A 143417-nucleotide genomic window follows, 5' to 3' on the forward strand; every position below is an offset into this window, starting at 1 on the left:
GCATCAACCAGGGCAAAACTTTCCAGTGTTTCCTCATGTAAATATGATTGTCCGGGTTTATTAAAACTTGTGTTTTGACGGGCTAAAAGACTGGATCTTATGTCATCGATTTTACTTCTGAAGTGGTCTGCAAAGTCCTCACAGAGAGCATCTGTTGGTCTCTGTGGGGACTTATTAAAATCAGAACTAGTTAAAAGTTCAAAGGTGGAGAAGAGAACCCTGGGGTTGTTTTTATTGACTGTAATGAGGTTTGAGAAATAGGAAGATCTTGCCAGTTTTACTGTTTTATTGTAAGATTTCAGTTGTTCGCATAAAATTTCATAGTGTACTGTAAGTTTACTTTTTCTCCACCTCCTCTCTGCACTCCTGCATTTTCTCTTTGATATTTTGATAGCATTGTTTCTCCACGGGGGTACAGTCTTTGTTTTTGTTGTTTTAATTAAAAGTGGAGCTACTGAATCTAATGATGATTTAAGATGTAGGTTAAAATTGTCAACAATAAGATCACAGGGTGCAGGTAAAATGTCAGCAGGAGTGTTTTTTAAGATCTCGATAAAATTTGCTGCCACCTCAGAAGATAGGTAGCGTTTCTTCACTGTTCTGACCGGGACGGCTAGATGGTTAAAACTGGCGATGTTAAAATAGACACAGTAGTGGTCTGACACTATCTTGAAATGGACTTACACACTATTCGAGTTTGCGTTGTATAGCACTGCATTGTCTATTAACTGTTGCCACTCACCATCCACTGGAAGGGGGATCTCCCCTATTTGTGGCCTCTTCTCAAGGTTTCTCATTTTTTCTCTATTGTGTTTGGATTTTTTTCTGGCCCTCCTGGGGGTTAAGATGAGGGGATGTCCTCGTGGTCTTTTTAAAGCCCTGAGACTTTGTTCATTGAATAAATTTGACCTCACTAAACTTTTTGAATGTGTCTTTTCGAACAGTCAATTGTACACAGAGTTGAGTACAAACAGAATACGGTTTTTGTAATCATGGCAAATGATGTTGGACCTATAAGGTAAAGTATCAAAGACAAGAACAGACTATCTTAAATAAATGATTGTGTCCATCTCATCTTTCATATTCAGTTATTTCATTAATGATGCAGCATAATGTATACATAGGAAGTAGTGGTTCAGTCTTGTGTCAGTGTTAATTACATTATAAGACACATTATAAGACAAACGCCGCAGTGCAAAATGCATCTAGCAGACGGTTGACTCATACGTTACGATTCTATATGTAATGGTTTTTATCTTTTATGTAGCAGCCACTATTGATTGATTGTCTTCATTTCGTGCATGTAAATAAAACAATATTCAAATCAAAATTGAAATACAAATACACATTTTTCTCCAGTCTTTTTTCCAGAAGAAAAAATTAAAAATATGGCAAGGCAAATCAGACTATCACTTGCTCGAAAGGGGGTATGAGGAAGTATAAACTAATATCTAGTCCTACCCCTTACATAAGATCCTACTTTTCCACTAATATTCTGTACAGTATTGAAAAAACACATAAATGAAAATAAATAAACTATCCTTCCATCCATTATCGCTTATCCTCACAAGGGCGTGCTGGAGCCTATCCCAACTGTCTTCGGGCAGTAGGCGGGGGACACCCTGGGCCGTAATTTGGACACCACTGGTCAAAAGACTTAATGGATCAAAATGACAACAAGAGCAAGCCGTGAGATGTGGGCGCCTTCTCGAGGCTTCTTGATGATTCTGGTGGGTTCGCCAACCTGTACCAGCTGAGTGGGATGAACCTGCACAGCCGACCTGTGCAAACCAATGTGATGGAAAGTATGATAATGGGTGCTTCGCACGTCTGCTTGACAGTTAAGAAGCCCTGGGTTCAAATCTCAGTTTGAGTCCTGAGTTTGTACATTCGTCCCATGCTTGTGTGGGTGTCCTCCAGGTACTCCGACTCCCTCTCACGTTCCAAAATCATTGGCCTCATTGCAGACTCTAAATTGTCCATAGATGGGAATGTGAGTTTGAAATGGTGTCTGTATGTGCCTGTTGGGTACTTGTCTCACCCAGTGCCAGTTGGGAGAGGCTCTAGCTCACCAATAAAATTTAGCGTTTTGATCAAATAAATCTTTTACAACTTCATAGAAGAATTTGAATGCAGATGGAAAGAACTCACACAACGCTCATTCAAAAAGTGAACGTGAATATCCCATCCACATTTTTTGTATGTGATAACTGATAAGACTTTCCTTTTTTGCTCAACAAGAACCTTGACACTCGGCAAGCAGGTCAATCTGCAAAATACGATTTTCCAACAAAGCAAGTCAAGTGTCAACACTGTGTTGCGTGCGTGCCATTTGTTGACTTAACATCTTGTTGCCAGCTGGAATTTTGGTAATGTTGTAACCGAGGGGCAGGCTGTCCCTGTCAGTGATGTCGTGATGCCAATAAAAGCTGACGCGAGGCCCAGGTGGAGTCATTGCGATTGAAGATGATGAAGAACGTGGTCGTAGCTCTGCTGGGTGAGAACTTCAACAGATGTTTCTCAAAACCTCCACCTCATCTCATGCTAACCTTGTGTATGCGTATATATGGTGGTGTGTAGCTCTGGTGTGTGTGTGTGAGGGAGTGACCTTCGGCCAGCTATGCCAGGGGAATCCCTTCAACAACCCAAGAACCTCAGACAGTTGGGGTCAAGGTCACCACGGGGCCCCACGGTAAGGTGGTCGGACTGGACGGCATTTTTGTCAGTGCATCGACTCTGACTTGTTGACGTGCGTGTGTGTTGTCTTCCAAGGGGGAGCAGGATCCACCAAGGTTTGGACATTGCCTGCGACGACTACTCCGTGGTCTACGCCCCATTTGACCTCACTATCAATAGGGGACTCCGTGTGTACACTGACCCCTCTAAGGCGGCTATCAACAAAGGCCTGGAATTTGTGGGCGAAGGTCAGTGCTGCACTCACATGTTCACCTTCACCAGAGGTGGCTAAAGTAAAAGTACAGATAATTATGTAAAAAGAAAGAAGAAATAATGACCACAAAAATCTTATGTTTTTAAATAAAACAAATAGCACTCTATAATATTGTACTTTATACATTTTGCATTAATTACCTAATCAAACAGTTATCGTCACGTGTTTTGCTTCAGTGGGCATTGTGCAGCTCAGTATGATACAGAGTCAGACCTATGGATGTACGTGGAGACAGTAACAACTCCTCAGTAATCAGCAGTAATATTATTCATTCTTCACAGAGGATAAATAACATATACATGTGAGTATTGTTATATTATCTGTCTGCATGTGTTGGTCTACATGTGTTCACTATTTGGTCCTTGGAACATGTCCCGTCGATGCAGAATCCTTAGAGCATATCAGCCTTGCTTCGATCATCGCCACCTGAGCCGGAGCGGAGTGGGCGGTGAGAGGAGAAGTTGCAGTGAAACAGGCTAAAATCCAGATGTCGGGGTGTGCCTGTCCTCTCTGTTCTTTAAGACCTTTCAGATGCAGTTGACTTGCCTCTCTCTGTCTATGTCTTTTTTGACATTGTGTAATCATTTCCAGAGGTTGACATTTTTGACCAAGTAAGGGGTAGAAATTTCACTCATCTCCTCCATGCAGGTCTTTGTGTAAAACTCTTCTACGTGGACCCGGACAAGACTTCAGGATCCGTGAGCAAGGGCCAGCGCCTGGGCGTCATGATGCCCATGCAGAGTGTCTACCCAGGAATCACCTCACACGTGCATGTGCAGATGTGCGACAAGAGCGACCCCTCGGGTTACTTCTGAGGATCGGGGCGTGCAGGGTACTTTCATGACCTTAATGGCACATCAAATGATTTTATTGACCAAATAGTGGCAAATTAAACCTGCAACAATATTTGTCTATTGGATTACTGCTAATCATGTAAATTGTAAACAAGTAAAACCTGCCAGCAAAGTCTCAAAGGTTTTTTTCTGTTGTTATTTAATTTAATACAGCTTGTTGTTGTATCCAAATGATGTGTCAAAAATAAAGAGGGCAATGATTCATGTGTGATGTTGTCATATTTTCCATTAAGTATTTTGCGCATTGATCAGATGCTGTCAGCAGTTTAGTGTTGATATCATTTGAAATGTTTGGAGCCTTTAGTCGTTTGCCTTTGGTTTAATTATTCATTTTCTAAAAGAATTATAAAAAAATTGTCACTTGAGGAGCAAGATTTGAACTCAATAGCAGACATGACACAGAAGATGAAAAGTAAAAAAAAAGATGAGCTGGGCATTCCGTCCCAGACAGATGCTGATTTTTGGTGTTTTGCCCAGTTAATCGTTCTTTTGAATTTTTAGCCAGAAGAACAAATGTTCACATTTTCCACAAATTAGAATAAATACATTCTGCAAAACATAGATTGAAAATATGACATAAAAGCTTGACCACTGGTTTAGCTGTTTTTCCATTCATATTCTCAATTCCACAAGGTTTGTTACAGTTTATGTATATATTAGTATTCTTTGAATATCATCATTCTCAGGATGTTTAAAAGTGAATGAACAGTTCTTGTCAAACATATGTTTTTCTTTTATCATTGATTCTGATAGCCTACCACTTGCTTGTGGCATTTCATTTCTGATTCATTTCACTTTGCCTTGGTAGTAATTATGGAAGTAGTTTGCAATGTCAACGGATTTAGTAACAAATGTTCCATTCACCGCAATAAATGAAGACATTTTACTCATTTTGCTTTTACCCAAAAGTTCATTTATTGTTTTCCATATTTGTTTACTATTTTTATTACATTCATTAAATTTAATTTGGTCGTAATTGTAGCGAAAATGGGAGTCACTCGTAAGAGTGTCAATAATTTGTAGCGGCCGGGAGGAATGCCTGCATTACTTCTGCCCGCCTCTAGGGGCACCACGTCAAAGTTTTATTTTATTTGGAGGGGAATTTGACGAAAAACCTCATTAAATCAGTAATAAAATGTGAAGGTGCTACAATAAAATAAGTTGTGAGCTCTTGGAATAAAATAGACTTGACTTCTGTATATGGACAGTGTTTATTAACTATTCTATCATACAAGAAAACACTACGATATAGCAAGCCTAAATAAATGAAGAAAAAATATAAGAAAACAACTATTGAAATTAACTGGGAGGAAAGGAAGAAGGGGACGTCTGATAGGGGATCGTAAGGACGACTATAGTCAGCTGGAGGACCTTATGAAATGCACAGTTTGCCAGCGTTCACTGCCAATTTTGTATGCACCCACTGAAAAGCCCCGGTGGCTCCAGAGTAGTCACTTACGCTTGCTGAAGCTCACGTGATGAACGAAGAGGTGAAGGGCCTTCTCTCATTTGCAGATGGGCAAAAAAATTAAAAGAAAAAGAAAAATGGAATGAGGCTGCTTGAAGCGGGACCAAGCTTTGTTGGGTTCTCAGGAGACCCGACCGGCCGCGGCGCGGGGTCGGGGGTCCGAAAGGGACAGAACAGTTGCTTCAGTGGTTGCTGCCCAAGGGCCGGAGTCCGACGCGTCTGCCCTGCGTGTGGTGACGAGGTTCGGAGTGGTCCAATTTAGCTTTTCAGTTCAACCGCCGTTGATTTTCGGTCGCGGGGACGCACCGGCAAAAATGCAGCCAAAAGATTGAAAAAGTTGAGACGAAAAAAAGGGAGTTTGAGAAGTTTCTTAGGAGAAAGGGAGATTTTGGAAGAGCCAATTCTTGAAGGGATTTTTCTTGAGAGGGCGTCAGGTTGAGAGAGCTTGACGTTCACAGCTTTTCTGGGGAGCTCAGGTGAGAGAGCCAAGGTGAGAGAGCCAGAGAGACAGAGGCCAGACCTTTTTATCTCCTTAAGAAAAAGGGGAGGGGATGAGGTGTCCACCCCACCTCCAGCTCAGGTTTCAAGTGAGCCCCCAATTCATGACAAAGTTAGATTTGAGTCTATTAATTGTCCCGTTTAACCTTTGTGAATTTCACAATTTGTAGCTGGCATCAACTGTCAAACTTCACCTGGGAAACGTCTCATTCTGAATGCGTCTAAAGTTTAGGAGACAAAGATCTGCGTTTAAGCCTACACTCATCTACACTCATAAACCGGACCAGGGAAATGATTATTACCATCTTGAAGTAGATTCATCAATGCAAATTTAGCAGAATACACAAAGTAAGCAATACACAAACATACATACAACTATGTTTCATATCAAGGTAATTTTGATTGATCAAAAGCATAGGAAATTTAATGCTTCAGTTCTCATGTCGACCTCTTGGGGTCGGTCTTCGTCCAGCATTGTCAATGTTCGTCGGGTTGGCCCTGTTGAGGGGGCTCCGAAAAGTCTGTTTTAAGGCCGTTTGAATCCACATCCGTTGTCTGTAGAGGGGGTCCAGGTGACGAAAGTGGCTCCTTATCAGGAGTTTGGGTCTTCCTGAGTCCTAGTATGTCCTTGTTAAGTCACATGGCAGGGGTCCCCTGGTGATTCAATTGTCTTGAAGTGAGGCTGGAGCAGACTTGTGGTCTCCAGTCCTGGGGATAGGCTCCACATGAAGGCATCTTTGCTACATATTTTTTTTCTTTTGCTTGTTCATTTTTGTTACTGGTACTTTGTTTCTTAATGACCGATAAGTTTGTCAGTGAACAGACTTACCAAACACAAGAGTAGTTTTTTTTTCAATTGGTCCCTTTCTTTCAAACTTTGCTTAAAAATCGTTATCCAGTCAAGGAGACCTTATGGATCTGACAAAGAGTTTTTTTAATCGGGTTTACCACATATGGCTGAAAATAATTTACAAAACGTTTTCAATGCAAGGTCAGCATGTGTGCTCTGCAACACTGTGTCCCACTGGACATTTTCTATATCATCGATAAAATCGGGTTCATAAAAAGCTTTTTACTTTTTTTTGTAAATGACTTCAGGTCCTAACTCGTATTTTTGTTTTAAAAATGCCAGACCTATTATATTATGATCACTGAAGTCAACGGCTTCTGAAATAATATTTGAGAATTTTTCAACACAAGTTATAGAAATATGATCAATATTTACTCAGAGTTTTTTTTTTCATTGAACAACTATCTGAAAACCAATCAATATTCATGTCTGCAAGTCGTCTATAAGCATTTCATGCTTCGTGTCAGTGGCCTTCTGGATCATTGTTCCGGTACATGACTTTTTCAAGAACTCAGATTTAGCACTTGAAAACACAGCATGCGCATGTAAAACACCAGCATACGAGTAACATGTTTGACATGGATCGTGAAGGATCTGAATCTATAAGAATGGCTTTATATTACCACAGGTTAACCAAAAACCAAATTGGGAATTACGCATCGCATAATCAGTTCAAAGTCAGCGTGCCCTGATCTGAGCACGGGACCAGCTGTGAAGATCAATCCCATAGGCAGGGCCAGCCAGGGAGGAGACCAACCCACATTATGTTTAGATTTTGAAGACAGTATAAATGTGAGGGCTGCATGTTAGACCGCGCCCCTTTTTTGCCCTCGCCCGTCTCGGGTGAGAGCATTCGCAAGGATGGAAAAGCTGCCCAGATCTCCTTATTGTCTGATTCCTGAACTTCAGAGATGGTAAAGAACACTGATGAGAAAGTTCAATCGATTTGTGTGAGTCTTTATTATAATTATTATTTACATATTGGATGCCTTCTTGAAAGATAAAACAAACATGCAGTGAGTTGTTTTTGTGAATTGATAATTGGGCTCGCGCCCTGGTGACCCTATAGCAACAACTCCAACAAAAGATATTTGAAAATTGGATCGAATAAAAACATACAGAAAATGAGTAAGTGGATTTCAACTGCTATTATAGTCTTTCCAGTTGCTCAAATCTTCAAATGCAAATAACTCAAGCCTTCTCATACGGCTGCGCCATTTGTCTTCTTATAAGCTTTACAATTAGTGGTCCAAGTAGCCATTATTTTTCCTTGTCTTTTAAGAAATATTTCTTTTTTAGCCTGTTCTGCGTTCACTTTTGTGATATGTTCATTGACACTTGTTGGTCTTAATTTTTTTTCCCAGTGTGAATAAATCAATTTTGTTCTTCCTATTAACAAATCTCATTATAAGCACAGGTTAAGCTTTTTGTGACGTATCCAAGCTCAACTCCCTTCACAACAAGCAGCAATTGGGCAGATAGTGAACTATTCTTCAAAAAGAGCTTTCAAACTTTTTAATACCACTCCTAGTTTATTAACTGTTACACTAAACATAAAAAAAAAATACTGGGTACAAGCTGTGTATTTCAAGCACACAACTTTGAACAACCTCTAGCTTAATGCTAGCACACAATGCAAAACGCCATGTACTAGCTCACAACTAGAATCAATTGTTTGTTGTACAAAAGTTTGCTATGTGGTATTTCCAGAAGTAGTGAACGCCAGAAGAAGTGCATGAACTCCACCTTGATGTGATGACGTCAGTTGAGTTGAGTCAGCAATATATTCGTGGACACAAGTTGTTTTGCATTTAATGCATTTAATTTTATTGCGAAAACGATCTGGAAGGTGGCGGCTAAGGGGGAACGTGGGTGAGTAGCTTGCTTCTGCTTACTTTGCAGCAACGAGCATGTATTTCCTCCTTGTCACGTCACGTAACTCGCGACTCCCACCTGCAACTGGGGCATACATTACAAGATGGGCTGGGGGCAATGCCGCAATCCCTCTAACAGCAGTTGTCGCTCACGCCGACGCGGGAGTAGAAAGAAGCCTAGAAATCAGCCTTTCACCGAGTAGGCTGAGATGAATTTTGGCCACCTCGCGAGCACGTCACATGCACGAGGGCCAATAGTGGGAAATACGCCTCCGGCCATGCTTAGTTAAGCAATTTCTTGAAAGACACTTGATTGGGCTGAACATCGGCACGTATAGGTCTGTGTGTCAAAATGACGTCAGCACTAAAATTCACCCCCCTAAAACAATCTGTAGTGATTTAAGAATTTTTTGTGATGACTTTTACCACAGATTAGAATGCCCACTTTTGGGGTGTGAGTTGTCTTTATTCCAACTCAGTCCGTTCATATAATTGTAATGATGTTGACTTTGAAATGTGCTGCAGTCATATTTTGATAAAGGTGTACACCGGGGGTGCCCACACTTTTTCAGCCTGAGAGCTACTTATGACATGACTGAGTCAAAATGATCTACCACCTACTAAACATGGAAAACACATTATTTATAAATATATTGAGAATTATTTTTATATCTACCATATATGCTGGTGTACCTTGCATGACTGCATCAACCTATATAGCACAATACAACAAAAAATGTTTTGTGACCTTACTCTGGTGACTTGCACTGAATGGAATCAGTCAGGGACGCATAGTCCGGACAATAGCTGCTGATAGCCAGCCTCAAGCAGATTCGCAGCAACAACAATCCGCCCATTCGCTCCATTCGGCGCGTATAAAATAAGTCAACTTTTTTGCATACTATGCTGATGCTATCAATATCGTTGTAAAAAGCCGTGTGGCTGTGTGTGACGTAGTATACCCGATGCTGATTGGCTGCAAATGGCAAAAAAAGTTTACTTGTTTTAGACGTGCCGAATGGAGTGAATGGGCGGGTTTCCGGTGCTTCGCTCCGCGTCCCACCGCTCCAAACGCTTCATTCGCGCTGCCCCGAACGCAACTGCGCCCGCCCGCGCGAACTACATTGACTCCGATTGAAACGCGCCGCCAGAAACGCAGCAGAAATATATATATATATATATATATATATATATATATATATATATATGTATATATGTATATTAGTTGCCTTTTTATCACTTACTTTACTTTACTACTTTGTGTTACACAAGTTATAATTCAATAACAAATAGTAACAAGTTAACATTGTGTCATTGGTTGTGTTTGCGTTTATACAAGTTACTCTAATATAACCACTTTGCCTGCATTAACTCGTACATAATTAACAAACTAGACCCTGTGCCCTCAAACTTAAGCACAAATGGAAAATCTATGTTTTAATTGTGTGCAAATAGTTGGGTCTCTGAAGCAAAGCATGAAACAACCAAGTAAACATGTATACTACTATGTGTTAGTAATGTGTTTTTAAATAAGGAAAATAACACAATTTACTTCATAAAACAAAGTAATAAAAAATTCCCAGTCTGTTTATTGCCTTCCGTCTGCAGCCGGGGTACCCTTCCGCCATCCGCCAATCCGCCTTTTTGTCCGGCCGGACCAAATAGTAATCGCCTATAGGCCTTTCCGCCGATCATTTTAAACGGGCTTCCGTGAGCGTTTCCGTCTAACAATTTCACCTGATTGCCTGCATAACCCACGTGATAATCTACACGTCTGAAGAAATACACTAATGATTGGCTAACTGGCTTGCCTTGGACAACATATCGGAGAGAAGTTGCCCTCCAAATTTAAGCAAGCCAGTATGCACAGAAAAAGAAACTAACAAGGTGCACTCTAAAAACAGTTGGGTTAAAAATAACACAATTTTAGGTAAAAAATGGACCGATCCACTACGTGGGTCAATTTGACCCAACTTTCTGGGTTATTTTGCAGAAAAAAACACCCAAAAATGTGTTGTTTTAGATAAAACAACCCCCAAAATTGAGCTGTTTTGTACAAAACAATTCAAGAAGGTGGGTCAAATTGACCCAATTTGTGGATTGGTCCATTTTTTATCCAAAATGTTGTTATTTTTAACCCAACTGGTTTTAGGGTGTGATTATTGTATTTATTGTTACATGGCTTTTTCTAAACCTGTGTTGCTTTGATTCGGAGTATTCCTGTATTTCTGAATTGACAAGCAAGGAATCACTATCAGTATCACAATTCTAATGCCATACATGGGAAATATGATCCTGTCAAATTAGTGAATGTACCGTGTACCAATGAACTTTCCAGAAATTCAGTGAGCTTTCACATGGTATTGCAATAAATATCATACCGTGACATCAATACCGTGATAAAACCAAACTCCGAGCTTTTGATATTGGTACAGCAGGTTTGTCTGATGAAAATAAAATTTCGGCCCACGATAGGATTGGTCTGAAAAAATCTGGCCTGCCGCCAAACTAAGTTGCTGACCTCTCTTTTACACAACTCGAGCAATATAGTTTGCATGTGGGTGTGTGTGAGGGCTCGAACGCGGTGATGGAATTGTGTGCGGGCAGCGTGGGGTCGAATCCCGCTCAGTGGCGGTGTCTGTGTGTGCCCTGCGACTGGCTGGCGACCAGTTCAGGGTGTAGTCCGCATTTCGCCTATGGTCAGTTGGGATAGGCTCCAGCACCTCCCCTCTACTGGATAAGCGGAGTTGAAGATGACGCACTATGAATGCTAGTCAAGTGCATGCATGGTGAATATATGACTTTGTATTAATGAATCCACCAAAACACGCAAAAAAAACCCAACATCTCAAATGACCATGGACACATATTGTATGCTCTTTCCCAAAATGAAGTGTTAAATCACATCCATTTTTAAATGATTTAATAAAATCAATCATTAAACCGAGAGCAAACACGAAAGGCCCCAGATATTTCAAATGATATCAAAACTAAACTGCTGACATCTGCAAAATACCCAAAATACTTAAAAATATGGCAATATCGCACACATGAATCATTGACCTCTTTATTCTCGACACATCATTTGGATACAACAACAAGCTGTATTAAATCAAATTAAAACAATCTTTAGAAAGTTTCTTGGCAGGATTTACTTGTTTGCAATTCTCATCAATCATAGACATGCAATGGATAAACATTGTCCCATGTTGAATTTGCCACTATTTGGATCATGTCAATAAAATCATTTGATGTGCCATTAAGGTCATGAAAGTACCCTGCACGCCCCGATCCTCAGAAGTAACCCGAGGGGTCGCTCTTGTCGCACATCTGCACATGCACGTGTGAGGTGATTCCTGGGTAGACACTCTGCATGGGCATCATGACGCCCAGGCGCTGGCCCTTGCTCACGGATCCTGAAGTCTTGTCCGGGTCCACGTAGAAGAGTTTTACACAAAGACCTGCATGGAGGAGATGAGTGAAATTTCTACCCCTTACTTGGTCAAAAATGTCAACCTCTGGAAATGATTACACAATGTCAAAAAAGACATAGACAGAGAGAGGCAAGTCAACTGCATCTGAAAGGTCTTAAAGAACAGAGAGGACAGGCACACCCCGACATCTGGATTTTAGCCTGTTTCACTGCAACTTCTCCTCTCACCGCCCACTCCGCTCCGGCTCAGGTGGCGATGATCGAAGCAAGGCTGATATGCTCTAAGCATTCTGCATCGACGGGACATGTTCCAAGGAGAACCATTTCCCTTGATGCATCTACATGGGATTACCACCATTTATTGCTAACACACGATGTTTAATGCCATAGACGGCCTAATAGAAAAGATGGTTGTCGTGGTGTTAAACCCCTCATGCAAAGGATATTTGAACACATGTAGACCAACACATGCAGACAGATAATATAACAATACTCACATGTATATGTTATTTATCCTCTGTGAAGAATGAATAATATTACTGCTGATTATTGAGGAGTTGTTACTGTCTCCACGTACATCCATAGGTCTGACTCTGTATCATACTGAGCTGCACAATGCCCACTGAAGCAAAACACGTGACGATAACTGTTTGATTAGGTAATTAATGCAAAATGTATAAAGTACAATATTGTAGAGTGCTATTTGTTTTATTTAAAAACATAAGATTTTTGTGGTCATTATTTTTTCTTTCTTTTTACATAAGTATCTGTACTTTTACTGTAGCCACCTCTGGTGAAGGTGCAGCACTGACCTTCGCCCACAAATTCCAGGCCTTTGTTGATAGCCGCCTTAGAGGGGTCAGTGTACACACGGAGTCCCCTATTGATAGTGAGGTCAAATGGGGCGTAGACCACGGAGTAGTCGTCGCAGGCAATGTCCAAACCTTGGTGGGTCCTGCTCCCCCTTGGAAGACAACACACACGCACGTCAACAAGTCAGAGTCGATGCACTGACAAAAATGCCGTCCAGTCCGACCACCTTACCGTGGGGCCCCGTGGTGGCCTTGACCCCAACTGTCTGAGGTTCTTGGGTTGTTGAAGGGATTCCCCTGGCATAGCTGGCCGAAGATCACCCCTTCACACACACACACCAGAGCTACACACAGTCATATACATACACGCACACACACCCACACACACGCACACACACAAGGTTAGCACGAGATGACTCAGACAAAGGTTTTGAGAAACACCTGCTAAAGTTCCCACCCAACAAAGCTGCAAGCAGAGCCACGTTCTTCATCATCTTCAATCGCAATGACTCCACCTGGGCCTCGCGTCAGCTTTTATCCACTTCATGACATCACTGACGGGCACAGCACTACTCTCGTTTACAACGTTAGCAAAATTCCGCCTGAAAGCAAGTTGTTAAGTCAACAAATGGCACACACGCAACACAGTGTTGACACTTGACTTGCTTTGTTGGAAAATTTTATTTTGCAGGTTGGCCCGCTTGCCGAGTGTCAAGGTTCTTGTTGTGCAAGACTGTTAATTCCACTCAGCTGGTAGAGTTGGACCTTGCATTTGGCGAGACCAACCACTGCCACCGGAATCGTCTGAAAGCTTTGAGAAGCGACGGACATAAAAGAGATGCCAGCCGAGAGGACCACATCCCACACCACAGCCTGTTTGTGTTGTCTTTTTAAGACATCAAGTCTTTAGACCACTGGTGTCCGAAATTACAGGCCCACCCACCGTTTTTTAGCAGCCTGCGTCATATGCTAATAATAACATTTGGCATGACTCTCAGTGATATTTTAAAAAGTGGGTGGGCAGTGTTAAAAGTGTGTGCAAAAGTTGGTGACGGGAGTGATGAGGATTACCACTACTACAAACCCAATTCCAATGAAGTTGGGATGTTGTCCATCCATCCATTATCGATACCGCTCATCCTCACAAGGGTCGCGGGGCGTGCTGGAGCCTATCCCAGCTGCCAGGGACACCCTGAATTGGTTGCCAGCCAATCGCAGGGCACACAGAGACAAAGATCCGCACTCACAATCACACCTAGGGGCAATTTAGAGAGTCCAATCAACTTACCACGCATGTTTTTGGAATGTGGGAGGAAACCGGAGTACCCGGAGAAAACCCACGCAGGCACGGGGAGAACATGCAAACTCCACACAGGGAGGCCGGAGCCGGGATCGGCCTGATTTTAGGGTGTGATCCATTTTCTATCAAAGGAAACATCCAACTGCCCTGTCTTCCCTTACTTCATTTATCAACATTCTCTTACACCTTCCTTTCGCTCTGCAGCCCCCCACAAATGCATTAATTTTAACAGTACATATCAAACATAAACAGAAAAAAAACATTAAAGTAATAACATACCTTTTGGTGGGAGCATTTTTGTTGATCATCCATTTTTTTCAGTGCATGGAAGTCTGGTGGTAATTCTGTTGTGGCGATTCTCAGAACAGATTTGAGGTGCTCATCACTCAACTGGGATCTGTGGGGTGCATTGTTGGCGTTCATCACACTAAAGGTCAGTTCACGCACATGTACAGTAGAGCCAAACAACACCAGCATCCTCTGTACCATCTCCTGGATGTTTGGAAATTTAGCTACGCTTAATGAAGCATAAACCTCATCCAGTTGAGGGGAGTTGAACTTCTCCTTTAACATCATGTCGCATTGGAGATCAATTAGTTGCAACTTTTAGGGTCTTAATTGTGAGAAGGGACATGACACGTAGAAGCTGAAGTGCCCTGTCAATTTTTCCAACCTCCGGCAGAATTCTTCATGCAGCTCAATCAGTGATTTGTATTTTTTCACAAGTTGCGGGGCCTCTTTTAACAGAGCCAGTGTGGAGAAATGAGCAAATGTGTCTGACATTTGCTTTGAAAATAAAACTAGCCTGGTTTTGAGGGCTCTGACGTTTGCTTGCATTTCATGCACAAACGTTTCCCCCCCGCCCCCCTTGTAGCTTCACAGTCAGCTTCTTCATGTATGTCAGTATGTCCACAGTAAAAGCTAAATCACAAAGCCAATCTGCCATTCAGCTCAGGAAAATTGACTGGGTCAAGCTATCACACTTTGGTTTTTCGTGGTCAAACTATCCACTCCTAAATTTTGAATGCGTGTGTATTCTAAACCTTACGGTAAATGCTTTCCCATACGTCACAACTGTGCACAAAATATAGTACATAATTCATCACGACCCTCACATTTGAACTGCCATAAAAAAACGTTCCTCTAATAAGTAGAAAATCATGCCAGTGGATTATTGTTCGTGGAGAGGAATATTATCATAATGTGAAGTTCAGACTCATATTACTGTACCGTTTTTTAAAAAAATCTGAGGCAAAGTCTGGAATGATTTTGTACTTATTGGAGGAATGTTTTATATGGCAGCCCAAACTCGAGGGAAATTATGTTTTATGTACTGTATGTACTGTATTTTGTGCAGACTTTGTCTTTATTAAAAAAAAAAAAAAAAACTGTACAGTAATATGAGTCCAAACTTCACATAATGATAGAATTCCTTTCCAGGAACAATAATCCACTGGAATGATTTTCTACTTGTTTGAGGAATGTTTTTTTATGGCAGTTCAAATTTGATGTAAGTGATGAATTATGTACAGTATTGTATTTTGTGCAGACAGTTGTGACATGCGGGAAAGCATTTACCGTAAGGTTTAGAATAGGCGCGCACTCAAACATTTAGGAGAAGATAGTTTGACCACGGAAAAACCAAAGCGTGATAGCTTGACCGCAGTGGAAAACTGTAAGTGAGGTGAAGTAGCTCCAAAAATCAAATCATCTCCTGTTTGAGCTCCCACATTCGTTAGCATACTTTTCCCAAACGTGACCAGCGGACATTAGAATGGTAAAGCAAGTCCCTGTGGTGATGATGAAGTCCCCTCGCTCGAATGAAGTTAACGGGTTTCACAACTGGCTTGACTACGTGGTCAGGCTGCAACGCGGATTCAAAGTGCTTCCCGGTGAATTATGCCGAGTAGGAAAGTTACCTCCTCCTAAGAGTTGGCCTCTTTCACCCTGTCCTTTATTCCTTTAAGCATATTTTACCGTAATTTATTACGGTGACAGATTGTTGGCGTAATTGAATGCTTGGTGGAAAATTGACTGGTGTTGAAATGCCGTCATTACAAGTCAAAGTCAAATGATTGCAATTAATCAATCATTCGCATTAAACGTGAATTCTGTACCAAATGAAAAGACCAACACCGTAGTTTTTCCACCCCTATTTTAAACCATAGCCTACATTACGTGGCTGGCCTCACCACCGTCTTATAAAATGTCCCCGTCATTCTAGCAGGCTCTTCGATCACATGACACTTTGCTCCACCCATTCCAACCTGCATCTAGGTAAATGTTGGAGATTGACACAGACATGTATTAAACTTACTTCAAAGCTGGAAAGTATCTGCAAAGAAGGTGACCAAATATCTGTGCCGCCAAATCAGGTCAATCTGTCAAAGTTATTGATCGGTAAGAATGGATGTAGCTCTGGCTGTCATATGATTAGTGCCTGTCCTCAGGCTGGAAGAGGACTGTGGGGAACATTTGGCGTGTAACAGTGTGTTTGTGTGTGTCTTTGAAGACTGATGAAACCCAAAGGCCTGCCAAATATTTTTTTCTTGACGCATGGTAATTTTAACATGTTTGTTTTCCTACCTACCCACTGTCATCATATCCAAATAACACTTGTCAGGGTGTGCCATCATTTAGCTTTCAGTCGGCATTTGCTTTCTTCGGAATGAGCAAATTAGTTTCATTTTAAGGTAAAATGTTATTTGCACATTTTTTCTCTTGATGTAATGATAATTTATAATTTATTCCCTACCCACTATCATAATATCTAAAGATGGGCATGTGACGGACCGGTCGGTCTATCTGTCACTGACGGACGCCCGTTTTGCTAACGGTTGATGAATGATGGGAACAATTTTAAAATAGAGAGATTAAGCATAGACGGAAACCCCCTTTATTTATTCCGCCATTCGTCAGTCTCAGTCTGTCATTAGTCTATTTTTCGCGGCGAGACCTCGATGGCCGCGGCGAGCTAAGGGAGGAAATTAGTGAGTTGTTGTTGCTTGGGGGGCAGATTTGAATGAGGGGCCAGGCTGTTAACAGCTTTCCAAAGCGCAGTGAGTCACTATTTCTGTTCAAATATCATCCAACAGAAGAGTACCTACGCTGCAGATGGATGACGAATAACAAATGCTCCATTTTTATGTAAATGCCCAGCTCTAACAAGATCCAAATACCGGTAACACTCATCAGGGTGTGCCAGCATTTAGCTACCATTGATCATTCATTTGGCATTTGTTGTCTTTGAGTTCTTCAAACAAAAGAGCAAGTTTAGGCACTAGGGCTGCATGATATTGGAAAAACATGCGATGTGGATGTTGACTAGAGCGATATCGATATTACGATATTTAACATGTACATAAAGAAATTACATTTTGATCATCTAATGAAAGAAGTCTTTTTTTCATGCTGCAAAATAAGCAAGCTCAGTGTGTTCTTACCTAATTCATTGTAATTCCCCTAGAAAATGTCCAACTATCGGTTGGTGATGCGCATTTAAGTTTGCATCAGACTGGTCAAATTCAGATCAAAGCATACAATTCCATAAGAAAATGATCGCATGTCTTTGCGATACGCATATTGCTAAGGTCATTATTGCGATATTGATATTTTTCAATATATTGTGCAGCCCTGTTAGGCAATAGGCCCTATATATGTTGTTAAACGTTGACACTCTGCACAATAGCATATAAAGCATTTACTTTCTATGATAAAATGATTTGCACACAGAGTGACACCAATAAATGCTTTAATCAGTGTCAAAAATTAAACATCACAGCTACAAAGGTTTGACCACAGAGGCAATTAATGAAACTTCTGAGAGATTAAAAAAACAACAACACAAAGTGGTCAAAGTCATTAAAAAAAAACTCTTAACATGCTAAATGAATAATCTTTAGGAAACCATGAAACTATGATTTAAGATGCACAAAAGATATATTCACGTTCCAATGCTTCCGTGATTTTCTTTATTTTTATTAATGAAGTTTCTAACAAACTAAACTAAATTCCTACAATGCAGTCTGCACCTACCTTGTATTCACTATCACAGAAAAACATTTTGGAACAAACACGTTCAAAGGTTTCAATCAAAAACTACTCACTACTACAGTTTAAATACAGCCAAATGACATGTAAGAACAGTACAATGCTTAGTCCATGTATATTTGTACAAAATATACTTTCTAATTAATTAGGTACAGCTGCAACCAATGCAGTGTAACCTCGCGCCGACAGCGAAAATCTATGAGTAAATAATGCACCCCCATAAGATGGTGGGAAATTATTACTTTTGTCGAAATGAAGCTCCTCAACTCCCTTCAAATTGTCTCCTTGGTACCAAGATGCAACCAGAAAGCACTACTGTTATTGTGAATAGATACGTTTTTCAGGGAATAACAGAAGATCCAGTTTTGCAGTGCAGACGTCTATCTTCTTGTACCTAATAAATCAGCAGGCATGGCTGGCTCATGATCTTGTGTGAGTGGGTGTGCTTTACTTCCTACCAGGAGGAGGTGGGGGTGGTGGAGGTTGAGTAAACTGGAAGGGAGAGTGCCCCATCAGGCCCACCACGGGCTCGGGGGGGTTGAACTGCTGGGCCATTAGAGGCTGGGGGCCTGACGAAGGCGGTGGGACTGGCCCCACTTCGCCTCCCACTGCGGAGGAGCCACCCCTGGGAACGCTGTACTGGCTCGTACTACTACTGCTGCTGTTACTACTGCCCTTCTGGTATGAGCTGGAGCTGGAACTGGAGCCAGAGCCAGAGCTGCGCCCTCCATTCCTGCTGTTGCGATCCCTGTAAGACGAGGAAGAAGATGAGGAGGAGAGGCGGTCCCCATCCCGGCTGCTCGAGCCTCGACTGTCACGGGCGTCACGGGAATCGCGGCCATCACGTGCGTCACGGCTGCTGCTACTGCTGCTACCGCGGCCATCTTTGGCACTGCTGCTGCTGTTGCCGCCTCCCCCAACTGAGCGCATTCGCCGGTCACACTCGTCTTGGTACATCAGATTGGGATTGTTGGAAGAGGAGCTGCCTCGGAAACGGGGGCGGCCACCTCAGAGAAGGAAGGAATATTGCTGTTATTATGGTGATCCCCCCCCCACGAAAAATTCCATATTTCTGACCAGTGTTATACTGTAAAAAACGGTTGATCTGAAACGATTCTTTTATAGCAACTGAAGGTCCATCCATTCATTTATATGCTACACACAAAAAAAGTGGAGTACTACATTGTTAGAGTGGAATTTCTGGTTGAACCCAAACCACACTATAACCTTTACAGGTGAAATTCATTTGACTTGAGGAATTTCATTCCGATGCATTTCAAACCCACCAATGCCCTCAGATAAAAACGGGTTCACTCCTAGTACAAAATCCTGAGAAGCAACCTCAGCAATGTTGAGTAGTGTAGTGGGGAGTCCTACATTGGAGAGACCAAGCAACCGTTGAACACGCGCATGTCACAACATAAGTGAGCAGTTCATTCGGGTTCAGTCAGCAGTGCATTTGCATCTCAAAAAGAAGGGACATTCCTTTCAGTAGAATGATGTCCAATTTCTACGTAGGGAACACAGATGCTTTAAAGACGTTTGAAACCCGCAAAGATTGTCACATTTCATGAGAAGACCCTGTCCTTTATTCCTTTCAGCATATTTCACCGTACTTTATTACGGTGACAGATTGTTGGCGTAATTGAATGCTTGGTGGAAAATTGGCCCTAATCCCAAAAAAAAAAAAAAGTATTGAGGTCGGTGCAAAGCGTTACTAAATACCGGGCACTCAATATCGACTTTTCTTCTGCTTGACAATGCTGCAAATAGGCTCTTTGCAGTAGAAGAGTGAACAGGAAGTGGCTCGAGCTCCGCAAAATCAATTGACCGGTGTTGAAATGCTGTCATTACAAGTCAAAGTCAAATTATTGCAATTAACCAATCATTCGCATCAAACGTGAATTCTGTACCAATTGAAAAGACCAACACCGTAGTTTTTCCACCCCTATTTTAAACCATAGCCTACATTACGTGGCTGGCCTCACCACCATCTTAAAAAATTTCCCCGTTATTTCTAGCAGGCTCTTCGATCACATGACACTTTGCTCCACCCATTCCAACCTGCATCTAGGTAAATGTTGGAGATTGACGCAGAAATGTATTAAACTTACTTCAAAGCTGGAAAGTATCTGCAAAGAAGGTGGCCAAATATGTGTGCCGCCAAATCAGGTCGATCTGTCAAAGTTATTGATCGGTAAGAATGGATGGAGCTCTGGCTGTCATATGATTAGTGCCTGTCCTCAGGCTGGAATAGGACTGTGGGGAACATTTGGCGTGCAACAGTGTGTTTGTGTGTGTCTTTGAAGACTGGTGAAACCCAAAGGCCTGCCAAATATTTATTTCGTGACACATGGTAATTTTAACACGTTTATTTTCCTACCTACCCACTGTCATCATATCCAAATAACACTTGTCAGGGTGTGCCATCATTTAGCTTTCAGTTGGCGTTTGCTTTCTTCTGAATGAGCAAATTAGTTTCACTTTAAGGTAGAATGTTATTTGCACATTTTTTCTCTTGATGTGATGATAATTTATAATTTATTCCCTACCCACTATCATAATATCTAAAGCTGGGCATGTGACGGGACCGGTCGGTCTACCTGTCTCTGACGGACGCCCGTTTTGCTGACGGTTGATGAATGATGGGAACAATTTTAAAATGGAGAGATTAAGCAGAGACGGAAACCCCCTTTATTTATTCTATAGGCCACAAATGAGTTGTTCTACAAGCAGGCAGGTAAAGGGAAGTTTGCAATGCAGGACAGTTGTTGACCAGCCACGCCAGCAAATAGCAACCCTATTCTGAGCACCTCCACAGAATATCCCAAAGCAGAAAACATCTCTCACCTCCGCCTCCCCCTCGTCCAGTGTCCACCAGCTGCAGCAGTTTGGGATTGATGGCCTGTCTGGCCTCCTCCAGAACCCGGATCAGATCACGAGCCTGGCGGAGGTTACCCGGAGTAAAGAAAGTGTACGCGGTGCCTTTGTTGTTGCTGCGGGCCGTGCGTCCAATCCGATGGATGTAGTCTTCCGAGGAATTGGGGTAGTCGTAGTTGATGACAAACTTTACGTCCTCCACGTCTTTTGGACATTCGGGGAAGCAACAAGGGGTTGAATGGGGTCAGTGTGATGGGAGAAGTTAGGGAAGGGGGAAAACAAAAATACTAGTCAGAACAAAATAATAATTACATTGAACATTACAAGTTTCACGCTTTTGAGTCACACATTAGTAGTATGCACTTACCTGTCATTTTTGTACAGTATACAAATAGTATGTGACAACACTTACCACGATTGAGGACTATGACAAATATATTATACACATATATAAAAACATTCATATATTCGGGATGTCACGATATCCAAATGTCACGAAACGATATCACAATATGAACCTCACAATACGATAATTATCACAATATTGTGGGGAGGTTGGCGATATATAAATATGATGATACTGAATAAAAGCTCATGATATTGTTTAAAAAAAAGGAGTTCCTATAAATAAAACCATCAAACTATTCTGATTTTGTACATAACGGCATTTACAAAGAAATAGGCCGGGCCAATCATGAGCTCCTATTGACGATTAGCGTGGGTCTTAAACATACTGTAGGTACCATCAAATTAAACTGCACTAATAAACTAACCACCAGAGGGTGCTGGAACTGCACAAATGGAAAACAACTTTTAAAAAGATTTGCTGCTATTAATATCGTGACATGACAACGCCGATATATTGTGGCAATTTTAATATTGCGATATCACCGATATTGCAGATTTTGTGACATCCCTAATATATATTCCAGTTTCTTTCATTACACCCCTGTTGAAGCCGTATCATTTGGATTAGCATACACTGTACGACTTCGTAGATACCCACCTCCTGGACAAACCTGGATGTTCTCATTATGAGTCATGCATTTACATTCATAAATCTTAATGGTAAGAGAAACCCCTCCACAATTTTTGATTTTGTAATTTCAGCACAATCCTGGTTAATGTAGAAATAACACAATTGCCCTGGAAGAGGAACAATTGATTTAGATTGGGGGGAAGGGGGGGGGGGGGGCGTTGAGCTGTTTAAATCGATTACAATTTTGACAAGAATTATTACAATTGTAGGGGGACTGATTTGAGGTCTGTTACTAATTATAGATGACAAAGGGCTCGGAAGACCAATCGGAGGCAGCACCACGATGAAGGCTGGAGGAGAGGGAAAAGGGAAAGAGTGGTGGCGGTACTTACTTACCCTAGGCTGTATCAGAGATAAAGTGATTAAATTATCACTAGACAGACTGCCCCACAACCTCTCACCACTCCTGGGAGATCAGACCTCCTCCCACTGTTCGCCACAGCCCTTCCGCCAACAACTGAGAGAACACGGACACCTACATCATGACCACTTGGCCTTTGTATGTCGCCCCAGCCTGGCTGTTACTGTTACTGGATAATCTTGTTACTGGCTAATCGCTAGGGGCGCAATGCCCGATGTTAACGGCCGGCAAAAGGCAGTGACATTTCGGGCAGTTGGTGAGGTAGATTGGAAAGGCATTGGGGATCTTTGATTTGCGTACTATGTCCCGAATTTTACTTTCGCTGAGTGTAATATCCATGAGCCCAAGTACCAAGAAACAAGACAGATACGGCCCTCGACGTCACTTCCTTGTCTCCGTTCAAACCCAGCTGTGAAAAACGCTGATAACCAAATCCAGGGGCAATAGTGTACTACGATGTGATGATTATTAGGGATCCTACACAGAGTATATCAGGTAAGGGACAAGAAATGCAACTGCCTTGCACTCAAGCTGCATGCCTACAACAGTCCTTAAACTAACATCGCACAAAACAAACTCAACATCCAGCTATATTTAAAACTGCCTTTCCATGGCTATTCAAATGGAGCCAAAGCCATAACAAATGGCATTTTTTGTGTTTTAACAGCATAATTGAAGCTTGTTCATAATGTTACTGTTGCACTTGTGAGCATTCTTCATTTCTTAAAATGAAGACAAACTACTGAAGCTGCACTTTAGTGTTATTAAATCTGTTCAAGTTCACACAAAGCATAAGTAACCTGATTGGCATTTGGTTTCCTGACTCGAACTGTAATAACCGGCCCTTGACGGTAACCATAACTACGATGTGGCTCACGATGAAAACAAGTTTGCCATCCCTGCACCAGCGGTGGGCATTCTGTCAGACTGACGGACGCCCGTTTTGCTGACGATTGACAGTAAAGTTTGAAAAAAAAAAAAAAAGACGGACGCATGGAAGTGGATTTTCGGCCATCAGAGTAATCATCACTAACCGGGTCAAGTACCAACGAACCTCTCAGTCTGTCACTGACGAACGCCCCTTTTTACTGACAATTGACAGAAACACGCCCCGCCTGTCTCGCGTGTGTTTGTTCGCGAGGGTTTCTTAGAGAGGACTGCATTGACCGTATATGTGTGAGAGTGAATGCTCCTGTTTTCAATGGGATCTCTGACTAGTCCTATGAAGGCCAGCTGTGATTGGCTAAGGAGGCGGAACCAGAAGATGTCATTTCACTTTGCTATGACAACACAAATGGTGTTAGGGTTAGGGCTAAAGTTAGGGTCTGAAAATGAATGAAAGCAAATAAGACACTAAACAGGTAGAAGAAAAAGAGTGGACGAAGACAAGAAGTTGAAGTGATGTGTGGAAGAAGAATTAGGGGGAGAGGAAGGAAGGAAGGGGGACGAACAATTACAGAGAGGTGACTCCTCCAGGCCAGGACTCCTGCCAGCCAGGACCAGACATGACGTCCGCAGAGGGAGAGGCCGGCCGCCACAGCCAGTGGTGGTGTGTGTGGTGGTGGTGGGGGGCCTGGGGGGGTGTCAGGGGCTGAATCGTTGGGGGGCGCGCAAGCCTGCAGCACAGCCGTCCACGGGCGACTCTGGCTCCGATCCACCCTCAGCTCCCGGTGGATGAGTCGCTCTTCCCGTGACGCACCACAGTGTCTCTTAGTATCAGTGGCACCAATTGAGAGCTGATTGTTCGGTTACAGATACGCTTGGTTGACGGGTGTGGCTCCCCGAATCAGTGTGGTGCGCCACTTGGACGATGGCGTGGCTGAGGGGAGCCCACCCCGACAGCCCAGCAGCCCCCCATGCTCGCCCCTCCTTCCATGCCCCCTCCCCGGTCAGCCAGGCAGTCGGTGTCCTGGCAACGGGGGGAGAGAGCATCGTGTGCTTTGTGGGCTCGGAGATGGCTGTGCGGGACTGATTAATCAGGCCGTCTCTCTCCCAAAAGTCGGCTTTCGATTAGTCATGCCTAGGTCCGGCTGCAGGCTCCCGAGGGCCTGTGTACTTCTAGTTGGCAGAAGAGAGACTTGGAAACAAACAAAGAAAAGAAAATGAAAAGAAAACAAATGAACATAGAATTAGGTTAAAGGTTGATCTGCATGACTAGCCTCACCTCTTACACAGATACCTTACAATCATCTTTAAAGGTCTTCACTATAAACATGATTTGCTTCATAGATCCACACTGATCTGAGAAGCAAAGCATCATTTGTTTATCAAAGAAGAGAGCTCTATGTGCTAGTGCCTTACTCTTACCTATGCAAATCAAATATTTGTGTATACTGCGAGTCACATTTAAACACTCAGGACATACCCAAACCACGGGAAGCCACGTCAGTAGCGATGAGGATTGGAGCTTTGCCACTGCGGAACTCTAAAACACAAAGAAAAGAGGATTTAGGGTCGAGACTAAACTCGGTAGTGTATACAGAGCATACTTAACATTAGGTACATCTGCATATTGCAGTGACATCCAATAAAAGAGTTACTGTAATGCTGACTACAAGCTGCTACTTTTTTCCCCAGGCTTTTAATTTTAACCACGCGACTTTAAACGTGACACGGACACAGATTTTATTTTTCATTTTTTGTAACTAACGAGCCTCATGACAGCAATACATTTACAATACAATTGCTGAATAAGTCACACTGGCCCAATTGTCCGAAGTCGCCAGCATACTGAATCTGCATGTACAGAAAGTATTCAGACCCCTTGAAATTTTTCACTTTGTGTCATTGCAGCCGTTTGCCAAAATCAAAAAAGTTCATTTTATTTCTCATCAATGTACAGTCAGCACCCCATCTTGACAGAAGAAAAATCTAAAATAGACATTTTTGCAAATTTATGAAAAAAGAAAAACTGAAATATCATATGGTCGTAAGTATTTACACCCTTTGCAAAAAAACGTCATATTTAATTCACATGCTGTCCATTTCTTCTGATCTTCCTTGAGATGGTTCTGCCCCTTTAATGGAGTCCAGCTGTGTTTAATTAAACTGATTGGACTTGAGGTCGATATAAGACCTTAGAGCTCACAGTGCATGTCAGAGCAAATGAGGCTGAGGTCAAAGGAACTGCCCAAGGAGATCAGACACAGAATTGTGGCAAGGCACAGATCTGGCCAAGGTTACAAAAGAATTTCTGCAGCACTCAAGGTTCCGAAGAGCACAGTGGCCTCCATCATCCTCAAATGGAAGAAGTTTGGGATGACCACAACTCTTCCTACACCTGGCCGTCCAGCTAAACTGAGCATCGTGGGAGAAGAGCCATGGTGAGAGAGGTAAAGAAGAACCCACAGATTACTGTGGCTGAGCTTCAGAGATGCAGTATAGAGATGGGAGAAAGTTCCACAAAGTCAGCTATCACTGCAGCCCTCCACCAGTAAGGGCTTTCTGGCAGAGTGGCCCGACGGAAGCCTCGCCCGCATAGAGCTTGCCAAAAAACACATGAAGGACTTCCAGACTATGAGAAATAAGATTCTCTGGTCTAACGAGACTGAGCTTGAACCTTTTGGTGTTAATTCTAAGCGGTATGTGTGGAGAAACCCAGGCAGTGCTCATCACCTGCCCAATACAACCCCTACAGTGAAACATGCTGGTGGGAGCATCATGTTGTGGGTTGTTTTCCAGCTGCAGGGACAGGACGACTGGTTGCAATTGGAGGAAAGATAAATGCGGCCAAGGTCGGAGATATCCCGGAGGAAAACCTCTTCCAGAGTGCTCAGGACCTCAGACAGGGACGAACGTTCACCTTTCAACAGGGCAACGACCCGGATCACACAGATAAAATAACAAGGGAGTGGCTTCAGAACAACTCTGTGACCGTTCTTGACTGGCCCAGCCAGAGCCCTCACCTAAACCCGATTGAGCATCTCTGGAGAGACCTGAAAATGGCTGTCCACCAACATTCACCAACCAATCAGACACCGTCCAACTTTTTTTTTTTTTTAATATGGATTTGAGTATTTCCACTTTTGGGTGGGTGCAGAACAGCCTCCACCATAAAAGGTAGTTCACTGTATTGTGGCTGTGTGTTTGTTGTACCTGTCAACACCCAGTCTCTCTCTGGCTGGCTCTTGTCACCATGAATGCACATCGCTGGCCACCTATGAAAACAAAGCAAAGTCAATAGACAGCTCTGTCACGTCACTCATTGTTCCTCAGACTCTAAAAGCAAGGCCCTCAGCTCACCCATCACGTCTCATCCTACGTGTGAGGTCATCACATCGCTTCTTGGTCTCAACAAAGATGATAGTCTTGTTCTCTTTCTCAGCCATAATCTCTTCCATCAACTGTATCAATCTGAAATTGAAAAAAAAAAAATGTGATAAAGAATAACATGCAAACAGGTCTGCAAATGTAAGCAGCATCTTACTTGTTGTCCTTTTCACTATCCATGCACACGTCAACTATCTGAAGGATGTTGTGGTTCGCACTGAGCTCAAGTGCGCCAACATTGATCTGCACGTAGTCTTTAAGGAAGTCTTCAGCTAGTTGACGCACCTCTTTTGGCCAGGTGGCGCTCCACATCAACGTCTGTCTATCCGGCTGGACATGCAAATAAAGTTTCATGTTATAAAGCTCAAAATTTTATTTGAGTGCCTTTTAAAACTTCAATCATCAAGACATAGCCATCTTTGCCATTTGTGGACTGTTTATTACTGGCGTTACCCTGATCTGGTCCACAATTTTGCGAATCTGGGGCTCAAATCCCATGTCCAGCATGCGGTCAGCTTCATCCAGAACTAAATATGTGCAACGCCGCAGGTTGGTCTTGCCTGCCTCAAGAAAGTCAATCAGACGACCCGGAGTGGCGATGCAGATCTCAACCCCTGGGAGGGGGAAACAAAGAAATAAAAGACTACAGAAAAAAGAGAGGTACAAGTGAATTTAGAAATGTTCAAGGCTATAAATTCAGATATGGCCCTTTCTCTGGAAAAAAGAAAAAACATTCAATGAGAATACAGCTTTTCTTTGCAAGTTCCCTTCACCAATTTAAACTAATACCTGCAGAAGGTAGATTTCCCTAAACAGTACAACAATATTCAAGGGTAGATAGTGCATACCTCTCTCCAGGTCTCGGATCTGGGGCCCTTTGGGAGCACCTCCGTACACACAAGTGGTTTTAATGCGAGACGATTTCCCATACTCGTACGCCACCTGCTGGACCTGCTGTGCCAGTTCTCTTGTGGGGGCCAGGACCAAGCACTGGAGAGTACAAAAATAATGCCAGTGTTTGTTTTCTCAACCTAACCAAAGCACATAGTTTACATCCATCCATTATCCAATCCGCTTTTCCTCACATTTAAATAAAAATGTCACTGCACAGCACACATCAAACAAGATTGTCACGAAAGGCATATATACTTAATATATATATATATATATATATACTTGATAATCGGGCCTCCATTTAAAGACAATTGTGCTTACTCATTTTGAAACATTGGCATGCTGAACACATTCTGTTGTATGAATGGTAACACATTGCACAGGTAATTGTGCATTGCGCCATCTAGTGGAAGAGCATTTAAAATGTTACAGCAGATATAGATGAACATTACTTGCCACAAATAATATGAACCAACCAGTAACGTGCACTTGATTCGCTGTGGCGACCCCTGAGGGGAAAAGCCGAAAGGATAACAACAACAATACCAGTCAACTAACTTGTACTTTTATTTTTAATCTATTTTTTAATTATTATTATCTTTTTTTTTTTTTAAATCACAGATGCAAGTCAACTTTTCAAGGTACATTTTTTTGTGCTAATTACGATTATCTGCCCTAGTTTTTTATCTAGCAATGCAAGCATAATCATAATAATAATAATAAATAATAATAATAAGTAAAATAGTCATATATTTTGTAATATTTATAAATTACAGGTTAGGTTCAACAACAGGGAGATTTTTTTTTGAAAATGGAATGAATGCATGGTAAAATACATACTGCGCAAGCTTTTATAAGTCAAACTTAAAACAAATGAAAATATCTGAAAAACCTGATGTGCTATAAACAAAATAAAGACATTTTTGAAAACAGCATCAAACATACATTTAGGGGCACAAAACGCCATCTCTGATTCAAATTTGCTGTTGACCAGCGTCATTTTCATGTGAATTATGTGTACTTGGTTAATTTCCTGTGGCACACTTGATGATTTGTCAGTGGTTGGGAATCACTGCCATACAGACCCACTATAAAATTGAGTTATAAATACGCAGCACATAACTCTCCGTAATAAGTATATTCTGTTTCTCTTTACATACAATGGGTCCATCTCCACGCTCCAGATAGGGCTGATGGTTGATGTGCACAATTGCTGGCAGCAGATACTGTGGACCGACAAAAGGGAAAAGAATCGATTATATTAACAGTATCAAATTAATGACAGAGATGACTTGTGTAAATCTAATCTGCATTCGTTGAGCATTCCTGCACAATCTAATGTGATCCGAAACAAGAATTACAGTTCTTTCTTGAATTGAACAATAGTTTTAGTATTGTGATTGCTGTAGGCAGTGGTGTGGAAGTGCACTGCATCATACTGAGAGGCCATTCTGATATTTTGGTTTGCCATTTTTTTTTAAACTACATGAGAGGAGAAAAGAGAAATGGATATGTAGTAGGGGTGGGCGATATGGACAAAAAAAAACAAATCTGGATATTTTTTTCAAAAAACTCGATAACGATACTTTGACGATATTCTACAAAAAATATTTTAAATCTGCACTTGCTTCAAAAGACCAATTGTGGATAGACAGCGTTTGTGAACAACAAACTCTTTTAAATTGCTAAATACAACAGCTTCTGCAAAACATAATGATATTCTACGGCAATATTTAACAACGAAGAACAAATTATGTATTATGTAACAAAATTATGTATAGACTTGCATTGCTTTTGGGGAATGTTTATGTCATTTACATGTCTCTGCTGTTATTCCATAATGATATGACATTTTGTGCTGCAGTAAGTACTGATGTACCACTGCCAACTACTAGAGCAATCAGAATGAGAAAAAGGTGTTAACTACAGTAATCAGAATGGGAAAAAATTTATTTGATATATGACGTGTGACTGAAGTGTCACCCAGCAAGAGAGAGAGAAAAAAAAAAAAGATGTCGTCATAAAAACACCCATTCTCATACATTGGCCACCGTATTCAGAATAAATTTGATTAACAAAACTGCAATTTAGCGAAAATTGCATTTTCCCACTCATTCATCGCTGTGATATGTAGACTCGTGGCTTTATTCATGTTTGGGTGTATCCTGGCGTCACACTAATAAGCTGTCGTAGTTTGTGCAAGATGCCTTGGGAAAACAGGCTAGTTATGAATGATGCGGACTACAAGCGTGTAAACTGAATGCTAACCGATCATCCAGGCTGTCACGTTTGACTTGCTCGCTAAAGTACTGAGTGTGTATGTGCGTGAGTGCGTGCTTTTATATTTGTTGGTTCAACTCGGCAACTGTTTTCTGAGTGTGTGTGTTTAAGCTTTTGTTTAGCATGCTTGCGCGGACGCAATCCATATGGCTTGTGGTGCAACAGAATTGCTCTTCACGGTGACCATTTTGGCACATGACACGCCTCCATATTTGAAACAGCTTGGCTGCAGTGCGGACAGAGTCACGTGACCGGGTCCTGCCTGCTGATTCGGTGAATGATTATCACTTCCTCCTCCTCTGCCGTCAATGTACACTGATTTTCAGCATTTCCTTATACTTTGCGTCCGTCGGCTGACTCGCTTTTCGAGGCAGTATTAATACTCGATAATGTTAAATTACACATCGTGAAAGCAAGATTGACGATGATATCGATGACTATATATAATCGCCCACCCCTAATATGTAGTATGACACATTGCAGTTGTATTACATTGCAAACTACAAATGCAATTAACTAGGGATGTCACAACATCGTGATATTGCGATATTAAAATTGCTGCCACCTATGTTTAAAACCCAATCGCCAATAGGAGTGCATGACTGGTCAAGCCTATTTGAGAATGCTGTTATGTACAAAAACAGAATATTGTGTTTTATTTTTTAATATGAGCTCCCTTTTTTTTTTTTTAACAATATCGTGAGCTTTTATACAGCATTGTGGGCTTTTTATATACCACCAACCTCCCCACAATATTGTGATAATTATCGTATCGTGAGGTTCATATCGTGACGTTATCGTATCGTGACATTTGGATACCATGACATCCCTACAATTAACCCATTCTTTTTTTTGGTCCATTCATTCACGTGTATTGGAGAAGGTCACGGAGGTGAGTTGGAGCCTATCCCAGCTGACTTCGGGTGAGAGACTGGCTATATCCTGGACTGTTGGCCAGACTATTGCATGGTTCTTATAGACAAACAACCATTCACACTCACAATCATACCTATGGACAATTTAGAGTCTTAAATTAACTTCACATGCATGTTTTTAGGATATGGAAGGAAGCCATAGTACCTAAGGAAAACCCAGACAAGCATGGGGAGAACACGCAAACTCCACACCAAAGAGCCTGAGCCGAACCCAGAACTTCGTAATTGTGAGGCAGATGTGCTAACCACTACTTAACCCTGCTCTGCTGCTCCACAAGCACAGTTAAAAAAATTAAAAACAAAGCAATTTTGGGTGCATCTGTGATACTGAACTCATTAGAAGGTTTTGTGACCTAATGTTGTGACCAGTACCGGTAAGTAAATAAACATAACATAAACATAGGAATATACCAATGTACCAAGTGATCTTCGTAAAATAAAAGATGCCTCTTACCGACAGAGTCTTCCCTGAGCCAGTCTGTGCAATTCCCACCATGTCTCTCCCACTGAGGGCTAGCGGGAATCCTTGAGCCTGAATGGCTGTTGGCTCCTTGAAATTTTGCTGCATTAAGACATCCATTACATATTCTAAATGGAAAGGAAATTAACCACATGTATTAAGTAGAGAAGAGGCAAAGACAAATTAATTTGTTTTGTGTATTTTGTTGTGGTAAAGTAGGTCATGGCAATGGTGGGAAGCTAGTGAAAGTTTAGTCGGTCTCGCAGACGGCTGGCCGTTTAAAATTAGAGGCAGACTGGTCTACAGACGGGTAATATTAACTCCCCCTGGAAAAAAAAGGCGAATGATGGACAACGGAAGGGTACCCGCGCTGCACACACATGATAAATAACGGACAGTCAATTTTTAGTAAAATTCCCACCTCTGCTGATTAATATTGCGTTTGTGGAATATGAGTTAAGCAGCCAAATCCACCGGTTTTTAGCGATCTCAGGGGGCGCAATTTTGTCACTTCTGTCGACTGAAAATGGCATCACAGTTGCTCAGGGCTCAGATAACGACCAATCATGGCTTAGCTTCAGAAAACAGGTGAACTGTAATTGGTTGTTACCTGAGCAACTGTGATGTCATTTTCAGTCGACAGAAAGTGGCAAACTGGCCGCTCTCTGAGATGAACAAAAACGGGTGGATTTTGCTGCTTAACTCATATTCCACAAATATAATATTAATCAGAACGCCCTGTTTCAAATAGTGGCCCTGCAGAGAACAAATTCTTTAAAAAAATGTTGGGGGTGACTTCATCTTTAATACTCTTACCTTAAACTGAATCAGTCTCCTTTTAAAAAAAAGTCCCGCCTCTATTATTATTTTTTTAACATGGGTACCTGGCTGGGTCTACCCTACATAAGTACAGGGTGTGAATATTTTGCCACCTCTAGATCATGTTTGCAGATGCTTACGAGGAAACTTTGCTTGATGGAATCCGGTGACCGGCTTTGGGCAGCCTGAACCTCGAATAGTTATTTCTTTCTTTGTTCTGTACTCCTCAATGTCACACTATGGGGGAGGAAATAATAGTGTGAGAATCCAAATGGTGGTGCTGTCGCTCAACCCCAAATTGCAGCATCATAAGTTAACAGAATGAATGAAAAGAAAACATACCTGACCCATTCGCTGTACTTCCGGATGCTCGCTATAAAAGTTCTTCTCGAATTTGGGGAGTTCATCCAGATCCCATCTTTTCTTCCGTAAACGGTCGCCAGGATTGCCGAATTTTTTAATCGATGATGAGTTGCTTCTGCTGGACCCGAAACGAGGGCTTCTGTAACATGATGACAATACCGCGTTATGGATGCATACTAGGCTATAAAATCAAAATTAGTTCTTTTCGTAGCGCTAGCCTCAAACGTACATAAGAATGTACATAAGCAAAAACAGCAGTTAGCTTTCAGGATAGCATGGATTTTACAGGAAATTCTCACCCCCTGTCACGACCGCGGTCTCGATCTCGGTCTCCGTAAGAACCTCTCATTTTGAAGACTTGGTACCTTAGGGAGCGGGGGTATAAAGAGGTTGTCTGGTATTTGTTAAATTTCGTTAGCTTTTCCCGAGTTGCCCTTTTCAGGAATTCTGAAAAAGCTACACTGCGACGCGCCTATTAGTTCGAGCAAAAGATGCTCAACGTGTAATACCAGTTGTGTTGAACTGTGACGATCTTACAAAGTCCTAGTTTAGGAAAACAACAAAAGCACTAAATTGCGTATCTTTGCTAATACTAAATACGTTCGAACCGCAGTTCAATTGAGGATAACGGCTATGTTGTTAGCTTAGCAATTCGACTGGGAGCTGAGGCCCCGTTGATTGGCTGAATGCTGACTGGGCACGCCCCCAGAATAAGATTGACAAATTTATTATTCTCGACGTAACTGTGTTTTTTGTTTGCGGCGTTTTTTTTAAACGACCTAAAAGCAACACATTTGAGTTTAAGTTTTTAAAAGTAACAAGTAATCATAAAGATACCATTTACATTTGTCACCATTTCGTCACAAAATTGTCTTGATTCGCGGAGGAATAAAGAAATTCATGGTTGTGTCACCCTGCAATGCAATCCAGATTGTATTTCACAAACTATAGAACTACGTGTTACTATAGTTTTTCATGATGACTTAACAGTATCGGGTGGTGGCGGTGGTATGGTCTCAAAACGAGTAAAGACTACTGCTTTTGTCTAAACGTTTTATTTCCCTTTCAACACTAACAAAATCCAACAGCATAAAGGTATATAACATCAACAGATAAAATGTATACAACAGAAACATAACAGGAATGTATAAAAATTAAAATAGTAAAACATAGCACTATATGAAGCAATGCCATTAAAGTCATAATCATTAAATGTTTTCCAGTGCTTAAACTGTTATTCACAATATTCTTTCCTTTCTGGAATGTGTCCTAATGAATATATATAATTCAATTATGGGATCTTAAAATTGTATTATGATGATTTAAGAGCACTAAGATTCAATGAAAGGCTGGGTAAATTACGTATTAATCGTTGCAGACTTGAGGTTGTCGGAAATGCAACTAGAATAGTCGTCACAGCCAGAAAATCACATTTGTGTCCACTGCTCATGGCTTCAACATTAATTTTGAATTCACTTTGGCTCTCGTCACTTTACCTACATTCAATACACTGTTTTGCATTTGCCACAACACACAACCGTTATTTAGAGGCAACATTGAGGGTTTACTGCAGTGCTCCACCATTAAACATTTACGCTCACAACCACAAACGACTACTGGCTGCCGCAAAAACACAAATTTAACAATACCCGATTAACAAAAGTCTACTCAAACACAGTCCATGTTCTGTCTTGAAATAATAACAGCAATAATATGGGTTAGCTTCGGCTGCCTCCTGGGATTGACTGACATAAGGCGCTTGCATTTCCCTTTTTTTGCACAGCATCTCTAACTCATAAAAGCAAGAATTCCATTTTAAGAAACAGGTGCAATCATGTTTATCCTTTTTCATGTCTTTGTCTATCTGTCTGTTTATTACCAACCTCCTGACTCAATGCTGCCTTAGAAAGTTGTTGCCAAGGCTGCCTTGATCTGGAATACATGCAGTGACTGACCTTAATTGTGGGATTACAATCCAGTGCACACCACAGCTGGGCTGTACTTCATATTCACTAATCTGCGTGGGCGTTGTCCTTCTGTCAGTCTTCCTGGCCCACTAAAATCCCTCCTAAATCACATCCTTTGGTGATTCACAAATATTAGCAGGCCATCACGTTTCAGTCACGACATGACACTGTTGATTTTTGCCACAAGCCATTACTGGAATAAAAATAATCCATACCTTCAAGGATTTATATGGAACGATTTTCATTTTTATATGTTAACATAAAGCCTTGATTCACTTGAAAAAAATCTGTCAGTTGTGTTATTAGAATTTCACATTTTCCTCCTCTCACTATTTGGCAAGGTTTCGGCACAATTTCAAATCAAGAATCAACAGGACAAAAGCCACCACAGGTCAGAAAATGATGGCACTTTGTAGTTCCAGCTCAATATACCTACAGTAGCTGTCATCTAGCTTTAGCTGTGGGGTTTAAAGTGCAGTATCAGAAAGCTATATGTAGCCATATAGCAAATCAAACACAAATTCCAGGCTCTAATGGCCTCTATGATGTTAATAATAAAAGTCACAACTTTGCAATCTAATCAACATACAGAAATACCACAACTATTTCCTTAATTATATATACTATTCTCAATCCTCTCACGATCTCATAAACCAGGCATGTCTCAGCTAAACGATGAAAGCTGTTGAGCTGTCTGCCATGGCTTCTGAAATGAGGGCTACATGAGTAAAGGGAAACTCAAGAGGATGTGATAAAAGTCTCAAAACTCATCGTCAGAGCTGAGCAGCAGGGTCTTCTCATTGTCCCCTCTGGTGCTGAGGTTACTATGACTGCGAGAGAGAGCTGGGCCTCCACCTCGCTCCAAGGTGGACTGCTGGGTATACTGCTGATAAGCTGGCGAGAAGTTATGGATGGCGTCTTGCACCATGTCCCCTGGATTCATGGTCTCCTTCAGGCTGCTGGAGATGCTCTTCATTGGTGCGCAGCGGCCTGGAGGTGAGGGAAGACGAAATAGCAATTTCACTATCACTGAGCAGCATAAAGGAGGGGAGAAATTAAAAGGGGCATTGAAGTCCACCAAGTGGCCTGATGGAGGATGTTTTTGAATAAAATAAGGTCCTGGGTTATTACTAGTAGCCATTGGTTCTGGATGGAAATACGGATGTTAATGCCAAATGTCAGACGACTATTCAACAAATGTACAAATGGAGAATAAAAGTAAGATGAAAACCACAATAATTAAAAAAAATAAATAAAGAATTGAAATTGAACTCACGTCAATTGGAAATTAAAATGACACTCTTCAACCACCCAGTACAAAACACTTTTGACAGGGACAAACATATAAGGTGGTAACAAAGCTTAGGTCATACCTACCGTACTGTCCATAGATTGGAAATGAGCCTTTCAATGCAGCATAGCAAGGAAGAAAAAGGACAAATAGAAATATTGAATTCAGAAAAGTGAAGGACAGACCAAAGAGGAAAGCAAGAAATAAAAAGTAAAATAGACTCACAGTAGAAAGAATGATCAACTTTGAGATACCAAAATAAATTACCATATGAATCCAGTCTTTTGTCCATATAGACCTTGTAGGTGAAGGCATGGCGCAGAGCAATGGCGGCGAAGAACATCTCAATGCAGATGATGAAGTTCTGGTAACCAGCAGCAACAGTACCCTCACCCACAGAAAAGTCAGCAGAGTTGATCTGAGGAATGGCACCACACTTCTCAAGGATGGCCAGGAGCATTCCTGAATTGAACAGAGAAGGAAAGACACTTTTAGCCATTCACGGACAGGGACCAATACCCAATTACAAAATGAGAAAACTCAAAGAGCTGCTGTCTCACGCCCAGGCACTCAGACTGAAATAAACCGGTTAACCCGACTCCAGCTCTTGATGTCACTCAAATAGGCAACGCCCCTTTTCTATGTTTTTGTTTACTATGTTGTATGTTTTTACAAAATGACTGTGCTCTTTTTCTATATTAATAAACAACAGAGGTGTTTTTGGAGTGCTGGAACAGATTCATGACATCGCAATTAATTTGACATAAGAGTCAATAAGGATTTTGCTCGCGGACCAAATTGAATTCGTAAATCAAGCTACCACTGTACATAACCCATTTAACAGCTGCGGTAGCGTGATGTGAATGAAGCCAAGTATGACATATGTGCTGGTTCAATTGTGGTCTTCTTACCTTGCCAGAAGGAAAGGAAGATGACAGACTTGACCATGAAGAACTTCAGCACGGGGCTGTAGGGAACAAGTAACTCTCTCGTGGCAAAGTAGAAGAGGAAGAGCGCATACAGAGACAGGCTGACTGAGATGTTGTAGATGATGGTCACGTACAAGTAGCCACTTGCCACACTGGAAGAAAAGCACACATAAAATGAATCATTTAGCTGCATAGTATAAAGCTCATGAAAAGAGATAAATTAATTCCCTTTATCCATTTTACATAACGCCATCATGATCACTATTCAATCACAAGGCACCAATAGTTTAAGTACACATTCTTCAGCATCTGAACACTAGGATAGAAATCATACAGACCACGTTCATCTACAGCTGTATTTTATCAACTGACCACTGAGTTTTTTTTGTTTTTTTTTTAAAACAAATTTCAAGGCGGAATGTCTGCAATGTATCACTATTGAGGAAACATTCAAGTATTAGTATAGTTACTTGTTAATTAACCCATCACAATAAAATGTATGCTCATGTTTTCCTACAAAAATGCATGCACTGCATTTGCATATTGTGAAGGCCTTAATGATAACATTAAAACAGCATGACCTAAAACACACGAGACAATAGCTACTGTTACATTAGGTTTGATAGATGTGAATGAGTGTTGGTAAGCTGTTGTGGAAACATACTTGAAATCTCCATCTTTGTATTTTCCAAAGGCCTGAAGAATGACAGTGATAACTGCCATTAGTGGTTTGACCACACAGAACTGCAGAGTGGCCTGGGGCAAGCAAGAAAGTCAAAGTGAAGGCTACATAATTGTCAGGTTCACACCAAGTGAGACATTCATAAACAATGCACACAATGAGGAGAGGAGACACTCAACAACAATATTGTCTTTTTACTTGCAAGGAGAGCGCAGGGAAGTGTACGATTACAGTTCCTAAAACCCTCCTGCGCCCCCTCTCTTTTTATTTTTCTTCGGTGTCCCTGATAACAAAGGTGTTCCAGCTCAAAGGGAAAGGGGAGCGAAAGCAGCTGGAACACTATGAACTTGTTTTGTCTATGTGTGTGTGTGTGAGCAATTAACATACATATGTGAAAGCAAAGCACACCAAGCAAGTTGGCCTAATGATAAAAATCAAACACATGAATAATAAAATGCATTATTATTCTTACAATAATTATTTAGGAAGAGGGAGAATGTATAGAAATTCCTTTAATTGTCAAACTGTTGGTGCATACAGTATGAAGCCACTCTTAAGACTGAATTTGTACCTGTTTGCAGAACCTGAGGAAGCCAATGGAGTACGTCTTACCCCACAGACAACAGGTCCCATACATACAGCTTGACCTGAAGCGAAGGAAGCGTCGTAGAGGTCAAACATCAGTGGAAACACATATGCGGACTACGGTGCTTGTTAGCAGCAACAAACGATACTCACTCAATTGGTTTTCCTCTGATTTCAGCCATAATAGCACTCTCGCCTCCCAGATATTCATAACACAGACTGAGGAAGTTGTAGATGACGAAGGCTGTAGGGAGCACAGAAAAAAAAATACTACTTTATAAGCAGAGATTCCACACCAGGGTGCCGTGGGACACCAGTGTGTCATGAGAGATTATCAGGGGTGCCGCAGAAAATTCTCCTATTTGCCTTAAAGGGCGAGTTTGCATTTCCACAAAAGCTCACGTTTGGATATTAGTTACAACTGCCAGTAAAAGCTGACAGTTGCACATTAAAGTGACACTTGGATGAGCTTAACATTGGCACTTATATACAGTAATAGGTTTGCATGTAAAAATGACAAAATATCAGTACTAAAATGCCCCCCTCAAAAGACTCTGTAGTGATTTAAGGGCTTTTTTTATGATTAGATTTACGACAAATTGGCCCACCCCCTTTTGATGCTCGGCTTGTTATTTTTTTGCTCTCAGCGGTCTACTCACAGGAGGGAGGCAAGCGTGGTAATGTTGCTCGCTTTGTCAGTTCTGTTGTCTAAATCGGCGACCGATCGCCACCAAAATGCAAATGCACATTACTACTCGTTCCCTTCAACTTGTGAAAGTGTAAAAGTGTTCTGCACAATACTGTAGTTTGGATTTATTGACATAAAACGGGAGCTCATCATGATCACCTCAAAAATACCGTGGTAATCGCTTCTCCACTAACACAGGCTGAAGCGGACAAGAGCCTGAATGCGCACACGAACCCCGACTGGTTATATTTCGGACATTTAGCTACGCTGAACTCATGTCAACTCTCAGGAGGCAGATGGCGACTGGCAGCAGGCAAGAAACCAGGCAAGCATGGATCTTGACCACGGAGAGGCTAATCCTTTTGATATGTTGAAGTGGTCATTAGTAGGGATGTCCACATAAATTTTGGTGCCAATTGATCACCGTTTTTGGACGTTATAAGCAATGAAAATACAATGATTTCCAATGGAGAATTTGTAATCAGTTCCTCCAGTGACTCCGACCGAACAAGGATAGAACGGTAGGGGGCGCAGCCATTTTCCTCATTAAAAAGAGGAGTTATTCATGGAGTCACTTAGGCTACGTTCACACCGCAGGTCTTAACGCTCAATTCGGATTGAAAAAATACGATTTTTTTGTGCAAGCGTTCATATTACATTATAAATGCAACCTTGGTCTTGTCTGCCGTATGAACACATGCGTCACCAATGTGGCCCGCATGCGCAGAAGAGACGACGTCACTCCCGACGTTGTGTTTGCTGAAGTAAATGTGGTCCAGCGTGCCGTGGGATTTATACAATGACGCGATTAGGTAGGAGGCAGAAATAAATACAGTATTTGGGGCAAATCACGCTTTTACATCTTATTTCATGGAGACATCCCTAACGATGACGTCACGTCACAACCGTGCGTAAAAAATGAATATCTGAGCCGTGTCTGAATTACTACGATTGCCATAAATGTCCACTTTATGCTTCACGTTTCAAGCGGGATTAAATTACAGTAAAATATAAAGTCAATAGTGTTACTCAAAACAACTTTGTAGATTTGATCTCTTGCTGCCAGCACTTTCCCTATGCCTGCAGGAGCGCATTTGGGGCTCCAGATGACGTCAATGTCGAATATATGGAATCTGGCCGTTCAGACCGCCGTCGCATTGGAAAAGATCGGATACGTATCCGATCTAGGACCACATATGAAAATGACCCAGGTAGGATTTTTAAAAAAATCGGAATTGAGCCGTTCAGATTGTCATAAAAAAATCTGATACAGGTCGCATATGGGCAAAAAAATCCGATCTGGGTCGCATTTGCCTGCAGTGTGAACCTAGCCTTATTTCCCTCAAATTTATTGATAAAATAGAAAATGACAACTTTCATTTTCCCGATCAAAAAATGTATCAAATGAACTTTTTAGTGAAAACATGGCCATCCGGCCCAACCATCAGTTTAACTCATTCGCTACCAGACATTTTCAGACCCTCTTTTATCCTAACGCCCATGACTGTAAAACATTGAAAACAAGAGGAGTGACATAACCCCCACTTTTGTGGAGCAACTTCATTCTCAAATTCTGCAAGTATGCGTAGGAATCCCAGAGAAAGTCGATACATTATAGGCTGACATGCTTACATGTTTTCTTGCCTCACTGTCTTTCAGTAGACTTGCTGAGCTTCATGCGGTTGCTCGGAAACAAGTTAGCCCTTTCCTGTAATCTTCAACCGGCCGCAGCCATGATAATGAAGGATGAAGCCCTTGCAAATGGACTCTGCTGTAAACGCCATTTATCACTAGGATATCACAATTTATGCTCTCTCAGATGGACAACACTGACTCATCTCTGTGGTGACTATCGGCGAGTATGGAGTCACATTATCCAGTCAGATAGCAGAATAATAAAGCTGTTTATCAGCTCGAGCCACACTCCTCTGTCCACTCACCTTCGTAGCAGTCTCGAACTGTGTCAAAGTACACATAGTACTCCTCATTGGTAAAGAATAGTAGGCTGAGCCAGGAGTCAAAGGCATAGATAGGGACAATGAAGAGAATCCTCACTATATGCCTCTGCTCATTTGGAGAGCTGTAGTAACGTAGGTGCATGTAGATCTACGGAGACAAAGAGGTAAACATGACTAGGTTAAATAAAGAGAGCCATTTGAGACGGAGTGAGCAATTTATGCAATGGTTATTCCACGTTTGCATGTACTTGAGCCAGTCACAAACTCTGTAATTGCATCCAAGCTAAATTTAATAGCACCATGTAATGTTAGATGTTTGGTTCATTCATTTTGCTGACCAATAACAACGAGAACTGTTTGAAAGGTCTCGGTTTGTGAACATCTGAACAAAGGTGAAAGTAAAAGCAGTGAAAGCAAATTCAAATCGGAGCAATTATTCAATGAAAAATAAACAAAACCGCACATTTGTGTACGCCCGCAGCATAACTCATATGCCAAAAACTAGAACATGATTCTTTAATTAAGAACAATTAAGGACAAAATTGTTACATCTTTCACAATGAGAATGAAATAGGGGAATCTTAAATCACATCAAACCGAAAGCAACAAAGAAACAAATAAAATATTAATTGTCATTCGCCATTCATTTGGCTCTACTTTGTGCAAATCAGTAACACGACTACAGTAAATATTTGCTTAAGTTGAATATTAGAGCCCTGTTGATTTGAAAGTTGTGCGTTGTGCACACGCAAGGTGGTTGTCTGCATTTGTGTGAAAGGGTGGTTGTTTTGGGTAATTGTTACTTGGCTATCATCACTTCTATTCGAATGAGCAGACAGCAGGAAGAACTGGGCGGACCTTCTTAACGTCTATGCCATCAGTCGCTTTCAAACTGCACAATGTTCCACCTATCACATTTCCTTGAGTGTAAACAGACACACACCTTTTGTTAAAAAAAAAAGAAAAAAAAAAGGCAACTGACAATTGACCACAGTAACGCTACACTGCTCTCACAGGGCTGATAGCGAGAGGAGCCTACCCAACATCTCTCACCCTGAGTCGCTTTGCTGCCCGAGAGAAAGAAAACATGAAACCTTTACATGAGCTGCAGCAGCTCAGTTAACAATTGCAAAGATGAGCCAGCTGGCTTAAGATAGATGTTACTTAACACCTTTTTTAATGGGTTTTTACAGTATGCAAGCAAGTCCAAGTGTAAAGTTGTGTGCCTTCATTGTGACACCACGTTGTGCTGCAACATGCCGGGCAGCATTGAGGTCTACTGGAAGAGATGCAGTATTATTAAGGGGGGGAAAAAAGGTAGAGAAGGTCAACAAATAAGCTTGCTTAATAGTCGTCGTTTTCATAGAGTAGAAAGAATATCGCCTGTGCGTATTGTTGTATGTCCTTTTGTACTGTCACACGTGTGTTGAAGTAGCCGTTGTTTGAAGGTTTGTATAATTACCGTAACATCCATGCTAATTTCTGTTAGGCCATCTATGGCGCTTCACCTTATAAGTTAGCATTAATGGAGTGGACTTTTGTTGGATAAAATTGTTTTAGTATGTAAAATGTTTGTGTTTAAACATAAAATTGTGAATTCTCTTGTTTTATGTGTCAGTTTCACAGTAATTACTAACTGGCAGTGAGAGCTTGAAGCAAGCACACTCATCTTCTTATTTGGAGAACTTGTGCTAACTACATGTAGGTAACTTTAAAAAATGTGTTATAATAAATTGTGTGCTTTAATGAGTTTAACTCACTCACAGCTAGACATTTTAGACCCTCTTTTACCTTAACATTTGCTAAAAAATGAAGAAAAAAAAAAAAAAAAAAAAATATATATATATATATATATATATATATATATATATATAATTTCCTGCGATTGAATGGCTGGACTGTGAAAAGAAAGTAAATTCATCAATGGCAGTGATTGAGTTAAATGTATTTACAGCATGTGGAATGGGTGCAACTATATAAAAAAAATGTGGGTCTGGAACGATGGCATCCCCTACCATTCGACACATAATGACAGTGAACACAGTCTTTTAAAAATCTTACCTACTTATCATTTTTAAATCAGGGTATCATGTTATATCAAGTAGCTATTCGGGCATTGTTCTTATGACTGAGTACATATATGAACATTCCGTTTCCATTCATGAAATGTTTCTTCAATTTGAGGAGAGTACACCTGCGGTAAATTGCTCTGATCTCTGATTGGTTGGGATTTGGCAAGGTACACATTAGGGTTGCACGATGTTGGAAAAAAATGACATTGCGATTTTTTGGGGGGTTTGCGATATATATTGCGATGTTAAAAATAGAATTTTCATCAGATGACTTGAATAGATTTGTTTGGGAATAATTTGGTTAACTCACCATTACATCATTTATTCATATAATATCGTTTAATCCAGACTAAGGGGGTTCATCTGCGAATGATGGTTGCTGTATATAAAAGGGATCTCAGTGGTCATGTCGCTGTAACATAATAGATTATTTAACATTGTATTTCACACTTCAATGTAAACAGCAGCAAAATATTAAACATTTTAAACAAAAAAATAAAAAGAGCAGGTGCACTAGACCCTTGAGTCATTTAAAAAAATAGAAGGAAATAAAAAACCTCTAAAGCAGCAGCAGATATAAACACCTTTAAACTAAACTATAAAATATTTAAAAATTAAAAAGCAGGTGTACTAGCGCCTGAGTTGTTTACAAAAATATAACATTAAGATAAAAAAAACTTTGTGAAACTGCAGCAAAGTTGTAAACAAATTAGAACAAAAATATTAAAACTTAAAGAGCAGGTGCATTAGTCCTCTAAAATGTTCACAAAAATATAACAATAAGTAAAACGGTCTGTAAAACATATTGGATCCGTGATTTGTCGGTGCTGTTTGGATTTATTATCATGAGGAGTTATGCTGGCAAAGGCGTCTGTAATTGTTTTCCGAGTAGATGAAGTTTCACCTCGGGTCCCACTTCTTAGTTTGAACTGCTCATTCAGGGGCTTGTTACGGCGATTGCAGCAACAACGGCGAGGCACTGTTGGCAAAGGATGTATTGTTGTTCTGAATCTTCCTTTTTATAGCCGAAATACTTTAATATTTTGGATGTTGCCTTTCTTTTGGGGACTAAATCCACTTCCGCTTCTGCCGCTGCTCCATGTCCATATTTTCAGAGCAGACAGTGGGTGGGGGGGGGGGGGGGGGCATGGGACTGATTGGCAGGAAGGAGGGGGTGAGCAAGACAGGCTGTGTAAGAGCACGGAGTAGCTTGCTGCTTTTTTGAAGCAAGACAAAAGTTTGCGTGTTCTAAGAAAAAAAAAAGTTAAAACATTGCACGTCCTACAATGTGAATATCGCGCATGCGCACTTCCCAGTCGCGATTCAAAAGACATTGTGCAGGCTTAGTACACATCTGTCTATAGAAGCTTTAACTAAGCTTTAGATTTAACAGGGCTTCAGTCAATTAACTGATGAATACCATATGCACTTGCACAGAAAAAAATATTTGTTATAACATGGTGATCTGTACCTGGTGACACGTGATCAGGAGTGCCGTCCAAACAAAAACACCTGATATGGTTTGGGCGGTAGAGGTCATGAGGAAAATGGGCTGCTCCGGGGTGACCACAGGGGCCTCTGGTATCCAGGAGGAGTTTGACCCCTGTGGGGGCATGGTGGCGGGGGCCTTGTGTGCAAGGCCTGCTGGAGAGTCATTCGCCAGCCTCTCTGACAAAGGTATGTCTCGCCTCCAAAGCTGACTCATCTGTTTGAAGAAAGGAGGCAGAAGGGGTATTTTAGGCAAGACAATCAATCATGTCATGGCATTACGTTACATTAAATGACATTATGTGGGACTGCTATGATGTACAGTGATGTATTAACTAATATTATTGGTTTCACTTGTCTTTATTCAGTATTTGACCTTCACAACATTCTTTTTTTTTTTTTTAAGTTTGTGTAGTGCTTTTCATTTCCTTCGATGACAAGGCTCGGTTTACATGAGCCATTTTAAATAATGAGATAAAAACTGTGTTGTTCGGTCCACTCGTGTAGACTTTAGCATTTTTGCAAGAAAAGCTAACTGAAAAAACAAGCTCTTGCACTGATGCTCCAGTGTAAACACTGGAAGTACTTTTCTAACAATGAGGATGTGCGGATGAAAAAGTACATCACACTCATTCATCGATAGTGGAACACGGGGCAGTTGTTATATAGTGCTTGACAACACTTTTCCACCATTTACTGTGACCAACTGAGAATCTCAAGCCATATACACACAGAGTAATAAATTACACTTTAGAATAAAACGGATTACTAAAATCATATTCCTCAATTCTTTACTTTTTTTGACCATGGTTCAGCAACAGCTTGCTTCACCCAGGACTGAAAGGAATATTTGCATCCTGAATTCTCCAATTGACAATTTTGCATTTGTTTTTTGGAAGAGGTTAGAAGAGATATAAGATGTGGCATGTGTGACATTAGTAAGAAGCAATAACCTGAAGAACAAATTACAAACAATAAAAAATGGACGCTGTGTTGCTCCACCCTCATCTACGTCAGTGTTAATTCCGGGAATGCAATGATCTCATCAGTTGATTGAGAAAACTACTTTCACCCTCCTCTCAGCACCAGCTAACAAGGTTGGCATAATGCGTACGAGGATGACTCACACTATATCAGTTAGCCGCTGCGTCGTTTCATTATAACGTCAGGTAGCCACTCCGTGGCTGTGTAGAGCAGAGCAGCAGACGCTATTGGACCCAGAACCTGCTTTCATCACATATTTGCATCTCTAAACCAAAAAAATATGAATTTGAATGACATATACACTCTGTTGGTTAATGATTGGATCCTGATTAATCAATGCCACTTAAAGGGACACTTGGGTGAGCTTAACATTGGCACTTATATAATAGGTTTGCATGTAAAAATGACATTAGTACTAAAATGCCCACCTCAAAAGACTCTGTAGTGATTTAAGTTTTTTTTTTTGTGATTAGGTTTACGACAAATTTCCCCGCCCCAAAAAGGGGCGTGGCTTATGTTATGTTTTCGGTCCCAGCGGTCTACGTCACGCGAGGAAGGCATGCTTTGTCAGTTCTGTTGTCTAAAACGGTGACCGATCGCCACCAAAATGCAAATGCACATTACTACTCTTGTCCACTTCAATCTGTGAAAGTGTAAAAGTGTTCTGCACAATACTGCAGTTTGGATTTATTTACATAAAACATGATCTCATCATGATCACCTCCACAAAATCAAAAATACCGTGGCGATTGCTCCTCCACTTTCACAAGCTGAAGCGGGCAAGAGCATGAATGCGCACACGAACCCCGACTGGTTATGTAACGGACATTCAGCTACGCTAAACTCGTGTCTTAGGAGGGGGAGAGACGCGGCTTGCAGAAGCAGGCAGATTGGAGCCCCCCGCTTCCCTCCCCGGTTAAAGGTAGGATTGGGACAGGCTGGAGCATCTGTCTATAGGGCCACAATCAGCCGTACCGTCCACAGACCTGGGCTTGATGGAAGGGTGGGCAAAAGAAACCCTTTACTGTCATCTGAAAATAAGAAGGCACGTTTTGACTTTGCTCCAAGGCACATGGGAGACTCTCAAAATGTATGGAGGAAGGTGCTCTGGTCAGATGAGACTAAAATTGAACTTTTTGGCCATTAAGGAAAATGTTATATTTTTCAGCAGCAGGGACTGGGAAAGTGGACACAGTCAAGGGAATGATGGATGGTGCTAAATACAGGGATATTCTTGTGCAAAACCTGTATCAGTCTGTCGCTGTTTTGAGACTAGGGTTCACCTTCCTGCAGGACAATGATCCCAAGCAGACTGCTAAAGCAACACTTGAGTGGCTTAAGGGGAAACATATAAATGTTTTGAACTGCCCTAGTCAATGTCCAGACCTCAATCCAATTGAGAATCTGTGGTCAGACTTAAAGAATGCTGTTCACCAGTGAAAATCATCAAAGCTGGAGCAGTTTTCACTTGAAGAATGGGCAAAAATCCCAATGGCAAGATGCGGTAAACCCATAGAGAGTTCTCAAAAACGACTTGCAGCTGTGATTGCCGCAAAAGGTGGCTCTTCAAAGTACTGACATTGGGGCGGGGGAATACTTATGCACAATTATGTTTTCTGTTATTTTGTCCTATTTTTTTGTTTGCTTTAGAATAAAAAATATATCCCGTCTTCTAAATTGTGGGCATGTTCTGTAAATTAAATGATGCAAACCCTCAAACAATCCATTTCAATTCCAGGCTGTGAAGCAACAAAACACAAAAAATGTCAAGGGGGGTGACTACTTTTTCAAGGCACTGTTAGGCTGAAGAGCCATATGGTTGCACTGTGTCTAAATGTAAGCGCTCATTTTTCATCAAATGCTCAGTGTGGATGCCCGGGGCCACTGCCCTCTTGGCTCCAGACTCTGCACGCCCCTGTCTTAAGCATACCACAAGTTTGCACTAACATTTACCAGTACATGACTGATTATTTGTTTATAATAAATAAAATGGACAGTTTGAAAGTATACAGTTATTTAAGATATAACCGAATAATTGAGAGGACCAAATTTAAGGTTGATTAGAAAGTAAATTGTGGCCTTAATTAGGTTCAATAGTGTCCTACTGTTCACTGACCGGAAAAGCCACAAGTCATTTGATGTTGCTAGGCTGGAATGCTCTACTAATCAGTAATCTTTGTGACAGGTCAACATATGTCTGCAGGCAAGGAGGTTGCCTCTCTCACTCTGATGATTCGACTGTTCAAAAGCATTGACGACAAACACTGGCTCGAGTAAAAACAACTATCGCTCCATGCATTATATGAACCGCTTATCCTCACTATGATCATTAATACGTTATTAAATAATTAGTGACGTTCAAAATATATTTATATGTATTTTAACATGACACACGTATGTTACTTACCTCATCTGCAGTTGTTTGGTCAGCAGAACCGCTTTGTATCCAAACATCAATTTAGCTCATCTCGGGTCGGTTACGTAGTTTTTCAGGACAACCGGCTCAACAGTGGCATTCCGACAACCTACGAATATAAACTTTGCACTGCTGCTCTAACACTAATACATTTTCTTAATAGCTTGTTTGCAACAGCTAGCAAATGTATGTATAGCTGGGGAGGGGGCTAAGGCGAGAGGTGCTAGCCCGCGTTAGCTTCCCTTTCGAGTCCTGTGTTAGCTTGTTTTTCAGTGTAAATTCAGGTGTTAAAAAAACAAAAGGCTTTGGTAAGCCCTAAAATGAGAGTAAACGTCAGGGTATTACGACTATTATCTTGTAATTTCCTTTCGAAGACCAATACGCCTGTGCCGTTAGTCCTTCACATCACCACCAGTGACTGCCAGGCAAACATCAGATGCTGGCACATGCGCAGTGTGTGTATGTGTGCTTTGCCACGTAATTGCCGTTTGTCGCGATCATTAAAAAAAAAAAAAGTATAATAAATTTGTTCCAAATAGTGAAATTCAGTTTTCACATTTCTGTACTATTTCATTTGTGCATCACAGCAGTCACACACATGCGCTCACACGCAGTCGAAAGCGCCCCGCCCCTCACGAGTTATCAGAGGGTTTGTACACTTTGGCATTATGGGCAACCATAAATTGGTAATTTCCTTTCAAAATGAAAGAAAACGATTATCGCTCACATTGATATTCTTGGTTGATATCTCAAACACCAGGCATTTTAAGCAGGTGTGTGTAGATTTACTACAATGTACAATATCGATTGAACATGAATATTTTCCAATTGGACAGAACACAGGTGATTAAATTAATTAAGCCTACAAGATTGTGAGATTCTGTTTTATTACTTCATAAAATATACACAAATACTGTTGTAAATAAAGTGTTAAAGAACTGTACAAGATATCAGTACACAATACATAAAGTGAAATTCTGTCACCTTAACCTATACCATACCACCCCCGCAAACACACGCACACATATACAACAGTTACACTGCCACTGGGTCATAGTGCTCTGTACAAAGGTAATTACACACAGTACCAAGCTATTTACACATCCCTGCAATGGAGTCAGTTTCATCTTAATGACATCATCAAAATCGCAGGATCTTAAAAACTAAAAAGGTGACATCAGGCATTAGACTAATTTCTGCAGGGGGAATATACAAAGCCCTGTGTTACAGATGGTGATTTGAAGGGGAAGAAAAGAGAAACCAAGACAAACATGGCACAAACCTCTGGTGACAAACTGAAAGATACATTTAAAAAAATAACATAGGAGTTTAACATAAATAGCTGAAAGAAAAACAACCCAAGAGACACAAAATGAACCTTGAACCCTTTTTGGGGATTACACTGTCAGTCGCATTCTCACACCCAAAAACTTTGAAACGCACACATAAAACATTCACGACCCAGCTGGCAGAGCAACATTGATGTCCAAAATGTAGTACTTTAAATACCAAAACTTTTTCACTCATCCCATTAATATGTGTTTTTCTACTTTACATTTTAAAACAGAAAACACATTTTGGCTTTTACATCAAAATAAAAAAAAATTAAAATATTTACAGTGATGTAAACATTAAAAAAATCAAAATGGATGCCCCACCCCCCTAAATCATACCTAATGGGGTCTGCCAACGCCCCTATCTCCCCCTAAAGGTAAAAATAACATTAAAAAAACATTTAACAGTAAGAATTATCATAAAAATTGCAGCCATTATTTGTTGGTTTCTCGAGGATGCCGCCTCAGGACTTGGGAGTGTTTTTACTTTTTTGAAACAACTATGGTGATAACTTCTATTTAAGAGAACAGAGCATACACAAGTGATAAAGAAATTGGTACTAGATATTATTTTTGATGGTTTGAGATTCAAGGGACAGTAACTTCTCACAGAATAGATCAATGACGAGCAAGCAACTCACAGGAAACAGAAATAAGAGCTGAAACAAGACCTTTTAAACCTCTTCTTGTCTTTCATAATACTACCACCGCCTACTTCCTTTTTCCATCATTCCCAAAAAGGGAGAAAGACTAAATCAAAAAGGGAGTTGACTTTTGAAATGAAACATGCTAGTGCCAGTCATCCTTTTATTTCCTTGTTGTCACAAGTTTCCTCTCATTCATCAGACAGCTCGTTAGGCGGGGATGTTTTCAGGAGGGCGGGTAGTCACAAGCAACCATGATGTAGCACTGTCACTTTTTGCATCGGCATGATGATGATCCAGGGTTTCGCAGAGGTTTCGTAAAAGACTGGATTGCTGGCTACTATAAAAAGTACTTCCCTGGATACTGTTGGAATTTGCTGTACTTTTCCAAAGATCCATGTGTCCATTGGCATCAATCTTTTCATTAGTCGGAGTAAAAATGAAGGAAGGGACCAGCGCAACAAATATACCTTGCAGCCCTGCAACAAAAAGAATTATTAGTCACATGTATTAATAGTGTGCTTCTGCAACTATCACACCAAATAACAAGGAAAGCTCACCTGTCACTTTCATGTTCATGCAGAGCCAAGGAGTTTTTACTTGCCCATATGCTCGAATGGCACGCTCACCTGCAGAGAGTACACATTTGACTCAAGAGCAATACAGTCCCTTCTGATTCACGGAGGCGTTTACAAGAATAACAGCGATATAGAGAGACAATATTCCCCCCCGCCCCCGTAGTTTTATCCCTTCTGCATGCTTTGGAAAAATATAAACTTAACATATTTTTTAAGCCCGCTGTAAACATATTTCAACAAACAATTGTGTCTTTGAAGCGGAAGTCAACCCTAACATTTTTTTTCAGGTATATGTTCTATACATGGGCCACTAGTTGAAACAAGGCATTCTGATAAATATTGCGTTTGTTTATTTAGCCACCTCTGGGGGCGGCCATTTTGTCACTTCTTTCGACTGAAAATGACATGACAAGTGCTCAGGGCCCGCCCCCTGAGATGGCTAAAAACGGGTGGACTCATATTCCACAAACACAATGTAAATCAGAATGCCGTGTTTCAACAAGTGGGCCTGCATAGAACATATTCTTGACCAAAAAAATGTTTGAGTTGACTTCTTTAATGACCAAAAAAATGTTTGAGTTGACTTCTTTAATAAGCGGGGCCTGGTGCGTGGCAGGTGACATCGGTGAGTCTGCGTGTGAGACTCTGGGTGTGAGCGGTGGCCCACATCAGCTCCCGTGTAAGTGTGCTCATAGTGGTTGTTTTTACTGCTGTCCCAACATTGAATAAACTCCTGAAAAGTGCATTATTAAATGCGGCTATCTTTACTATCTTTGTATGTACAAGGTATTACATAAGTATATTGTAAAAATTCATAGAAAGTACCAGACTGTGATATAGGGGGGCGTGAGGGATGTCACGTGAAGTGGTGAACACTGTCAAATAAAAATCTTGCATGTGATCTGTATGCATGTCCACGTTCCGCCTTCGTACTCTAAATTTAGAGCATCAGAACTGGAAAGTGTGTTTGAGTATTTTCTCACCTGTGATGTAGAAATCCTGGATTGGTCATGACGGGCTGTAAGGTCGGAGGATGACACATTAGCTGGAGCACCACGGTGGAGCCGCATGCTCACCTTCCTTTCCCTCTCTGCACGAGAAATGGCGCGAGGTGATGTGTTTCCTGAAACGATGCATACAATTGATACCAGACTGCAGCAAGCTATTTGATTGGGAACATCATTTGGAGACTTGGAGACTGGTCATTCAGGGTCCAACTCACCAGACTGTTGGACCCGTGAAGCAGGGTTAGAGATGGCCTGTTCTGGTCCGTTTCTGACTCTGTTGGCTGGTCCAGGGTTAGGACCTGGCGGGAGACCTCGTGCCGCAGAACCCCTGGGAGCAACACCAATCCGTTCGTCCCTCTCGTCACCAGTCCTCCTCTCCCGGTCTCCATCTTCAGTCGTCCGGGTGGCCCCCTGTAGGCCATGACCAGGCATATTTTTATGGTGTTGTTAAAAGTCATTAAAGGGTTCCGGGCCAGTGACAGATAGGCAGTAAATCATCACTACTAAAGTAAGACACTCGCTCAACTTACAAATTTGAGCATATTCCAATCAAAGACATAATCATAGGAGAAGCCCTGCCGGTGGAAGAGATTTCTGAAGAGCTGTCGCAGATAGGAGTAATCTGGCTTGTCATCAAATCGGAGTGATCGGCAAAAATTTAGGTATGTGGAGAACTCCGCTGTAAGAGAAACAAAAAAAAAAAAAGTTTATGATTCGAGGGTTTTCCTCAGTGTAAACGGAAAGAAAAACAGTGAAAATCTAGCTTCACTTACAAGGGTACCCTTTGCAAAGAACCTCAATTGGTGTAGACATTTTCTTCTCACTGATTCGTTCGTACTTCTGTCTCTTGGTAGCAGCCTTAAGGCCTTGCCAGGGTAAGGACCCCAGGTTGAAATACATGAGGACGTAGCCGAGAGACTCCAAATCATCGCGTCTGGATTGCTCTGGAAAACGTTTCAATGAATGAAGAGCTGCACTTGGGAACAACTAGGAAAACGCATGTTATGTAGGGATGAACTCAACCCAGGTCAGCTTCAGCACAAAACAGTGTTTACAGGCAGATGTTGCAGCGGCCAAGAGTGCAATCTTCCAAAAATTAAGGAGAATGCCTGAAAACAACAGGACTGAAGGTGCATTCAGTCAGCCATTAGCTCTGCGCTATGTGGATAAAATCTGGCCTGATTTTTAAATGAGGGCAGCAAGTATGCCAACACAGAGCCATGGTTACGAAATGGATATTTTTCATCTTAGATTTGGACTTCAAAGTCTTTATGGCTTTCCAGTGTTGTTTCCTAAATGGACTTGGAATGTGAAGCAAAAGTATGTTTTGTAGTTTTAAAAGTATTTTTTGTTTGTTACAACAAAGGAACCCACAAGATGAAGAATAAGTAGCAGAAACCCGGCGTGAAATTATTAAAGCTTTTAACTAACAGGTGGGATGTTCAAGGCATGTAAATTCTTGCCATTAAAACTTAAAGAGTTATTACTAGAGGCTGCATGAGTGGGTCATTTATTGGGGGTCCCATAAATCAAGACTGAATACAAGCAACTTACAGTATATCATACACACTAGTGTTTATGCTCCATGTGCTTCTTACCAATTCCCAGATGTGTGTTGATCGAAGCATAGCGTGCTGTGCCTGTCAGGTTCTTGTTCTCCCTGTAGGGGATGTGCTGGTGCGTGCGGGCATCACGGTACTTTTTGGCAAGGCCAAAGTCAATGATGTATACAAGATTACCCTTCTTGCCAAGTCCCATTAAGAAGTTGTCTGGTTTTACATCACGATGAATGAAATTCTTGGAGTGGATGTACTCAATACGGCTTATCTAAAGATGGATGAGAGAAGCAAAGGAATAAATTGTTGTTTTTGTATACTGACAGGACAATATATACACAATGATGTGCACACATGATCATAAAACGCCTGGACAGACATTCTAATAATATACAATGGAAGTGGTAGTCAAACCTGAACTATGCTGAGGACATATTACAGAATTCAAAATAAAAATAGATGGATGGAATTTAAAAAGTAGGCCTACAAAAATTAGTGATGCATCAAGAATTCAGCAAATCGAGCAACAACTCCGTTAAGCGGGCAATAAAGGATAAACTTTGTATTTGTTTGCATTTTCTTCAGCTTTGTGACTTACGGTAAATATGATAATCAGAAATTGACCAGCCTCAAAAACGGGTAAGAGAAGAGCATAAAAACAAGAATGCACACCCAAACTCTTAAAGCAGTAATTTCACTAATTTCTCTGGGGAAAATTATGTTGCAAAGCAGACAAATTGGAAGCTGACCAGTGTTCTATAGCATATTGTGTTGTAATTTGGAGATTCCACTGTATTTGAAAATGAAAAAAATTAAACGAGAGCATCAACAGGACATTATTGCAAAGAAAATCAAATAAAATAAATGGGAAGAGACCAATGTAAAACAATAATTCACGAGCATAGGAAAACTGGATTTTTTTTTTTTTTAACAAAACCATTTGGGAACAAAATAAAGTTATGTGCAAAACATGCACATGACCTCATGAACATCAAAATACCATTTGGTCTGCCAAAAGTAGGACAGTCTTTAGGCTGAACTTTCGGGAGCAAAAGTTGAAAAGATCCTCAAGGCTGGGACCGAGAAGCTCCATCACCATCACATTGTAGTCTCCCTCTGCGCCACACCACTTTATCGATGGAATACCCACTAGAATGAACAAATACACACCATTAGCATGAAACTGATTCAAATTCATCACAAGCAGCTGTAATTTTACGTATATTTTAACTAAATTACCTTTAAAACGGAAGTCAACCCAAACATACTTTTTTCAAGAATATGTTCCCAGCAGGCCCACCAGTTGATACACGGCATTCTGATTAATTTTGCGTTTGTGGAAAATAAGTTAAGCAGCAAAATGCACACTTTTTAGCCATCTCTGGGGGCGGCCATTTGGTCTTCTGTCGACTGAAAATGGCATCATAAGTGCTCACAACGAAAACAATCACGGCTCAGATTCAGCAAACTGGTCAGCCGTGATTGGTCGTTGTGAGCAGTTGTGATGTCATTTTTAGTCAACACAAGACAAAATGGCCGCCCCCATAGATGGCTAAAAACGAGTGGAATAACATCTATTCCACAAACGCAATATTTATCAGAATGCACTGTTTCAACTAGTGGGCTTGCATAGAACATATTCTTGAAAAAAAATGTTTGCCTTGACTTCCCCTTTAAACTCCAAAAGTGGTAATTTAAAAACATGACACATGCTTTGTTATAATAATTGCCTAGCCCCTTTCCTATTAAATTCACATTCCATTTCCCACGTAGGAAATTATCCTGCAGATTTTCCCACTGCTTTCTTCATGATACTTATCAATTTGGTGGAACAATTGAGTTGAATGTGGTGGATTGGCAGGTTTACAATCTTCTGTGCAAATTACTGTTGTAATGTTACATTATTAGGCTAATACATTCAATCTTTACATGTATATTTGTGCCACAACTTGGGCACACAATACTAGTGATGGGACGTACAACTCTGGTGCCTCAGCACTGTGCCGAGTGTGCAAGTGCGAAATCCCGTATTGGCGCGTGTATCGCTTTCACAAAAAAATGATGTAACCAATACAGGAAGTGTCGTTTGGGTGTGCTGCGCCAAATTGTGTTAGTAAGGAAACAAACTGTATCGACATGTTGTGGGTTAGTTGGATGGCGATTATACCTGTGCCTGTGTTGGAGTTTTGCTTTGCTTCTACATGGATCGTTGGAAATATTTTGATCTTCTGACACCAAATAAGGTGAATCTTTTCCTCCTTTGGGAATTGTTTACTGTTAGTTTTTAATCAAATGTTTCTACTCGATTGGCTGGCAACCAATTCAGGGTGTCCCCCGCCTACTGCCCGAAGACAGCTGGGATAGGCTCCAGCACGCCCCGCGACCCTTGTAAGGAGAAGCGGTATCAATAATGGATGGATGGATGTTTCTACTCTTTTCTAGTAAGAGGTTTGACTTTTTTTTCAGATAAATTAACTTTTTTATTTCATTGTAAGTGAAGCGTCAGCTTTGCTCAACCGAGTTCCATCCATCCATCCATTATCTGTACCGCTTCTCCTCACAAGGGTCGCGGGGCGTGCTGGAGCCTATCCCAGCTGTCTTTGGGCAGTAGGCGGGGGACACCCTGAACTGGTTGCCAGCCAATCGCAGGGCAGCTCAACCGAGTTGACTTACTTAAAGTAAGAGCACTTCATCAAAGCTGAGGGCAATATTGGAAAAATAACCAGAAAACGTATTTACACCTTCATCAACTAGCACTTAAATATTTATGTGAATCATCTTCATCTGTTCTCTGCAAAGAAGAGTGTTTTCTAAGTCAGGGGAACTGGTGTCCAAGAGGAGAGAAAGTCTTGGAGCAAAGACACATCAAAAACTTTTGTTCCTCATTAAAAATGTATGAATGAATCCATATTTAGTGTGTTATTTCATATGATTAAACACTTTGGTTACAAAATCTCATACATAAATTACGCATGTTATCTCTGAATAACAAAGAAATTTGCTATACATTACGTGCCAACTCATTTGAACATTTACACAAACAAGCAGATTTTTTCTCATCTCGTCAACAACTTCAAGATCATGTTTTAAGTAAAACACTAACAATTGAATAAAGATTTAATATTTCACAGGCTAATGTTGGGGTAGCATGCAAGTTGTTCCATCTTATTTTCATTTTGTTTACATGCAATGATTTTACATCTACAGCAGGGGTCACTATTGAGTGACCAACACAATGTCAATACAGTGTCAACACAGTTTGTTAATGTGTCAATGAACTCTTTGAGGCATCATCATCCAATCACTACACAATACACGTGCCCGGCCGGGTTGGGAATCTGGTAATTGGTGAAAAAAATCTGCCTTTTGTTTGTACCTCCTCCTTGCATCATCTTGTAAAACTTGCTCTCAATGTGCAACTGTGGGTGTTTGGTCTTCACACATTCAAGTTTGATGGCTACCTCCTCACCAGTGGCAATGTTGGCACCTGAAGAGAGCCAAAGAACCAACCTTAGCTACAATCATTTATGGATCCAGAATAAGCGTATAAAGAAAATAAGGGTGAAGAAAATACAATTGGAAAGTTTGAAAAGAGAGATTAGTAAAACAAAAGTGAAACTATTACAACTCATGTAGAGGGCACATGTAGAAAGTCAAATCAAGTCATGGAAAGTATCAACAGTAGAACAGCGTATTTTTCTACTTGCCAAGGTAAATGTCTCCAAAGGAACCGCTCCCTATCTTCCGTCCAAGCCGATATTTGTTCCCCACTCTGAGCTCCATGATTGCGAGCAGTCACTGTCATTTAAAAACAGACACAACAAAAACAACACATAGCGATGATTATAGGCAAAACAACAAGAGACAGTAAGATAACTCAACTCTAGCTGTACCTCTGTTGTCAAAATCTCAAAGAGTAATGTGAGTGGTGGAACAAGAGAATGAAGCAGTCAGACACATCAATAAGAGCAGAGTTTGTATGGTAACTGAATCCGAGAGAGTAGATCAGCAAACAGCTGTCTGCCCTCCAGTCATGCACGAATAGATTTGGAGGGTAGGTGGTTGCAGTGAGATCAGCAAAAACAAGGGCAGGGGAAAAGAAACAACAAAACGTGGGCTCGGCAGAATTCTCAGTTGCCAATTGGAAGAGAAGTTCTCTGGGTGGGGGGGAATAACTATAACTATGGCGACTTGGCACAGAAGAAAAAAATGTGTCAGGTTGAGTTTGCTGGGCTAGAGTAGGATCATCATTTATTCAGAATTCGACCATGCCACATTTTGCAGACCATGCTCTCTACCAACTTTGGTGGGTGAAAGAAAGCAGCAGCCAAAGTCACAGGCTGGCGTCATCAGTGTCACGGCCCTCGGATGAGTCTGCGCAATGCACTCGAGAGCAAAGTGCTGTGGAGAGCACATCAGCCCGGCGCATGACTTACTAAAGAGATTTGCATCCTTAGAAAACACCTTGGGGACAGAACTGAAACAAACTGTGCCTTATATAGAAGCTGCAGTATGTGTTGACTTGTTCCAAAAGTGGCACTGCTGCAACATTCAAAAATACAATTCCAGTCAGCCTCTGGACTTTTCAATGACCTATTGACAAATGAGCAAGGAAATTCTTTGTTGAATGGACTATTTTGAAGTCTTACATCATTCTGGTCGGTATCCACAAACACTGAAAAGTATCTCACAATCTTCAAATAAACCAAAAACTATCGCTGACTGCTTCCCTCTTTATCCACCATGTTTGTTTACTTTGAAGTCACATTTATTCTTGAGAGAATTTCCAAGATTTCCCATCTGATCTGTGAATATTCGTGTGTGTGAATTTGGTTTGTGAGCCATGGGTTGATTTTGCCGCGGGGCTGCACACACCACACTGTTATACCCGTGATTTCTTGCTCGTTATGTGTGGTGTCTCTCAGGTTTTTGGAAGTCTGCCGACAATTTTAAAATCTTGCCATGTGAATGAACCACGCTTAAGTCACATTTTGTTTAAAAAAAAAAAAGAAAAAAGTTTTTAGCCTTAAACATCTTATGATGTTGGGGGCCACTAGTTTTGTTCCGATAACATTTTGGGGCCCCCGATACCGATTCCGCCTACCTACGGCGCTTCTGTAATTCTTGTAATTGTAATTCTTAAGAACTGCATACTCACTTGGATGTAAAGTCATTCCTATTTAAATCATCACTTGTGAAGTGTCTGTAGTAACATATATACACAGAATACATGTGTTGAATAAACAGTCTATTTCCATAACTGTTTGTGCTGGTGAGAGTGAGACCTGGGCTGGATATTCACGTGAATGTGCATTTGTAAAGAAAGGTGCAACATTTGTACATCTAAAATATTATATTCAGAGATTCTTATAGACACCCACTGCGTGACATCACATTTGTATGCTGCCTGAGAGCAGGTGGTCGAGTGAGAGAGATAACAGAGGCAAAATAGCTACTAAGTCTGTTATGTGTTTGTAAAAATGGTAAACACTAGGGATGCTCCGATCGATCGGGCACCGATCCTGATCGGCCTATTTTCGTGATCGGAATATTCGATCAAAGCTTTTTATTGCCGATCAAAACCGATCACCCGCAGCTTATGCTTGGCTGCCGCAAGACGAAATGGCAAAAAATTTGATTTGTTTAATACGCGATGACATCCTTCCGTCCAAAAGCATCACTCGCGCCGCCCTGCACGCAGCCGCGCCTCCGCTGCGAGCAGAGGGGAGGAACGCAACACAAGGCAACTAAGCATGAGTTGCGGGTGATCGGATGTTTTGATCGGCAATAAAAGGCTTTGATCAAATATTGCGACCACCGCAGTTGGTGTGAACATAGCATTGTCTGCTGTGTGCATGGAGTTTGCGTCTTGTAATACTGTATATGCCATGAAAAGGTACCTCGCGCGGGGAGCATGGCCAAAAGTTTCAACACAACCAACTTAATCCGACATTTGAAGAACAAGCAATTGGGAGACTATGGTGACTTTGCTAGGCTCACTGCATTGAATAAAGTCTAGGCGGACACAGCGGCAGTATAAGTGGCATTATTGCCACAGGGAGATTAAAAGATTAACAGTGACTTTTTTCTCATTGACAAATGCACAAGATAGTTTAGTTTGTCTATGCACAAGACAATAAAGTTCCTGAGTCGTTTCAATTTAGGAACTCATTGAATAGTATTCTGAACCATGCAATGTTTGGGTGGCATGTTATTTGACTTTTTGCATAATTAAGTCTTTTGAGACTGCTGATTATTTTGATCTGTTAAAGGCTGTGTTACTAAAAGCTGGTAAAATTAAGTTTTTCAGTTATCTTTGTGACTGAGTAATTGTTGTATTGTGCCAGCAACAGTTTTGTATTTCTTCATGCTTTTGAATATATACATAGATTTTTGTCAAAATTACGGCAATAAGATGGCTGGTCTTTTTTCCAGATAATATTGCATATTAGCAGTCACCATAAATAAATGGAAAATATACAGATATTCCATGTGATCGGAATCTGTTTCGGCCGATCTCACTCATGCATGGTCGGTATCGATATGTGTCATAAAAAATGATCAGAACATCCATAGTTAACACCTGTGCTGCTTACGGTTGCTCTAATCAGTCAACTAGAGATTTTATTTTGTGATACCGCCAGTGATTCAAAACTGGGGGGAAAAACAAAGAAGTTGTTTGAAAGACAACGAGCACAATGGCTGTCAAATCTTCAACGTGACCACTTAACACCATCCCAACATACAAGGATATAAGGATATCGTCACTGTCATGTGAAAAACACTTATTGTATCTCCATTTTTTTTCATTTTCTTCTTTTTACATGAATCATGTTTCCGCGTTACAGACATCGCATTACCATTCAAGTAGTGATCGACGCACTGTGCCAACCAAAAGCAACATACCTTTGCTGTCACGAGACAAAGATCCAGCCAACATGCTCCACATTCTCCCATCTGGACCCAAAGTAATTGTAAGACTGCAGGCTCTTGACAGCATCAAAGTCCCTCCAATGTGGTGACAATAATAATGGTGTCTCCTTACAGGAACCTTTTACACCAAACTAGACATAAGTAGACCAATGACCGATAAGGCTAGCAATGGATAAGGCTTCTCTTCGCATTTTCCTTCCGCGTGCAGCTCTCAAATAGCTAGGCATTGTGGGTAAAATGACATCAGATGTTAAGGGTCTATAGCGATAGCTTGGTTCGGCATGCACCGAACATGTGTGATCACACACCAGTGCGGGTCATGCAAGATCAAGACACAAGGCGCGGCTGCGTTCAAAGTTTTATACCAGTATCGCTAAACGGCATCCGCACATTATTTATTAGTACTCGCCGATACCGATACCAGCGTTTTTAATGCCGTATCGGGATCTCTTCCGATACTAGCATCAGTACTGGTACAGTAGTACCTTTTTTCTTTAATTATTGCAGGTTGAACAGTAGTTGCCACCTCTAATAAAATTGGCTACATTCTTAGTTAAACGGATAATTTAATTGTACCACTGAAATGAAATTTCAGGAAAGATTATGGACTATTATTTTATAGGTAAATGACGATATACACAGTTTGATCAGATTTGACACTAGCTCCCGTCTATTTGCAGCAAAGTTGTTGGTGTAAGCAGCACATATTGTGAGGGCACAAATTTCATTGCTTTCCAAATCAAACACAGGTGTTTGCAATTTTGTAATAATTGGATTAAACACAAAAGGTCAGTCTGCTTTCATGGAGGACTACAGAAATCAGAGAATATTCAACTTCAGAGACGCTGAAATCAGAGGAGTTTAACTATTTTAAGTTAAACAGTGGCTCTAAACGATTGATTGCTTACCAAAACAGTTGATTAATTTGATGACCAATTAATTGCTTTATTTTGACACCACTAGCACTTAGCAAGTAAACTTTAATTGATTGATAAAATGGACTTATCTTCCAGAACTACCAATAGTTAGCACATTTTTGAAAAATGAAGTCTAGATCTCTGTGCGGTGTGGGAATTTATTTTTTCTGTCACTGAAATTTACCAGCTGATTCAAAATGGTTGTATTTGACAGGCATAATCACATTTACATGCTCTTGTATCACAACCTAACAGCTCTGTAGCCATCATGGCCCTCAACACAAATCTGTCATTGCACTCGGCCCATATTCACATGGAAACATCAGATGATGTGACACATTTAAAAATGGAGGCCAGAGAAGCCCCTCCCCCCGTCCTGCTAAAGGAAGCCAATCTGCCTTTGTTGAGGTGATGGATTTCGGTTCATAAAGTATTAGGTTTCAAATACACCACAAGGGTGACTTGTGGTCTGCATGCAGTAAGGTATCTGATTTAGCAAGGAACGTTTTTCACAAAGTGACAGAATAAGTGCCATAATCTAATTACGTGGTGGAGGATCAGTGACACACACTTTTACACAGCTTGGTTAAGATCAGGTCCATCTGGTTTATTTGAATTACATTTGAATAGGCTTCGATTTAGCTCAACATGCTACTTCATTCTTAAAAAATAAATTGGGGCACAATAGCCAATCTGTGCAGCTATTTCTTGCTCAGTGGGAAGTGAGGAGTGTTTCTAATACTTTTATCTTGTTTGACTACATGTGATGGTTAAAATACAAAGTGCAGTACGTGTACGGACGCAACATCAATATTCATATTCGAAACCACAATTTTCTTTAATTTTTTAAATATATACTCCAGATGTCATTTGACAAGCTAATGGGGAACAGTTTTCCTAACAGGGGCCATTTTAGTTATTAAGTAAGTCCTTAGAGGGCACTACGACATTTATATAAACATATCCAATGATCCATAATTTTTAGATAGGATCATTTACGAGTTAAAAGTTGTGTAGCTTAATGGTTACTTAAAAATAAAATATAATTCCATGGTGAGCCATGTGTCCCATTGTCCCCCACCCCTGCATTTGACTGACAATGATCATAATGTTGTGGCCAAAGCAGGACAGAGACTGCGGACTAGTAAAAAGCAGCAACATGTGAGTGACCGCTAAAGTTGCTTCCCCCTGTAACTTTTTATTTCACATTTCAATGTTTATATGTGACAGAACAGCCTTTGGGTGTGGATGGGGGCATGGACTCACACTGCATCATCAGCTATTGTGTAAGTCATCAACAGGACAATGGCCAGGTTACATTTTAGTCTTACAGGTCAGTTTAGTTAAGGGGGTTCCTTAACTACAAACTACATTTTAAGAGTCTCCAGAGCGAAATCACCAAGTAGTTCTTGATGTTCGATTAGTGATCTTTAAGAACGAAAGCTTTTAATAATTATTATAATAACAATAATAATAATGATGATGATGATGATAAAAAGCAAGTTGTCACAGCCCTCGAGCCAAAGGATTTCACAATCACGAATGAAACCAGTACTGCAACGCCTCTGACACTGCTGTCATTCCAATATTAACTTACATTACAAACCCAACAACCAGCTCTACCATACATCTACAAGATAAAAATCAAATATGTACAGCACACTATGTTGCTCGACGGTCGCCAAGATTTACTTAGCTACGTTAGCAATTTCAAGAAGAGCAAATCGATTGAGCTTAACAGACAACAGCGAAATCCTAAACCATTACGTTTTGTGAACATTTTCAACACCGTAGCCTATCCATGAGGTGTAAACAGACATGTAGCAAATGCATTAACATGTCTAAACATGATTTCAATAACGAAGAACGGGTGTCAATACACCGTTAGCTATGAAGACTAAGCTAGCGTTACTTAGTGGTGGGTTAGCCAGAACCTTGATACGTAACAATTGCACCATTGCATCAACATGAACATAAGCTTTCCACTTTCAACGTCAAGTAATATCCCCACATTTGGTATTTTACTTAAAACCACACCCATTATTACATTAGACCGGTCTATGTTGATAGACACGGCCATCTATGTGCCCCCTCCCCCTATGCTGCTAAACCATCAATAGTAGACTCCGATTCGGCCAAATCAGAGGTACTTTTCCCCCCTGGTTTCGCCGGTTCCCGAAACCTCCACTTACCCGATATTGGATTCGTATGAAAGCTTGTTCTCTGAAGATTGTGTCCCGGTAGTTGTCAGGCGGGTAGGAGCCTTGGTCGAGGAGGATTGGAGCGGATTCTAGCGGCTCTCATTCCCCCTGCTCGGAGCTCTGTCGTCGGTTGCACTCCCTGTTGATGGTCCCTGAGAAGCTCCAGTGGCACGAGCCGCCGCCGCCGTCCTCTCCCTTCCACGAATGTGCCCCCTCCGCCCCCGTTACTTAAGCGTTGATGATGTCATTCTCCCGACGTCAAGGCACGGGTTTTTAAGGAACAACGCACACATTTCACCCCTTTATACACGAAATCATGCACAACTACAATTTTTTTACTCTGTCATCATCGTGAATCTATTAGTCGTCCTTACGAACTCTCTGTATTGTACTCTTTTCCGCATCCGTGTAACTTAACACATTTCACAACATGCTATGGACAACATTTAACAGTCTCACGCTTGCATTAATCAATCAAATCATGTAGTAGATGGAGGGGCTGCATATTTTCCTAAATTAAGCAGGAGCTAAGAGTAGGATGACGCGTGTTAAATAGGATTGGTTTTGGCATGATAGTAGTGTAACTGGTGACAGATGGATCTACCCCCCCCAAGCGCTTAATCAATGACTTAACGTCATAAAGTCACTGTAATGTAATTGGTATTGTCAATGTATGCACTTGAAAGGCAGGTTTTATGTCACATCACAAGTTCAGAAACAAGAATGGAATCTCAAAAGTGACCACAATACACATTTAAAACAAGCCAATACTTTATTAATATTGTTCTCATTAGTTTAAATATGTTTTCCTTTGTAAAATCTCGAAACAAAACCACTGAACAGGAGTGTTAAAGCCTGTCTTAATTTAAAACAAATACACATCATCAGAACATTACAAACATATGGTAACTCTTTCTGCATTTGTAAACAACCCAAATCCCACCCATCCCACCCCCTCCACACAGTTTGATAAGATTTGGCATTTCCATTCCCCCCCAACGCATATGCCTTGACCTGTTTGTCATTATTTTTTTCTTTAATTATTGCAGTTTGAACAAGAAAAATCTAACTCCACTAAAAACAAACAACTTCTAATAAGTGAAAAAAAGCATTAGTGCCAATATTCTTAACACAGTCAGCAGTACAATGAACACAAAACAATTTGTATAGACCTTCTGTAAAGTAAGCAGCCTTACCTGCATTTCTGACAGGCAGTAACATGCACACACACACGCACGCACACACACACACACACACACACAAATTAACAGTGGTAGTTTAATCCACTTACTTGGTCTCAGTCCCACTCATACTCATGTCCATAGTGTGAATGATACTAGATCCACACATGGAGAAATGCAACAAAGCCTCAATTTAACATTTATCACTGCAACAGTAACAAACATATTCAAGAGATAATAAGAGTGCGCAAGGTAAAACAGTAGGAGGTCAGCATTTTGAAAACAAAATAACATTTTTCATTATTTTCACAATTCAAAAATTAAAGCCGTACATATAAACTGGAAAAATATAAACAAACTTGACATACACAGTAAGATGCAGTTCTGTAATTCAGAGCTGATTGCATGTGTTTGGATCAATGTCATTTTTTCCAGATGTGTGAAAACAAACTGCACTTCTCACATCATGTAGTAGTTTTAAGTTTTCTTATACAATGAAGGTAATGCTGTTTACAGTGCCCTTCTTTTAAAAGGTGCATCTGAATTTGGTGTATGAATGTAAATCTGTTCAAAAGTCTTTCATTTACTAAGCACAAATACAGTCTAGTCTAGTCTTTCAGACCAACCGACTTACCATTCTTATTCAGTTTTCAAGTCTAAGCAGTTGAAATCTTCATCTGTGGAAAAAAAGGCTGTATACAACTAACAGTCCCTGCATTTACTTATATAATAGCTTAAGTCTGGCCACAAGAATGTGTGTAAGCATGTCTCACATTTCTTCTTTATGCGTGAGCACATTGATATGCAAACAATGTATATGTATGCACATGTGTGGAACATCAATATATGCATATCTGTAAATGTGTTGATGTGCTATAGTAAATACGTAACGTATCCCAGTGTATGCAATATCAGTGTGTCCAAAACCTACAAAAGGAGAAGGCTCTTCAGATTGAATCAGCTCCACTGCCCAGCAAATCGCCAGGCAACAAAGCAGCAGGACTGTCCATTTGGTGCCGCTCCTCCATTTGCGGTGCCCCCCACAAACTGCTGCCATGGTATCCTGCAGCCATGCCCCCCCAAAGTCCAGACCTCCCAGCTTCTGCCCCACCGACACTTCCCACCCCTCCTGCTCCATTGGCGCTCCACTGGGAAAAAATCCCCAGCCCGGGTCCTTGGGCTGAGGAAGTTTCTGAACAGCTACTTGTACCATCGAGGCCCTGCCAACCAGAACCGGGGGACATTATACCACTCGGACCTACAGAACCACTTTCCACTCCACCGCCACTTCCATCTCCACCTGAGACGGTGCTCGCTACTGCCCCCTCACTTCTTGGAGAGCTCGCCCCACTTTGGGTCACTACGGTGCCAGTTCCAGGTGAACCTTGCGTACCAGCAGCTGCTGCCCCTCCTGTGCTCGTCACATCGGCACCCGCAGCCTGGCAATGTGCAAAATAGTGAGCAACTTCTTCCTCACTCGGGAACTCTGCCAGGATTGTGGTGTTGCCCAGTACACACCTACAAAGAATGGAGTTGCGCGTCATTTAACCACCATATTTATGTTCTGAATTCAAAAGTCTTTAAATGATGCCTCATTATACACAATTATGACTCACAGGCATGCTTTCAGCAGGATTTTTTCTTTTTTTTTTCAACATTCGACAATGTTGGCTTCAGAACATTCTTCAATGGGTGTATACAGTATATGTATTGCACTTATTTTTGGAATGAGGGATTGCATTAGTGTTGCTATCGATAAACCTACATGTGCAGTGCGCCCTGGGCCTTGGCTGCTTCAAGGCGGCTGCTGTAGCGAATCAGAGCACTTCCCTGGGTAAGGCCAAGGTGAAAGGTCAGAAGGGGACCATGCTGCATGCAGATCGTCTTAAGTGTGGAGCCATCAATCTACAAGGAAAGAACAATATGGATTTAGTTTGTAAGCCTGATTCAGGTATGTAGAAGGAGAGAAACATGAGCACAAAGGTCATCATAATCGTAATGGTAAGTTTAGGGAATATGAATTGTGAAAACCATAAATGGTTGAATGGTTTGTCCAACTTGAATATCCAAATAAAAGAAATCCATCATTGTTCTTGTTTGAGAATACAGATGAATGACGAATGAGGTTTAACGTGTTCTGATTCAACCAGGATTCATTTTTCCTTTATCATCATTCAGCAGTCTTGTAAAACAGGTAATTAGTCTTTTGTATTAAATTGTCTCCCTCTGTTGCTCCCTCCTTACTTGTGGTGTCAGGTTTCTCAACAGCAACCAGGAACTGCCTCTCGATGCCCCACCATCACTCCAAGCTGTGCCTACAAAGAGGGAAAAAAAAGACATTAAGTTGCCATGACATATTTGAATAAAGATTTGTATTAGCTTCCAGACCAGAGTCAAGTTACAGTACCTGGCCCAAATCTTGAGTCTTGTTTAACACCACCCCCACCCCAGCCCCGGGCTATCCGTGGGCCTACACTTCCCCAAGGAGAGGGTGTGCCCTGCTTCTGATTGGTTAAACCAGGAGGGGGTCGGGGCAGCTGTGAGCTGTTGCGATTGGCCTTCCACGACTTACTTTGTCCTATGGGCTCAGGGGGCCAACTGGACTTGTATTCTGAGTACTTTGCTGGAGAGAAAATGGGGTGATGTGAAAAACATGGAGAACATTTAGTTTTGACAACTCAATCTCAGTAAGGGGAGTAAAGAACATTAAGTACAGCTTACTTAAGAGATTTTTACTGCAAAACTTCAACACCGATTAAGTAAAGGGGAAGCAATTTACTGACAAAAACAAAGATTCTAAACTAATACTATTCATATGGACACATACGGATTTACCTGTACTGTGTGCTTTACTGAGTGGGCTGTCTGAGGCACTGTAGGGCCAGGCACCATGTGAAGGCAGTGAGGTGTTGAGGGCAGGATTTGGCCCTGTTAAAACATTGCAAGATTATTTGGGGTTAGGTACAGATTATTTGGGGTTAGGTACTTTATGTGTGAAAGTCATGAGTCACTAAGACTCTGGATTGACTGTCTAGATGGATGTCAGTAAAAATGTACCGCTACAAGGTGAATTCTAATGGAGCTCATCGCAGAGTAAGCAGAGCTATCTGGGTGTGTGCAAAACAACTTTTTTTTTAATGAATAACTCTTTTTCCATTTCTTATTAATGAAAAAAAAAAAATAAAATAAACTTTCCCTCAAGCAATAATGAAAATCGAGTAGTTTGATATGAAACAAATCTGGGAACATACCGGTACTGCCTCATCAAAAATAATTATGGTTCAAAGCTACATGCTGTGCAAAATCTGTCCAAGAGTCAGTAAATCTTGTGTATGTTTACATTGGCTGGCTTTGGAAACAGGTACTCGATCAGAAGAAAGATTATATTTAAGTAATTTAAGATAACGGAGTAAATATATATATTTTTTGCTAGGATTTAAGAGCTTTAGTCAATGGTAAAACACATCATTGTGTCTCAACGTTTTTTTTTTCTTTGCTAAACAATTATGAAAAACAACAAGACAGAATTTGTTGTCTGTAGGAATGGATTTGCAAAATATACAAAAATGACACTGACCCATGCAATGAATGCAGTTCAGAGCATCTTGTAAGCACATTTGGGCTCGGTACCTTTAGTGTATGCCACTATAACAGAACTACACTATTCTATGGTATGCTATTAAAATCAATCAAAGAGCATTTGATGTGCTGGCAGTTAACCTCGTCCCATTGTTATTAGAGGATACAAGAAGCTAAAGTCACGGCTGAGTAAAATGTCTTTTGTTATACAGTTGGGTATTCAGACTGTGACTGAGGTAATGCGGTCATAAAAATGTTTTTCATTTGTCTCTATAGTTATAAACCCCACCGGTTATAGAGGTGAAAGCTGAAGGCATAGCAGGTTTCGCTGAATTCAACTCTTGCTCATTTTCTGGAGAGAACGGTGAAATCTAGTGTAAAGCATCTAATTAGGCAGTTTAGGGAGAGGAAAGAATTCCACCCAGACTCGGAGAAAGATTGTCATTTTAAAACCTTGTAATCTACTGTCTGCATTCAGTGTGCTTGAGTGTGAGCGTAGCCTTCTCTCGTTCTAGTTTAGTGTATATTAGGTAGGGTTGGATACGTCAGTGACGTGCTGTCAGTGGAGGCTGGTGAGGCTCAGCCTTACCTGACATAATTGAAAGGAAAAAAAAAAAAATGAAACCCCCGACCCCAAAATATTTTATTCATACAGTGCTTTGTGCTGTAAAGTTATTTTCTTTTGTTTTGTTCTGTACATTTGTTTTCATTCTACAAGTTATTAACGTCTTTATTAACCTGTGCGATCTCAAAACGGCGGAAAAAGGCAACGTCTGAGGCTAGCAGTTCTCCAGCCTCGCGGTAGGGGGCACGACTGGGTAGCGGCGGGCCAAGCGGCTAAATGCTAGCCATAGAGTAAATTACAGTATGGTAGCGGGTCAAGGGCAGCCATCCATCATTCTTTTTTTCCACGCTCGCCTGGCCTTACTATATAATGGAGGATTACATTTTAAAACTTCAGCAATTTTCTAAACTGGACTTTTCGATCAAAGCAGGAGGTCATAAATAAAGGAAGACGAACGCCGGACTTACACGGTTTGATTCAGTCGACAAGACAGCAGACCCGCTCTTTTCAAACGGAATGGTACGCACGAAAAGATTGGCTGTGTGGATGACTAGCGAGAAACAGACTTTTTTGCTTTTCATGCCTGCTCTTCTCAAATATTGACCATGTCTGGATTCGGATGGGATATTGTGACTTGAGGAACTTGCAAAGGAGTCTCGTATAACATGAGCAGTCGACCAATCATATTTAAAGCGAGATCGGGCTCAAGACGTTTGGGAATTCCAGGATAGACTTAGCATTGGACGAACAACGAAGACTTAACATTAGCGTTCACAATGCAAAGGTAAGGGAGAACCGAGAGATGTTAAAATATCTCATCAATGCCACCTGCTTCCTTGCCAAACAGCAACTAGCATTTCGTGGGAAATAATGAAAGTACAGGCTCTTCTAATCGTGGCAATTATGTTGAACTCGTGCATGCTTCTGCAGAAATCGATGTCAGGTTAGCTAAACACTTGGAAACATCCACTGTATTTTCTGGTTTGTCAAATAGAATACAGAATGATTTCATCGAAGCACTTGGTGATGTTATTCGAAATGACATTAAAAAGGAGCTCAGTGAAACTCCATTTGTTGCGGTAGAAGTTGACGAGACCACTGATGTCACAAACCACGCTCAAATATCTGTCATATTGCGGTATGTGGCTAAAACTGAAGCAGACTATAAGGTGAAGGAGGCATTTTTGGGATTCGATGACGTGAGAGAGGACAGACGCGCACCTGCTCTGGCTGACTACGTTCTGAGAGTGTTGGAGAAGTATAACTGTGTTGAAAAAATTGTAGCACAGACTTATGATGGAGCTGCTGAGATGGCCTCAAAGCTTAATGGCGTGCAAGCTAAAATGAAAGGAAAAGTGCCCGAAGCCATGTTTACACATTGTTACGCACACAAGCTAAATAAACTTGGTGCTATCGAATTCAGCAAAGTGCATGCCAGAGTGTCGCACATTTTTTAAAACCGCTGAGGGACTAGCATAATTTTTTTGCAAATTCACAAAGCGCACTCACTTGTTGGATGATGTTGTCAAGACGCGTTTGCCCAGGGCAGCGCCTACAAGATGGAACTATAACTCTAGACTGCTGCAGACAATAAGCATGCACCAAAATGATCTGCGCGCTTTGTTTAATGTCATTATAGAAAATCCTGACAGTTGGGATAATGACTCGGTACGGTACTCAGCAGGGTACGATCGGTGGCTGTCAAAAGCATCAATCTGCTTTCTTCTTATGACATATGAGGACATTTTCAATGAAACGGATGCACTTTTCAAAGTGCTTCAAAACAAAGTGATGGACATTGAATATTGTCTTACACGTATCCGCGACATTGCTGCAGCTCTCGAGCGCATGAGAGGAGAGTTTGACAGTTTCTGTAGCCGATTTGAGAATAGATGCAGCGCACTTGGCCTGAGAGAGACTGGAGGCAGACATTCGATTAGAGATGAACGCAAACTTGTTTTCTGTAACATTCTGGACAACATTAGCTGTCAACTGAAGGCGAGGTTTGATCATTTTGATAAGCTGGCTTTCCTTGGTTTGGTGGACTGCTCAAAATTCAGTGAAACGTCAAAACATTTTGACGACACAAAATGGCAGAGCCTTTCAAAATATGCCAAATATTTTGATTTTGTGAAACTTAAGGCGGATCTTTTTGGGTTATATAGCTCACAAACAGTGAGGGATGAATGTAAATCTCCTGGACAACTTCTGAGCTTTTTAGCCCAAAAGAATCTCATTCAAACTGTTCCAGAGGCGACAAAGTTGCTCCAGCTCATGCTCACAATTCCTGCTACCACGGCACCAGTGGAGCGGTCATTCTCAGCACTGAAAAGACTCAAAACATACAGTCGGAACAGGACTGATCAAGGACGGCTGTCTACACTGGCTTTGATTTCAATTGAGTCGGAGAGACTTTTAAAACTGAAGGAAGATCAAGAAATATTCTACAAGCAAGGTATAGATGCTTTCGTTCAGAAGGAGCGGCGCATGGACTTCATTTATAAGTAAAGGTAAGATCAAAACATTATTAAATGTGTTTTCTTGTGTGGTACTATTTTTGTGTAAAGAATTGTGACATGAGACTTTAAACATACCGGATAAATTGTTGCCAATCAAATAGAAAAAAACCCAACAGCTATACATTAGATTCCTAATACGTTTGTAAATTTGCCTGTCGTGAAATCAGTGCCTCACTAGCCTTTAACCTCACCGCACGTCACAGGTATACGTGGGTGTATTAATACGTTTCGGTATACGTTTCGGTACACCAGAAGCTGTGATAAATCATATATGCATGGATAAATTGATTATTATGGCATACGCAAACAAGCCAGAGTTCGAAGGTCCCCCGTACACTGCGGTCTCCTGTTTGGGAACACTCTGGCTTTCCTGTTAAAATCGCAGATGGGGAAAGGTACGTGGATAAGTCAAAAACTACGGCTATGCTGCAGGTAGCACGTCTAACATAATAACACTTAAAACGACATCGTCCGACTTTGAATGTTTCGTAGACGAGGAAGCAAGCAGTCTTTTTAGCCAAAAACAAAGTACAACAGCTCTCTTCTTCGTTTTCCGCTGCTCATCTAGCCGTACGATGCATTGATGAAACTCGGAAACATCCCAACTCAGCAAAACACAAATCCGCCAACAACACAGATAACCCAATCCGTTACAATGTGCTGTTGAACATTCAAAGATTTCAATGCCTAAAAAGTGTAAAGACTTTAAAGTTTGTGTATTTCATTATAAAAAGAATTTTAATATAGTTAGCAATAATTGTAACTGTTATTGTATGTATTTTTTTCATCACAAAAAGAGTAAATATGTACTGTTATGACAACTTCTCTTTAACTTGAATACTTAGATGTGTCATAGTCATAGGCTGTTGATGCTGAGTGTTTCAAGATTTCAGTGTCTTAATAATTTACAAAATTAAGAGATCTTTATTGTTAGTGTATTTTTTATTCTGGTGTAATTTCTTAGAATATCACCTGAATGGTTCGCTTTTATTTATTTTTTCTAAAAAATGTACCATTTACTTGACATCTTTTCAAAATAAACATATTTTTAAAAAAAAATCAGTTTTTTTTTGTACCGAAAATATACCGAACCGAAGTTTCCAAGAAACCGAACTGAAATGTGATCTAGCGTACCGTTACACCCCTAATACATATACAGTATATATCAACAATTAAATAAAATAATACTCTGCTAAGTTAATTAGCTTCACTCTAATAATTGGCATACCTATGTTGTCTCGCAATAACTGATGGTCAGAATCATTGAGGGTTGGGGGTCCTGGGGAGCCAAGAACACTACTGGGGGTCATATAGGGGTCAGATTCAGGGTCTCCATTATTCTGCATTCCGTTCCAGGGGACACCAGGCTGGAACTCTATTATCATAGAAGAAAAAGATATATAATGTTAATTCCTATTGCCACTCTTTTAATCCATACAAAACCTTTCCATACATACTACCATGAAACAAAGAATAATTTCTTCAGTGGTCAAGCCGTACCTTTTTGTGTGTGAGCGTGTCATGTATAATGTAAATAGAGAAGTCTTTAATTCAAATCACTCCTATTCTTTCTCTTGTTCTACTTTTCTATAAGGCAATAGAACCAAAAATAATAATCACCTGGTGGCCAACTGGATGTGGAAGGCTTGTTCCCCATTTTACTCCCAGGTGTACGCTGCCAGTTTTCTGTGGAGCCTGAAGAGAGAAAACCCAAAATGTCACCACTCAGAATCTCTTACTGGAAATAAGATGAGCCTCCACTCACCTTTAATGCAGAAGTTAAAATTCCTTGTAAATGGTGTGCAAAAGGTAAATACAGGTACAGGCAAATAATACTGTGGCTTGATATGATTTTGAGTCAAAACATTTTCCATTCAATATGGTTCATTAAAATACACTGTCAACGAGGGTGAGTTAAGACCAGATTGAGGTTTGGGAGGTGGTAAAAATTCGGTGACAAACCATCTGCTGACCTACCATTCTTGAGAAGTGTTGAGTCAGGGGGAGATGGAGCTGGGGAATGTCCCTCCATCATCCATTTGAAGCGTGACTGCTGTCCTCCTATGTCCTTCATTCCCCCCATCATGGGACTGCCAAGTTCCAATCCTGACAGGTTACCACCAGGGGCAAACCCTGACAACATGGAAAATGTAAACGTGTTTATGTTCAGGTCAAACTCTAGTACAGGATATCTATAGCAGCATGTTTAACCCCAAAAATGGTAAACAGTCAGATCCAATGTAGAGTTATATTATTATATTCAATACAAAACGTACAGGTGCATGTCTGCAGTGTCACACAAAAGACCGACCAATCAACCAAACGTAATCAATGTATTGTACAAAGTACATATCTTTTGTGTTGGGAAAACATATATCGTTGACGAAGTTTCTACACTTGCTTTAAAACTGCACATTTAATAAATCTCAGTCAACCACATAAAATACTACATCTATCCATCTTTTACCGCTCATCATCATTATCAGGGTTGTGGGTGTGCTACAGCCTATCCCACCTGAGAGCAGACGAGCCGGCCAATAGCAGGGCACATATAGCCAATCAAAATCACATTCACACCTTAAGATAATTTAGAGCCCCTGTGTCAAATTCAAGGCCCGGGGGCCAGATCTGGCCGAAACCTCATTTTATGTGGCCCGCGAAGGCAAATCATGTGCGTCAACTTGACGTTTCTACCAAATTGTTTTCAAGTTTAACAACACTGAGATATGAGATACTGCAACGTGTTATTTGTTACCAATCCTCCCCTTTCAAATTAATTGAAAAATAATATAACAATTACTTACCGGCTTCTAATTTCAAAACTAGCTATCCATCAATTTGTCATTTATATGTGATTATATAAGGCAATCGGACATTTATACGGGTTCACAGTCATAACGGCCCTCGACACCATAACTATGATATGGCCCCCGACAAAAATGAGTTTGACAACCCTGATTTAGAGTCTTCAATGACCCTATCATGCATGTTTTTGGAATGTGGTAGGAAGCCAGGGTATCCGGAGAAAACCCAGACAAGCACGGGACATGAACCTATGTTAACCCCTTTTTGAGTGGTGGCCATCATGCACTACTACTATGAACAGTGTTGTGATAGTCTTGCCAGAACCAGAAATGGCCCTACCGGTATATATTTATGATGCAAAATGAAAAGTTTCAACAATTATTTCATATAACGTCTTTACATCCTCCTGGCAAATGACACTGGGGATTATGTATGTCTCGTTTTGTTGGATTTGACTGCAGCATTCGATACGGAAGACCACAGTATTCTTTTGACTCGTTTTCAACACCAAGTGGGCATTAGTGGATGCGCTCTAGAGTGGTTTAGATCCTATTTGGCTGGCAGGACTTTTTCTGTTCGCCTAGGTTCCTCGGAGTCCCGCTCTGCCTCTCTATCGTATGGTGGTCCCCAGGGTTCTATTTTAGGGTTATTACTGTTCTCTTGGCTCCTGGTCCTTCCCTTTGGAATGACCTCCCATTGGATGTTAGGAAAGCCCCCTCTCTGTCCACTTTTAAAACCTGGTGGAAGACACATTTCTATTCTCTGGCATTTGATCCGACCTGAAATTTTCTGCTCTTTTCCGGTGTCTATTGTACATAGTATTTTATGTTAATTTATTGATTCCATTTTGTTGTATTATGGCTATTTTATTGTTTGTATGTAAAGTGATTTGGTACAGCTCTAGTTGTTATGAAATGCGCTATATAAATAAAATTGTATTGTATTGTAATTGTATTGTAGTGGTTTTTCCTCATAGGAGCTCACATTTGATGTTAATAAAAACAAAATATTGTGCAGCCCGCTTTATTTTCACAGTTTGAAATGGACAAGTTTAGGAATGTGCAAATTAATTTTAGTGGCAATTAATCACTTTCAGACATTAGGTGAAAACAGAACGTGACAAACCAAAACAAGCAACAACACCGATCAAGCCCCAAAAGTGGACGTGCCAATTTGCGGCTTTAGTCATCACAAAAAAGCCCATAAATCGCTACAGATTCTTTTAGGAGGGTGAATTTTAATGCTGACATAAATTTTTCATACAGACCTATTATATAAGTGTTGATGTTCAGCCCAATCAAGTGTCCCTTTAACTGTACCATTTGAGCGTTTACAAAGCTCGAAATAAGAGGTTTTGCATCACATTTTGCGGGTCAAAACTTGTATTTTGCATTTAAGTGAAAGTCAACCCAAAAATGTTCTTTACTAGGGATGTAACGATCGCCATGTCAACCATAGCCGCTCTCCCATGTTTCTGCGGTAAACAAACTGCATACGCACATGGAGTAAATTACTTGACACTAGAACTGCCAAGATTAGATTACTAACACGACAACTTCAACGATGAAAATCATCGACAGTTAATTTTAACAGTGGACACGTCATTTATTTATATAGCTAATTATTTGCCGCTCACCTGTTTTCTGAAGCTGAGCCATGATTGGCCGTTTATGTCCATCTCAGGTGGCGGCCATTTTACCACTTAGCATGATTGGTCGTTACCTGAGCAACTGTGATGTCATCTTTAGTTGACAGAAAGTGGCAAAATGGCCGCCCCCAGAGATGGCTAAAAAGTGGAGGATTTTACTGCTTAACTCATATTCCACAAGTGCAATATTAATTAAAATGCCATGTTTAGACTGGTGGTGGTACAAAGAACATATTGTAAAGAAAAATTTGAATTCCCCATTATCAGTATTAGTATGTGTTGAAAGGACCTCTTCGAAAATGAGATGATGCATCTCAAGGGGATATCCTTTAAAGTAATAAAATGTGTCGCCTAATACTGCATTCATTAAAATTAAACACTAAAACAACATTTAGCCTGTTGCACTCACCAGAGTACATCCCTTGCATTTTGGAATGCGGGTCTGAGATGGGGCCTCCCACTCCAGGAGGTGGATACGAGTCAACCATGGGCTGTTTAGACAGACTTCCTCCAAGGTGAGAGGGAGATAATTTTGAGCTCCCTGCTGCTACGCCACCATGTTGATGTCGTTGTTGCTGGAGAATTGCAACAATCCTTGCCAGCTGAGAATCAGGAAAATAAATCACTATGAGTAAAAAAAAAATGCTGAATAAAAAAAATAATAAAAGTGATTAGTCTGATAAATAGTCTGAATTGGAACGGTTGATGCCCAACAAATTATTGAAAATGTTAGAAAACTGTATTGTGTTGGAGACATTATTGCTGCAGTCACGCAGAGTTAATTTACAGAATAACGCTTACCTGCTGTGGGTCTGGCTGCTGTCTGATTGGCTGCGGCTGAGGGAACTTTCGCTGGTTTTGCAGAAGTTGCTGCTGCTGCTGCTGTTGTTGCTGTTGTTGTTGTAGCAAGAGCTGACAAGCCTGTGGGTTTGCAAACAGATAAAGTGGATATGACAAAAAAATGGTGGTAACCATCTTCAACTCACAGTTGTCACACAAATAACTTGAATCTGACTTAAGTAATAATAAAAATGTAATGAAAATTAACCAATGAAAATCAGATATTGCTTTTGAATTGTGGATGTGCATAATATTTAAATAAATACATCATGAAACAGGCCTGGACAAAAATGATGGAGCCCTTATATTAATATTTTGTTACACATTGAAAATTACATCACAGTTGCTCAGAGTTCAGATAACGACCAATCATGGCTCAGCTTCAGAAAACAGGTGAGCAACTGTTTTGTCATTTTCAGTTGACAGAAGGGGAAAAATGGCCGCCCACTAATATGCCTAAAAATGGGTGGATTTTGCTGCTTAACACATATTTCACAGACAATATTAATCAGAATGCCTTGTTTCACCTAGTGGGCATTTTTTGAAAAAAAATAAATAAATAAATGTTTAGGTTGACTTCCACTTTAAAAAAAAAAAAAAAATCATTACTTTTATCATATTCAAATTATTTCTGTGACCATGGTGGCTTTTTCTTTCCTTATCAGAGGGGTACCAACAATTTCTTCCATGTGTGTAGGTGGATAGGGAACTACATAAAACTTTAACTTTTTCCACTTAAAGTACTTTTTGCACTTACCCACACCAAAGCAATGAAAATTATGTTTATCCATTGTAATAAAAAAAACATTGGAATTTAGGCTTCGAACTAGAAATAATCAATTCTTGGATTAAAACAGAATCAATAGTTCCCCACTGAGATATGAAAGTTAAAAACTGTTCAAAATTAAATTTAAAATGTAGTCACGTACCAGATGGAACTGCTGAACGTGGGGGTAGATGTTGCTAAGCACAGCTAATTGTTGTGGGGAAATCTGAGGAGGGAACACTCCTCCACCAACACCCCCAGCTCCACCAACAGAACCAACACCTCCTACTCCTCCAACCACACTGCCACCAGGAGACGGCATCTGCTTCAACATAGAACCCGGCACCTGTATGTCACAGGAGAGGCAACAAGAGAGTTTGAGAAAACACGTTTCTTTTCTTTTGAAACATGGGTGAAAATAATGGGGGAAAAAAACAATCAATAGTGGGTCTACATTACACGATGTGTAATCTTTAGTGGTATCTCTAAAGGCCAAAAGAGAAGTTTTCAACTTAAAATTTAGCCTAGTATGAAGTGGCAGTGCCAGGAGTCAAACAAGTTAATATATTGTAACTCATAATAACCCATGGGCGTCCCAGGTTTTTTATGGAGCTTGCCCTTTTTTTCTATGCAGTGTTACCTTTATGGCCAATAGTAAGTCAATCAACTATGATTACCGGTAACTCACAACTAACAAGATCAGACATGCAGGACCTGAGCAGACAGGAATGGATGAGGCACTTGAGCTCGAAGCCCCGGAGAGGGGTTCATAGGATGCAAGCTAGGTTGGTGTATCCCTCGGGGCTGATGCATCCCTCCACTACTGCCAACATACATTCCATGGGCACCCATCTGTGGGAAAGGTATAATGGAAACAGTATATTAATCCATTAAGGACGGGAGCACATAAGCGCGTTTCTGCCACTAAAGCCAGGAGCGCTGTTGCGTGTTTCTCCTTTTAAATCCGGGAGAGCGTATACGTCATTTTCTTTTTTTAATCCAATTCTCGGTCTGTTAGCCAATGAAATGCATCAGAATATACATGTGACGGTGTCACCAGTTGTCCGAGGATATAGTAATGGCAGCACAGTCGATCGCAGAGCTCTGATATAAGTCACGGCAGTGATATAGACCAGTGTTTTTCAAAGTTTTTTGAGTCAAGGCACATTTATTCCATTGAAAAATATCCCGTGGCACACCACCAGCTGAAATTGTGAAAAAAAAAGCTTATTTTAACAATACAAGTGTTATATTGTTTATATAAGCAATTTTTAAGATTTAAGAATGATGTTATATTATAAAGTCTTGAATAGGAATTAAATAAACACAAAGAAAAAAGTATTGTATAATGTTTCATATTGATATTTACTCAGTGTGAAACATGGGCTGTTTGAATGAACATGTGTCACTAATTCGCTTGTATCTAAACAAAGACAATTAGCTACCTGCTGCTGCCTTCTGGTATGGAAGAGTACTACAATGTAGTAAAGACATGATTACGCTGCCAGGCGCTAGACCGCACAGGCACACAAAATAGATAATTTCCTACGGCACACCTGACAATATCTCGTGGCACACTGGTGTTTGAAAAACACTGTTCTAGACAGTGAGTTTCTTCAGTGTGCCGCGGCACAGAGTTTGAAAAACACTGATATAGATGACACGCTTGCAGACTTTAAAGCCGTGAAACCATCCAGACTTCATGTATGGTTAAGATATATGTTCGTAGACAATGATGATTTCAACGTCTTTGTAAGAGAATACCGCATGGTAATTACCACTCCATTAAAATAGTGCTCCACTTGCATCTTCCATTGAAACAGGAAATATTAATCAACTCGGGCCTGTGTGAAAGCCACGTCTAAGATCTCAAATTCTTTTTGAATTATGTTTCTATCTGCTACAGGGGCTGAGATATTAATCATTTTGTAGGTGGCGAAAATGTCAGGTTTTCAAGGGTGACTCCAAAGACGACCGGAGGTTTTAGAGAGATGTCTCATGAGAGGCTTCAGGCTTTAATGGGTAAATAGGTGATGCTTTCATCTGATTATTTTGACTTCAACACCCGTAGTTAAGTGATTCAAAGAATTATCGCACCAATCTACAAGCTCGGCATGTTATCAAAGGACATGCGGCCCAAACCGGTCATGTAGTGACCCTAAGCCATCGTTAATGTCACACCCTGCTGCTGAACTGATATGAATTTATGCCTATAAGAAACAGGTGCTCATACTTTTTCACCATAGGTGCTCATGTCACCAGGCCCCACGTCTTTGGAATTAGACATGCGGTAACCTCCTCCACCTCTTCCTCCTCTCCGGATGTCCCCATTGTAGTCAGCCATCCCTCTCTTGTCTCCTTCCATCTTCTTATCTATGCTGTGGTCCTCACCCTGAGAATGAACAATGCAACAATGATGAGAGCTACTTGTGATAGGGACACATTCATAAAATTGCAATGGAGGTATTATTGATTATTGCTTTGATGACATTTTTTTTTTGTCGCATTTGTAAAAGATCAAGAAAATTCATTTATTTTTGCTAAGGATCAAAACATTACCAAAGGACCCATGTTTGAAAACTGTCGAGACATTGGATTCAGCCAGCTGTCTCCACTCCCACCCTTTGGGAAGAAATTCAAACAATACTGTCAGTCATATAATGCAAGAACAGGATAGTCAATACCTCGATATGTGCTACAAACGGCTCTCACATACTCTCCCAATTTCTATGAAGAGAAACCATCTACTTACAAGCTCTAGTTTTACTAACCTTCATGTTTCCTCTCCTTCCTCCATGACTCCAGCCTCCAGAGTTAAAGGAGGAACTACTTCCTTGAGAGCCGGTGCTATTCCAGATCCCTACCCCACTGTCATCTTCCTCTTCCCAGCTGGGATGACGGGAGGCTGCTACTGAACCCTCTCCCTTCGCACCCCAGGTTTCCATTGGCTTGGTACCTTCAATAAAACCAAATTAACAACCAGTTATCAAGTTCTTGCATATAACAAAACTTGAAATATTGTAGGCAACGTGCAGGCTCAGACGTTTCATTGTTTTGGGGTTCATTTAGTAAAAAAGAACATGTTGATTTGATGCATGTTTTTTAGGATACAGCCGGGCCAGTCTCAGTGAACTTTGGTTGACCTGACACAATCAAGTAATGGCCCCAGGCTACTGTTAATGTATTAGCCTAGTGTGGGCACATTCCTACCATAATTATTAGGGGTGTAACGGTACGCTAAATCGCATTTCGGTTCAGTTTCTTGGAAACTTCGGTTCGGTATATTTTCGGTACAAAAAAAAAAACGGATTTTTTTTTTTTTAAATATGTTTATTTTGAAAAGATGACAAGTAAATGGTATATTCTTCAGAAAAAAATAAAAGTGAACTATTCGGGTGATATTCTAAGGAATCACACCAGAATAAAAAACTACACTAACAATAAAGATCTCTTAATTTTGTAAATTATTAAGACACTGAAATCTTTAAACACTCAGCAGCAACAGCCTATGACACATCTAAGTATTCAAGTTAAAGACAAGTTGTCATTACAGTACATATATACACTTTTTGTGATGAAAAAAAATACATATAATAACAGTGACAATTATTGCTAACTATATTAAAACCTTTTATAATGAAATATAGTAACTTTAAAGTCTTTATGAAATTATTTACACTTTTTAGGCATTCAAATCTTTGAATGTTCAACAGCATATTGTAACGAATTGGGTTATCTGTGTTGTGGTCGGTTTGTGTTTTACTGAGTTGTGATGTTTCCGAGGTTCATGAATGCATCATACAGCTTGTGAGAGGAGCAGCGGAGAACGAAGGAGAGAGCTGTTGTACTTTGTTTTTGACTAAAAAGACTGCTTGCTTCCTCGTCTAAGAAACATTCAAAGTCGGATGATGTTGTCATTGTGTTAGACAGTGCTACCCACAGCATAGCCGCCGATCTCATGTAGCAATATCGGCACATAACTTTGGGACTTCTACACCTTTCCCCATCTGCGATTTTAACAGGACAGCTAGAATGTTCCCAAACAGGAGACCGCAATGTACAGGGGACCTTCGAGCTCTGGCTTGTTACCGTATTTGTTTGCTCCTCTTTAGTGCCTCCGCCCTCCTCTCCCGCGTGCAACAGTTTAATAGCGCCCGTGCGTAAGCTCGCGCTAATAAGTGGACCGAACTGAACGCAAGTGGACCGAACCGAACATGCCATACACAATACACCCACATGTACCATTCCACCCCTAATAATTATTGAGCAGAGAACGATACAGTTGTTATGGAGAGATGCTATGAAAGAGGAGAAGCCTGATATTAGGAGACCCTGTAAAATGCATCACCAAAGCGGGGGTGTAAAGTTGTATATCGTCGATGTCCTGTGAAAAACACTTATCTCCAATTTTGGAAACGTTTTTAATTCCCCCATTAATGCGATGTCTGTAATGCGGAAACACCATTCATGTAAAAATAAGAAAATGAAAAAAGATGGAGATGTTTTTCACATGACAGCGACGATATATTTATAAGTTTATACTACATTATATATTTTAAATAATGGTTACCATGATTACAGAGCATCACAGAAGTTCTTGATTTGTACAAAATTTGGGTAAAATCACATTTTATATACTGGTACTACAAAACATATTTTGAACAAAGATATATCATCTTTCACTTACTTTTACCAGGGTTTGGTGACAGGTTGCCCCAGCCAGACATTTTAGGATCTTCTGAGTTACCCCATCCTGATGCTGGATCTGATGTCTGATTCCAAGCACCAGACCCATTATCAAGAGATTGTGTGCCCCCTCCCCACATACCTGGCCCTACAGATTTATAAAAATGAACATTCAAATTTAGTGAACAATTAAACAGCAAGTCAAATATTCCCTTAAACAAAAATGAACATATGAAACGCAAATCTGCATTAGCAAAAATAATGCTTACCAACTACTGCATTTCCAGAGTTAGTGTCCCTGTGGTGCAAGCCCTGATGTCGTCTAGGTGGTTGCTGGCTGTGGCATTCGCTAGATGCGGCTCTATTTTTGTCCCACAAGTTCACATTTTTGCCATTGTAGCTGGTGGGATCTCCCCAGGCTGAAGTCCCATCATCAATTTCCATTTTGTGACAGTTGGACTGAGGAGAGGGCTCATCCCAGCCACTGGGTTCCACAGAGTCATCCTCAGAAATTTGGGGAATTGGGCCAGATATCCAGCCCGAACTTTGGTTCTGATTCTTGGATGGTGGACCCCCACTTCCAACATTCGGCCGGCTGTCCCAACCTCCTTGTAGAGTTCCTCCTGGCGGGTGGTGTCCCTGTGCCTGGTGTTGCTGATTTGGGGTTTTCATTGTGGCCACTTGGTTGTTTGATGTCGGTACTGCTGTGTGGTGCTTGGAACCCCCCCAATCGTGGTTGGACTTAACCGCATCTCCTCCTCCTCCTCCCCATCCTCCTCGCTGAGATGCACCTTCATCTGGGTTACCCCAAGAGGACATTTCATCAGAGCTGCTCGCACCTCTGATTCGTCCATCTCCCCAACCACCGCCAGGTTTGGACTCACTCTGGCCCCAGTCTCCCCAACCACCTACCTTCCCTCTTCCAGTTCCCTTCCACCCCCCTGTCCCTTTGTCTTCGGGGCCAACAGGCCATCCGCTGCTCTGTTCTCCTTTGTCCCTCCAATTGCCACCTCCCCCCCACTGGTGTTCTTCACCCCATCCTTTGCCCTGGTTCTCAGGTGGAGGATCACTCCAACTTCTTGCTGCATTTCCTTGACTGCCCTCCATATCCAGCATTCGTGGCTTCTGTATAATGCCATCAGACATGTGAGAACCACAATTAACCTGTGAAGCACCGCCGTCCCACGAGTCCCTCACTGAAGCAGGGCCAGAGTTCACGCTGTCGGCGTGGCTGCTGACAGACTCATCGTTTGGGTTTACCCTTGAGTTAGAGAGGTACCCAGAACTGCGATTATTGGTGGGCATCGTTCCTGATGAGAATGTGGAAGACGATGCCATTTTTTCATTTCGGTTTCCTACTCGTTTAGTGGTGTTCAGATCCCAGGCCACATTCTGACGAATCTGGGTCTGGCCCCAACCCGTGTTGGACAGAACCCTGGGATCCAGATCAGATCGATTGAGCATGCCAAGTAAGGCCACTTCAGCATCGGAGGTCTGGTTGGAGAGGGCAAGCACAGATTGGGCTCCATCCGTTTTCTGCCCATTCCCACTCCCTGCTCCATCATTTTCTGTGCCACCTCCACAAGAGGAGGCTGGTCCTTCACCACTAGTGCCTTTTCCTTGTTGTTCTGCCACAAACCCACATTCTATCCCTTTTTGATTGTCCCAAGCATTTTCCATTGTTGCTAACTTTGGTGACGCAGATTCTGGCAAAGCACTTCCACCGCCACCTTCAATGGCTCCTCCCCCACCGTTGTTGCTGTTGCTCCCGCAACCTTCCGTTGCACTTGCTATTGCTAAGTTACTTAGACTTTCACATTCGTCTGTGTCTCCACACTCCACTTCTGAGCTCCTGTCTGTCCACACTCCCTGAGATACCTTTTCAATATTTGCGCTTCCCTTTCCCCACCCTGTATTGTCACCCTGGTTACCAAAGCCCCCCAGATTTTTATCCTGTTCATGGATCCCAGTCTCCCCTCCACCCCATTGATCTTCCTGTGAAGCACCTGTTCTCGGAGCAGAGGGCACTGGAGTCAAAAGGTTCAAAGAGGAAGAAACAGCAGAAGAGGAAGACGAAGGACCAGATTTATTCACGCTCCCTTCTCCTTCAGCATCGGATTGCGTTTCTCTCTTGTCGCCATCTTCTCGATTTGGTCCTGGCCCCACTCCCTGTGCTCCTTCACATGAACCCAGCTCTTTCCCTAGGTTTCCCAAGGGATGTTGTTGTTCAGTACTCATGTCTAATTCAGCTGTCTCGGTGTGCTCGTGAGGGAGAGTGGTGGTGCTGACAGGAAGTGAGGACAAATGTAGCGAAGTAGCTGAAGTCGATATCTTCCCCTGCACTAGGGCTGGCCAGGCAGAGGGGTTCACATTGGGGTTTAAAGTGGCACCAGGGAGACTGCTGTTGCCATCTGCAGGACTCTCTTGGGGTCCAGGAAGCAGATGGGAGACTTTGGAATTATAAAATGCTGCTGATCCCAATCCTGCCTCCACCCGGCGGACAGTGGAGGAGCTCCACATGACACCACCTGTCTGAACACATTCATTTTGTGATGAAAAAGGGGACAAAGAAAAAGGCGAGGAGGGATTGTCCACTTTCCCTGCGCCTCCGTCAACTGCTCCTCCGCCTATCTGCGGGAGGTTCTTCTCATGAAATGAGGCACTACTGTTTTTGTTACCGGGGCCGTCTTGCTCCTGCACCCCTCCTCCAGATCCATCAGAACTTAATTTGGCTGTGCCTTGGATGCTAGGCCAGCTGTCCAGATCAGTCCCATCCACAATGATCTTGTCACAACCCTGAGAGGAGGACAGGCTGACAGATCCTGCCCCCCATGTGGAATTTGCATAAGTTGAATTGGTAGATGAAGATAACGACAGAGCAGTGACACGTGATGAGGATGTTGTGCTGGGTGGTGAAGGAGAGGATGAACCCAAGTTCGAATCTAGACGAAAAAAGAAATGTTACAACAAGGATTTAGCATAAGTTCATATTTGTCACAACTACTCAGGGCTCAGGTAAGGACCAATCACAGCTGACCCGTTTTCCGAAGCTGAGCCGTGATTGGTCATTACTTGAGTCCTGAGTAGTTGTGATGTCATTTTCAGTTGACAAAAGTGTGACAAAATGGCCGCCCCCGAGATGGCTTAAAAACAGGTGGATTTTGCTGCTTAACTCATATTCCACAAACGCAATACAGTATTAATCAGAATGCCGTGTTTCAACTAGTGGGCCTGCTGCGAACATATTCTTGAAAAAAATATGTTTGGGTTGATTTCCTCTTTAAAAGGGACAAATCTATGTACAGTAGTCGCCCATGAGCCTCAATAGACTGCATATTCAAATTAATACCCTTTTTTGTGGAACCTACCTGTGTCTGTATTTGCATTGGCGTTATCTGCTTCTTTTGAGGAAAGAGGTGATGTGGCACCCCAGCCGCTGCCTACCCCAACCCCACCAGTGCTCTCATCTCCCCCACCTCCCCCGAGCAGCATGGAGGACAGTGGAGGCTGCCCCCTCTTCAGTAGCACTTTGTGGTCCTGCTGGCAGCGAAACCTTGGTGGAACCTCTCTGGACATGTATCGCTGCTGCTGAGAAGTTTGGTTTCCAGAAAGGGAGGAGGGCTGTCCGTTGGCCACAGCAGTCCGCTGCTTTGCATTGTTCCCGCCACCAGGAGGAACTGGTGCAGAAAGCCCGCTGGCACTAGAATTTGGGGGCGAGGGGTCAACAGGTCCAGGGCTGGGGGAAACTGAGGCTGGGGTGGTGGGTTGCTGGGAACAGGAGGGCTTGGTTGATTCTGGCACTGGAACAATAAAGAGCACCTCGGTTTAGGGCTTCCACCGGACTTTCTTGTCATAATGTTGTCTGTTTCTTAACAGGAAATAAAGTTGTGAAGTTGCTCTTTTGTAAAACAGCCACTAGGCTGGAAAATGTGCTTATTTATACTGTAGCTACCAAATCCCTAACTTGGCAACACTAAATGTGCTTCTGTAATATAGATCTACTCTGTGCGATGCCATTTTGTTGTGAATCTGCAATGCATCTCAAGAAGGACGCACTTTGAACTAGCTGTCAAAAAAGGAAAATAAATCAACCTGACAATTAAAAAAATAAAATGTATTGATCATCGATTAATCGACCAACCCAATAATAGCATACAGTACTTTTACAGAAAAAAATGCAACCCATTAGAGGCATTATGAAATACAATCATGACAGAGTAAAACAAAAAAAATTGAAAAACAGTCATATTTACCTTTGACGTTCTGTTCTGGGACCTAAAGAAAAATGAGCAACTGGGTCAGGTTGGAAAGTTACAGGCTTGCATGATGCAAGCCTGTAACTTTCCAATTTATGACAAAATGGCAATATGAAAATTAGGGCTGCATGATATTATAATAATATATAATATGGTTGTTGAATATAGCAATAGCGATATTATTGTGATATTTAACATGTACCTAATGAAATAACACTTCTAACTAAAGAATTACATTTTGTGTCGGTAAAATAAGCAAGATCAATGCATTCTTACCTTATTCATTGTAATTACCCTAGATAATGAAAGTTGGCGTCTGACTGGTCAAATTCAGATAAAAGCATACAATTCCATAAGAAACTTATTGCATGTCTTTGGCATACGCATACTGCATGGGCCAACGTTGCGATATCGATATTCTTTTCAATATACTGTGCAGCCCTAATAAAAATGTATGTAGAGTGGATATAAAAAGTCTGCAGATCTGTGTTCAAAACCAGGATTTTGTGATATGACAGTTTCCGATGTTCCTGACTGGTACTGTATTTTGAACAGTTCATAGTTCGCTTCACCTTGATTAAAGCCCCAGTCCAGATCCAGCTGAAGAAAAACAGCTCCAAAGCTAGATACTGCTACCATCATACTTCACTGTAGGTATGGTGCTCTTTTTGGAGTTGAGTAGTGTTTGTGCCAAACGTACGTTTTCAAAATCTGGCCAAAAACATGCATTTGGGAGATTTAAAGTACCGGTAGATATTTTTGTTTCTTTATACGATAAGGCTTTTGCCTTGCTACGCTAACCCAAAGCCCAGACGTATGAAGAAAAGGAGAGATTTTTGTCATATGTACTAAACAACCAGTACTTGTCAGAATTGCAGCTCATTCAATGCTGCTGTAGGCCTCTTGACAGCATCTTTGACCTTTCTTCTCATCTTTCTTTCATTTTGGAGGGACATCGAGTTATGGGTGATGTCACTGTTTTTCCATATTTCTTTCACTTGGTAATGACAGTCTTCACTTTGTTCCATGTTATATTAAATGCCTTGTAAATTATTTTGTCCTCTTCTCCTGACCGATACATTTTAAACAATGTGATCTCTCTGATGCTGTCAACACTTTCTGTGTACCATGTTTGTGCCGTAAGATGTGACAAAAAATGTCAGGAAAAGCGTGCTAGAATCGCTTAAAATTTAGGTGGTTAATCAGAGGCACTTCAAATGGTGGCAGGTGTGTGCAAACTTTAACTTACCATACTATGATTGTGATTAGTGAATTCTGAACACAGCATGGTCTGCACGACCCCTATGTTGTTTAGTTTTACCTCTTTAACTCATTCACTGCCAGACATCTTCAGACCCTCTGCTACCCTAACATTTGAAAAAGATTGAAGAATATATATATAAATTCCTGGGATTGAATGGTTGCACTGTGAAAAGAATAATACGTCGATGGCAGTGAATTGAGTTTAACGATTTCAATTGTTTACAATTGAGTTGTACAGGTTATAGGTCACATTAAAGATGGAAAAAAAAACATTTAACCTTGTCTAATTTCTTAACATCACAAAAATCTGACATCTGAACAGGGGTGTGTACACTTTCTATATCCACTGTTAAGACTTCAATAGCTTTATGACCAAAACCATAACCTAATGTATTAAAATGCTGGTTACATGCATTTGATAACGAGAAGGTAAACTAAAAACAATAAGATGAGCAATGCAAAACCATGATCCCGTTGACCTTCTGAGAAGTTTCCTTTTTCCTTTTGTCGTCTTTCTTCTTTTTCTTGTCTTCCATTAACTGCGCTTCCCTTTCCTGATTCTCCTGTCTGTGAAGAGAACATAGTACACATACATACAAAATGAATTATAGTATAACTAAGAATTATTTACCAAGAAAGTCTTGCAATGAAAAAAATAAAAAATAAATAAATACAGGATCGGCACAAAGACTTTTATGGACTTTGGTAGACATTTTTTAGAATTAGCAAAGGTAATTAGGGAAAAGTACCGGTATTTAATTCATTCCAAGTCATGTGAACCAGTGATTCTTATCTGGAGGCAGATCTAGGGCTGGGCAATATGACTGAAAAGTATATCACGTTTCAAGATATAAGTGTTTCATATTGGTCGATATCGATATATATTGATTTTTTTTCTTTTTTTAAACTATTGAAAATAATGACCCGAAGAAAAATACATTTAGGTTATTTTATTTTAACATAACACTTAAAACTTTAATAAGAGGTCAATGTAACTATGAAAGAGTGAAATAAACCAGTCGATATAAAGATTAAATTAACTCAATTTTAAAGATAATGTGCTTAGAAGGGCTGAGAAATGTTTGAAAAACTGTCACAATCTAAGAATTTCATATCAGTCAATATTGATAATTATTGATTTTGTTTTAAACCTTTTCTTAACATTTTTAAAATAACTTTAAATAACAGTTAACTGTTTTTTGTACGGGCAGCACGGTGGTAGACTGGTTAGCACGTCCACCTTACAGTTTAGAGGTTGTGGGTTCGATCCCGGCTCCGGCCTCCCTGTGTGGAATTTGCATGTTCTGCCCGTGCCTGCGTGGGTTTTCTCCGGGTACTCCGGTATCCTCCCACATTCCAAAAACATGCTTGGTAGGTTAATTGGACACTCTAAATTGCCCCTAGGTGTGATTGTGAGGGCGGATGTTTGTTTGTCTCTGTCTGCCCTGCGATTGGCTGGCAACCAATTCAGGGTGTCCCCGCCTACTGCCCGAGGACTGCTGGGATAGGCTCCAAGCACTCCCCGCGACCCTTGTGAGGATAAGCGGTATAGATAATGGATGGATGTTTTTTGTAAATCGTTATGTAGTGTAATGTGCAGTTTGTCCTCCATCAGTGCATTGTAAATGCTTATTTGCATTAGGTCTACCATAAAGCAGATGTTGACACATATTAGGCTTCATTCAATGTTCATCCAATGTAAGTGAACGAATACTTTCTTGCAGTGCATACATCATCGATGTTGACCAACCATCTTGGGACTATTTTATCTTTTCAGCCGACTCACTATTGCCATAGTCCATTCATATTTTACTTGCTTGATTTTACCTTGGGTGCGATGCCGGTGTCGGATAAGGCTAACTACTGCTAGCGTGTCAAAGACAAGAACTCCTCTACTTGTACGCCATGGCTCCATCCACGGGTTTTTAATAAGGTTATCATGCATAATATAATTTAATTGTAAGAGTTGCACTGAGTCGAGTGGTCATTTATTTGAGCAAAGTTACGGCGCTCGCTCGCTGGGTGCGAGCACCGCGTACAGCCGGCGAGCCCGCGAGCATAGCGCACGGCCGCAGGGCCCGCGAGCATAGCGCACGGCCGCAGGGCCCGCGAGCATGCTTCGTTGAGTTAACAGCTTCTTCTTGTTGGTTTAAATGCTTCTTCCTCGTTGGTTTAAAAGCTGCTTCTTCATTGGAGGCGGAAGCGCGCTGCCTACATCACGCACCATGCTGCGATCGGGTTTGTTTTTCTATCGAACGTTTTATCGAAGGCATTTTCTATTGGTATCGATCATGTGTCAATTGCGATACATATTTTGATATCAAATTATTGGCCCAGCCCTAGCAGATCCTCCCTTCGACAGTGCCGAACAGTGGACAATAAACTACCGTACCGTAGACTTTAAGTCACACGTTTCTTTTTCATAGCTTGGCTCGTCCTGCAACTTATGCTCAAACGAGACTTGTATATATGGAAATTAGAGCCCGGACTGGCACCCAAAATCTGCATTCCTTATCATGCATTATCGCTGGCGGCCACCTACATTAGGGTGCTAAAGGAGCTGGCAGTAATGCAACAAAAGTATTTTCCAACAGAAAGTAGAAAAATTTGAAGAAGTAGTAGTAGTAGTCATGGCAAGTACAGTAAGCCATTTTCAACTGAAGAGAAAAACTTTTCCATTTTCCATAGTTAGTGTTGGGCGATAAGGAAAAAATCTATCACGTTAAGGCCATTTTTTATAATATGATAGATAATGATACACTACGATATATATTTTCAGTTATTCTGTAAAAAAATTATGCAACACAACTATGGCTGCTTACCTTTTCTCACTTTATATTTAAGTGACATTATCAAATGAGAAATGCATCCATAGTGCTATATAAAACTAACAAACGTAAACAGGAGCGAAGCAGCCTACATATTGTTTTTTCTTCATGATGCAGCTGTGACTAGTGCGACTTAGTCCACAGCGACTAAGTCCCAAAAATATAGTTGTTTGCACAATAGGGTACAAATACATTGTCATGGCTCATATGCTTTTGGTAGTGCTTCAAAGTAGCTTAGCTGTCATTTTGTGGCGTTGCACTTAAAAGTTAGGGATGCATTTAAATGAAAATAAGTGCAAGAAGCTAAAAACCGAAAATGTGGACCTCAATACCGAAAACCGAAAGAAATGTAATTCTGTAAATTAAAAGCATGAAAAAAATTCTTGACTAAGGCTATGTTCATACTGAAGGTCAATTACGATTTTTTGGCACAATGTGTCATGAATTTGATTTTTACAGATCATGTGAACAACAATACAAATCCAACCCAGGTCTTTCATATTTTGACATAAATCGGATACGCATCCAATGTGACTTCTTGTTTAACAATTGCCCAAATCTGCAGATTTTCAACCCCTCAATAGTGAATATTATCACACTTCTGTAGTCCTTCATGAAAGCAGATTATATTTGCGGTAAATCAAAATAATAAACAATTTCCAAACATCTGGTCTCACTTGGAAAACAATGACCGACATTTGTGCCTGGTTTGTGACATGTTAAGGCCTAGATAGACCAAAAAGACGCTGGCCAACAGGGACAAACGCTTACCCCCTGTGGCGTCCGGCCGACTGTCGGCACGTCACGCTGGAGGAATACACCGCAACGACAGACAGTGACGCTGACCATTAAAGTACCTTCTGCGCATGCATAAGATGTAATTCCATACCATACCATCGGCGGCAGTAGTCACCATTTCTCACGGTTAGAAAAATCCAACCGGAAAGCTGTTGGCCTGGGGCGGATTATAAAAACGTAAACAATGCATTCAGTATATTCTTCGCTCACGATGAACTCCCACGCGAAGTAAACCATCATGTTCTTGGCACGGCATTGTGAAATTTACATTGTCAACCCTCGCTCTTGTACTTGTAAGAAGATTAAGGCAGCGGAGGCGTGCTCACTGTTTTTCCGTATTTGTCACTTCCTGTTGGTGCTGCGAGCGCTTAATTGCTAGCTAACAGCCAATCAGAGTGACCAAATGTCACGACTGGCGACGCTGATTCAACATGCGTAACCGCCCGCAAGACGCTTACAGACGGGTTACGACACTACGACGGTGGCCACTACACCAAACAGACGGAGCATTCATACGCTACGATGCTTCATGCCCTCCGACGTCGGTTTGATCTATCAGGGCCTTTACAGACCGAACTAGACACATGACGTCTTGTTTCGTGCGCATCTGTGTCACTTCAAGGACGCATTCCATTCACATTATAAGTCAGTACGATTCAAGGATGGAATAATTTTAAAATGTAACAATTCAATTCGGTTCGATTCAGTGGGATTATGATTCAATTCACTAAAGATATTATCATGTTTATTAAAATGCAACATGTAAAAGCTCTCCAAAGGCTAAACTATCCAAGTTAATTAAATTCAATTTTCCGGCAGCCACGTAGCCTTCTCCGCCCAGGCTAATGGTTAGCGACGCGGTCGGGGAATTTTGGCTTTGGCCTCATTTCCCTGTATGAAGGCAACACCTTTGCTCAGTTTAGCTTGCGTCATCACAACATCCTGTTTTGGCAGTGTTGTTTTGGGAACAAAAGTCTTTCAGACCGAAGCGGAAAATGCACTTTTGGGAACTTTTTGGTGGCCAAATTTTCAGTGCATCCCGACTTAAAAGTGGAGAGGAAAGCATGAACAGCATGCATCTAGAATGTACACAAGCATGAACCTACAGTTTGTTACACTATCAATGAATTCAACTTAACAGCAACACTAGATGGTGCCAAAATAATCCTTTTTTTTTTTGCTTGTCCAACCACAAAAACAGAAAATAGATGAGACATTCAGCAAATAACGGATGATAGAATCCCAAAAAACTATGAGCGAATGAATCACAAATATACGAGGTTTCATGGTACAGTACAGTGAAACCTCAGTTTTCTACCATTCTTTTTCTCAAAATCATGTCCAAGTTCTCGTACATCCGCTTGCTTTTCATACAGTTGAAAATGGTACGTACCAAAGTAATTTGCGTTCATGCTTCAAAGAAAAAAAAAATCCCCATTGCTGGCTATTTGAGAAAGGTGATGGGAAACACCACAGAATTCAAGAATTCGTTCAGAATTCAACTTATATTTAATTCAAATGTTTTTCTGTATATCAAACTTCAATTGTTCACCATAAAATGTTTTTTTAAATAGTTCTGGGGGTCTGGAGTTGCTTAATTAGATTACATTATTTCCTGTTAGAATTATTGCTTCAGTTTTCTTACAATTCGGTTTTAGACATTTTGAACAGCAGCACATTTTTAAAAAACCTGGCATATAAATTACGTATATGCTTATATGTAGGCTTAACCAATACCATGTTTTTATTGTTCTTAACTCATATCAAAATTCAGCCTTGAAAATACAGGTCATAGGGAAACAATAATTGTAATGAACTCCCCTTGAACCGACTCTCTATCCATCATTAAAAGTTGCCCTAAAACATATTTGTATTCTTTGGCTTTCAACTCTTTTTATGTCTGATTTTTAATTTATGTACAGCACTTTATATGCAGCTGTGGTTGTTTTTATAGTGCGCTATAAATAAAGTTGAGCTCTAAACACACATGCAATGCAATACAGCAATGTTGCAATGTCCAGATTATGAATGGTCCTTACTATGACCTATAATACATTAGGACATCAACAAACATACAAACACATGCTATGAACACGTCCACACGTTTGTGTCCAATGTAACGCTTGAAAAGGATGCTCGGGGCCACCACAACTGAAGCAGCTAGCTGACCTGCGAGCTGATGCACGGACGCAGTGACCGGAAGAGCCTGGGGGCAAAGAGGGGGTCATGACCATCAGACACTGCTACGCCCGACGGATCCAGTCAGCACGTCAAGTCAATAAACCCGTTACTCCCAAACTGTGCACCCTATTTGACCTAACTTACATATAGAATACGCGAAATGGCCACAAAATGCAAGCACAAATTCAAGCCAGAGCCTACTATCCACTACACTCAATCGTCAATGTAACAACATGTCACTTCTCGACAACATGTCACTTATTAATAACTATGTTTACGATGCACTCACGTACCGCGTTGCAACGCAGTCGAAGCAGACTCCAAAATGCCTTTGACCTGCGTAACCGCGGAGGCAACAACGAGCACACAAACGACCAAAGACGCCAAGAAATATGTATTTGGCAAAAGGTTGACTCACCTCGGGAATCACATCGGAAATAAAGTGCGTCCCGTGCAAAAAAAAAAAAATGCTCGCAGACCTACGGGCTAGCTAGGTAAGCTAGCTTAGCGAGCTAGTTCTTCGAGGCTTTCAAGGCTAAGTTGGATAAGAAATGACATCACCGAAACGTGAATCGTAGGAAGGCTAGTAACCTTTTGCACGACTGTAGTTCTCAGGCTGTAAACAAAACACAAATAATGACCCCCAGGTAAGTGGCAGACGCTGTAAGATCTGTTAGTTTACTATCGGCCATTTTGCTTCTGTGTGGACTGAGGAGGAGGTTTAGCCAAGCAGCATAACATTTCACTGGCTGGTTGTTGATCACCGAGGGGAGGAGAGATTGCCATCCTGATACCATCCACCAGAGGGAGATGTCGTCATAAATTAGAGGTAAGGGTGCCATGGCCAAACTTACATTAAAACTACTACAAGTGAAAATGGAAACACAGAATCTATCCATCCATCCATCCATCCATTATCTGTACCGCTTATCCTCACAAGGGTCGCGGGGCGTGCTGGTGCCTATCCCAGCTGTCTTTGGGCAGTAGGCGGGGGACACCCTGAATTGGTTGCCAGCCAATCGCAGGGCACACCGAGACAAACATCCGCACTCACAATCCCACCTAGGGGCAATTTAGAGTGTCCAATTAACCTACCAAGCATGTTTTTGGAATGTGGGAGGATACCGGAGTACCCGGAGAAAACCCACGCAGGCACGGGGAGAACATGCAAACTCCACACAGGGAGGCCGGAGCCGGGATCGAACCCACGACCTCTGAACTGTGAGGCAGACGTGCTAACCAGTCGTCCACCGTGCCGCCACACAGAGTCTAATTTAAAGCAATTCCCAATTAATATGAATAGCAAAAAAAAAAAAACATACGTACAAAATAAAATGACCGAGTCCGTTTTTGCGTTTGTTTTTTTAAGCACATTTTCAATATCATATGCTAATCAACCAGTTTATATTTCTGTAGCTGAGCGATATAAAGGTGTCTTGATGGAATTTTTTCCCCCCAAAAAAGTTAATGCTAATGCTTTGTTAATGGTTCTGCTAATGCTCTAATAATAATAATAATAATAATAATAATAATATTAATTACTACTACTACTACTACTACTAATAATAATAATAATAATTATTATTATTATTATTATTATTGTTATTATGAAAACCTTTTGTGCAGGAGGAAAAACTAGGGCAGATTTGTTATCAATGAAAACTTAGAAAGGGAATCAACCCCAAACGTTTCTTTACAAGAAAATGTTCTATGCACCTTAACTAGCCTAAACACGACATTCTTATTAATATTGTGTTTGTGAACTATGAGTTTAAGCAGCTAAATCCACCCGTTTTTAGGCAAGGCAAGGCAAGGCAGTTTTATTTATATAGCACATTTCATACACAAGGCAACAACGTGCTTCACACAAGCAAAGACACCTACAAGCATTTGCAAATGCAACAGTGAACAACATTCAAAAGCAAAGCAGAGAAAACAAACATAGCTAACAAATTACTAGAATGTACGTTGACAACATTTAAGCACATTAGCAAAAAACTTTAAAAACATTTTAAAGTACAGAAATAAAAGTAGGTTTCTAAAATATATAAAAGAAAACAATATTTAAAGTTGTTTAGAGGACCTTAATCAAAGGTATGAGGAAAAAAACAAAGGTTTTTAACCCGGATTTAAAAGCATTTACACTAGTCGGGGCTGACTTCACTTCTGTTGGCAACTTATTCCATTTGTGTGCAGCATAACAGCTAAATGCAGTTTCACCATGTTTACCTTGAACTCTGAGTTCCACTAATTGACACAAGTCTGCAGATCTCAGCGCCCAACAGGGTTTACAGTATATTCAATCAGAATTTCGTTAATGTATTCAGGACCCAAACCATTCAGTGATTTATAGACCATTAGCAACATTTTAAAATTTTATTCTACAGTTGATTGGGACCCAGTGTAAAGCCTTTTGGACTGGAGTAATATGTTCCGATTTTTGTTCTGCAGCTGTTTGATGCTCTTTTGAGGAAGACCAGTAAGAAGATCGTTACAAGTCTACTGTAGATGAAAGCATGGGTAGGTTTCTCCTGGTCTGCTTGGAGCATGGAGCAGCCTTTAATCTGGGTATGTTGTTCATCTGGTAAAAGGCTGTTTTAGTGATTGATTTTATATGATTGCTGTAAGTCAGGTCTGAATCTATTAGAGTGAGTTCGGACTTGATATTTGGTTACAAAAGACAGTGACTCCAGGTACTTTTTAACAGAAAACGTCTATTCTTTTTTGCAGAAAACAATTACCTATGTTTTGTTTTGGTTTAGCTGAAGGAAATGTTGATTCATCCAGTTGTTAATTTGCTCTAAACAGTGACACAATAAAAATGATTGAACTGGTGTCATTTGGGGACATTGATATATATATATATTGCTGTGTGTCATCTGCATAACTGTGATAGCCAACATTGGTGTTCTGAAGCATTTGACCCAAAGGTAACGTATACAGACTGAACAGAAGGGGCCCAAGGACTGACCCTTGAGGGACCCCACATATCATGGCCATCCGATCTGATTCAAAACTTCCAACGTTCACAAAGTAACTTCTTTACTCTAAGCAAGACCTAAACCATTTTAGGACTATGCCATTTAATCCCACCCAAGTTTCCTACCTGTTCAACAGTATGTTATGATCAATTGTATGAAATGCTGCACTGAGATCCAATAAGACTAGCACCAACACCTTCCCTGCATCAGTGTTCAATCTTATGTAATTTAGTACTTTGATAAGAGCTATTTCTGTACTGTGATGAGGTCGGAATTCTGATTAGAATTGGTCAAATAGTCCGTTTGAGTTCAAGACTTTACTGAGTTTATTAAAAACGACTTTCTCAACAATCTTTGATAAGAAGGGAAGGTTTGAGAAGACCATCTCAGGGGGCGGCCATTTTGTCACTTTCTGTCGACTGAAAATGACATCACAGTTGCTCAGGGCTCAGGTAACGACCAATTATGGCTCAGCTTCAGAGAACAGGTGAGCCGTGATTGGTCGTTACCTGAAATTAAACACAAAAACAAAATTTTGCATGTTGTGGTTGATTTCCCCTATAACTCATCTCTGATTAAAATATGTAGCAAACATTTTTTGACCCGTGTATGAGTAAAAGGATTGTGCTATTTAGTTTAAGTGATACATACAATTATGGCTAAAACATTGGAAAAATCTGAAAAATAGAAGAGAGGTCTACCCAAGGTCAGAGCAATTACCGTAGTTTGATGATGTCCTGTCTGCTGTTAATATGGCTCATTTTTTTTACTCTTACTCTAGATGGTTAAAACCTTTGTTTTGGTAACAAGGTTGCACGGATGTTGAAAGACACAACTTCAGAGCATAATGCCAATTCAAAATATGTATGTCATAAAACAAAATGTTTTAACAATTATAAGAAAGACATTAAAAAAACTCATACCCCCAAAATCTGATTAAAATCTTATTTTATCTGTTATAGTTGACATGTAAGTTTGTCATCAAGAGATAGGGACAAGGATTAAAAAAAAACATTTTCAAGCACTATTTGATATTTTGAAAAATGTTACATCCATAATTTACTGACATGTTACGGACCAAGCCAGTAACCAAATCACCATTAATTTGTGTTTGTGCATTTTCTGCACTGTCAATTTGAAGTAATGTCATGTTTTTTAATAAAGGGATGGAAATGAAAACATGTTTTTGTATTCATTGTTTAATCGACAAAATAACCAACAGATGAATCGATTATTTAAATAATCGTTAGTTGCAGCCTTATTAGGTTGTAGGTCCGAGTTTGTTCTAGTGTTTTAAGCCATCAGAGAAGGCCCTTCTGACCCTGACTGCTCACTATTATTGAAATTTTGTAATTACATTAAATATTTTATTTGTGAAGAATTCATTTAAGCACACAGATTAAGCACACGTTTTTTCTTCTTACAAGAATTTTATTATTTTTAACCAACCGTTTGGAAAAATAATGCAGTAAAAAGTAAGCACACTTGCTGTGCACAGGTAAAGAGGCAGCACTGCTGAACCTCTAAAGAGTAAAAAATAATAATAATTTAAAAAAGAACTGACCAACTATCTTAAGAAAATATTGCAGTTCAGCAATTATCACCACAAACAATTAGATCAATTATGTGGTTGTGACTTTTGGCTTGTCCAGTCATGGGTCCCCACAGTGAGTCACTTGTATTTTTTGGCACAGTTTTATGTCCAAAATACAAACTCTCTTTGTGTCCTGACCCGCAACTAAAGACAGCTCTGAATGGCCACTGATTGAGCTACAATGTTGCTTAAGGTGTACCTTTAACTATCCACCAATGCAGTGAGTAGATGAAAAGTAAATAAATCACGGCACTATAACAACAAGTACAGCTACATGACAACATAACAATCCACACCAAAGTGAATTAAAAGGAGTCTACACAATCAAACAAGAGATTTGAAATCAACCCACATTAGAAAGCTGGTTGTGGTTTGTTGACAAATCCTGACTAATACTTACTATTCTGCAAGTCTCTGTAACACTGGTCTACATTATTGCAGCCTATCTAGCTCAACCCAAACGACTGACATCTGCTGACTAATGATGGCATTGCGTATGGCTGTGAGCAGCTCTTCTGTGCAGCTCCATGTGCTGGGCTCCAAAGTGCAGTAGAGCAGGGGCAGAGACTCGAGCTGCAACTGTTCCGCCTGGCACATTTCCTCCATCACACTTTCGTTTGCACACCGTGGAAAAAACTTTCTGTTTGCAATATGGAAGGATGAGAGAAAATGGTTGGCAATCTACGAGCACATTTGCATATATAAATACAGATGTATTGTGTTGTATTGTATTATTGTGTAACAGGTTCACGTTCAACATTTAAAATGAACATGTATACGTAGTGTATGTTTACTTTTTAAAATAAAATGCTTGATGATGGGCATATCTCCTCGATTGACTAGCAGTGGTTCTCAAAATATGGCATGAGTTGATGATGAGCTAGGTATTTTTTGAAGTGATAGTTGGTGTAAAAAATTGGAGAAGGGTTCTATGGGTAAAATTAATAACCAGGACCAAGTAATTGTTGTTGTTTTCAAAATGTAATTCTATAATAAATTTAGGTGGTTGCGACAATGGCTGTGTTTGGAGTCACTCATTTTCTACTCTCTAATCATCCATCGATACATCCATTATCTATACCGCTTCTCCTCACAAGGGTCGCGGGCGTGCTGGAGCCTATCCCAGCTGTCTTCGGGCAGTGGGCGGGGGACACCCTGAATCGGTTGCCAGCCAATCGCAGGGCACACAGAGACAAACATCCGCACTCACAATCACACCTATGGGCAATTTAGAGTGTCCAATCAACTTACCACACATGTTTTTGGAATGTGGGAGTACCCGGAGAAAACCCACGCAGGCACGGGGAGAACATGCAAACTCCACACAGGGAGGCCGGAGCTGGGATCGAACCCACGACCTCTGAACTGTGAGGCGGACGTGCTAACCAGTCCACCACCGTGCCGCCTACTCTCTAATCACTGTGTCGTTATTTTTATAAAGTATTGTTTAAACTCATCAGTCAAATAAGAAATTGATTAAATAAATTATTATAAATAAATACATTATCATAAATTCTAATAGCAGATTGTTTTAGATGAGTCTATTTCACCAAATAATACAAACAAAAGGACTTTACGTCATCTATGTTGTGTTGTTCATATTATATTTATTTCATCACACTCACGCCACACTGATGAATTTGTCTCGTGACGAAAATTCAACAATACCCTGAAAATGGAAAATCATTTTTCCATAACACAATGAAACATGGGCAATATTTGATTTTCCAGTGAGGATCGTTGTTCACCACTTGTCAATGTGCGAGGATAACCTCTGCTCACCACATATTCAGACACATTCAAACCAGTGGGCTCTTACCTTAGCTTCTTGTGTTTTTTGCTCTTTGGCAGGATGTGGATAACAATAGGATGAATCCCTTGTCTCAGCAAAGGCTCAACACATGGCAGCCCCAGCTCCAACAAACAGTGTTTGTCCTATAACGGGCATGAAAGATGTGAATTTGAAGAAGCTCTGGCATGTAATTTTACTGCATTTTGACCATAGACATACATTATAGTAGTAAAAGTAGCTGTGGGTTGACCTGCAAACTCACTTGATGGGGAGTTTGTGAGTGAGCCATGAGGTCAAAAATATTGTTGCAATGACACATGATGACAAGCTGAAAAATAATGTTTTGTATCACCTGGTTAATGACCTCCTGTATGGACTCGAGCCGTATGCCCAGAGCTGGCTCTTGAGCCTGGGAATCCAACAGAAATATTCTCTTGTCTCTCCTCTGAGAGGGTGGTATTGTCTCTACAAATGAGTCGGAATGACAGGTTAGAGATTGGTGACAATACTACAGTCATTAGTGGAGCTAGAGGTGGGGCAGCAGGGGCACTGGTCCCCTCCTGAAATATGCTTGCACCCCCAGGTGCCAGACCAGATAATGACTTTTGGGTTTTTGTAATATTTACTGGGAATTTTTTTTCCACATTTCCCCCCATCCCTCGTAGGGAACATATAATTAATTTTCATCAGCATTTTCTGAAGATTTTTTGGGGGTTTGCAAAAAAAAAAAAAAAAAAATGTTGGGATATCCCTGAGTCCCCCATGGCCCTCCAAGGAAAAAAATCCTAGCTCCTCGAGTGACAATAGTTTATTTAGGGTCCAACATGATTTATTGTCACATGCAAAGAGCATTTCACCACTGCAACTACTGCAGAATTCAGCCGCTCGGGTGCTGACGAGAACCAGAGGGCGGGAGCACATTACGCCAGTTTTGAAATTGCTGCATTGGCTCCCTGTGTGTTTCAGGATCGATTTTAAAGTACTTTTATTAGTTTATAAATGTGTTAATGGTCTTGGGCCATCTTATTTATCTGACTTGCTTTTACCATGCCAACCTTCGCGGATCCTGAGGTCCTCTGGCGCCGGCCTTTTATTTATTCCAAGGGTGAGGACCAAAATGCATGGCGAGGCTGCATTCAGCCGTTTTGGTCCTCACCTTTGGAATAGCCTGCCAGAGGACGTCAGGTCTGCAGAGACTGTTGATATTTTTAAGAGGAAGCTCAAGACACACCTTTTTAGTTTGGCTTTCAACAACTTTTAAATAATTTATCTTTTCTTTTGATTGAAGATAATTTTTTTTTTCTAATTATCTATGTTTTGCTTTGAATGTTTTAAAGCACTTTGAGTTGCATTTTTATGTATGAAAAGTGCTTTATAAATAAAATGTGATTGATTGATTGATTGATTGATTGATTGATGCACAGCAGAAACACAGAACACTTCACACAGCTCAGCTCTAAAGAGCATTAAAAATAAACTCATACAGCAAACTACAAAAGAGTGCAGTGCAGTTCGGAGATAGGGTGCAGTTTAGTATTATTAGTAGTTATAAAAATCATAGTAATTTCATTCATACCTGCTGCACAGGTATTGTATTGTAAACCAGACTCGACAGGCTGCATCATCCTCTCTATGAGGCCACGGGACAGCAGAGATGGTGAGAAGATGACAGGTCGCTTTGATTCAACCTTTACTGGGAGCACCAGGCTGTAAGGAATCAAATGCTCCTCATGCCCTAAGTAAACACACACACACTTTGATGCAAAAGAAAATGTGCAGAAAACATGACATTTATAATTCAGAGAGAAAGATTTAGTTTTGTAATTTTGGAAACTCCCCCAGGGAGAGGTTCTTACGTTTGTTCAGTGTGTAAAGAACCTGCTGTGAGGCCCCTATCCCATGCCATTTGGGGTCCACTGCCTTTACCAGGCGGACTTGACTAGAGGATTTCTTCATGAACTTTAGTGTATGGTGACAAATGAATGAATACCTGAAACCCATCTTGCAATATAAATATGCAAATGACTAATCATCACCTTCTTTTTGAAGTCTTTTTGCTCCACTGCCATTTTCTGTAACAACTGTTGCGCCCTGAAAATGGAAAATATTGTAAATAAATTTGCATGCAGCATAGTTATTATTTTTATATTCATCATTTTGTGGCCGGATAAGAAAATAGATTCTTATCATAATGAGAGGTATTTCATCTTTTTCATTCAGCCACATGAAAGTCAGAGTGAACATTTTCGACGCAGCTCTGATTATGTTGCATTTTAAGGAAAGCTACAACAACAAATTGAAATAATGATTGACTACGACCACGCATTTCCCAATCATTGATGAAATGTACTGAATGTACATGACCCACCTATTATAGTTAGGCATGTTTCCTGTCTGCAGGCTGTTGGCTGTGCGAGGGTCCACCAGGGAACAGCGCCAATGATATTTGCCGTTGTACCTTGTGTCTGTGACATGTATGATGTCATCACAGGACACACACAGAGACGATGGGTCACGGAGAGCCTCAATGTTGAGATTGACCCTCACATAAAATGAGTCAGCACCCTTGGAAGTAGGTAAAGAAAGCTGGGAGCACAGCTTGGCATACGCTGAGAACAAGAAGCAGTGGGCCAGCTTAGACTCAGCAAAATGACTGAATAAATGATAAACTCTGTTTTTTTTAGTGCACACCGACTCACCCTCTGGGTTGCTCTGATGTTTGAGTGAGGACGGTTCAGTCCACCATTGCAGAGAAAAGTGCGCTACCTCCGCAGTGCACTGGCTGAGCAGAACATTTCCTCCACCGAAGAGAACATGCTCTAGCTGAATAGGAAAAAACATAACGCTAAAGTCTTATTAGTAAGTTTCTCAATCCCCTTCAGTTTTTTTCTTTCAGTAAAACAATTCAATGTGCTTGGAAACCATAAATGTTGCGTATAACCAGGATCCTACACTATTTCGCCTAATCTTTTCAGGTTCTTTTCTCTAAATATGATAACTAAATATCCATAATTGTGGGCAATGACAATGCTGTACGTATATTGAAACAAGTGTAATAATATTTACATTTAAAGGGGAAGTCAACCCATACATATTTTTTTAAAGAATATGTTCTATGTAGGCTCACTAGTTGAAACAAGGCAATATGATTAATATGAAATATGAGTTAAGCAGCAAAATCCACCAGTTTTAAGCCATCTCAGGGGACGGCCATGTTATCACTTCTGTTGACTGAAAATGATATCACAGTTGCTCAGGGCTCAGATAATGACCAACCACAGCTCACCTGTTTTCAGAAGCTGAGCCATGATTGGTCGTTATCTGAGCCCTTAGCATTTGTGATGTCTTTTTCAGTCGACAGAAGTGACAAAATGGCCGCCCCCTGAGATGGCTAAAAACAGGTGGATTTTGCTGCTTAACTCATATTCCACAAACGCAATATTTATCAGAATGCCGTGTTTCAACTGATGAACCTGCATAGAACATACCCTTGAAAAAAATATGTTTGGGTTAACTTCCCGCTAAGTTGTCAAAAGTCTCATGATAGTCCAATAATTGTTTGTTGTGAGATTAAAAAATTCACATTTCTAGTTAAGTATTTCTAATGAGTGTCTAAAAGGGTTAAAACCTTCTGGATGTACAGACATGACAGCAAGTGGACATGCAACATTGCACAACATACATATCTGGAAAAAACAAAACAAAACAGCGATGCAGCTGCTTTCTCACAGATGCTGACACATACCTCCAGGAGCTCACTTCCCTCCTTCAGCCCACATTGTTCTGCAACTGAACCAGCTTTAACATGGCTGACAAAGATTCCTGTTTGGTTTCCACCGGTTATCGTAATGGCATCAGCCAGACTGGCTCCTCCGTGATTTGGCGTCACAGGAGGGCTTGAAGATGGAGACATGGCAAATATCCTAAAATAGAGCAAGCATAATGATAGTTTGGATTGGAGGGTAGGTCTGTAAAAGCTGAATCCTTTTGAGGTTGTTGTTGTCATGCTCCCAGAATCTTATTTTGCAAAATCGTACCACATAATATGATAATTTTAAACAAAAGTGGACCGTTTTAACAAATTTGTTTTACTTGTTTTTATGGACAACGACAACTACCTTGGACTGCTGGGACTGTGTCGTTGTGCGTCAACAGCAGGCAGATTGACCAAATTGGGCGGAAAGAGATGAGAATGTTGAGAGTTCCAAGAATCCCATAGAGAGGGTTCACCATGTTCACCTGACACACAATTTAGACTCACTTAAAGCTTGCTGAAAATCTTGATGCACTTGCAAATGATGTCTAATTAACAATACCTGGAACGCTGTCATTCTCATCACTGCCCCAAGAGTCTAAGTCGAACCTTTTCAAAAGGCAGACAATGTGAAATTACTATCAGAAACCTGTAGTGGTTGTTGAATTATGACAGACTAAAAAAAACTCACTCTATATTGAATCTTCGGTTGATGGAGTTCATACAAGGAGGAAATGGGAATGTTGAGAGGCGATTTATTTCCTTCTCATCTTCTGTCTGAGGATGTAGAATGATGTTGATAAAGATGTATTTATTTTCTACTCTCTATCCCTAAGCAACATTTGTAGGTGAGTTGAGCCGTGTGATACGCACTGATGACAGTGGAGTCTCCTCAGAGTTGGAAAGAGAATCTGTACCAGGAAAACGGACAGACACGATATCCAAGTAAGTAAACGAACCCAGGAAATAGAAACTTGGTGATCACCTTTGGGCTTGTGAGTGAAAACAACCTACCCTCTGAATTGTCATTGGCTTGGCCTCTGGGGGACGCCTGTTACAAAGAAGAAAAGAAGTACAGTACAGGTATGACCTCACGCCAGGATTGCAGCTCTATGCATGTACTAACGTGTCAAACATTGCCTAGGACTAGTCCACAATGTGTCTGGGAATGGCTGGCAACCATTTCAGGGCGTACCCCGCCTACTGCCCGAAGACAGCTGGGATAGGCTCCATCACCCCTGCGACCCTCGTGAGGATAAAGCGGAATCCGTAATGGATGGATGCATGGATAGTCCACACTGTTTTCAATTCATGTGATATGTAGCTCCCAACTGATACATAAAACACAGGGTAAATGCTAACTCCTATGTCTGAGTATATATTCTCACAGGAAAGTCCAGAAAGAAACTAAGTTATTTGATGACCTTCCGCAACTGGCGATGGCTGCCATTAACAGGAATGCTCAGGTCCAGGCCAAGGGAGCAACAGGGTCCGTAGCACTGGTCTTCACTGCACAGTGACAGACGGGACTGGAGAGCACAGTACAAAGAATCACATGTTATATAATACTTGGCTGCTGCTCAAACATTTCTATCTATCTTATTTTTACTCGACTTGCTTTACAATAATAATAGTAATAAATCATATTTACTTTGTCTGTGCCCTTAGGGATATGTAACAAAGAACAACTCACACGCACGAACAGATCACCACAGGCATGCGAAAGGGCACCTTAGGTAATACTTAGGAGTTAAAAAAAAAAAAAACAGTTCATCTCTCCAGTAACCTGTCCCAACCTTAATATCCTGATCCACAGAGTTGGTATCCAATTTGTGACTCACAGTAAAAAACAGACTGAGCTACTGCTACCCCCATGTCCTCTATTCTTTTTTGGTGTTGTGGACAATGTCCACTACACTGTAATTACAGCAGTAATTGTACTTATTTCCAGAGCTGGGCAATCCGTCCCTGCGCTGGACCGGTCGGACCCTCTAGCGCGGCCGGATGCCCATTTTTGGGGCGGAGGGATGGGGGGGGTGACAAATTTTAAAAAATGGCTGGACTAAGCATGGCCGGAAGTGGATTTCAGTCCGGCCCACTAATCGGCCCTCATGCGTGTGACGTGCTCGCGAGGCGGCCAAATTTAATCTCAGCCTACTCGGTGAAAGGCTTCTTTTCTTTTCTTTTCAAAACAACTTGTGTCCGGGAGTATATTCAAGCTGCGTGCAGCACTCAAGTATGGCACATCATACGCTTTCCTACTTCCGGAAATACGCCGTAGCAAAACTGCTGTGTAGTGTTTTTCTGGCATGCTTTTATTTTGAAGGCCGAGAAGTGTGAAGGAGGGGAAGTGTGGAAAATAAGTAACTAGTTGAATGCTTGCAGACTTGTCGTCTGTTGAACCCAAATAATTATACAATATGACAAAACCAACCCCAGGGCTCGCAATGGAAGTAAGTACACGCAGTTGGATAAATTCGTGAGTAAGTGGTGCGTTTGAAGCGTGTCCACAGCAGGTTTGAATAGTAAGTTTGCCAGCTAATTGTCTTTAAATCAACCTCTTCCGTTAGCATCTCTGCCGTGTGGGCATCATCCACGTTTTTTATTTTTATTTTTTTTGTGTGTGGGGTGGTGGGGACGTGGGTCGGAACGGGCCAGGGGCCGAAAATGTTTATGGATATGGCCGGGGGTCACTAGTCTGTACTAGTACTGACCAATTTCATACTGCATTTATTGACAACCTTCACATTGACAGAACTGTACTGCTTGATTAACAGGAGTCTTAAAAAGAAAGTCAATTTCAAAATTTTCTTCAGAATATTATGTTCTTTGTAGCCCCACTAGTCTAAACACGGCATTCTGGTTAATATTACGTTTATGAAATATGAGTTAAGCAGTAAAATCCACCTGTTTTAGCCATCTCAGGGGGCAGCCATTTTGCCACTTGCTGTTGACTGAAAATGACATCACAGTTGCTCAGGGCTCAGATAACGATCAATCACGGCTCACCTGTTTTCTGAAGCTGAGCTGTGATTGGTTGTTATCTGAGCCCTGAGCAACTGTGATGTCATTTTCAGTCAAGAGAGGGTGGCAAAACGGCCGCCCCCAAGACGGCTAAACATGTTGCTGTTTAACTCATATTCCACAAACGCAATATTAATCAGAATGCCGTGTTCAGACTAGTGGAGGCACAGAACACATCGAACATACTATTGTCAAGAATTTTTTTTGTTGACTTCCACTTTCAGTCAGCTCGGGGTTGACTTACACAGTGCAGACAGGGACTGCTCTGATCCATTTGCTCCTTGCTTTTTTCTGTCTCTCGCTCCAACTCCCGCTTCTGCTGCTCCATGTCGGCTTGCAGCTCTGCAATGCGTTTACGCAAACGATTCTTGTCCAATAGACAGTCGGTGTACTCTAACTGCAGGCTGTCTCGACTGCGCATGGCCTGAAGGAAAAAGGAACATGGACAGGCAAACTGGACGTTAAATGCCATACTAGCTAGGGATGTAGGTCTATTGCAGGCTATTAGCTGAATTGTTGGGATGTTGACACCCATGAGCCATGAATCCTGGCTCAGTCAAGACCCTAAGTAAACACTGACCTGGTCCCTCTCCTTTTCAAGTTCCATGTTCTGGTTAAAGTAGGACATGCTCCTCTTCTGCTCTGTCTGCCAGTCCAGCTGGAGAGTTCTCACCTTCAGCTGTAGCTGCTCACACTGTGATTGCAGCTGCAAATGTAGTTCACATTACACAGTAAAACTATGAATTCATGAGCACTAAACTATGAACCTGTTCATTGATAAATGTCTGCAAGAAAACATTCACCTTGTCCCTGTGCTCTTCACTGCTTTGTATCTCCCCCTGTAGTTTAGTGATGAAGTTGCAGAGTTCCTGTCTCTGCTCTGCAGCCTCCCTGCGATCCTGCCGTAGGATATCCATCAGAGCCTGGAGGAAACACACATCAGAAACATTTTTTTTAATGTATAAAATCCATCCATCCTCCTGAGTGAGAGCCGATCCTAGCTGACTTTGGGCTGTAGATGGGGTACACTTTGAACTGGTCACCAGTCACACTCAGACCTATGGACAATTTAGAGTTTTTAATTAACCTAACATGCAGGTTATTTTTATGCAGACAGGGTACACTCTAAAAACAGTTGGGTTAAAAATAACACAATTTGGGGTCAAAAATGGACCGATCCACAACTGTTTTCTGCAAAAATAACCCCATAAATGGACTGTTTTGTACAAAACAATGCAAGAAAGTGGGTCAAATTGACCCAATTTGTGTCGGTCCATTTTTGACCCAGAATTGTGTTATTTTTAACCCAACTGTTTTTAGAGTGTATAAGATGTAAACTCCACAAAGAATGGTTAGATCTGAAAAACCCAGAACCTCTCTACTGTGACGCAGCCATGTTAACCACTGGCTGCCAGACATTAAAGCAAGAGAAAGAACTGAATTGTCCGCAAGCATGATCAAATAAAAGATGCACCACATTCAGATATAAAAAGACAAGAACTTACTGTGACTCCACTAGCAGGAACTGCATCCTTCATCTGAGTTCCTGTGTTGTCTGTTTTCGGAACTTCAATACGGTATGGTGGCTTTTCGGGTAAAGCTGGCGGGCAACCGGGTCCTCGTGTGGGCAAAAACCTCTTTGTGTTTGTCTGAATCGGATTTCCTTCAGGATTTGTAGTTCCATGCTGTGTTTCTGTTAACCTGGACTTTAACTCTTCTACCTGTATGTGGACAGAACGAAGCAGTCATCAATAGACGTCAACTCAAAATAACAATAACCACACCTAGACACAAGGTTTTAGTCGACAGCATTGTGGTGTATTGGTTTCCACTGTGAGTGGATGTGCAGTACCGGTATGTTTTACGGTTTTGTATGCAAAATACACTGGTCCATCGCCTCCAACTATGTGGCTCAAGTCTGCAAATACAACATGCAAAGGCCCTGATACACCAAAACGACGTTCACCAACAGTGGCAGACGCTTACCCCCTGTGGCGTCCGGCCGGCTGTCGGCACGTCACGCTGGCAAAGCATACCGCAACGACAGACAGCGACCTTTAAAGTACCTTCTGCGCATGTATAAGATGTAATACCCTTCCATACCATCGGCGGCGGTAGTCACCATTTCTCATGGTTAGAAAACTCCAACCGGAAAGCTGTTGGCCGGGGGCGGATTATAAAAACGTAAACAATGCATTCAGCTATATTCTTCGCTCATGATGAACTCCCACGCGAAGTAAACCCTCACGTTCTTGACACGGTGTTGTCAAATACTTACAGTGTCAACCCTCACTTGTAAGAAGATTAAGGCAGCGAAGGCGTGCTCACTGTTTATCTGCATTTGTCACATCCCGTTGGTGCTCCAAGCGCTGATTTGCTAGCTAACAGCCAATCAGAGTGACCAAATACCACGACTGGCGCGGATTCAACATGCCTAAACGCCCCCCAGACGCTTACAGACGGGTTACGACACTACGACGGTGGTCACTACACTAATCAGACAGCGCTTAAAGACGCCACGACGCTTCACGACCTCCGACGTTGGTTTGGTCTATCAGGGCCTTAACACTCCAGTTCTAAGTAGTTGGGGCAGGGATGACGTTGCAGGGTGGTCAAGGCCACCCACCCCTTGTCACTCTGTGGCCACCCTTCTGGCCATCTCCATACCAAGGGAAAATGTTGATATCTGTAATTTTTTCTCCCATTTACAAATGGATGCAGTATTATTAGACCCCTCAATAGTCCACAATTTTTAAAAAATATATATATTAACTGCATATTTAATGAATACATGTATACTTGATCCGAAGGGTAAGTCTAAAATAATGTTTTAAGCAACGAACATTCCATTCTTATAGTCACCATCAATCAAAATCCTAACTTTTACATCATAGCAAACGAACAACATGGCCGAGAAGTAATTGTTTATCATACCAGCCACGGTCATGGTTTCATGAAATAAAATACACACATATACCAATCTTGCGTACACACTCATAATGCAAGCAGGAACAAACCTAAAAGGCAAAATTTAGAACTGTGAAGTATTAGGAGACTTTTGTGTCAGTGCGCTTCTTAGATGTCATTTAAATGAATGAGCCATTGATCGTAGAATACAAAATGGCGTGGGCCGTTTGTGACAATTGTTGACTCTGATTGGCTGTTAGCTAATGAATCAGTGCAAAAGATACAAGTAGACAATCAATCAAAGCAAAGAAAATTGCATTACCCAGTATATAAAGCCGAGGTGTTGTGGAACCCTCGCTACCCCACTAAAAAATGATGCCCCTGAGTATGATTAGCATACAATGTGAAGTTCTACAGTGTTATGATGCTGCTCCCCTCTGTCTCACTTGCTTGAGCAGTTCTCTTTCTCGTATGGAGGCTTTGCCTTGCTCTTCTAGGGCCCGGGAGTACTTCACAGACTGCTCCAGGTGTCTGTCTTTCAGCTTGCCCAGCTCTCGACTGGCCGACTCCCAGTCTTGACGTAGCCTGGATGATTATGCAAATTATGCAATGTTACTTTTTGACTGAAAAAGCACACAGTCACAAACAAACAATATGATGCAGCAATGACCACATTCTATCAGATTGCTCAACATTGATCACATATGATCACGATGGCATATTCTTAAATACTTACTTACTAAACAGGTAGATAAGCAAGATCTCCGTGTAATAAGGTGATATAAATTTGAGCGCCCCAAGCCAATTGTCATCAAAACATCACAATTTTCAGCAGTTCTTCAAACTAAATGAGTCAAACCTCTCTAGCTGCAGTCTGTCGTGGCGTAAGTCCTGAGCTTTACGTTCAGCACGGCTACGGTCATCCTCGGCCACCCGACAACGCTGGGACAAGCGGCGTTCACACATCCGACTGTTTCGAAGCTGAACTCTCAGTTTTCGGACCTCAAGCAGCAGAAACTGAGTCAAACCCTCTGGACCTTCCTCATCTGTGAGAGCATGAAGTAGCATTATGTAAATCTGTGAGTATTCACCAACTATATTTTTTATATTGCTTGAGACAATGGAAAGTAATGCCAACTTTATATATGCACCAATCAATCCATTTTTTTTACCCAGTATGAGAGAGCAGCGGTGTGTTGGTTGCTCTCCAGTCAGTTGTGTGTATTGCTCTGGATGGTAAAACTCCAGTGACTCCATGAAGGCCTGAAGACCTCGCAGACCCTGGCCACGCAGAATGTCCAGCAAACGACCTGTGTAATCAAATGGAAAAACTGCAATGAAGTGGAATAATTATGATTCATGTGTGATGGTGTGAGTGTGTGTCAGCTGACTTTTTTTGTAACTGTATTCACACAGACCGAGTACAAGCGCTACACGTACAGAATCTATCCATCCATCCATCCATCCAGCCATCCATCCAGCCCGCCATCCATCCATTTCCTTTAGCGTGTTTCCTCATTAGTGTTGTCGATGAGCTGGAGCCGATCCCAGCTAATTTTTGGTGAGAGGTGGGATACACCTTGGACTGTTTGCCTGCTGATCACAGAGCATATTTATACCCTAGAAGATAAACATTTGCACTCTCATTCACACCTATGGGCATTAAAAATGTTTCCCTTTTAACCCTAGAACACTAACATTAAAATTAGTAACACCATCCCTAACGTCGGGTCCATTTAACTCGATATAATCCACACATCCATTATATATACCGCTTAATCCTCACGAGGGTCGCGGGGGTGCTGGAGCCTATCTAGCTGTCTTCGGGCAGCAGGCAGGGTACACACTGAACTGGTTGCCAGCCAATCGCAGGGCACACAGAGACAAACAAACATACACACTCACAATCACATCTAGGGGCAATTTAGAGTGATCAATTAACTTACCGTGCATGTTTTTGAAATGTGGGAGGAAACCGGAGTACCCGGAGAAAACCCTCACAGGCACGGCGAGAACATGCAAACTCCACACAGGAACGCCAGGGCCGGAATCAAACCCATGACCTCTGAACTGTGAGGTGGACATGCTAACCAGTCGAACACAGTGCCTCCACCCGATATAATATCCCGGGTAAATACAGCTTTCATCAATGTACACTATGTAAAAGTACACCACGTACTGTATGCCAAATTGGAAGATGTCTTCTTTAATTTCTCAGGACAAAACATCACGTCAAAAAATTGTGTGAGTCAAAATCACCCAACGTTAGTGTTCTAGGGTTAATTGTTACTCATTTGTTTATAATTGGGGTTGTAGTTTGCAGCACTGCAGTTGATCATATAACAGTCTTTAATGTAGCTCAATGCCATGGTGTGATAAAATAACATCTCTCGCTTCATATCACAGCAACAAGCAAGTCAATAATCAGTAGGGCGGGGATAAAATATCATATTGCGATGTATCGTGATACTTTTTTAATGCCGATACCAAGTACTGTACCGATGCATTTGATTCCTTAGATTATGTTATGTTATGTTATGCTATGCTATGCTATGCTATGCTATGCTATGCTATGCTATGTTATGTTATGTTATGTTATGTTATGTTATGTTATGTTATGTTATGTTATGTTATGTTATATAACATACTTTTGTGACATTTGAGGTCCTTAAGTTGAGCTTTGTGAATGGAATTTTATTTATTTTACTCCCGTGTATCAGGAACAGTGACTGGAACAGTTGAGGCACTTTTCAATTGTGACACTTGAATAAATGTCAAATGGCACTTAAGTTGAAACTTTGGAAATACATGAATCATTTTTTTTTTAATATATATTTTTATAATATTGAAGTATCGCAATGCGTATCGGATCACAACCCAAGTATCGGGATCCGTATTGGATTGGGACAAAAGTGCATCGTCCCAGCTTTAATAATCACCATATCGTTAAATTAACAGAGGTGGGTAATCCAGGTCCAGAAAGTAAATACCCTGCCACAGTTTGGCTTTAGTCCGCTGATAGTGTAGTGGTACACACGCCTGAGTTGTGTGCGGGCAGTGTGGGATCGATTCCCGCTCAGTGACAGTGTCTATGTGTGCCCTGCGACTGGCTGGCGACCAGTTCGGGGTGTAGTCTGCCTTCGCTCATTGACGGCTGGGATAGGCTCCAGCAACTCCCCGCGACCCTATATAGGATAAGCGGTTTGGAAGATGACATGACATGAGTTTGGCTTTAGCCACAAGTGCTAAAGCCGAACTGTGGCAGGGTTTTTACTTTCTGGACCTGGATTACCCACCTCTGTAAATTAATAACTCCTCGACAGAGTCATTCAAAACTGAGCATTAGTTTGGCAATGTTATGAACTCACTTTTGGACCAGGTGTTTGTCTACAATCCTCATTCTTTCTTCTCATTATCCATTACTCTCCCCTTTACTTACTGTAGCTAAAGCTTTCATCGTACTGTTTTCGACCCCTTCCTACATGTTTCTTTCACCGCAACACCTGTTGATGTGTGGCAACCGGTTGTCAACTCATTCGCACACTGAGTGCCCTATTTTCATCCCGAGCACAGGTCCAGCGCAAAGCGCAGTATAACTGGAGTTTCCTTTTTCTTGGTATTTTTCTAGACTTTGCACTAGAGTTGGGAGTAACAGGGCATTTGCGCCTTGTTTTGTCTTGTGTTAATATTGTGTTAGATTAAGGGATAAAACTTCCTCTCACCGGCCTTGGTGATGCGCAGAGGGTACTGAATGGAGTTGAGCACCTCATCTTCATCCTGTTCATCAATGACCTTACACTGGCGCAAATATGGGGTGAGCTTGGCCGGGTTTAAGATGCGCGTTAGCTTGTGTCGCACTCCTTCCACACGGTCCCACAGGTTCTCGCAGTGCTCCTCTGACCATGAAGGAGAAGATCTATTTTCCTCCTGAGTGATTTGGCCTTCTTCTGCCCAAACTGTGATGCCTGCATGAGTCCAAAGAAACCATAGGTTGTAGTCGAGCACAGTGGAGAAAATTGTTCAATTTTGTGGCTCCTTGCTACTACTAAAGAGGAAACCAACCTAAACATTTGTTTTTAAGAATATGTTCTATGCAAGCCCACTTGTTGAAACAAGGCATGATGATAAATATTGCGTGGAATAAGAGTTAATCCACACGTTTTTAGCCATCTCTGGGGGCGGCCTTTTTGTCTTCTGTCGACTGAAAACGACATCACAACTACTGAGAGCTTAGGTAACGACCAATCACGGCTGACCTGTTTTCTGAAGCTGAACCGCGATTGGTCGTTACCTGAGCAGTTGTGATGTCATTTTCTGTTGACAGAAGTGACAAAATGTCCGCCCCCTGAGATGGCTAAGAACGGGTGGATTTTGCTGCTTAACTCATATTCCACAAACGCAATATTAATCAGAATGCCGTGTTTCAACTAGTGGGCCTGCTAGGAACATATTCTTGAAAAAACTGTGTTTGCGTTGATTTCTGCTTTAGGGAATTCTGAGATAAATTTTGTATAGGTATAATTTAATGGAGAACAAATGTACATAGAAAAATGACACATAATGTATGTTGTATGATTTTTTTTCATTAGTTTCTATTGTGGTTGCATATCTGACTCACACGTGAGATGATCCGATTTCAAATCTCAGTTGGAACATTCTGTGGAGTGTGCAAGCATATTCTCCCTATGGTTGCACATGTTTTTTCCCAGGTACCTGTACATCAGTTTCCTCCAGCATCCCAAAAATATGCATGCTGTGACTAAAGAGCTTAATGTCTCTGAATATGAGTATGAATGGTTGTTTGTCTGCAGGTGCCAGCTAGGATAGGCCACGCCCCTTATGTGGGACAAGCGATATAGAAAATAGATGGATAATTTGTGTGAGGCAATATCGGGACTATCAATCGACTATGAAGTTCAGGGCATATGAGAGTTTACCTTCAGAGCACCCCAATTTCTTTTTTAATATTGTAACTCTGCAAGACCATCGACATGATGAAAAGAAAAGCTAGGATGGAGCAATGACATCACATAATTGCTGTAAACATACTAAAACACCAAAGAGGATGCTTTGATTTTATCTCCATATACTGCTTACAACCCCTAACTGTTGAAGTAACATTTTAACATTTGTAAGATGAAGTATCATGAGATGTGCTGCATAAATCTTATGAATTGAATGACTGGGTTTTTGTGCAACTTTTAAGGCATCATTTTCAAAATGTATTCACTTGGATTCTAATTGCAGGCATTCAACTTTGAAGGTTTCACTTCCTGTTTCTTTGGCATTTTGGCTTGGAGCAATCACATGCAAATTATTTTGGAAGAATCATATACACTACAGTATGTTTTGCTTGTGGGAACTGCAGCACTTAAGACATAGGTCTGATTCACCATTATGTTCATAAGAATTTTCTTAAATTCAAGAAAGTGGGTCTAGGTAGGATTTACAAAGAGCTCTTCAACAATATGATGCTATTTAAAATATGTTACGCAACTGTAGAATCATAGATGCAATAATAATGGCACAATAAACATACCGGTACATTTGTCAAGGCCATGTTTCGCTTAAAATGTTTTTACGTGGGACTTACAAATGTTTCTGAATGATGCCCAATGCTAGCACAATAACCCAGCTCCAGACAAAATAAGGTTGTCTTTGTCTGTCTGCAGTCACTTATCTGGCATCCGCCATTGTTCACGCTCTGGTTTGCAAAGATATCAATCAAATTTGAATGTTTGTAGATTGCTCCATTTCTTAACTTTTCATCAACTATCAGTATCATTTTTGTATAGCAGAGCAAACTATTAGCAATCACTAAAACTGCAATACTGAGGCAAAGACTCTCACCAAACGAGATGAATCCACATCTTATAAACAGAAGTGGCAGTAAAACTCTACAGTATAGCCAACAATGTATTCATGTTTCTCTGATAACATGGAACATAGTGAGTAATACTGTAACAGTTTAAACACAATTTAATTGGTCTGGAATTAGGAAATTTGCCTGTTAATAGGGTATTGCTATATATGGGGCTTCAGTGTGGGTGAAATGAACAAATACGGATTAGTTCATAATTACTTGACAGTAAAATGGGAATTGGTCATATGCCAGATGTGTTTTCCATAGCATTAAGATATATGATATGTGATTATAATTGTAATATGATAATTTCCCAATCATGCAGTCATATGTGACAATGGAAACACCAGTATCCTGGGTTTGTTTATTGCATCAGCACTTACATATGATCTGTTTTTATGTACATTTTATTCCCTTCTTTCATTATATTGAATAAATGAGTAAGCAATGGAATGCAGAGCTATACTACAGTATATATGTGTTAGTTAAATGTTAAAAATAACTTGGCGGGCCTTATTGTGACTCATTGTGGGCAGTCACGAGAATTAAGATGACGTGTTCAGATAATCCAACAACTATAATGTGAGCCAGCAGGCAGGCTGCGACTCGCCTGGATGCTCCGGAATCTCTTTCACTAATCAACAATTTAGTGAGATATTGTCCTTGTGTAATTAACAGCAGATACCTTAAACTTACTGCAAGTAAAACACACACATTACAATAATTATGTGGCTGCAAAAAGAAATTTAGAATATTATTATTACACACATAACTGATACCATCATGTGTGTCATTGACTGTTCAAATCACAAAGGAGGTTAAATTTAAACTTGTGAAATCATAAGGGATTTCCATTTTGCGTAGTCTCAGTCAAATGTTTGGACACACTTTATCATTCATTTTTGTCTGGCACTGTGTTGTGCTAGATTAAAATGTGATCTTATTATTTGTTAATAGACACATTCCTTTTAACCCTCTAGTTATATTCGATTCTCAGGAACAACAATAATGAAGAAAAATCTCATTAACTCCACTACTATTTACGATACCATTTCAATGAATGTTAAATTAACGTTCACATATCATGTTTCAAAAACAATAATCCAAATGTTTTCTATTAAAAAAAAGTGACACTTCTTTTAGTGTACAAATATGTGAAAAGAATCATTTTCATTGTATGTGTATTATTAAGCCAAGAAAAAGAAGTTTCAAAACAAAAACTTCTTAAACCCTCCTGTTATGATCATTTCTCAGAAACAGGAATTGCAAAGTCATTTCAGTTTACAGTGTCGTTTCCATGTTATAAAAAGCACCAGTTTAACAATAAATAGCCATCGAAGGAAAGGTGCTAGGAACGGAACTGCCTGAGCCCACTGGTGATTTTTTTTTTTTATTGCAAAAATAACAAAATATAAACTAGTTTAAACTAGTAATAGTTTTAGAGTTTGCGTGCCAGCAATTGTACTATTAATACAATTCTGTCATTTAAGTGGGTTAATCTTTCATCAACAGATTTCTGATTATTGTAACCAATGTTATAAATGTAAACCTAAATAAATGCATGCTCGGAGGCCAATATGCAAAGAATTTGCTTTGGTCCTGGAAGTGGACTCACCGCTCATGTCTCCAAGCGTCTTGTTGAGATCCAGAGTGCAGACTGCTCGGTGCATTCATTACCTCCACATCCCATTCACGTCCGGAGGTGAGTCAGTGGAGACACAAAACACATGACAGCGTGTTTCTGTGTGTGTGTGCAAGCGCGTACTCCGAATGAGTCATGAATATAAACAATCTGATAAAACAGAAACAAGGTTCAAGTCTGGCTTGCTATGTCAGGAGATGGTGCTGTTTACCCCGTTTGTATGAACACAAGCAAAAGTACCTACTTCAACGATGTACTTCACTATAAAGTACACATACTTAATTAAAAAAAAGTCTATTAAAAGTAAAATTCTTGAATCAGAAAAATCTCACTGCACGCACACCAAAAAAAATCAAATGCCACAAAAAGTATAATGATCTACATTTTTTTTTAGGATTAGATGGAACGATTTTGAATGCCAATGGCTTGTTGTTATTGGGCTGGCACAAAACACAACAGATTTGCTATGAATCATTCTTGTAGTTGACAACATCAAACAATTCTCTACTGGCTGGGGAATATCTTGCTTCTCCAAATGCTCCCTGGTTTACAATACATTCCTCCATATCATTGCTGTCCCTATCTTTTCCACCTTTTAAGACCCCAAGATCTCAGGACCTCAACTGCAGTTGAGTTTACCTCACTATTTTGTTTCTTTTTGAAGTTGTCATACTCACAAAAAAAGTTGAAAAAAGGTAAAAATCCCAACTGACAAAATAAAGGGTACAACATCCTCATATCTGTTTTCAAATATAGGCAGTAAAAGCAAAAGGTTGTAAGTATATATATTAAAAAAGGCAAACTGAATTCTCAAGTAAAATACAGATACCTGAAAATTGTACAATAATGAAGTATTTGTAATTTGTTACTTTCACACCACCGAAGGTGTGTCACTCTTGGTCTGTCTTCAACAAATGAGTCACAAGCATTGGTGACTCACCCTTGGAAGTGCCGCACATCGCTGTAACAGTCTAACTCACTTTGATAATGCAGACAAGACTGTGTTGAGCAGTTGTCGTCTCAAGGAGTGCTGTCAAACATGAGTACTTTACACTTCTCTACAGGAAATTTAATCATCAAAACACTGTGACACACAGCTTGAGTTTCACTGTTTATAGACTCGTGTAGACTTGATGTGTTGCCTTAAGCTCTTACAGTATTCCAAATTATAGCTATATATGAGCCATTCTACCGAATTGGTTGAAATTGCTGTCCCACAATGAAAATCTAATTTTAAAAACCAATGAAGTGTTCAGACCTTGCATATTTAGTAATATCTTGTTATGATCTATTTTACCACAAGGCATTAATTGAGATACTATTAAACTGAATGTTTAAAAAGTCATCTTTTATATGTCACTTACTATTGGGAGGTGGCTGTCCCAATCTCTAACTCTAACTAAATTTCAATTAATGAAAAGAAAATGTAGAAGATTTTTGCCAATTTAAAAAATACTTTACTTTAATAGAACATTTTGGTTGCTTTTAAATGTATGGTGAAAGATTTACATTGATTTTGTAGATTTTTTTCAAATTAGAAGTTTTTATGTAAAAAAAAAACCTGTCCCAACTTTTCATGTCAATACCGAAACGCAAAGAGTATTTGTCTGTAGGCAGGGCTTGGTTTTAGCCACATCCTCAGAAATTTCACTAGTAAGAGACATTTACATCTTTATGTTCATCACTGGGCACATGACAAGTAATTAGTTGCCAGCATTATTAAGTTATGTGCCCTCCAAAGTCTGAAAATCAGCATGGCTTGGTTTTAAGGACCATCACTACCGAACACCTCATTTCGGCAAAAAAATGAGCACTTTTGATTTGAATGCTAAATGTACTGTTTTCTATCTCTGTACACATGCTCAAAACTGTCTGTGGTAGCCACGTTGTGCCTAGCATTGTTGAGTATTGTCAACAATTATCATAAAACGTCACTACCGAAACGGTCACTACCGAAACGTTAGTGACATAATGGTTTCGGTAGTGACAATATGATGTGTATTTTGAACTATATTCGATTCCATATTTTATCTTAATTTGAAGGGAAAAATAAAACCGAAACAGTCACTACCGAAACATACAGAAATGTTTCGGTTGTGACATAATGGTTTTTCGGTAAAACTATATGATGTTTATTTTTTAATAAAGTAAGTTTTAAATAATGTTGAAATGTTCCAGTCACTACCGAAAAAACAGATGTTTTAACAATAAAAAAGCGTATTGAAATATCAACCAAAATTTTTGATAATGATTGTTTAAGCGGTATGTTTGTTTTAATTAATGATGACTTTTGAAGTCAATATGATCAACTTTCTACATTTTACAATGAAAAATAGCATATATATTTTGATTTATTTCGGAAAGAGTCATATTAAATTCTGTTAAAAATTCATTTTGATTGGTTTTGATGTCCAAACTATATATATTAATTTATAAAAATACTCTTTAGACGGGGGAATGGAAAAAAATATGAATCGGCGAGTAGAATTATTTTTATTCTCCTGTAATTGTGTGTTTCGGTAGTGACACATTTTAGGGACAGGCAAGATTTCACTATATTTGTGCCCCTTAGATATGGTGCAACATGAATACAATAAAGGTTTTTCTGAAATAAAATGCTAATTTCACACATTTTTCAACTCTGAATTCGAACTAATTCAGTAGAATGGCCCATATAGCAAGCAAAATCCAAGTAAAGTACATATGATACTTGCAATATTAATTATTTTAATATGTCCACCATGTCTAATGGCATGAAAGCATGATTTCTTAAAGAGGTAGTCAACTTCCAAAAAATCTTTGCAATAATATGTTCTGTGTCTTCACTAGTCCAAACATGGCATTCTGATTAATATTGCATTAGTGGAATATGAGTTATGCTGTAAAATCCACCCATTTTTGTCCACCAAGGGAGGACGTGGGTTCGGTCCCGGCCCCGGCCTCCCTGTGTGGAGTTTGCATGTTCTCCCCGTGCCTGCATGGGTTTTCTCCGGGTACTCCGGTTTCCTCCCACATTCCAAAAACATGCATGGTAAGTTGATTGAACTCTCTAAATTGCCCCTAGGTGTGATTGTGAGTGCGGATCTTTGTCTCTGTGTGCCCTGCGATTGGCTGGCAACCAATTCAGGGTGTCCCCCGCCTACTGCCCGAAGACAGCTGGGATAGGCTCCAGCACGCCCCGCGAACCTTGTGAGGATAAGCGGTATCGATAATGGATGGATGGACTTCCTCTTTAAGAAATCTTGTTTTCATGCCATTAAACATGGTGGACATGAGCCACGACAGAAAAACCAAAGCTGCCTCGATGTGGCGTTGTCATATTGAGTGGTTGGAATTTTATTCGTGTGGAATGGCATGGTTTACAATGTGTAGGAAAAGTGTTCAAGAGCAGTCAGGAATTATGAGCTTCTTGGGAGAAGAATGTGTCTCATTCTTGGCAAAGTGACAGAGCTGACAGGCCACTCTTAATGTTTTTAACTTAAAATGTCTGTGAGTGAGTTTGCAGTCTCTGTGCTGATGCTGAGGTTGCATGATTAAAACAAGACACCATATTTACGAACCCACATCGACACTCGATCGTCTTGAAGACGTGATCCATGAGAGCTGTGTTTAGGAATGAATACAGCTGACATTTCATTTCAAAGTAGGAGAAAGTTTTCAAATGTGAGTTAGCTCCTCCTATGGCAGTCCATTTTGCATGGGGAGGGTACATATGTGAGCTATCTGTCTGCATGCTTCAATGCATTAATCCCAGAGATAAATCCAAATCTTCACCTGTGTGTTTTTCTCCTCTGGAGGGAGTCCACCGTCAACTTATTTTGCACTTTAGTTTCTTCAGACGAAGGCATCCTTTGATGGCTTGACGTGAGGAGGGCACGCTGCATTGGTTGAGCATTCTTGTTGTCTCTAAGGTGACAGCAACACAGAGGCACTATTGACAACAGCTCTGGACCTCACAGCCTTTTCACACTGGAATGCCGCTCGCTCACACAGAAATAGAACTTGTAGAGTCCCTACAACTCAAGTACGTTTCTTTTTATTTTCTTAAATCATTGTTGAAATTTCCTCCTGTGGATTTTTTCGGTAACCACTTAACCACACAAATATAGGAGGTGATCACACAAATGACTCTATAGTAAACATGATTTTACTCCGCATAGGGTTTTTATGTAAAAAAAGAGGTATACCTGGAAAACATTGTCTTCTATGGTCTAAAGCAGTGATTGTCAAAGTGTGATACGAGTACGATTTGGGGTGCGCTGTCTATTACTCTAATGGTACGCAAGAATCACTGCATTAAATGTTCAAACTGTGCATAACGTTATAGTGGCTTTAACATTTTTTTAATCGAGTACAGAATGTTTGTAGTACAGTTCAGTTGTACAAATACCTGAGAATACATGTCATCTTTTAGTTGGAATACAAACTTTAAAAGATTTACATCCAGCTTTTACATTATTTGTGTGTATTACTATGTGCAATATAATTGGATTAAATAATTATTTAACTGCAGTTTTTTGTATGTTCTTATACTCAAGCACAGTGTGGATGTTTACAGAGGTGGGCATTTAACTAAAGTTTGCCGGTCCATCATTCGTCATCCGTCGGCAGCCTGGGTACCCGTTCGTCATTTGTCAACCCGACATTTTTTCGAAGCCGAACCAACCTATACTCATCTGTTGGTTGGTCAAAGGTCCACCAGTCCGTCAACTGTCAATCCAGGAAAAGAAAAAGGTCCAAAAGATGAAAAATCAATCCATCCATCCATTATCTAAGCCGATTTGATTAAAATGGTAAATGGTAAATGTCGACTTGCTATGGAACCCCTAAGGTGACATGGAAGTAAAAAAAAACTAAAACGTAGTGTTCCCTGCAAAGATTGCGTTCCCTCACAAAGATTTGCATTCCCTCACGATGATTGCGAGATAACGCAAAGTTTTTTTGCGAGGGAACGTATTTTCTTAAATGCACATTTATGTACTTCCGGGTCAGTTTGGCAGCAAGCCTAGCCTCTAATGTACGGCTGTTTGAGAGACGGCACTACAACGAAGACAGCAAGAAGCATGGAGGAGGACGTGGAACGCTTCTTGCGGTCAAGAGATGTCCTCTTTTGCTTAACACTCGCTTCAGATGTCTTTCGCTTATTTGGAAACCGTGCTTAATATCAAGACCTGATTTGATGTCTTTGTATTTCAAGCGAACCTTGAACCTTTATGTACCTTAAAGAACCTCACGCCTCGTCGCATTTAGTCCGGGCCTCAGTCTCGTAACATAGGGAAAACATCACTTCCTCTCGCCTGTTCCCTCACTCAAATCTGTCCCCAAAACAACAAAAACTCAATCTAACAATACTATTGTTACCAAAACCTTGCCTCACCCCGAAAATAGACGATTACAAAGATGGAAAAAATGGGCTTAATACGACTATTTTTTATAAGTTTCCCGTTTATTGTTTATCACCTACAAAATGGCCGTCCATCATATATAGGCGGATAGACGGACCGGTCCGTCACATAGGTGGAATGCCCAGCTCTGGAAATTACCTTAAAAACAGCACTCTCAAGGTCATGTGTTGCCTGATGATAACTGAAACTTTACCCCGGTTTTTAGTGTTGCAGGTTTCCTCTCAGGCGCAGCAAAGATGCAATTGGATTTCTATTTGTCCTCACATATTATGCATAACGGAAAGGCCACTAGAGTCTGTTCACTTTATTTCTGTTCGAGTACGTTACATTTCGATCCAGCTGACCCCCCTCCACAGCTTCTTCTATGACTCAAGCCTGGCGGCTGGACATAATTATCCCTTTGTGTCCTCAATGAGTGCCTTTTTTTTACTTTCTTTCAGAAAACAGAGGGATGGGGACATGAGTAATTGGGACAGATGTAAACAGGGACAAGGCAAGTAATTTATGCTTTTTTTTTGTCGGCAGAACAGTGAGACAGTAGCATTCATTGTTGATACAACTGGTGGAACTCAAGCTTTGGCTGCAACGTTTCATAACGACCTTGGGATTCAAAGTAAGAAAATTGGCATCTAGTAACTATTTGATATGAGAAAATTTTAATATGTTTGTTGGGATGCCAAGCTGAAAAAACCCTGAATTTGGCTTTAGTGTGTAGTAGCTACAGACTCACAGCTCTAATGTGAGGCTGTGACAAAGATGCAGTCAGTATTGTTGGATGGAGTGAAGTAATATTTGTAATTAAAAGCTTGAAAGAACAAAAAGGAGATCAGACGTAACATTAATAATTAAAGATTAAAAAAATAATTGAAAAACACATAATTCATAACAAGTACCAGTAACGTGATGAGGTCCCAGCAAGTTCAGTTTAAAACGTTTATAACGTTTAAAAAAAATAAATAAACAGAAAATATCAATTAAAAAAAGTCAATGAGCATCTATAAATATTAGTGTACATGATCAGTTATAGTCAAATATGGAAAATGTATTTCTTTTACTTGACTATATAGAAGTTTTGTTTCTCTTTTTACTTTTAATTTTATTAACAAAAAATAACCGGATTTATTCATTCTTGACCTCACGTTGCCATGCTCCCTTTCCTTTCCGTTTTTGTTTCACAAGAGTGAGATCTGAGCCAAACTTGGAATTACAGGGTGTAGCTGTCTAAAAGTGAACTCCACCACACTTTTGAACAGCAGACCAACCACTGCAGATAAATTTCCAGACACATAAACAGTTTAAAAATGCAACTTTTTACAACCAGACACTACAGGCTGCCTCCAAAAACGACGGAGTTTACATAAAACAAACTGTAAGGTGGAAAACTCAGTTTTAGCGCTAATGTGTGCATGTACTATGATGTCTACATGTAAACCACATTTCACATGGACGATTGTAATGTACCGGAACACTCAGCTTGCGCTTACAAAAAGCATCACATCTAAATGAAGTAATACACCCTAGCACTTGTATGGCAACAAACTTAGAGTATGTTGGGGTTTTCCCGAGTGAGAGAAGATTGGAGCTGGAAATGGAGGTGGAATTGGTGCAAGTGTTTGCCATCTCCATCAGCCTCTTGTTGTGCGTGGTGAACAAGGAGCAGAGCCAAAAGGTGAAGATCTCGATTTACTAGTAGATCTTAACTTCCCACCCTCACCTATAGTCACAAGCTGTGGGTCATGACTGAAAGATCGAGATCATGGATACAAATGGTCAAAATGAATTTCTTCAGTGTGAGTGTGCAGGGGCTCAGAGTAGAGCTGCTGCTCCTCTGCGTCAAGAGGAGCCATATAAGGTGGCAAGGGCATCTGGTTAGGATGACTCCTGAATGCCTCCCTGTTGAGATGTTCGGGGCACGTCACACTGGGGAGGAAGCTCTGCGGAAGACATGCTGCAGGGACTCTGGGCTCTATTTTTGTGTCCGGTGCAATCCCGGCGAAATCGGCACAGAGACGGATTAAACATTCATGTTGGTAATCTAGCAGACAGTTAAATTCAGGTGATTGGCGCCGTTGTGGGTGTGAACACAGCCGACGTCATTCGCACCTGTCAAAGCGGCTCCTTTCATTCTCTCTATATGTGGAACACTCACATCTCACATGATGGCCACGGAGAAGAATGTCTTGACTTCCCTGCTTAGGACGGACACAAGCCCAGATAAGCAGATGGATGGATGGATGGATTGATGGATGGATGGATGTTATGCAATAACCCTAACCCCAAAACCTAGCCCCAATGTATGTATGAATGTCAAATCACAAACATTAGCAGTGATTTTTCATTGTACAGGCGCATATTTACAAATACTATAAGAATTGTAAGTATCAATGTGTATGTTTCCACATTAAATTCAGTATATTGAGAATAAATATAATCCATTACCTACACATATTAACACCTTGGTTGTTGATACACAAGTTTAATGTGATTAAAAGGGCTGCAAAGTCACTAAAACATCTATATTTACTCTTGTTTCCACATGTTTATAAACTTCGATAGTTATTAAAGGCTGAACATGTTGCATAATGCTTTACTGCAAAAAAAACAATGGCTTCAGCAGGAACTAAGTGAACATGCAATATGTTCACATTATGGTTCAGCAAACAACCTTTGTGCGACACAATCACGTTTGCGTACACATGCTCACTCCTATACAGATATGCTATGATGCAGGTGATTAGAAGATCTTAAATCAATCAATATTATATAGCTGTATTGAACTAATGTCATTTCTGACTTGACACCAAATGTTTAAAAACAAACAAACAAGCAGCCGTATTTAGTTGACGAAACAAAGGTTGGGTGTGTGTAAGTGTCTTTGGAATTGTTTTGTTGTGACCCAGAAAGAGCTACGGTCCAACATTACAATGCTCTATTGTTTCTGGGCCAAGTCTCAGCTTCCTGCATCCACACATAACAGAGAGAACTGTCCAAACAAAACAGAAGGGCCCATATTTCAAAAACTGTACTCCTAAAAGTTACCATCCTTCCACATACAATATATCATCATCATCATCATCATCATCATCATCATTATCCAAATTATTCTGTCTCATTATCTGATTAATTGTCAACAGCTTTACATCTGGATTTCATGAAAACACCAATGTGAACTTGATCTATCTGTCAAAGCATGAGCTAAACTAGCATGGAAACAAATCAAAGTGATGAAGAGCGATGCTGTGGGTTCCGCAGAAAAGTCATTAGTAAATGGCACCTCTTTTCCCCCCGGAGAACTGAACTTTAGAAACGAATTGCAGTGTCTGTAAGGAGTTAAAGCTTCTTGGCATCTTGTATGATTTGTGAGAGACATTTCCTGTGAAAACCTTCTGTCTCAGACGCTTCTCATCCTGTTTGAGTAGAAGTCTGTCCCGTTCCACCTCCTTCTCTGTCCTCCTTAAGCTTCATCTTTTGGCCACTCTGGCAACAATATCAATGTTGGAAAACGGCTTTCTTCCAACCACAAGTCAAATATGTATGAAACACTCAGTCATCGACAGAAATGCCAACTTTTCTAACACATTGGCCTCCTCTCATCTGGTTGCCAGTCTTTCTTCATTCACACTGACTGTTCTTCACAGAGCGCCTGAGATGTTGCAGCTGCTGTCAGCAGACCGAAATGCCCTCAAAGACTCACAAAATGTTCCTTTTTTCTCTTGTCAAGGTCCACACCCACTCCTCTGCATCTCCTTTTTTAATCTTCTGTCCATGCTGCATCTCTCTTATCTCATGCTTCAGTCATTTCAGAATGTCTCAGGTCTCATCACATCATGATTTTTTTTTCAATGAATTGCATGTTTTATCTATATTGTAGCACTTTAACAGTATAGTTGAGTCAAGTTATTTTGAGTTGAGTTGAGTTGAGTTGAGTTGGGTTCGCAAATCTGCATCACAGTTGTCAGGTTGGAGGTTTGAATCTCAGCTCCGGCCTTCATGTGTAGCATTTGCACGTTCTTGCCCTGCTTGTGAGTTTTTCCTGAGTATTCCAACTTCCTTCCGCATTAAAAACCTGCACATAAAGTGCATTGAACCCTCTGAAAAGTCCGTAGGTGTGAATGTGCGTCATTCTCTATATGGGCTGTGATGATGAGGAGGATGAAGATGAGGATGAGGATTATTATATTATGGTTGTAGTTGGCAGTGGTGTACTGTTTAACTGCAAGATCACTGACCTGCTCACTGCTGTTAATTAAAAGGACCTAGAGCATCCAGATTTCACAAACATTTTCTCGCTGTGTATTTTTTGCTCAAGAAAACGAAACTAAGACATTTTCAATAATATAAATCATGTCTCAAGAAAATTAAACTGGAAGTCATTTTCAATAGTATGAAAAGCGTTTTGGAGCAATCCAATAGCAGCAATAACTTGGTGTGAAATATCAAATATTTCACTGTTAAAGGGAAGTCAACTCAAACATATTTTTTTCCAGGATATGTTCTGTGCAGGCGCACTAGTCTTAACACGGCATTGTGATTAATATTGCATTTGTGGAATATGAGAAATCCACCCGTTTTTAGCAAGCTCAGGGGGCGGCCATTTTGTCACTTCTGTCGACTGAAGATGACATCAAAGTTGCTCTGGGATAAGGGATAATTATCTGAGCCCTGAGCAACTTTGATGTCATCTTCAGTCAACAGAAGTGACAAAATGAGATGGCTGAAAAGTGGATGCATTTGCTGCTTGAATCATATTCCAAAAGCACTATATTAATCAGATTGCCGTATTTCAACTATTGGGATTGCATAGAACATATTCTGGAAAAAAATTAAAGTTTCTTTTATATTCTGTGCACAGCTCAATAAGATCAACGCCTTTTTAAATCAGTCTAAATGTGTGGTGGCAAAGCATCCACGTGCCTCACTATAATGTGACTGTGTGGACAGTAAGTGAGAAAGGCATAACTAATTACAGTAGCTGCAAAAAAAGACGTCATCATGATAACACCCATTCTCATATATTGGCCACCGTATTCAGAATAAATTTGAATAACAAAACTGCAATTTAGCGAAAATTGCATTTTCCCACTCATTCATCGCTGTGATATGTAGACTCGTGGCTTTATTCATGTTTGGGTGTATCCTGGCGTCACACTAATAAGCCGTCGTAGTTTGTGCAAGATGCCTTGGGAAAACAGGCTAGTTATGAATGATGCGGACTACAAGCGTGTAAAATATGTTAACCGATCATCCAGGATGTCACGTTTGACATGCTCGCTAAAGTACTGAGTGTGTGTGTGTGTGCGTGAGTGCGTGCGTGCGTTTATATTTGTCGGTTCAACTCGGCGACTCTTTTCTGAGTGTGTGTGTTTAAGCTTTTGTTTAGCGCGCTTGCGCAATCGGCAAGTTTTCCTCGGAATCCATATGGCTCGTGGTGCAACAGAATTGCTCTTCACGGTGACCGTTTTGGCAATGTTATTCGCACCGACGTCAGTTTTGTCAAGCTCAAACCATTTACAGACTATGGACGACGTGGACTTGCGCCTTGCTATTATTCCCCGCTGAACACTCCATACTTGAAACAGAGCGGCTGCATTGCGGACAGAGTCACGTGACTGGGTCCTGTCCGCTGATTCGTCTAATGATTATCACTTCTTGCTCCTCTGCCGTCAATGCAACCTGATTTGCCGAATGAGGGTTTCAGCATTTCCTCATACTTTGCGGCCGTCGACTGACTCGTCATGATTTTCGAGGCAGTACTAATACTCGATAATGTAAAATTACACATCGTGAAAGCAAGATTGACGATGATATCAATGACGATATGTATCGCCCAACTCTACTTTTAAGGTAACTAAATGATTAGGGACATATTTCAGCTTTTACTAACACAATAACTAGCAGAAGTGTTGGAGATACACAGGTGCACACACCCCTGTACACCACACACACACACACACACACACACACACACACACACACACACACACATACAGACCGACCATTGTGGCATGCACATGAAAGATGGTATAACTCTCATGAGTGGTGATGACTAGAGAAAAAAGAGTGATGACGCTGATGGTAGCTTTCAAAGAGATCGAAGTCATGAAACTGAATAAAGGTCAAGGGTGACAACATTCCAAACTAGTACTATCAGCTGTCTCCTTTTAAGAAATCATCAAGACTCCATGTAAATACTGATGCACTTTCAATATTTTTTAGAAGAGTATAGATATACTAGATTAGAAGTTTTGGAAATCTGATGCATCCAGACCAAACATGCCACAGCATTATGGAGGATATACATTAACATAACATCAATCCTCTATTTACCTTAAAACTCAAGATCTCTCTTTAAAATCTGTGATAATATACTAACCAATCATGGCAGATGTTTGTCATACAAAAAGTAAAAACCTGAAATAAATGACCATTGCAAATATTGTATTGCTGAAAAGCTCAGAGAGAACTCATGAGGTAACATTCATAATCATTTTCATCCCGCCCCCTACACTCTCATACTCCTCCCCCTCTTCCTCTCCATTGCTCGCTTTCAACTTGCTACCAGCATAGCCAACGTGCAGCTGCTCTGCACTGATGCAAACTTCATGTCCATACGGGAATATAGACAAACCAGGGAGGAGGACAGTGAAAATAGGAGAAATTGCATTCTTTGTGAAGGATTTTTAGTATACCTTAAGGTAAGACAATGCAGGAGAGCAATGCATGCAAGATGTTTTCAGGATCATTTGCTAACAAATACTGATGCCAACTACTGATGCCAATAAAAGTAAATTACAAGAGTTACAATTATATATATATATATATATATATATATATATATATATATATATATATATATATATATATATACAATACAATACAATTTTATTTATATAGCGCATTTCATAACTGTAACAAAGCACTATATGTATTTATATATATATATATATATATATACATATATATATTTATATATATATATATATATATATATATACATATATATATGTATATATATATATATATATATATATATATATATATATATATATATATATATATACATGTATCTATACATATATGCACATACACGTAAGCTACGTAACTGAGTTAAAAACAAAATCAAACCTTAAGCCATCAATCTATTGTCTTTCTGGCCATGATTGTGTATGTTTACCTTTTCTTCAGGCATTTGAGTAATTAATACAAAGTATTGTACGTGAATCGCCAAGATTATTGCTAATTTGGCATGCAAGTGCTAAAAGCGCAAGGGCACTCGTACCGTACTCCTCTGTGCAGACAAACTGCCGCTTGTTCTTTTAGGGGCAGTACAAGCCAGGGTTTGGAACCAATCAAAATGATCTATAGTTGAAGCCTGTGGAAATCTCCTATTTGGGAAAGAGTGTGTTCTCATAGTCTGCAACAAAGTAAAAATCATACCATATGTCACAAATTAATACCTCCAAATGAAGCTCAAGTGAGTTTAATTGCAATGCTAAAGGTTGCTGAGTGCATGGGCATCAATTATCCGGACGTTTCAAACGTTAGTTTGACAGCCACATTCCTCCACAGCCACTTTGAGGTTTCATGAACTACACCTCACTGTTTATGCTTGCTTGGTGGGCATTTGGAGAAGCATTTACTTATATGCGCTTTGTTCGGCCACACTATTCAAATGCTGTATGTGTTTGCAGTTCACTCAGCTCTGTTGACAAAAGTACCTTTTTATAAAACCAAACCTTGGCTAAACGACTGAGTGATGGCAAACATTAAAAAGACCATGAAGATTGATTGGTTTACTTAGCCTCCTGCGGTTGTGCATTCAGTTGTTGTTTTTCTTCAAGAAAATCATTAAACAGCTTTACACATTAACATACAGTACATCATCATATGTCGAGTTCTGTTTTCATTGACTTTTGTTTGTCAGTTTGCTAAATTATTCACCAGAAGTTTTTGAGAAACTTTGTCTAAGTGATTCAGTTTGGTTGCCATTCCTGACAGGGGCGGAGCCATGGGTGGGCCTGGGTGGCTCAGGGCCACCCAGACTGACACACTGCCCACCAAAGTGAGATTCATGAAAAAATATATACTTTTACATTTTTTGTAAATTATTATTAAATTATTTTTGAATTTGTGTTTCGTTGTGTTTTTTTATTTGATTGAATATTAAGAATGACATAATTACGGTTGTCTCACAAAGATCTGTACTTCATATTATTTAGTTTGCCATTTTATTTGAATATACAATGTGTCAGGACAGGAGGATCGTGCTGGGTGTGAGAAATATTCAGGCCCACCCTGATTTTTCCAGGCCCACCCACTAACCACGTTCTGGCTCCGCCCCTGATTCCTGATAAAGGATTTTTTACCGTTCTCGTAAGATGAGGACGTTTCCAACATTTGACTTATCTATGTATTAATTTATTTGACGATCAATGCATGAATCTTTATGACAAATGCAGGCAGTTTGTAACAATGAATGTGGACAAGTCCACAATAATCCATTCACGCTTTTTTCTGCTGATGGCTGTGCTACTCAGCAATTGTGGATGGATCTGGAAAATTGTTGCTCCACTGTAGTAAATATTCCAATGACTGCAGTAACCTTAGAGAATAAGACATTTGATTTGTGTTGCTATACACAAACGCATGAAGATCTAGTAGGCCACTAAATGTTTTGCCACGTTGATCCTTGTAAAGTGAGTGCTTGTTATATTTTGGATCCATGCGTAATGATCAGTGTTTTCTGACCTCAACCATATTTAGCTCGTGCTGCACTGTAAAAGAACCGGCGGCCCACTGGTCCAGTGGAGGGACACGACATTTGATGTTTGAGCCACTGGGACTATAATTGCTCTAATGTCATCTCATCCTCCAATTTGGAGCGCAACAACACCACATGTGAGATACAAAACAGTAAATGTGCATGCGGTAGGAGAAGTAACAATGGAATGAAACATTTTGGTGCACTGTTGCAGCATGTGTGAGGTGGAAAATGAAGCCAAGCCAAGCAAACAGACTGATTGTCGCTGAAGAAATCCTTCACTTGTTGACTGATTTGAAACTCTGCCAATCTGATTGGATGTTTATTTCTTTACATTGCTGTCAGAATATTTGGGATGAATTCCACTTCTTCCCTCTGGTGGTGGTTGCTGATTTTACCAACTGTTGTTTTACAGTCTAGCTTTACAGCTATCAAAAATATTTCTGTTGCCGCTGGTTGTTGATTTTTCCTTGGTTTACCCAACCTGGAAATAAAAGCTGAAATGTTGTCTCTCATATTCCTCTTTTGACCGTTCCAAAACTTTTATAGTGTAGGCTACGTTTTTTCTCAGAATCTCCGGATGCTTTTATCTGATGGCCTTGATAGATGACATCCGGCCTGCTAAGCTTGTGTAATCATGCATGCGCTTTATGCGAAACAAGATTGTTGATGGAAGTCTGCAATTATAAATTAGCGATCAATTACACGTTGAGCAAGACTTATTGTTTTCTAATGAGGCCGATTTTCTGAATCACCGCGTGGAGGAAAACAAATCGTTAACAATACAGTCAGGAAACACGGTAGTTGTAGTATTTGACTTCAGATGGCTGAAATACAGCATTTGAGAGTGAAAATATTGTTTTTATTGCTTTCTTCTCAGTATCCTGTTTTTTTTCAAGTAAATGTAGACTCATTAACCACAGCAATCTAATGAGAGGCTCATTGGATTTCATTATGAGGCTCATTACAAAAGCTACATCACAAATTGCATTACCGTACTCTTTGACAAAAACAACCCAAGGTGTGTTTTTAGGTTCAATCGGTATTTGTATCGCTCTGGCAATGTCACTTAAAGGAGCAGCAACTATTCTGTGCTGCTTCTCACTTTTAGTCTTGCATTTAGGTCGCACAGACCGCATCAACCAGATGAGTCTCCACCAACAGAGTTGGAGTGGAGCCCAGTGGCCTTGCATGAATTTGATTCTTTATCAAAGACATGTCAGATAGACATGTTTAGGATTTTTTTGGCAAAGGTCTGCATTGTTAGGTGGTTTTATAGGTATCTTTGTAAAGTCATAGCCAACTCATGAATTGGATCTCCTTACATTGTTCAGGTGTACCGCGTGTTGTGGCTGGTGTGGGTAAGCAGGACTTCCTGTTATTTTTTTTATCCAGACTGTAGTGTTTGTCTCTCTCGCCTATGTTTATCTGCCTCCTACGTCCGCATGCCACACTGGCCTTAATCTCACATGGATCAGAAGTAGTCATGCAGGCAACGGCTAGAATCCATTTAAGTTCCTCTCATCTGTATAAATGGCCACATCCTTATACCCGTGCTGACACATCTATCATATATTTACCACCATTGCTTCATGTCGATGGCAGTGAATAGCCGTTTCCCTTTTGTAAATTTGGCACGGTTGAAAAATGAGGGATTAGTTGAAGATTTAAAGAACAGTAATCCAAGGTCCGAGCAAGTGCCCTGTAAGAGTGGAACCTTGCTCAAGGTGCTAAATCTTGAACTGGCAGCAACTTCAGCTCGACTGACTTCACTTGCTTGTGGCATTAATCCAATACTCTGACCTGGAGCGGTCACGTGATTAAGGCTTACAACTCTCGGACACACACGCATATGAAAACAAACACACGCAGGACACCAGAGAAGTTACTAAGTGCCGTGTTACTCCAAACTGTGCAAATGTTCTATGTTCTAATGACTAATATAATGCATTACTTTTTCCAATCAAGTAATCAGATGACAGTAAAATAACAAATTACGCTAAATGCTTCCACATAGAACGTAGAGTCTTAACTTCAACCTAAAAGTGACGTCAGAATTTCAGAGTGTAAGACCTTTCCCTGTCCATGTCGGTAAACTGCCTACAGGTTGCAGCACTGAGCAAGTCTTGACAAGACGTAAATAAACAGCACATACTTCTCAGCCACGGTAACCTCTCACAGATTATTTGTGCATGCAACAAAACTAATAGTTAATGAATAATAAAATACAGGAGGACACTTGATCCCTTACACCAAAGTACTCACTAAAGGGCCATCAACAATTAACTGTACACTATGTAACATGTAAGAAAGGGAAATGCTGGTATTTACATCTTGAACATAGTGAGGAATTGCGGGAGTCTTCACCTTCACATTTCCATCTGAGGGAGTGACGTAACATATATATAGTGTCACGTCCATACCATAACACAGAAACGGCAATGGAGGAAGGAGAGACATTCTCATTTTCAAACTGGAAATATCGAATGTTGAATAACAATTTTGAGTTTGTCAGCGCAAAACATTGTTTTTTGCACACTGTACTGTCGACAGAGTGTTATCAAGCTTCAATAACACTGTCAAATTAAAAAAAAAAAAAGGTTTAAAAAGGATCGCAGCACAGTATGCATTCAAGCTTAAAGAGGGAAATCAACCCAAACATATTTTTTTCAAGAATATGTTCCCAGCAGGCCCACTAGTTGAAACACAGCATTTTTATTAAGTTAAGCAGCAAAATCCTGTCTTTAAATAACAGCACAACTGGTCCAAACTGATCCATTGTGGTGGTATGTAAAGGCAAAAGCATAAACTCTGTTATTATCCACATTTCTTGAAGCAAATTGTCACATACTTTACAAAAAAGTGTCTCAATTATATCTTTAGGGTTACATTTGACTGGTACTTCACCCTTAACTCTTCTCTTTAACAGTTTGATAAATACTGTACATGCCCGTTGATTTTTAGTCCAAATTATGTACCTAGATTGTACCGTGAAGTCTGGGAGAAATAGACTCATATTGTGTACCCTATATCTGACAGTGTGTAGTTTCAAGCACGCAGATACAGTAGCCCTATTGGTTGTCTATGGCTTTTATTCATATCAGCTATAAAAAGAGTGCTATTCTATCTGCAATTCAAAACAAAGCTAAAAAAATCACTATAGTTCATTGGTCTATTTTTCTACAAAATATTGTCCTCTCCATAAAAAAATGGTTGCATTTTAACTGCTTTTTTAGCGTGGGACTTTTTTCATCACGGGGGCAGGAACGTCCAAATTCCTGACACATGTTGTATCCTTGGACAATAGGATGGGTGAAAATGTTCCCAGCATTCATCCTGACCATATGCTGGACATGCCGTGCGTGTTTTCTATTAGTTTGTAAATCTGCTCTTTCTGTTTATGTTCCCTTTGTTGGCTGAATGAAAAACAGAAGAGCCCCTCTACCTGGAAAGCATCAGAGAAGTAAGTGGATTGAAGACGGCAGAGAGCAAGTGAGGGAGTCACAGTTGGGGGGGGGTGGTAGACAGAAGGTATTAAGAGCTAATCCAACGCACGGACAATCCCAAAGAAGCCTTATCTTTCTGCCAGGGAGACTCAGTCAGAACAGATACAGGATTGTCGCTTTTCTTGCGTGTCTTTTTCACAGTTGAATTACCACTGCCAACTTTTTTCTTCTTCTCAAAAGTCTGGCATTCTTGGCTGAAAGACTTCCAGGAAAGAGCAGACAAAGCGACTTGGTGACAGGATGGTGCTACACATGGATAAACCTCTTCAGTAGCAGATGATGCATGACGCTGGATCCAGCCTGCTGGATGCTGAATGACACACACAAGATTCTCTCAGGAAGGGAAGATCTTTTGAACACAAGGGACCCTCTGCCAGTAAGCGACATGACCTCGGGCGACAGTGCCATGCTTTGAGAATGACTTTCTTCAAAACCGCCTTGTAGAATAAATGGGCAGGAGTCTGATTAACAGATCAATGTGGCTTCTGTTAAATATAGATGACGCAAGGAATAAATGAGCGCATACAGTATGGTTAGCATATACTTAGGTTCTTGGCTAATTCTTCCCAATTAGTGCTAAGATGGAAGCAGAAGTGGGTAGAGTAGCTAAAAAGGGTACTTGAGAGTACTGTTGTTTTAGAAAATTATCTCTCAAGTAGAAGTTAAACATAGTCCTCCATATAATTACTTGAGTAACAGGAAGTAAGTATTTGAGGAGGAATGACTCCACTACTGAGTAATTGGTGGGTAACTTTTGATTAATTTATTCTTCAATTAGGGCGTTAACATCAAATAGACAAACATTGACAATTGGCATATGCAAATATAAATATTGCCCAGCAAAATCCCTTTAAAACATTTTTTAAAAATAAAATAACAAAAATTAAGGCAAATTCAGCCACAGTAAATGGTCTTAAATTAACATTCTTTGTTTACAGTTGTGAAACAGCACAATAGCCTCAACTGTCAGAGACGATTCATTGTATAATTATATAATTTACAGATATTGAATTTTAATAGGTGAATTCCCTCACACTTATTATCAATAATGACATTTGTGTCATTGCTCAAAAACAATTTGAGTTCTGCCAATTTCAAATTTTATAGTTAGTGTTGTGCATACGTTGTGGATTGCTTTTCTACATGCCGTTTTCAAATGAGCACAACCTTTCTACATTGAGAAACTCCAAAATGTTTGATAGGGTCGGAGAAACTGCAATTTGCATTCCCATGCTGTGGTTGAGCCTCCCGTTTTACTCCAATGAGCATTACATTTGGCAAACGCAGACCAAGACAGCCTCATGCTCATGTGGAGTTCTTGTCGGCTGAAATGCCAATATTTTCCTGCAGACAAAGACGACACATGCGATAGCTGTTCTTTTACGTGGTCGAGTCGACCATTTTCTATATGAAAATATGAAAATGCTTATGAGAGAGCTGGAGATTATGTGTACGGTAAATAGAGATTTCTGTCATGTTTTACGAAAATGAGTCACTAGGAAGACTTTGCCTTTGTGTGTGGTCATCATGGCTCTGTTTGACTGGTGAACTTTTTGTCTCTCTGACCAAATGACAGTAGGTCATGCTAGCAATAATAAATACATGTAATATACAAATAGCAATGCTCAATGTAGCCGAGTACAATTAGCGTCTTCTTAACAAAGCATGATAAAGTAAAAATAAAAAGTATGTTGCATATAAACTACTTCATCATATACAATTTATCTGAAAAGGTACTTAAAGCGGGAGACAACCCAAACATATTTTTTTCAAGAATATGTTCCCAGCAGGCCCACTAGTTGAAACACGGGATTCTGATTAATTTTGCAACGACAAATCACAGCTGACCGTGATTTGGTCGTTGTGAGCAGTTGTGATGTCATTTTCAGTCGACAGAAGACAAAATGGCCGCCCCCGGAGATGACTAAAAACGAGTGCATTTTGCTGCTTATCTTATATTCCACAAACGCAAAATTAATCAGAATGCCGTGTTTCAACTAGTGGGCCTGCTGGGAACATGTTCTACAAAAAAATATGTTTAGGTTGACTTCCGCTTTAAGTTAACGTAACATTTTTACTTACATGAGGAATGCTAGTGAAAAATATGAGGTGCAAAGTACAAACTTTAGGAATTCAATAAAATAATACTGTATTCCCCACATTGTGTGCCTGTTCAGAAAGACTAAAGCTGAATAAAAAATAATAAAATGATTTATCAATAATATATTAGTCAGTGTTTCAGTCTTGTTTGATTGTCATCGTTTTGAAAATATAACGTGTTTTCAATCATCTTAGTGCAGCAACCATCACACTGATAGTTTGCTGCCCTGTGACTTTCCCTCCTCTGAGCAGGTCTAGTCTGAATCACCATAGGCTGCTCTTAAATAAAAGCATGCAAACCAATTTGAAAAAAAAATATTTAGCAACCTCCTGCCTTTTAAAACAAAACAATTTTAGGCAAAATAGAAGGACCGCAATAGCATAGTCCGTCATGCAATTTAATGTATGTAGTATTCAACATATTTCATTTGTGTATTTCATTCTCTGTAGTATATGAATGTGAGATATTGTTAATCAGCATTGATTTAAATCAGGGATTGGCAACTGGCAGCCCGCGCTCTGAGTGGGCCCTTGATTAATTTAAAATAATAACAATTTGTGTGAGGGTTGTTAATTAAAAACATGTTTCCTCTTGTACAGTCGACCCCTGAATACTTGCAGCATGCCATCCTTCGCATATTTTTTTCCCAGTATTTTTGGGGGGATATTTCATTCTTTTTCTCTCTAATGCATTTCATTGGGTGTCAATTATATGCGGATTTTCACTATTTGTGGGTTAGCCCTGGCCCTATGCCCCGTGAATTGTAGGGTTCCACTGTATAGTTTTATGTTGTAATATGACAGTTCACCACTAGATGGCAGACATGTGGGCAGCACGGCTCAGTCGGAGAGTTGTTGTCTCCCAACCCAGAGGTTGATGGTTTGATCCCCAACCATTGTGACAGTGTCAAAGTATCCTTGAGCAAGATACTGAACCCCCAGTTGCTCCTAATGCTGCGTCATCAGTAGGTGAATGAGGAAACGGTGTTAAAGCACTTTGAGTACCTCAGGTAGAAAAGCATTATACAAGTGAAAGCCCATTTACCATTTACATGTCTTAGTTGTGCTTACTGTGGGTCTTATATTGCCCCATACTAAAACATGAGTAGGCCTAATATATATAGATTTTTTTGCCGAATTGGAATGACACGCAGGACAAAGATAGCACTTCAGTAACCTAAACATTTTGTGAGTTGATTTTTGTGAAATAAATGCCCAAAATGTCAACGTTGGTTTGCTGTTGAGCAATTTTGTGCCTTCCTTGAATCGTATTTATGCAAGGGAGCCCTTTGCACTGGGAAATGAATGGAAAAAAAAGTTATTTTGTTGTTTGGTTCAAACCTTTTGTTGTTGAATAGTGAATCTTTTGTGCATGCATTTAGAAATGCATTATGAAAAATGCAAATATTTGACGCATATGCAGGTATCTTACACATATTTAAAATATTTGCCATACATCTAGTTAGGAAGTGTGGTGGTCCTATGGGGCCCCCAAGTAGCACTGATGACAAATTGTGCCCCTCTCCATCATTTAAGTTGCCCATCCCAGATGTAAATAATTCAAAGCTGGACTACTATTGTAATGCTAATGCTAGGTAACAATCAAAGTTCCACAGGCAATGCAACATTCATAAAAGTCACAGTGACGCGATGTACCTGTGCATAGTAGGCATGAATCATAACGTGTATATTGCAATTAAAACTCGTTCAGCACCAGACTTTTTCACAACCTCTGTGTAATGACATATAAATATTAAATGACATATATGTCATTGGGATAGAATTAGTTTAAGGATTAAAAAAAGTGTAGAAGAGAAACCAAATGAATTTATCCACAACTGCCACATGAATCACAACTTGTAGCAAGTAGAGAATTGGCTAAAAAGCTACTCACAAACGCTGATTCGAAAGGAACAGATATAGTTTGACTCCAATTCCATTCAGGTATCATTCAATTCAACATGGGAAAATATTATGGATGAAAGAGTCTACTGGTACTATGGATTATTACATTTGTCTCTTTATCACATTATTCATTTCATTTTTCTCTCTTTTTCCACAGTGGAGCAAATTTGGAATTCGAAAGTAAACATTTTTTAAACCGACTCGGGGATTTCTGTATAGAAATTAAAGAGACATTTACAGCTATGAGTCTTGGAAAACTTCCGGGGATTAAGGGCCTTGTGTCTGGCTCCCAGGAGAGACGTCGTTTCAAGAGCGACCTCTCCGTGGACATGATCAGCCCGCCACTGGGCGACTTCCGACACACAATGCACGTCGGCCGTGGCGGAGACGTGTTTGGCGACACCTCTTTTCTTAGCAACTACGGAGGCGTCAGAGAGCCAGGGAGCCCCGACTCGTCAAACAGCTCCAAATCTACGGGCTTCTTCACACGCACCTTTAGGCACATACGGAAGAATTCTGGGCCACGGGGGGAACTCCGGGACTTTTCGTCCCCACCGCCAGACATCTCACCCATCATCAAGAATGCCGTCTCCCTGCCTCAACTCAACCTTGATTCTCCCAATGGGTGTGTGCAGAGGGTGACGCTCCCAAATTCCATCAGCTCAACAGATAGCGCCATCTGCTCATATGGTGAGATCATGCCGTGTGTCTCCCACTTCTGATGTAGGATGGGGGCTCTGTGAAGCATTTATGCAAAGTGATCATCTGAGTCAAAAATGAAATGAGAAACATTCAACTTTTGTTGGCTTCAGATATGCTTGAGTGAAGTTAAGCAAAATGGAGCAATTGCCGCCTGTGATGTTTAAGCTGCTAGCAAGATTTGAATGTAGCCTCACTTCATCAACCACCACCCCACCCTTGCCTCCCTGTTATACCCCTAATTAATGCGCATGTGACAAGCAGCTGTATATACATTGTGCACTGTGTACTAGCAGACGTTAGCCAAGGCTGCTATGTTGGTAGCATGTCTTGTTCATATTTGAAATTTGTCAAACACGAAATGTTACCGGTTTGATGCTGTATTTTTTGGTATGTACAATCAATTAAAAATACAGTAGCGGTGGACAATTTAACCAACACTCTAAAAGAGTTGGATTAAAAATAACACAATTTTGGGTCAAAAATGGACCGATCCACAATATGGGTCAATTTTACCCAATTTTCTTGGTTGTTTTTGCAGAAAACAACCCGAAAAATGGGTAGTTTTGTACAAAGCATCCCAAAAAATGGACTATTTTGTACAAAACAATGCAAGAAAGTGGGTCAAATTGACCCAATTTGTCTATGGTCCATTTTTTACCCCAAATTGTGTTATTTTTACTGTTTTTAGAGTGAACGCTCGGGTGAGAATGATGACTTTGGCAGTGGCAGTATATTTATTTACCCGTTATGTACGGCTCATTCACGTCATGGCTCATCTTCAGAAAACAGGTCAGCCGTGATTGGTCATTACCTTAGCCCTGAGCAACTGTGATGTAATTTTCAGTTGACAGAAGTGACAAAATGGCCACCCCCAGAGATGCCTACAAACGGGTGGATTAACTCGTATTCCACAAACGTAATATTTATCAGAATGCCTTGTTTCAACTAGTGGGCCTGCACAGAACATATCCTTGCAAATAATTGTTTAGGTTGACTTCCACTTTAAGGACTGTAATGCCCTCTCATGGGTGCAATTAGCACCACAGTCACCAATGCACTTTCGTGTTTATTTTACACATACATAATATCGGAGGTGGGCATTTTGCTAAATTTTGCTGGGCCGTCAATAGTCATCCATCAGCAGCCAGGGTACCCGTCTGTCATTCGTCAGTTCGTCATTTTTGGTGATGAACTGAATTGTACAGTACATAGTTTATTCATTTACATTTGCTGTTATTATTGTCCATCCATCCATCCATTATCTGTACCGCTTATCCTCATAAGGGTCACGGGCGTGCTGGAGCCTATCCCAGCAGTCTTTGGGCAGTAGGCGGGTGACACCCTGAATTGGTTGTTATTATTGTTTTAGTTTTTATTCAATGTACTGCAGTGTCATTTTTCTTAATATTTTGATGGTTTTAGGGGGGGTTCGGACTTGATTAATGGCCTTTCAATTAATTTCAATGGGGAACATTGATTTGATATACGTACAAGTAAATTGGGTTATGAACAAATTCAACTTGTAAGTCAAGGTACTAAACTGAAGAAAGATTACAAACAATTCAATTCATCCATTCATCCAACCAACACTATATGTTAAATGGCAATAAATACAAAAATCTACTGTAGTATATGTGCAGCTCTTGCTTGATGCTGCTCTTGCCATTCACCATCCAGCAGAGCAAACAGCATAAAGAGCTGCATACAAAAACAGGACAATAAATGTCAGCAACACACACACACCCACACGCACACACACACAAAGAGGGGCACTAAATTGGCCCCCTTTCAACACCATTCCCACAATCCTCCAGGACAACCAGAAAACTTCTGGTTCTCCTTTTGACTCATCACAAATCACAGAGACAACACCTGTACAGTTATGCCTGTTAACAAAAACACACAGCTGCTGCAGGATAAAGAAACACTGCATACTTTATGACCATTGCCTTGTACTTGCAATCTACGTCTATGTGGTACTTTCTGCAATTCTGCATGCACAACATGGGCCTTTTACATGCTAACCGATCAGAAATCTCCTTGGAGCAGTATGCAGATAATCCACTGGAAATCCCCTTTCTTTTCCAAGATTTATCATGAACAACTCCAAAAGAATTTGCGACAGATAACTTATGCGGCATTAAGCTTTAGTCAACTGAGGCATGATGATGACATATTGTTTGTGTTGTTTTTAACATTAAGAATGTATCTATGAATCGGTATTCATCAGAAGGTCTATTTATTTCTCTCTATGTTTATTATTGGGGTTTTTTTTTGTTTGTTTAGTTTTTTTAATACAGTAGCCTATAAGATGAATCTTTGGAGCAAAACTACAGCTAATGTATATGTATGGAAAGGTTTTATGTTATGCTCTAACGAAAAAAATAGAGCCAAACTATCCAGTTAAACATTTATGTTTTTGTTGTAATGAATCAGTTGCTTATATATTTAATTTAGAACAATAGAGGCTCTTTGACAAAAGTCCTCATTCTAGACAGTGAATTTCTTCAGGATTATTCTATTTGACCTCTATTTCTCTTACTCATATTCATTATTTTCATTCACATACTGCACCACCTGTATTACCTTACTTGCGAAATGGTGGTTAGTTCTCTATAGAATGCAGTACGACTTATCCTACATAACAAGTAACTGACTGAGTTGTGAATTGGGATACTGCCACTGTCTGGAAACAATTTGAAAGACGTATCAATTTATTTTTAAGTGCACCCCTTTCCATCTCCAAATCCAGATAGAATTAATTTTACGACCACCAATAAATGTTTTATGTCCAGATCATTTGGGTGTTCATATTTGAAACACTCAAGAACACTTGGATATTTTATAGCATTGGCTTAATAATAAATGAATGTGTCAAAACTTAGCAATTCGGAAGAATAAAGCACCCAGGAAGATAAACTAGTTGTAGTTTTTATAAAAAGTAATAAAAAATACTTTCATTAGATGTAGATAGATATCTGTCAAGTTATGAGATGTTTCCGTGTTACATCTAATTGGGTTTTCCTGTGTGTGTGCAGGTATCCAATCTGGATTTGCCACTCTGCCACGCTTCTCTCGCCTTGACAGACCGTTTCTAGATGGAGACCTCAGAGTGTCTGTGCGAGAACGAAACGGCAAGACCTTGACCCGGTCAGACTCTCTCACCTCGTTCACATTGGACCTCGGCCCCTCCCTGATGACCGAGGTTCTGGGCTTGTTTGACAACCCCAGCTACCTCCAGGTGGCCAGCCAGGTTGCCGCAACTGAGGAAGAAGAGAAAAATGATCCTGGTGAGGAGGAAGAGGATGACAGGTCTCTAACAGAGAAATTTGTGAGCCCCGCTGTGAGTTCCACAAATTCCTCAGTGCGCAGCGGGTCATCGAAAAGGAACGTGAACAGTAAGGAGCAGTCTTGTAGTAGCAGCTGGACAGAGGAGGACAGGAGGTCAGTTGCTGCATCTTCCAAATCCCCTCCAAGGTCCCCCCCCAAACAGGAATCTGCCATGGAGTCAGAGCGCTTCCAGAGGGCAGCTGATGTGCTGTCTCGACATTATGGTGGAGGGTCCGTCACAACGCTGAGTCCTCCTCTTTCCAAAACGCCGTACATGTTTTCTGAAGAGGAAGAAGAAATCAAAGTGTAGATGAGGACTATCTGCTCTGCAATAATGTTTCTGCCACCATTTTATAAAACTTATTTAAGCGATTGTAATAGTTTCGTTTTGGGTTTTTTGTTGTTGTTGTTTTTTTGTAAATACCTGGTTTAGAGATTAAGATAGGTGTAAAGGTACTAAAAGGGATTCACATATTTCACTTTGCATACTTTAGGAATAGCAAATGCCAGCAATTTATACAAAAATTGGGCTTTAAACATTTAAACACATTATGTGCATTGTGTTCTTGTGAAAAATGTTAGTAGAGATATTCCGTTGATACGTTTACTGTTATAACAAAAGAAACACAAATAAAAACATATTCCAAATTGTTGTTGGTTTAATACATTTCCTTACAAAATTTTTGCTTACTGGTTTAGTAAAGTACTGCTTTACTTTTCTCTAACAGTATGTTGCATTAATCCTTGGGTTAAAATGTCCAAACCTATGTTAGCCTTTTTTAATGTGAATAAATCATTGGCATTTATTTAACCATCACAACCACAGAATATTTAAGAAGAACAGTTGAATATACTGGCAAACGGTAATATCCAGTTGAGTCCTTAGGCAAGATCCTTCATGCTATGTGCCGATACCTCGGATAAATGACACAAATAACGATATGGTCATACCAGCTCGGACGTCGCCCGGGTCAACAAGTTCTGCTCCAGCTGTTCCAGGGGATCCACGACACACTGGTGAGAAATGGACGACTGGAACAAGAGCGAGGCATTCATGGAGCAGGGCAGAAAACAAGGTACTGATGGAGCGCTACTATGGTAGTAACCCTAGTGAGAGAGTATACATACAGAGGATGCGGGAGGCATGGGTGAGGTACAATTTGCTTCATCTGTGGTACAAAGATGCTCTGGCAAATAAGAGTCAGGACACAAGGTCATAAGGGGGATGGTTTCGCCATCACCCCCAAACATCGAAAGTGGGTTCCTATCCCCACAGAATAGCAGAACAGCTCAACACAAGAGTGATTGCCCTGAGAGAGAAGATCATTAAGTCATGGGGGAACTAAACTACCTCCTGCTCGCCAAGGCTAAAGAAAGTGCCGTCAGAATCACTACTGAATGATGTCAACAAAACAGTGATAAGTACAGGGTGACCCTCCAAAAAAACAGGCCCTGAAAGAAGATTTGCATTCGGAAATTTGAAATGGATTTCTGAAGAAGTAAAGGCCGATGAGTATAATGTTTTAAGGTGATAGTCTAAACACAATAAACTAGTTATACCTCAAGGTGCATTTGATTCTGTAAAAAACTTAAAAACATTTAAAGGGACGGTGGGGC

The 143417-nt window shown here is 40.6% G+C and overlaps 8 protein-coding genes and 1 long non-coding RNA gene across 17 annotated transcripts; 3 read left to right on the forward strand and 6 right to left on the reverse strand.

Annotated features, from left to right (window-relative positions):
- The first annotated feature begins 2370 nt into the window (after positions 1 to 2370).
- Positions 2371 to 4010, forward strand: LOC147134955 (leukocyte cell-derived chemotaxin-2-like). The gene is made up of 4 exons (XM_086056443.1): positions 2371 to 2497; positions 2581 to 2692; positions 2773 to 2924; positions 3599 to 4010. The coding sequence occupies exons 1-4, from the start codon at positions 2467 to 2469 to the stop codon at positions 3763 to 3765; spliced, it is 462 nt and encodes a 153-aa protein (XP_085912569.1). The 5' UTR covers positions 2371 to 2466; the 3' UTR covers positions 3766 to 4010.
- Positions 4011 to 11547: 7537 nt separating this feature from the next.
- On the reverse strand, positions 11548 to 13346 carry LOC147134956 (leukocyte cell-derived chemotaxin-2-like). Its single transcript, XM_086056282.1, has 4 exons — positions 13197 to 13346; positions 12972 to 13083; positions 12740 to 12891; positions 11548 to 11955 (listed from the first exon to the last, which is right to left on the reverse strand). Exons 1-4 carry the CDS (start codon positions 13231 to 13233, stop codon positions 11789 to 11791), a joined length of 468 nt encoding a protein of 155 aa, XP_085912408.1. The 5' UTR covers positions 13234 to 13346; the 3' UTR covers positions 11548 to 11788.
- A 4427-nt stretch (positions 13347 to 17773) lies between these two features.
- On the reverse strand, positions 17774 to 33278 carry LOC147134957 (putative ATP-dependent RNA helicase DDX17). 2 transcript variants are annotated; one of them, XM_086056277.1, is made up of 14 exons: positions 32689 to 33278; positions 32369 to 32528; positions 32167 to 32263; positions 31202 to 31335; positions 28693 to 28758; positions 27487 to 27628; positions 27092 to 27252; positions 26796 to 26968; positions 26612 to 26722; positions 26465 to 26526; positions 24735 to 24794; positions 20940 to 21173; positions 18939 to 19096; positions 18602 to 18837 (listed from the first exon to the last, which is right to left on the reverse strand). In XM_086056277.1, exons 1-14 carry the CDS (start codon positions 32736 to 32738, stop codon positions 18757 to 18759), a joined length of 1689 nt encoding a protein of 562 aa, XP_085912403.1. In that variant the 5' UTR covers positions 32739 to 33278; the 3' UTR covers positions 18602 to 18756. The 2 variants fall into 2 exon arrangements, with proteins under 2 accessions (XP_085912402.1, XP_085912403.1); XM_086056276.1 differs by having other exon boundaries at positions 17774 to 19096; positions 32689 to 33247.
- A 147-nt stretch (positions 33279 to 33425) lies between these two features.
- LOC147134958 (transmembrane protein 184B-like) lies at positions 33426 to 47921 on the reverse strand. 2 transcript variants are annotated; one of them, XM_086056278.1, is made up of 10 exons: positions 47441 to 47921; positions 44033 to 44266; positions 40472 to 40637; positions 37997 to 38087; positions 37830 to 37905; positions 37241 to 37332; positions 36559 to 36728; positions 35915 to 36109; positions 35734 to 35760; positions 33426 to 35346 (listed from the first exon to the last, which is right to left on the reverse strand). In XM_086056278.1, exons 2-10 carry the CDS (start codon positions 44264 to 44266, stop codon positions 35117 to 35119), a joined length of 1281 nt encoding a protein of 426 aa, XP_085912404.1. In that variant the 5' UTR covers positions 47441 to 47921; the 3' UTR covers positions 33426 to 35116. The 2 variants fall into 2 exon arrangements, with proteins under 2 accessions (XP_085912404.1, XP_085912406.1); XM_086056280.1 differs by lacking the exon at positions 35734 to 35760 and having other exon boundaries at positions 47441 to 47918.
- A 398-nt stretch (positions 47922 to 48319) lies between these two features.
- LOC147134959 (casein kinase I) lies at positions 48320 to 62872 on the reverse strand. Its single transcript, XM_086056281.1, has 11 exons — positions 62611 to 62872; positions 56276 to 56366; positions 55945 to 56055; positions 53569 to 53717; positions 52611 to 52839; positions 51786 to 51956; positions 51543 to 51691; positions 51228 to 51423; positions 50989 to 51128; positions 49988 to 50056; positions 48320 to 49906 (listed from the first exon to the last, which is right to left on the reverse strand). The coding sequence occupies exons 2-10, from the start codon at positions 56349 to 56351 to the stop codon at positions 50024 to 50026; spliced, it is 1254 nt and encodes a 417-aa protein (XP_085912407.1). The 5' UTR covers positions 56352 to 56366; positions 62611 to 62872; the 3' UTR covers positions 48320 to 49906; positions 49988 to 50023.
- A 764-nt stretch (positions 62873 to 63636) lies between these two features.
- Positions 63637 to 93278, reverse strand: LOC147134960 (trinucleotide repeat-containing gene 6B protein-like). Of its 4 annotated transcripts, none has more exons than XM_086055758.1 (21): positions 93126 to 93278; positions 87207 to 87294; positions 85462 to 85483; positions 84577 to 85008; positions 81478 to 84150; positions 81210 to 81356; positions 79294 to 79478; positions 79082 to 79144; positions 78756 to 78914; positions 77237 to 77374; positions 76686 to 76868; positions 75718 to 75837; positions 75326 to 75518; positions 72441 to 72596; positions 72084 to 72158; positions 71692 to 71838; positions 66636 to 66728; positions 66208 to 66423; positions 66045 to 66115; positions 65566 to 65705; positions 63637 to 65318 (listed from the first exon to the last, which is right to left on the reverse strand). In XM_086055758.1, the coding sequence occupies exons 2-21, from the start codon at positions 87261 to 87263 to the stop codon at positions 64748 to 64750; spliced, it is 5841 nt and encodes a 1946-aa protein (XP_085911884.1). In that variant the 5' UTR covers positions 87264 to 87294; positions 93126 to 93278; the 3' UTR covers positions 63637 to 64747. The 4 variants fall into 4 exon arrangements, with proteins under 4 accessions (XP_085911884.1, XP_085911882.1, XP_085911883.1 ...); XM_086055756.1 differs by having other exon boundaries at positions 87192 to 87294; XM_086055757.1 differs by having other exon boundaries at positions 92953 to 93275.
- Positions 93279 to 94384: 1106 nt separating this feature from the next.
- LOC147134961 (caspase recruitment domain-containing protein 10) lies at positions 94385 to 116086 on the reverse strand. 3 transcript variants are annotated; one of them, XM_086056337.1, is made up of 24 exons: positions 116065 to 116086; positions 112309 to 112551; positions 109759 to 109896; positions 109446 to 109632; positions 109033 to 109171; positions 107185 to 107400; positions 106483 to 106602; positions 106260 to 106385; positions 105924 to 106103; positions 104080 to 104184; positions 103670 to 103706; positions 103529 to 103566; positions 103347 to 103432; positions 103218 to 103264; positions 103020 to 103140; positions 102647 to 102824; positions 101601 to 101724; positions 101270 to 101510; positions 100938 to 100992; positions 100758 to 100860; positions 100478 to 100636; positions 99254 to 99366; positions 98929 to 99044; positions 94385 to 97749 (listed from the first exon to the last, which is right to left on the reverse strand). In XM_086056337.1, the coding sequence occupies exons 1-24, from the start codon at positions 116069 to 116071 to the stop codon at positions 97542 to 97544; spliced, it is 3087 nt and encodes a 1028-aa protein (XP_085912463.1). In that variant the 5' UTR covers positions 116072 to 116086; the 3' UTR covers positions 94385 to 97541. The 3 variants fall into 3 exon arrangements, with proteins under 3 accessions (XP_085912463.1, XP_085912465.1, XP_085912464.1); XM_086056339.1 differs by lacking the exons at positions 112309 to 112551; positions 116065 to 116086 and adding an exon at positions 110359 to 110492; XM_086056338.1 differs by lacking the exons at positions 112309 to 112551; positions 116065 to 116086 and adding an exon at positions 110533 to 110703 and having other exon boundaries at positions 94387 to 97749.
- On the forward strand, positions 105018 to 111301 carry LOC147134962 (uncharacterized). Its single transcript, XR_015090188.1, has 3 exons — positions 105018 to 105108; positions 109454 to 109665; positions 109763 to 111301. It is a non-coding gene; the product is annotated as an uncharacterized LOC147134962 (long non-coding RNA).
- An 11961-nt stretch (positions 116087 to 128047) lies between the features above and the next one.
- cdc42ep1b (CDC42 effector protein (Rho GTPase binding) 1b) lies at positions 128048 to 142452 on the forward strand. 2 transcript variants are annotated; one of them, XM_086056744.1, is made up of 5 exons: positions 128048 to 128191; positions 133689 to 133720; positions 133944 to 134139; positions 137926 to 138458; positions 141509 to 142452. In XM_086056744.1, the coding sequence occupies exons 4-5, from the start codon at positions 138011 to 138013 to the stop codon at positions 142108 to 142110; spliced, it is 1050 nt and encodes a 349-aa protein (XP_085912870.1). In that variant the 5' UTR covers positions 128048 to 128191; positions 133689 to 133720; positions 133944 to 134139; positions 137926 to 138010; the 3' UTR covers positions 142111 to 142452. The 2 variants fall into 2 exon arrangements, with proteins under 2 accessions (XP_085912870.1, XP_085912871.1); XM_086056745.1 differs by lacking the exons at positions 133689 to 133720; positions 133944 to 134139 and having other exon boundaries at positions 128061 to 128191.
- Positions 142453 to 143417: the final 965 nt, after the last annotated feature.

Source organism: Filicampus tigris, chromosome 16 (genome assembly GCF_054856515.1).
Source record: "Filicampus tigris isolate MCC_2025a chromosome 16, RoL_Ftig_1.0, whole genome shotgun sequence".
NCBI lineage: Eukaryota > Metazoa > Chordata > Actinopteri > Syngnathiformes > Syngnathidae > Filicampus > Filicampus tigris.

Excerpts from the sequence above, each read along its gene's own strand:
- LOC147134955 (XM_086056443.1), top strand. The coding sequence starts at position 2,467 with ATGATGAAGAACGTGGTCGTAGCTCTGCTGG. Across the intron at positions 2,498-2,580 it reads CGTGGTCGTAGCTCTGCTGG|CTCTGGTGTGTGTGTGTGAG; the intron begins GTGAGAACTTCA and ends GGTGGTGTGTAG. Across the intron at positions 2,925-3,598 it reads CCTGGAATTTGTGGGCGAAG|GTCTTTGTGTAAAACTCTTC; the intron begins GTCAGTGCTGCA and ends TCCTCCATGCAG.
- LOC147134956 (XM_086056282.1), bottom strand. The coding sequence starts at position 13,233 with ATGATGAAGAACGTGGCTCTGCTTGCAGCTTTGTTGG. Across the intron at positions 13,084-13,196 it reads TCTGCTTGCAGCTTTGTTGG|CTCTGGTGTGTGTGTGTGAA; the intron begins GTGGGAACTTTA and ends GACTGTGTGTAG. Across the intron at positions 12,892-12,971 it reads GGCCACCACGGGGCCCCACG|GGGGAGCAGGACCCACCAAG; the intron begins GTAAGGTGGTCG and ends TTGTCTTCCAAG.
- LOC147134957 (XM_086056276.1), bottom strand. The coding sequence starts at position 32,738 with ATGAGAGGTTCTTACGGAGACCGAGATCGAGACCGCGGTCGTGACAGG. Across the intron at positions 32,529-32,688 it reads GACCGCGGTCGTGACAGGGG|AAGCCCTCGTTTCGGGTCCA; the intron begins GTGAGAATTTCC and ends ATCATGTTACAG. Across the intron at positions 24,795-26,464 it reads GAGAGACTGGGTGTTGACAG|AGTTCCGCAGTGGCAAAGCT; the intron begins GTACAACAAACA and ends TTTGTGTTTTAG.
- LOC147134958 (XM_086056278.1), bottom strand. The coding sequence starts at position 44,266 with ATGAGTCAGCTTTGGAGGCGAGACATACCTTTGTCAGAGAGGCTGGCG. Across the intron at positions 35,761-35,914 it reads CAAAAGACTGGATTCATATG|GCTCATTTCCAATCTATGGA; the intron begins GTAATTTATTTT and ends CTGCATTGAAAG. Across the intron at positions 35,347-35,733 it reads TCCAATCTATGGACAGTACG|GCCGCTGCGCACCAATGAAG; the intron begins GTAGGTATGACC and ends CCTCACCTCCAG.
- LOC147134959 (XM_086056281.1), bottom strand. The coding sequence starts at position 56,351 with ATGGAGCTCAGAGTGGGGAACAAATATCGGCTTGGACGGAAGATAGGG. Across the intron at positions 51,957-52,610 it reads CAACACACATCTGGGAATTG|AGCAATCCAGACGCGATGAT; the intron begins GTAAGAAGCACA and ends AACGTTTTCCAG. Across the intron at positions 50,057-50,988 it reads CCAGGATTTCTACATCACAG|GTGAGCGTGCCATTCGAGCA; the intron begins GTGAGAAAATAC and ends TACTCTCTGCAG.
- LOC147134960 (XM_086055756.1), bottom strand. The coding sequence starts at position 87,263 with ATGGAAGACAAGAAAAAGAAGAAAGACGACAAAAGGAAAAAGGAAACT. Across the intron at positions 85,009-85,461 it reads CCCAGAACAGAACGTCAAAG|TGCCAGAATCAACCAAGCCC; the intron begins GTAAATATGACT and ends TTATTGTTCCAG. Across the intron at positions 66,424-66,635 it reads CAGTAAAGCACACAGTACAG|CAAAGTACTCAGAATACAAG; the intron begins GTAAATCCGTAT and ends TTTTCTCTCCAG.
- LOC147134961 (XM_086056337.1), bottom strand. Across the intron at positions 106,603-107,184 it reads TTCCTGCTAGTGGAGTCACA|GCTCTGATGGATATCCTACG; the intron begins GTAAGTTCTTGT and ends TGTTTCCTCCAG. Across the intron at positions 104,185-105,923 it reads GCAGTCCCTGTCTGCACTGT|TCCCGTCTGTCACTGTGCAG; the intron begins GTAAGTCAACCC and ends TGTGCTCTCCAG.
- cdc42ep1b (XM_086056744.1), top strand. The coding sequence starts at position 138,011 with ATGAGTCTTGGAAAACTTCCGGGGATTAAGGGCCTTGTGTCTGGCTCC. Across the intron at positions 138,459-141,508 it reads TAGCGCCATCTGCTCATATG|GTATCCAATCTGGATTTGCC; the intron begins GTGAGATCATGC and ends GTGTGTGTGCAG.